This window comes from Protomyctophum parallelum (assembly GCF_964188405.1).
Source record: "Protomyctophum parallelum genome assembly, chromosome: 18".
NCBI classification, from domain to species: Eukaryota; Metazoa; Chordata; class Actinopteri; order Myctophiformes; family Myctophidae; genus Protomyctophum; species Protomyctophum parallelum.
The window spans coordinates 29036600-29180778 of NC_139716.1; the positions used below are offsets into that span (position 1 = coordinate 29036600).

Genomic DNA, 144179 nt, shown 5'->3' on the forward strand with positions numbered 1-144179 from the left:
ATGTTGCTTTGTGTCCAGATCAAGTCCAATGTCTCTTCATCTGTTAAGTCTATCAAAGCATCCACAGAGAGGTGGGAGGAGCAGTTGGTGTTGTAACACCTGCTTTTAGAAGTTCTGCTGCAACACACATGCATGCACACTAATAATACACACACAAGAGAGAGAGAGAGAGAGAGAGAGCGAGAGAGCGAGAGAGTGATAGAGGGAGATGGAGAGAGGGAGAATAGGGGCAGAGGGATGATTGGTAGTTTGAATAGATTCCTCAGTTTATAGGCGCATGTGTCCGCGTGTGTTGTGCGTGCGTGTGTGCGGACGTGCATGCGTGAGTGCGTGCATGTGTGTGTGTGTGTGTGTGACAGCTGGTGTTAATGATTTAAGGACCGACCCTCCTTGTTAACCCTGCAATTATAGCAATAACTACAGTACTCTCTCTCTCTCTCTCTCTCTCTCTCTCTCTCTCTCTCTCTCTCTCTCTGTAAAAAGAAGAATCCCAAAATGTATACGTTCTGTTAGACTAAAAGAGCTGGAGAGACAGAGACACTCATGTTACTGAACAAACACTATAAGCAATGCTTCTCAAAGTGGGTTCCGGAGAGACGCCCTCAGGGGTGCATGAGTGCAAATGATATATATATATATATATATATATATATATATATATACACACACACACCAGCTAAATGATTTGTGGTTGATAGCTGGGAAGGGAACCAAATAGACCCTTATTGTAACTCTCTGAGACTGTATACAAACCCTTATTAGTGGTTCCATTTCTACTCTTTAGTTTTATTGCGGCGTCCGACCGTGGCGTAATGCATAATAAAACCGGGGGCCCTTCAGAACATTTGAAAACCACTGCTCTATAGTAGCAATGACTATCATCCATTTTAACGAAACAAATTATTAACAACAACATCAGGGGTCTTCAACCTCCTGGGGCATTGGTTCACAAAGTGCGGTCCGGGGACCCCCAGGGGTCCTTGAGGGGGTGCCAGGGGGTCCCCAACTAAATGATAGTTTGGAACCAAAATGGACCCTTATGGTTCTGTAACCATAAATTAACATTGCTTTTACAATATAAATCGGGGTCCCAGAGATAGAAATGCCATTAAATGGGGGTCCGTAGACTAAATGCATGTTAAACTGGGGGGGGGTCCTTGAAATTATGTGGGTCCCTGGCATATCTTTTCAAATGGCGTCCGCAGGCTAATTAGTGTCAATTTGGGAATTGGGGGTCCTTGACATGAAAAATGTTGCGGAACCACTGGCCTAGAGGTCAGAGGCCATGGATGCTGTGTAACATCTTTACTGTTTTCATTATTGACGTTAGCGTCGTTGGAATTGAACCATATAGTTATAGTTCTGAGGAAAACAAATCTATCACTTGTCCTCTTCTGTCCTCGTGTGGTCATTATGGGGAATTACAACAGTCACCTATGATATCTGACTGGGAAAACCTATAAGAATTATTTATACATTTACTGCAATGGTCTCTTATATGCACCAACTTGAACTGGGTTGATTGAACCCAAAACGAGCACATGATGAATAGTAGTTCATTATGTATACAGAGCTCCTGTCCAACTTAATTCCAGTAAAACTTAATTCCAGTATTAACAGTGTTAATTTTGACAGCAAATTTAGATTTTGTATTAGTCATAGTCTTTTGAAAAAAATGTATATTGATTGTTAAAATATCGATATCGAAAAACATATTTAGTGGTTTCACTGATGCGAGTGTGACATGTCTTGAATTCTTCATGTATTCGTTCTTGCCATTTATATTATTACTTATTGTGACACTCCTGTCTGATTAGAAATGGACTTTGTTAGAAAAAACACCCTTTGAACTCAATGTACAAAAAAGGTGACAAAAGAATCACACCCGTGTGAAGTGAGGGGCGCTCTTGTCGTCGTACATCATCTAATAAAAAACTAATATATCTTCTTCATAAATTAATTGATCAATTTATGTAATCATCTTTTAACAATGATACAATGTTTAAAAAAAACAAAAACATTTAGTGTATTTAATTAATAATTTTATATTTACTTATCCTTTCACCATGATGATGTAAGATCATGTAATATTCCCCTAATAAAGTCATCTTTTCACCATGATCATGTAAGATGACAACTGAATTTATGTGATTGTTTAGCCGATTTGCTCGTCTACATATGACGTACATCAGTGACGTAGAGTCTGTGGGGGGCCAGGGCCCCCATGAGGATTTTTGGGGAATTCCTAAAATTCCTAAAGAACACCTCTTGGCCCCACCCAAGTACTCAAATGCCTACATTTCTGTGCTCTGCTTACTTGTTTTTATTCACAATGAAACCACCACCAGCTAAGAAGGTCTTCGTCCAGAGAAAGCTACAGTTTGCCAACTTTACCAATATGTAAATAAAAGTACCAGCGAGGGGGTACTCCCCATGAGGATTATGAAAACTATTTGTCCCTGACGTACATTTTCCTTTCATTGTCAATGGCATTTAATGTTAATGTTTGTGTTGCCACAAATGTACGTCATATTTCAGGCACATATGACGTCATTTCTCCTTTCATTGTCAATGGCAAATGTGAGACGTGTGGGGACAAAAGCTGTATATAGGACGGGATAGCGCCCCTCAACAACAGATCTACCTTAGCTGGCATAAAAGTTCTCTCATCTAGAACAATAGTGTGTTGCCTACAGCAACCACACTAATTAAAGCTGATCGATGAATAGGTACTTTCCCCTGATTGGCTGAAATTGGCAACCCACCTGAAAATAGAGTATATCGTATGCGTACCCAGAACCACCAATCCAACCGATATGGCCATAGGCCTACTGTATATGGTCATATCATAATGATGTTTATGATGACATATGATGATGATGTACTATTAACCCATGTCTTCCGGAAAGATTCGTCTGTCTGTCACCACCACAAATGTTGCCGACTGCAAACGAAGAGGTCCTCCGTTACTTGCACATTTATGCTTATTTTGCACTGTATATAGGGTTTGATTGAATTATTTAAATTTGCACGGCATATGCACTTTAGTCATTTGTATATTTGCACACAAAGGAAAAGCAGTCATGATTTTATTTTATTTCTGAACGGGAACCCATTTTGGTGTTAGCATAACGTCATGCTTTAGCTATTGAAAAATAGCAGATCTACAAGCTCATAGCACGCCACCGAGTGGCGCGCTACGAGCTTGTAGGTCTGCTATTTTTTTGAAAAATCGAAGAGCGACTGACATTTTTAGAATCTGATCTCAGGTCAGAATGGGTTAATCAGACCAGTGTGTGTCCAGTGGAAACCTCGTATGAATCTGATCTCAGGTCAGAATGGGTTAATTTTATAAGGCTGCCAGAAACACACACCAGGCTTCTGATATTTTAACATCCGTTAGTGATTTCATCATTAATTAACAGGAATTAAGGATGAAATAATGATACATTTATGGTGAATTGAAATCACGAATTAACCGTTAATTAAGAGTTAATTACTGTATGTGTATAAATTTGCTCCCTATACGTTTTTACCAGTAAAGCTATATGTATGCAGAGGTTTCACCTCTTTGATTGATTGATAATATATATTGATTGATTTCACCACCAATCATGTACGTACAAAAAAAGTAAAAGTTTTAATTGTAATTTGGTCATAAATAAAACACCTTGGCCTTTTGTGTCCTGGTGTTGTCAATTCAGTGCAGATGAAGTTCTCTATCATGTCAAGACTATCTTCAACGTGAATGAATCGCCTGGAAAGAACACCTCTGATGCACCAGAAACGGCATATAGCATTCAGGCGCTGCTGCACCAGAAACAGCCTATAGCATTCAGGCGCTGCTGCACCGGTACAGCTTGCGCGTCCGTCGACTGAAGGCCTATTCATAGTCTGGATTTTCGGTGGTGAGGTGACCACCGCTCCGGTGGTGAGCTGACCACCGGAGCTGAAATAACGTTGAGCGGTGGTGAGTAAAAACAGAGAGAAGGGCTGGAGTGGTGGCGGTGGTTTGATCTTCACCGCGGCTCGTGACGTCATGCTGTAGTTCGGTGGTCACCCCACCACCGAAAATCCAGACTATGTATGAGCCTTAAGAGAGAACCGAGTAGAACAAGATGTAGGCGTTCGGGGACTTGACCGCGGAGATGCCGGTCACTGCGTCGTCGTCAAACTTGAACCAGCTCTGTTTGAGACTGCTCTTACAGTATGCCGTGTAATGGCCGCCGTCCAAACCCCCGTAGTGGTTCGACACGGCGTACAGGCTGTATCCCCTGAGTTTCTGCGTGGGTCCAATGACGTACGGCGACAGGTCTAGACTGTCGAGAGGGAAGTCGACCGACGTCTGCAGCTTCTGCCTCCACGGGCCTTCGTAGGAGAAGCGCTTCAGGTGCACCAGGAGGATGGGAGGGACCTTCCAGATCTCCAGCTTCTTGGTGGAGTCTCGGTCGAAGTTGCAGTGCCTGCAGAACACCTTGTTGTTGACGGTCAGGCGCTCCTCCTTGGAGAACATCCGGAGACAGTCCTGGAGCGTGCAATCGCTGGCAGAGGCCAGGGGCAGCGACAGGTACATGAAGGTCTCGAAGGTGCGTGACTTGCGCTGGCAGGTGAGACATTGCACGGTGGACTTGAACTGACCCTGGAATAGTGCCACGATGATGGACTCGTTGAGCATTTTGTGTTTGGCCCAGGCCAGGTCCGCTGCCTCCTGGTCGTTCAGATGGTCGGTGTCCTCCTCCTTGTAGCGTTTGTTGTTATTTGCCTTGTTGAGGTCCTCGTGGAGGCCGTCCATCAGGAAGAGCAGCAGCTCCTGTGAGTCCTGCTGTTCGTTACCATTGAACTGGCTATTTATCTTGCCTACGGTGTTCTTGAAGTCCAAGGGGCTGATGCATTTATACAGACCCGACCAGAGGGCTTTCATGATCTCGCCAAACTCCTCCGCCACCTGCCCCTTATGGCCCAGGATATTGTCCCTGTTGATGTCGTCCCTGTAGAGGTCTTGGTTGAAGTATTGGGCCAAGGTGCCAGTGCTGCACAGACACTGCAGGATGGAGTTCATATAACACGTGCTGCCCAGATTTTTTAACCCCGTCATTAATGCACCCGTGCCTCCATATATAGGATTTAGGTTGGGGATCTTGGCATTCGAAGGCTTCAAATTGGGGAGTGCAGTGGTGACAGGTTTGGTTTCTCTGTTGACGGGGGGTATGGTAGCTGTGGCGGCGATAGATTCCTTCCTCTGCGGCTCCTCCTTCAGATCTTGGCTGAAATCATGGTTTGATTCCCCGAATGGCGTCGGGGGGATATGGACCTCGGGAGGGTAGACGTGGACGTTGTTAGATGAGGAGTGGTAGTAGCGGTATGTACCTGTCACGTTATCCAGGAACCTAGTCCAACCTGGAGGCAAACCTGGAACACTAATGCCCATCACCTCCTTCCAGGGCCTGGTTATTAAGTCCTCCGTCTTCTTAATTTCACCCATAACGTGGTTGGGAACAGGTGAGTCCAGTGGTATGTCTGAGCTCTGCTCTTTCATTGCACTTCTCTTCTCCTCAGCCTTCTGCCACTCGAGCGTCTTCCTTGCCCGGTGTGTCTCATCCTCTTCCGTCACGTTCTCACTTTTCGTCTCCTTCTGGAACCGTTCCTTCTCTGCCCTGTCCTCTTCAGTGCAGCACTCCTGTGTGTGCTTCTCCTGCTCCTCCCTGGCCTTCTCCGTCACGGCAGCGGCCCCGGCATGGATCCGACTCTGCCGCTCCTCGGACAGGGAGCTGCTGGAGATGAGCAGAGGCTTGACCGATCGATCAGGAACGACTGGGCCATTCATCTGAGCCAGGTCCTTAGCCGAGTCATTCTGGTTTGGTCTAGTATCGTCCAGTGGCTTATTGGTACGGTCAACCTGTGGGATGCCCTTGGCTGTAACGACCGACGGGCTGGGTCTAGCATTTTCAGGTGCCATGGACAGGTATACTTGGGCATCAAATGGTTTTGGCAGACCGTCTGTTGTTCCCATGGATGTTTCAGGGAATGGCTGTTCTGCTGCAGCAACTCCATTCACCAGCAGAGGGGCTGGAGGGTCCTGGTGCTCAAGTTCAGGCTTGTCTGGCTTCCTTTCCTCGAGGGATGGGTAACTGAAGTTTAACGGAGGGTGTGTGTTGATGACGTTCTGCCTAGGGGGCTGGACCTTAGCGTTGGTGGTGTACATAGGGTAGGACAGTAGCCAGTTCTCATAGCCTCCCTGCAGTATCATGGGCTCACCGCGAAGGATGGTTACGCTGTCCCACTTGTAAAGAGCATCTTTGAGGCTCTGTAAGGTGGTTCCAAGTATCAGATCAGTGACTGAGCTGAACCAGTCAAGTAGGACTATGTGGTCCACAAACCCTCGTCTACTCCACTGTTCTTTGGAGACTTCCGGAAGATTTAACTCAATCTGGTTTACGGTAATTCCTGGGCTTATGGCTTCTTCGGGTACGCTGATGACGCAGGTCTGGCCTGGTATCTGAATGTGGGAGTCCTCAAAGTCATTCACGCTACGGGTGTCCATGACTAGAACAGTCTGGTCCTCAATCAGTTGGAATAGTTTCTCAGCAGTGATCCCTCCTGCAGGTGCATATTTAACCTCTGTCAGCTCTCCCATCTTGACCTTGTCCTTTGTGTTCGCTGAGGGTCCTTTCTCAGACATCTCCCTCTTTTTCCTTTCCTCTTGTCTCTCCTCCTTAAGTTTCTCATACCTGAGTTTGAGCCTTTCTTTTAGCTTCTCTGCCTCTTCCAAAGCTTTCATAAGATGTGTTGGTTGTTGATTGTAGTCTGGTCTCTTCATAATGATATCCATGTATACATATATGTACTTCATGTACAAGACATATGCCTTCTCCTCATCTCTGTCCAAGCGACTCCCCTCTGCCTTTTGAAAGACTGTAGAGGCACTCTGGACATAGACATTGGTGGTCTTGCTCTGGTCTGGTTCGACTTCAGCCCGTTTATTGAGGTCATCCAGAGATGTACTTAGATAAAGCTCTTTGGCCCTAAGCAATGCAGGCATCTTCATCTTCAGAGTATGTTCAGGCAAAGCTCACAAGCAAGTACTCTGATGTTTACATGCTCTTATTGTGTTCCCTAGCTTTGTTGCTTACACCTGTTCAGCTAGTTTGTTTAACAGCTGACTCCTGATTGGAGATAGGCTCCAAAAGTCACATAATGTAGACTGAGATATCAGCGGAAGTCTGACGTCATTAAGACATCACTGATGACGTAGCATCAAAAACAGCATACAAACAAGACGGGATCTAATGTTGTGTGCCCTTTTTAACTTCTGGGACCCATGCTTTGGTTTTAGGCCACAGATGTACTGTACAATTGGGTCCATTTGCACTCACAGTCTCAGGGATACAGACCTGCAGGGTTCCATTTGATTCCTGATTATTGATCATTTTACCCCCTGGAAAATTATTATGTATATTTGCTCAGACACTATATGACGTAAAATTGTCCATTCATTGTCAATGGGAATTTAATGTTTGTGTAGGACAAATTTGTGCACACACACACACCCAAAGCTGGATAATAGGAGGGCCCCTCAAAAGTAAAACAAAACAAACAAAAAAGTTAATAAAAAAGAAATACTTTCCAGGAATATTGCCTTTCTTTAAAATCTTATTTTAATGCAATACAAGAGTGTTACTTTGTACTTTTGTCGATGAACACGAACATCTAAACAGAAATCTACAGCCGATGAAACAAACCTGTATAAAACAATTCCTTTATCTTTCATGTCACACAGTGTGTGACACAGTGTCAGCAGTGGAATAATTAAAAAGCAGGTGGAGTACATGCCAATTAAGTCCAACTGAATGTGTATGTTTGATAGTGTATGTTTTGTATTATAGCGGAAAATATATTATCAATTATTAATTCATGTGTTTCACTGTGACACAAATTCAAATCAATGTGAATACACAATGCAAGGTTGACTTCTCTGACTTCTGCCATCTCGCTATAGCTGACCGAGCTGCACATGCGTACTGACATCATGCCCAGCCCATTAATCAACGTATATTGAACTGACTTTATTTATTGTAGTGTTTACGTTACTTTCCCTGAATGCTCAATAATAGGAAACGAAAAGAAACTGTGGAAATGTGTCAGGGCTTTGTTTGCATTTGTGGCAACAGAAGGAAGAGGGATATTTTTTTTTAAGTAACTTGAATATTTGTAAATGTAAGTTTAATACTAAACAAATCAATGCATTACGCTATACTTAAAACGCCCGCAAAGCGGACTGCCCATAAGTCAGACATCCCCCGTTAGACAGACCTGCGTGGCCAGTTAAGACTCACCCGTGCTGCAGGTTAAAAATCACATCAAACGTGTGGAACAGCATCCACACGTTTGTCACAAGACCGTTTCTTACACCTCCGTGCACATGATAACACAGACAGTAAGACTTTAACTACCAATGTATGAAGAAATTATTCCACACAGTGCAACACCAAAGACTGAGGTAAGGAGACACTAGACCAGACACAGCGTCATCTCCAACATCAACTGGAACAGACCTTTAGTGGCCTTGCTGTCAGTGAGCACCTTTTTGTGGCTTTTGGCAGTCATGGCTGCCAGTTCCCACCTGCTGTTATGTGGGAGTCCTGACTGCTCCAGACCATACTGAATAACTGCTAACTTGCATAGAGTCTTGAGACTGGGGCATAGGTCTAAGATGTACACATCGTACACTGAATCACCTTGGCATAGAGTATTTCCCCCAAAGAGGACGATACAATCTCCCACCATGCAACAGCACATATTATTATAGATTGGACATGGGCCTTTCCTCTTGGGCTCGACCTTCTTCCAGGAGAAGGTCTCTGGATTGAATTTCCACAGATCATTTAATTTCCGGTTCAAGTTGGTGCCACCAAATATGTAGAGCTCTCCATTGTAAGCAAAGGCCGAATGACACCAGCGTCCTGCTGGAAGAACCTGTGTAGAAGGCGTGCTCAGCCAGTGGTTTGTCTCTGTGTCGAACACTCTCATGTACCCTTGGCCCCCAAATACAAACATCTTCGTCCCAATGATGGTGGCAGAGTGACTTGACGAAGCAGGTGCCGGCGTGCCTCGGGGGGGAATCAAAGCCCAGACCATGGTGGTGGTGTCCAACTTGTAGATGTCATTTGTGAGTCCAGTCGGGTGTATGTATCCTCCATGTATATAGATGACCTTCCCCAGGACGCAGGCCGAGTGGCACCACCTCGACTCCGGACGGGTGCCAGAAACCTTGGGATTGAACCATCTATGGGTGCTGACGTCAAATGTGTAAAGCACGTTGCGGTACCCCCCTGTGTACGTGACGCCCCACCAGATGTAGATTATATCTTCTATCAGGACGGCTGAGTGGATGTTGCGCATGGAGGTAGCCTCAAGGTGGCATTCTCCTCTTCCTATTGTCACTGGGGTCAACTTCGTCCAGCGTAAAGACACTGTGTTGAAAACTTCCACGTCGATGTGATTGATGTGGGTCTCCCAGTAACGGACCCCATCAAAGCAGTACACTTTGTGTGCCACTGCCACAGCAGCACGGCTGCTATTCTTAGTTTCTCCATTCAGATGCACTGTCCAGCAAAACATTTCTGACACCAGTTCTTCTTCCAGTTAAGGGGATTTTTTTTAACTGTATTAAATCAAATGCTTTCTCAGTGTGTGTGTGTGGGTGGGGGGATACAACTTGCTCAGACGCGGCTGAATAAAACAAACAGATTGACCAGCTTGCTCTGTAAAGAATGGAGTACTATTGTTCACACCTACATATATATTATAGTGGCAAACATGTCAAGTGAAGTTTGGCCAATCTGCAGAGCCACTGGGTTAATTGCGTCGGCCAATTACCAAAGCTGATGCCTGTTGATATCCATAATGGCAAATGGCTTATTACCATTATACTGGTGGTAGTCCCAATGGGGATATACTTCTTCTGTGACCTTCCTGGACTGTGGCACCTCCGGTCTGCATGTTCATCTCAGTGAAGAGATACTACAGAGGAGAGACCACCGCCCAATCCTCCTTCATGGAAAACACAAAACAAATAATAAATATCTGAAATATTAGAAATCTAAACCTTTGTTGAGGTCTCCCATGGGTCTGCAGTTTGGTGCCCTCATACATACAATTATTAGCAGATCTGGAATCTCACAACACATCGAGACATGTTGTGAGCTTGCAGATCTGCTATGTTCGCCTACTCTCGTGAAATGTTCACCTAGTATGATCTGCCTAGAATAGAGATGCTATAGGATTCATGTGGTTAAAACAGTATATGTATAACCTTGGCTAGTTGGCTACACATTATCCAATATTGTTTGTGTGATCACTGTGATGTGTGATGAATTTCTTTACCCATCGGGTGGACCGGTTCTGTAAAAGTGATGTCAGTGTATCTGAGCTGTGGGGTCAACTTCACCTCGACCTGGAACACAAACACATCCCCAAGAAAATTGTGTTACACAACAGTGTGTGTATCACAACTGTATTCAAAGAAACATTAAACCGTACAGCAGCCTGGGCAGGTGATTATCTAACCTCCAGTAAATTTGTAGCCAGTGGCGCACTGTGGCAGAGAGTCATTAAAAAGGTACATTTACTTGAGTAGCCTACTATAGGCTATATATACTTAACTTACCTTTACTATTTTCATTATTTTTTGAAAATGTCAGTTCTTAATTCCCCCCAATTTGGAGGAACTGTTCAGTACACGGGAGACACTAGTTCGAATCCCGGGCGTTACACTAGTAGTATTCGTATCGGGCCGAGACAAGCCCAAAATTATCAATTTATTTTTAAATAATAACTTTTGCTGCCACAATTATGATTTAGTTGTTATTTTGATATTTGTTTTTTGGTATTTGTTGTTTGCTACAATGTGACATTTTCTACATTATGTATATTTGATTTCTATGTGGTTTCTACGCTTTTAAATGATTATTTTGGTAAAGGTTCATTATTCAATTTCATATTGCCGTCATTTCCGGTGCCCCGACCATAATATCGTCAGGCCACTCTACACCATATATTATATGGTGTAGAGTGGCCTGACGATAGAAATCACGCTCTCACGCGATACTCTAAGCTCGCGCGTCATTGCAGCTTCCGTCTCCGCGTCAGGCAGTTTCAGTTTTGTTTGTTTCTCATGGAGCGTGTTGCCATGCACTTAAGGTTCGTTTTGTTATCTCTTACCCTGCCTTAAGAAGTTTGTCAACATTTCAGTTTCTATGTTATATTTCTGTATGAGTTTCACTGATCGTTTTGTTTATTGTTTTTCCTTTCAGTCCTGGTTGTTTGTTCAAATGGGTTCATTTACAAGTTTACATATACATTTGTTCATTCCCTTTGAGATCCGTGCAGTCAGTAGGCCTAAGGTAATTCAGTTGTTCATGTTTCCTTTCTTTATATTTCGTTTTATATGCTTTATTTGCTGTTTATTATTTGATCACTGATTATTGTTGTCTTTGTTTCGTCAGTTTTGACGTAGGTTTTTGAGCAAATAAAACTTCCAGTACATGCTATATACTGCCTTGATCTCCAGACTCCAGTTCATATCAGAGGGACTGAGGGAGTGATAATAATAATTCTGTTCTGTAAATTCTGCCCAGGGTTGGGCCCAGACCGGCCCAGTTATCAATGACATCATGCTGTTTTGATCATTTAATTACAATTTATTACAATTGATTTAAATATTTATTAACAGTTTGCAGAATTACAGTACATTTCAAACACAAACTCAATACAAAGACTGTTAACTGTGAGTGGACGACCTATAAGCATTACACTTGTTTACAAGGGGGTCCACCATGTTCAATTCATCAAAACATTTAGAGACGTACAAATATATAGACACTTCACTTATATAGTTAATGAACAGAACAGGAATTCACCATACAGTTACAGTTAGAGCCAGAGGGCAGTGATCAATGACATCATGCTGTTTTGATCATTTGATTACAATACATTAGGCCTACTAACTGACTCACTCATATATATGAATATGTGTCATGTCATGACTCATGAGCATTACGTTTCTAAAAATAGGCTACAACCAACCTATGGACCAGTATTTATGGGCAGTGTCTGCTGTAATGGAAACATCACCTGTCACCACCCAAATGATTAGGCATACTATGTTATTGTGTAACTATGACAACTGTTTCTTTCTTCTTCTTCGAGTTTATTCTGGAACCGGTAAACCAAGTTACAAGCCTCCGCTGGGACTCCTCCCTGCAGTGGGAGTCCCAGCGGAGAGTACTAAAATAGACAAGTCTAGACAAGAGAGAACCAGAGTAAAGGCAACCGCTGGACAGTGGACAAACGGACAGTCGATTATTCTTCTCTTCTGGAGTCGGTTTTATTGTCCGCACCTGCAACTGGAATCAATTGATTCAACCTTGAATAAGTTAAACTTGTGTTTGGTGATGTTTCATATGGACGTGGATTCAGCCTGGGATTTTACAAAGAATAACTTTAGTAAAGTTTGGATACTTTCTCTGCTGGTTCTGAAACTCGTTGAAGGTAGGAACTCGCTGAACACTCACTGTAACTTATTATAATTAGCCTATTATAACTATAAGAATATGAATATAACATTATTTACAGACAAGCTCGGGAAAACCTTTTTTAATAAAGTAGAAGTAACAAACACTACAATAAATAAAGTCCAATATACGTTGATTATAACTTACCGGTAGGCTATATGAAACTATATACATTTTTATATTGTTTTATTAGTTACACGGTCTGTGACTGTCAACTGTCAACAACATTAACTTATTCAGGTTTGAAATTTCAAAACAACGATCGACGTAGGCTACGTTATTGACGTTGTCATGACGCACTCCGAGTCGGCTGACGCATAAACAGAGGGATTGCCTGTATGGTTTCCATGACGACAATTCCATGACGACAACTTATCTCTCGCGACAGAGGGTGCGTTCGGAAGATTATAATTCAGCTGGTGGTTAGATGTCGTCATGGAGTTTCCATGTCTAGACTGTAGACGACATGGAAACTCCATGATGACTGTAGACTATACAGTCATCATTTAAATGTACCCAAATACTATAATCTAAAATGTCTCCCTGCCTGGTTTTATTAGTTCAGGTTCTGACCTCATTCAATTTACCCAGAGGTTTTCCAGTCTGATACCTGGATTCTCCTGTCATGACGTCATTGTCATATGGTGGAAAGTCCTTGAGCGAGACACCAAACCCCTACTGCGCCGGGGGTGCGGGTATCAGGTACGGTCGCCCATAATCCACCTCGTTTTTTTTCCGCCGACCTCATGCTGACCGCTCGGTGCCGCTGACAGTAGTTGACCGAATCAGAGCACCAGACATTAAATACATTTATACTATAAAAATCACACCCGTGTGAAGTGAGAGGCGCTAATATACTCATGTTGATTAGGTGACGTATTGGTGATGTAAAACAAACGGTGCCAACACAAACATTAAACGCCATTAACAATAAAGAGACAATATATGACGTAAATTTTCCCTTCATTGTCAATGGCCTTTACAAAACAAACATTGAACTAAAGACAAACATTAAACCTGTATATAGGAGGGGCTAGCGCCCCTCAAAAACAGGTTTATCTGCACTGTACTACAGAAAGCCTGGTCATATGAGGTTAGTCAATAAAATACAAAAGGATTGACTTTGTTTATCAACAGGAGAAGACAATCATACTTTTCAACAGATATACCAGGTAGAAATAGTTGAGTACACAGACTGGTTTAACACATTATTTCACACAATTACAAGGTCAATAAAGTCACAACAAACGACACAAAGACAACAGCAGAGCCTCAATCACGCTGCTGTTAATATAATTTCACCAGTACCACCAGTGTGACAGTGATATGCCATTTTTATCACCTAGTCTCAGAGTTGTAGACCTGTAATTGGGTCAATTTGGTTACAAACTATTTAGATGGGTCGATTTCAAAACGGTGAGCAAATGTGCAGAACGTCCAGTTTGTTGCTGGCGCTTGACTAAAAATGACAATTAGAATGCAGTCACAGTTGGCCTTCATCAGGTGACATATAATTTATGACCTAATATAAAAGTAGTGGGTCACAACACGTGACCATGTTGACTTTGACTTATATAACAGTATAAAGACATGTTTGCTAGACATTTTGTACCATTATACAGTGTTGCACTCTAGAATATTAATGCATATTCAATCATGCCATGGTACATTTGATCTTCATGTAAAACGCCTCATGTATTAGACGTATTATTCTTTCTCCACACAGGGCAGTCTCTTGTGGCCGGTCCGTCCCAGCCCATCGTGGCCGTGATCGGGGACGACGTCGTCCTGCCTTGTTACCTGGTGCCGCCGCGCAGCGTGGCGGAGCTAACGGTGGAGTGGTCGCGACCCGACCTGAAGCCCGACCCCAAGGACGGCCTGAACCGGAAGTACGTCTACCTGTACAGAGACGGCAGGGAGATGACCGCCATGAAGAACCCGTTGTACTTTGGGAGGACCGTGCTCCCCAAACGGGGACTGACGAGTGGCGACATGTCGCTGAAACTGACCAACGTGGCGCTCTCCGACAGCGGCAGCTACCGATGTTTCATCCCCAAGTTGCGCGGTCAAATGAAAGAGCATGTCATCCGTATCGTCGTCGTCGGTAAGTCTGGGAGGAACCCATGTGTATATAGTATACTATATAATTATATGTATTATATATTTTTTAACAAAACCTGTTTATATTTGTGTTCAGAAGCACAACCAACCACTGCATCCAACGACCTGGGGACAGAGGCGGCACCACGTTCAACACTGAATCCACATTACAACAACGCTGACCTGCAAGGTAAGAAGCTATTACACTCCTCATTAAACCGTTTATTGTACCTCTGATGTATGTTTAAGGGAGTTGTCATGTCGGTTCATTCATGCTTTTCATCACAGAATAATGAGAACTGTGAAATTCTTCTAATCTCCAGGGGTGTCAGCGGGTGTGATAGCTGCTGTCGTTGTTATCACTTCAGTATTGGTGATAGTTTTGCTGATAATCATGGGATACATCTACATGCGACATAGAAGAAAACACCAACAACCAAATGTGAGTCATCTTCTGCTACTGTAGTAATCTTCTCACTTTTTAAACAACATAATTATAATTATTGGCAAACAAATGAGCATTTTTGAACAGTCAACGCAAACATCTAAAATTGCACATTTTAATGGGTTAACGGGTATATGGGTTATTATTCAAAAAATTATATAATCCTTATTCCTTCATTATTTATTTTTCTCCAATAGAGAACAGAATCCAGCAAGATGAACGGGATGCTGGAGTCAAGTTCAAAGCAAACGGATACAGTGTTGGAAGAAAAACATCTGACCTCAGAGTCATCATCACTGGTCAGTACATGTTGATGTAAATGAGACACTAGTAGTACTTCGCAATTAGAATTGACCATCAATTCACTTGTAAAATCCAACTTCAACGGTTCTATCGAGACGCACAATCGGAGGCAAAGTTTGAAAAGGGAGATGTTTAATTCTCCTGGCCAACACATTGTCTGGAAACGCACTTTTTAAGAACGTCGGTCACTAAAGTCATAAAGAAAGATGAGGATTTTATGAGTGTCTCCGTCTACTGAGCAGAGCTGTGCAGCAGATGGACTATAGGGGTACAGTTCATTGCCAGAACAGTGTTCCTAGTCCTGCCTGGTACGTGGCTTCTGTACCAACTGCCTGGGCATTGTCCAGGCAGCAATGACTTCCATCCATCCATCTTCAACCGCTTATCCGTAGTCGGGTCGCGGGGGGCAACAGCTCCACCAGAGAGCTCCAGACTTCAGTCTCCAGAGCAACATTAGTGACTTCCTCCTGGGGGATTCCGAGACATTCCAAGGCCAGTGAGTCAATGTGTTTCCTCCAACTTCGCCTTGGTCTGCCCCGGGGTCTCCCCCCCAGTGGGACGTGCGTCGAGGGCCTCCCTAGGGAGGCGCCTGAGAGGCATCCTAACCAGATGCCCGAACCACCTCAGCTGACTCCTTTCCAATGACTTGGTCCTGTAAATGTAACATCTGGAGGATCAGACCCTTCCTCACTAAAGGACTCTGTCCAGCTCCTTATCCAGGCCCCAGTCATATATCCAGGCTTGACTATTGCAACTCCCGCCTTACCACGGCCTCCCGGCATGCTCGCCGAAGCCCATCCAAATGGACCAGAAGACTGCAGCAGGCCTGTATGCTCTTCACAGCTTTTGCACTTCCTTCACTGACTTCTGGTTGCTTTCCGCACCCAGTACAAATTCTAGATGCTCCTCAAGACCAAAGGCCTATAGCACCTTTGGCCCGTACCCAGGACATGATCCAATCCTACAACCCTTCCTGCTCACCAGCAAACATAAGGCTGTTGGAGCCTTCCCTAAAAGATTGCTCCACACGTCCTCTCTCTCCTGGGGTTGGCACTTGGCAGTGGCTCAGGAGTGACCAGATGGTAACCGCACGAACCCGGGCTCCGTCAAAGTGTCCTCGAGCAAGACTCTGAACTCTGAATCTCTGTAAAGCACCTTGGATAAAGGCGCTATATAAATGCATCATTTACCATTTCCTGGCTCTCAAACTTGCTATTTAAAAATTGTATAGAGGGTATGCGCATGCTTAAAGTGAATGGCACATCGAGTGGCACATCGAGTGGCAAAGCAACAGGCAAAGTGAGTTTAAAATTGTTTAATGTTGTTTAATGCAATCAGATATGGACTTTTTTATTTGGATGCATGGGCTGTCGAGGCCAGAAAGTAGTTTTTGCCACTCGGTATAGGCATTCCTGCATAACTTCCGGGTTTGATGATGATGTCACACGCATACCCTCTATTGTCATTTTTAGCAGTTTCCAAATGAAATGCATAATAGGTCTAAGGTAATCTTGCACTGAAACCGGCACTCTTGCACTCAAATGTAAAACCATTTTAATGTTGTATTGTTTTATAAAAGTGGTTTACGCATATTATGTTGTTGTTGTCATCTTGGTATCCATGCTATTTAATGTTATCAGTATATCCATGTTATTTAATGTTATCAGTATTACTGCAAATGACACAATGTATATAAACATTAATAAAAAAAATTTAAGTAAATGACTGATCAATGTGAATATTTTTTCCCCCCTTTTTATATGGTAGAGCATTGCGAGAGAGACCTGTTGTGTAACCTGTTGTGCTCTTGAACAAAACAATAAAGCCCTTCTTGGTTGTTTCTTTGCTGTAAGCTGCTGTGGAGTGTGAGTGCTTGTGTTTGTCAGCCACTAGATGGAGCCCTAGGATTGTTGTGGGTTTACTTCAGGCAAGCACACTTTATGACCACTATTTGTGGGCTCCTGCAGAAGCATGCAATGGCAAAACACTTAATATTGTAATCCTTGTGCAGTTCATACCTTTTATTTTGAAGTGTGTAGGAAGTGTTGACATGCACAGTAGGCCCTACATTTGACATTATTTATTGAGAACTTAAGTGAGAACTACCGGCTTGTTCCAGCATGCCTGCTACATCAATGTTGAGGTGAAGACTGTCCCGCGTCATTCCCATGTCAACCAGTGACCATATCTGCTGCCTGCTTGGATGAAGAATGTGCAAAAGAGACCTTGACCTGACCTTTAGCACATATAAGATTGACCCGAAATAAAAAATATACCATATGTCCACTATTGGAACCAGAAGTCAAACCTAAGACAAAGTAATGAATGCAAGAAATGACTAAATATTTTTATTTGCCACCTTTATTGAATACAATGGGTCATATTGTATGACTTTGTACGGTGACTTGAATTGGAGAACTTATTCAGCAGCGTCTTTTCCCTGTAACAATAGGAATATAAGTTTAGATATTCAACATGAATCTTTAGTTAAATCTTAGTTAAAGATAGTCAACATAATGAACCTACTATTGGACATGTATTACCTTGGCGTCGCGAGTTTTAGCTCTCATCTTGTTGACCTGGGATTCAGCGATGTCGGCACGTTCTTCAGCTTCCTCCAGCTCATTCTGAGTCTTCCTGCACTTGGACAGGTGAACGTTGGCTGCCTCCTCCTGCAATATGAAAGAGATGGTTCAAAGCCTCGATAATTTAAAGGCCCATTCATAGTCTGGATTTTCGGTGGTGAGGTGACCACCGCTCCGGTGGTGAGCTGACCACAGGAGCTGAAATAACGTTGAGCGGTGGTGAGTAAAAACAGAGAGAAGGGCTGGAGCGGTGGCGGTGGTTTGCTCTTCACCGCGGCTCGTGACGTCGTGTTGTAGTTCGGCGGTCACCTAACCACCGAAAATCCAGACTATGTATGAGCCTTCACAATTATAGTCCAAACAAGACCATTTCAGGACATTGTAGTGTGTGGTTGTGGCCCATGCAGGTTCATGAGTTCAGGACCCATGACGTTACAGTAACAGGTCCTATGAATACATAACTGATTCCCATTATTCCTTACTTACACTACTAGGACAACACTATGCCCATGGCAACCAAATGTATATTTGTCTTACCGCTTCTTCAGCCTGCCTCTTGTAGCCCTTCACCTTCATCTGCAGCTTGTCTGCCAGATCCTGAAGCCTGGCAAGATTCTTCTTGTCCTCTTCAGTCTGAAGTGAGAGTGAATTTATAACAGGTCAGTGGCATAATAATAATAATAATAATGGATTGCATTTTTATAGCGCTTTTCTATGCACTACGTGCTTACTCAAAGCGCTTACGGTCCATTCATTCATACATTGGGAGCATGATGGTCATTGAAGTGAACATGATAAGATGGTATACCTGGTATGTCAGCTCCTTCACTCTCCTCTCGTACTTGCGGACACCTTTAACGGCGTCCGCTCCGCTTCTCTGTGCAGCTTCGACCTCTCCCTCCAGTTCACGCACCTTCACGACGGAACGATTTGTTATATGAAATGATTTCATTCTTATTTCATTGACTATATAAGCTGCATTGAAGTCAGTGTTGTTTTCGTCGACTAAGACTAAGACGAAAAATGTTCGTCGACTACCTTTTTTCACTGACTAAAACTAAATAAAAACGAATCTATGATGACTAAAACTGAGACTAAATATACTGACAATTTCGTCAACAAATAAAAACTAGACTAAAATGTTAGGAAGGGACTAGTGGACAAGAGATCCAGTTTTATGCTGGGTTGCATGCTGGAAATAGCAGATATACAATCTCACAATTGCGAGATTGTAGATCTGCTATTTTCAGCATGCAACCAAAGTGTAAAATATGTCATTACAACGACATCAAGGCCTGTCAAAACACATACTAAATCAACTGTAGACTTAGTCGACTAAAATCGTATGACATTTAGTCGACTAAAACTAGACTAAACACTAGAACATTCCAGGTGACTATGTGACTAAAACTAAGTGAACACTATTCAAGAGACAACTACTAAAACTAAAATAGAAATTTGCTGCCAAAAACAACACTGATTGAAGTAAACCTCGTCCTTACCCTGCCCTCCAGTTTCTGGAGCTGCTTCTTGCCTCCCTTCATGGCCAGGTTCTCGGCCTCGTCGAGGCGGTGCTGCAGGTCCTTGACCGTGACCTCCAGGTTCTTCTTCATCCTCTCCAGGTGAGAGCTGGTGTCCTGCTCCTTCTTCAGCTCCTCTGCCATCATAGCAGCCTGGAAAGAGGATCAAATTTAGGTCATTGTCCTGCAAGAAAAACATGTCTTGGTCTCCATGCCACTGTATCACACAACACAAGAAAATCAAACATGGTATATATTGTACTTAATCACACTATAAGCGTTCTTAAGGAGTGATATTATTTGGTTAAAACAACGTTTTTTGTTAAATGGTTAAATCACTATATTCTGATAGTGTTCCAGTTCCAAATGTTGTCTGCTCATTTATTTGTGTCATCACTTACAATTCCACTTGTTTAATCTGTATCCTGACTGCATTCTCTATCTTGATTGGATAAAATTGGTATCCTGAACTGAGAACAAACACTCAAAAGCAGTGAGTACTATCACAATATAGAGCTTTAAAACACATATTTTAAACATTTCTTTTTTTTAATTCACATGTTGACCGTGAGATAGTGCCTCATTAAAAGGTAATAAACAGATAATAGAGTCACATACTCTCATACTAACTTACATCAGTGATGGCTTTCTTGGCCTTCTCCTCTGCATTCCTTGCTTCTTGAACACTGTCGTCCACTTCACCTTGGACCTGGATCAGGTCCGCATCGAGTTTCTTCTTGGTGTTCAAAAGGCTTGTGTTCTAAAATGAACATTCAGTTTAGCAATGTATGAGCAAGTATGCAATGCATGACTTCTACTTTAACCCAATTAGGCCTGACGTCGAAATAAAAAACAAGTCTTCTGAAAGAATATATATTCAAGATTTGTGCCGCATTTTCACGAATTCTCAAAAATAGCAGACCTAAAGGCTCGTAGCACGCCACTCGGTGGCGCGCTATGAGCTTGTAGATCTGCTATTTTTCTATAGCTAAAGTATAACAAAATGCTTTAGTTAAAACACCAAAAGGGGGAGTTTTTCCATTGACTTATACCTGGGAGTGCAACAGGCCAGCGCGTTCACTGGCCTCCACTAGCTCTTGTTCAGCCACTTTGCGGCCTCTCTCCGTCTGTTCCAGAGCCACTCTCAGCTCCTCGATCTCAGCGACCATGAGGCCGTTCCTGCGCTCGGTCATGGCGGCCTGTTCCTTTACGTCTTCTTGCCTCGTGAGAGCGTCGTCAAGGTGCAGTTGGGCATCCTAATAAAATGAATCACATTTGAGGTGGTCATGTTAAAGGACCACTTCACACCACTTTTCAACCTATCTTCCTATAATAGGTCCTCAATAATAATCATGAAATAATGGTGCAATTCTTTTCTACTCGGTCTCGGTCTCATTTTTGTAAAAGAAAATCTGCCTAATCATGATGTCACTGGAAGACGGTTTCTAAACTGCCCACAGCCCTCCTATGAGACACAGACTGAGTAGAGTGGTGAAGTGGTCCTTTAAGAAAATCATCAGAATGTGACTTGTTCAGAGCAGTTCCGTCGTTTTAAATGTGTCTTAACTATTTTGTTTACGGACCTTAAGCTGTCCCTGGAGGTTCCTCAGCTGCTTCTGGGCCTCAGCCGCCTGGCGGTTGGCGTGGCTCAGCTGAACCTCCATCTCGTTCAGGTCTCCCTCCATCTTCTTCTTGACTCTCAGGGTGTCGTTTCTGCTCCTGACCTCGGAGTCCAGAGTGCTCTGCATGGACTCCATCACTCTCTGGCTGTTCCTCTTGATCTGCTCCAGCTCTTCGTCCTTCTCTGCCAGCTTCCTGTCCACCTCGCCCTTGATCTGGCTGAGCTCCAGCTGGACGCGAAGAATCTTGGACTCCTCATGCTCCAGAGTACCCTGAAATGTAAGACGGGATCGATAGGTTGTATAGGACTTTTTTATTTTTATTTTTTAAGATATTTTTTTGCGGCTTACGCCTTTTATTGATTTTTTAATGGACAGATAGTAGGCTGACAGGAAACGGGAGAGAGATGGGGGGATGACATGCGGTAAAGGCCGTGTCGGGTTCGGGAGTCGAACCCGCGGCACACCGCGACTGGATCACCAGTCCGGTGCCCAGACCGTTACGCTACGGCCTGGGCCGTATAGGACTTTTTAATGTAACATCGATCATATCGTATACTGCTATGCTGTGTGAATGTAAAACGTGTTGAAAGAAAATAATGTAAAATCCAAACGTATGCGTTGTTCATATACAGTAGGAGCTAAAAGTTTCACCTCGGCTTCCTCCAGGGCTGTCTGGATCTCGGACTTCTCTGTCTCCACCTGCTTCCTGGACTTCTCCAGCTCATGGATGCTCTTTCCAGTTTCACCAATCTGTTCAGTCAGGTCTGAGATCTCCTCTACACCGAGGTTGAAAAGAGTCAATGAGGAACTGCACAATCAGCAACTACGGTATTTATATATTTGCATTTGAATAGTTTTCAAGCTTTTATTATCTGTTATTAAAATAACTAGATCGGTGTCCAGCTGTAGAGCACCGAGTCGGTAACAATGGAAGTTGGAGAAAATACCAGTTATACCCGCGTCAGAGTACCTGTTCCACCCACCTGTCCGTGTCCCTTTTATGCCCATATATGGAGGTTTCTGTATATGTCTCTCTGTGTCCCTTTATTGTGTCCCGACCTCCTCACAGAGCACGACCATGGACGGCTACCATTATACTACACCACTACACTTTATCTTATCTTAATATTCTTATACATTATATCAGGGTTCCCCAATAGGCGACCCGATCCCAGATATAAATGGCATTAAATGGGGGTCAGTAGCCTATGCATGTCAAACTGGGCATCCTTTTCAAATGGGGTCTTGCCCTGAAAATGAATTTTCAGGGCAAGACCTCGCGGGTGCGGACTCGGCCCCCAGCCTAGTACCCTAGTCAAAATATGGCCCTTGAGGAAAATGTATTGGGGAACCCTGCATTATATATTATCTCACAACACTGTTATATCATATTATCTTACACTATTACATTCATTATTATTGTTATTCCTACTACTTGTATTTTCTTGTATCTCCTCCCTGTCTCTAAGTCTTCTATTTCTCTCCCCCGACATGGTCGAGGCAGATTGCCGCCCACCCTAGGGTCGGGATCTGCTTGACATTTCTTCTCAGGGGGAGTTTTTTGTTACCACTGTCGCAATATTGCTTGTTCTGGGTGGGATCTCTGTCGGTTTGCAAACACCGACGAGTCGACGACAGAGCTTTGTCACTCTACATGTAGTGTCTTGAGGCAACTTGTTAAAATTGAATTGAATTGAAAATTCCTATATGTGGAGTTCTGTGTCAGGCAGGCCCAAATATGAAGTGATGTGATTTCAGACCAGGCCTAGCCTGGAACTCACCTATGCTTTCTATGGCATAGGCAGCTCCCGGCAGGATCCGCCGGGAGAAACTATGCGCAGCTGCGCGACATGAAACTAATTACTTACTGTATAGCGACAGAGAGAGAGCGTAGTGTGTGTGTGTGTGTGTGTGTGTGTGTGTACATGTGTGCGTGTGTGTCAATTTAACAAAGGTGCAGACGATCAGAAATCAGCAGAGACAGAGAGTGAGCGATGTTTGCACTACTCTATGCCGAATTGAAGTGGACTCGGACCCAGACTTTTTGTTTTCTCCCTGGAAATAAAAACGTCTGGGTTTCCGAGGCTAGACCAGGCCAGGTCCATATATGGAGCCTGGGCATGAGGGGCCCTGTCCAGAGCCCAGGCAGAGGCCTTTAGTGGCGGTTCTGGACAACCGTGGGTCCGACCGACTCGACACCGGGCACTGCATTCCCTTGTGGGGGTGTGGGACGCGTGTGTCGAATTTGAAGTCAGTGGGGCGAACGGTTCTCGAGCTACGTGGATTGCAGACGTACACACACAAACACACACACACACACACAGAGACAGATACTTTGCATTTATATATACTGTATGATGTAGAGAAAACTCACGTTGCAGGTTCTTGTTCTCGCGCTTCATGGTCTCCAGATGCTCCAGAGACTCCTCGTAGGAGTTCTTCATCTTAAACAACTCGGTGCTGAGAGAACGAGCTTCTTTCTGAGCGCCCTCCAGCTCCGCTTGGCTCTCTTCAAACTTCTGCTTCCATTCTGCCAGGACCTGCACAGCAGCAGTAATGGAACGTGTCATTGTACCACACTTTAAAGACCTGCACAGCATTTATATAATTAAATGTGTCATTTACCGCACTTTAAAGACCTGCACAGCAGCAGTAATGAAATGTGTCGTTCACCACACTTTAAGAAGGCACACATTTTTCTGTTTTAAAATAATGTATGTCAAAGCACCTTGTCGAAGTTCCTCTGTTTCTTGTCAAGGTTGGCAGCCAAACCATTGGCCCTCTCCACATCAATCATGAGGTCTTCCACTTCGCCCTGGAGTCTCTGCTTGGTTTTCTCCAGAGAGGCGCACTTGGAATTCACAGCCTCGATTTGCTCCTCGGTTTCCTGAAGACGCTGGGCGAGCTTCTTCCTGTTGATCGGTTTCAAATGGAGTAAGATTATCGTGAGCAATGTTTTTTTATAGTGAGTGGTACCTGATGGTGTAAACCACTTACTTGGCCTCCTCCAGCTCCTCGGTGCGTTGGACAGCATCAGTCTCATACTTGCTCCTCCACTGACACACCTCAGCGTGGGCCTTGGACATTCCACGCTGCAGCTCCGCCTTCGCCTCTTGCTCCTCTTCAAACTGTTCCCTCAGAAGGTCACCGTCATGGCGAGCTGATTGCACGGCGTGGGAAAGGGCATTCTTTGCCTGTCAAAGGAAAAATACCCAAATAAAGTCAGCTGGATAAAATTAACAAAACATAGAATAAGGCCTATTCATATAAAAAAAGAAAAGAAAAGGATGTTCCTCACACCTTAACCTCCTCTTCCACGTGTCTCTTCAACTCCTCAATCTGTTGGGTGTAGGCCTGCTTGCCTCGGGTGAGCTGAGAGACGAGAGCTTCTTTCTCCTCAAGTTGACGACCAAACTCACCTAGTTAGACATTTGAATATTAGTTTCAAACATTTAAATAATCTTTGTTGAATACATAATCCTTATCCTGGGATAACTGCTGATCAAAGCATTATCTCTAAGCTACTAGACCTGGACATTTACCATTTTCCGTCAACAGTCTTGCTCTCTGTGCTCCAATATCATTTATCTGACGAGCATTTTCATCACTCTTGGACTTGATTTCACTGAGTTGGTCCTCAAGGGTGCGGCACATCTTCTCAAGATTTCCCTGTTGATTAACATTGGATATATTCAATAACTGAAGTAACCTACAACGTATTCCCTAGTTCCTTTAAATATTTTGTCAAGAATGGCACACAAGCATTCTTTCCACCTTTGCCTTTGCAACAGATTCCATGTTGCTGGACAGGTCATCGACCTCCATCTTGTATTCACTCTTCTCCTTCTCCAGTTTCTGCTTGACGCGCTGGAGGTTGTCGATCTGCTCGCCCAGCTCCGCGACGCTGTCCGCCTGTTTCTTTCGGAGAGCAGAAGCGGTGGCTTCATGCTGCAGGGTGGACTCTTCCAGGTCACGACGAAGCTTCTGGAACTCAGCCTCGCGCTTCTTATTCATCTCGATCTGAGCAGCGGTGGCACCGCCGGCCTCCTCCAGCCTCTCACTGATCTCTTCCAGTTCCCTGGTGAGGTCGGCTCTCTGCTTCTCAACTTTGGCACGAGCGGCACGCTCTGCCTCGATCTCCTCCTCCAGTTCTTCAATACGAGCCTTTCGAATTGAGGAAGATGTTAAAATATGAATAAAGTCAATAAACACTGACTTGTCATCAATAGTTTTAAAGAAGATGAAAAAAAGGAATGCCTGGAGTTCTTTGATCTTTTTCTGCAGCTGGGCGCCCAAAGATTGCTCATCCTCAATCTTACTCAGAAGCTGGTTTACTTCAAAGTCATTCCTGTGGAATACAGTCCATCTTAGTCCTATTTTAGTGGTAGTTTTTCATATTGTTATTTTTTTTTTGTATGATATGTTTGGGGCTTTTTGCCTTTATTGATAGATTTACAATAGTTTGGGGAAGACACGCAAGCGCAGCAAAGGTCAGCCTTGCCTGGACCGCTCAGCCGGCCCAGGCCCATATTGTTATTATTAATACTTATACTTATAGGTCCACATTACTTCTTGAGCTTCTCTTCAGACTGTTGTTTGTCGTTCTCCAGATCCATGATGGTTTCCTGGGCCAGTTTCAGATCACCTTCAAGCTTTCTCTTGGTTCTCTCGAGATCCATGCGGAGCTTCTTCTCTTGTTCCAGGGAACCCTCCAACTGCACAACAATATATTTGTGTTATTATTCAGGAATATAAATTAAAAACATCCTAGATCCTAGATTAGATCCTGATTGACATGATGAACTGACGTCGTCAACTTGCTGCTCCAGCTTGGTCTTGGCCTTGGTCAGAGTGTTGACTTTGTCTTCCTCTGCCTGCAGGTCGTCCAGGGTCTGCTGATGGGCCTCCTGGAGCGCCTTCTTCTCCTTGGTCAGCTTAGCAAGACCTTCATCTTGAGACGACATCTCCTCAGTCAGGTTCTTCACCTAAAATAATATCATTATAATTAGAGACGGGGTCTGGCCATGAAAGCCCCTCTCTTCACAGTGTCTCCACTTTAAATAGCTGGTTGGAGACTGTACTCCCGCAGCCAACGTACCATGCATTAGCAGGGTCGAGACTCCACACAAATGAATGGAAATGCGATTTCAAGGGGGAGTGGTTAACCAGGCTACGCTACTTTGACGTAAGAAAAGGTGGATAGAGCAGATCATATAATTAATTCATTGGGAGATCTAAATGTCAGAGGTCCTTTGACGAGTTTGGACACCAAAATTTGGTGTCCAAATGCGGAAGTGCAAACGAGCGCTCAAAGTTAAACCCCAGCTGCGCGTTATGTGTTATGTGTTATGTTCACGGGCCCGCCTGAAGTGCCAGCTTTGACCAGTAGCCTGAGCCTCGGGCGGCTTCAACTTTGGCCAGCCGTTCTGGGGGCTTGGGCGGAACACGTACGAAAACAATAAGGGGTCTTGACAGAATAGATTAGTTGTCACGAAAGGATCATTATCGTCCTATAACTTGGTGAGACGGCTAGAGTGCATAATGTTGAACCTTGTTTTCAGTGGCATGTTTCTCCTTCTCCACTTTGGCCAAGGTGAGCTCCAGGTCATCGATGTCCTTCTTGAGCTCAGAGCATTCATCTTCCAGCTTCCTCTTCTTGGCGGTCAGCTCTGCGTTGATCTCCTCCTCGTCCTCCAGTCTCTCGGTCGTCTCTTTGAGCTTTGCCTCCATCTGGATCTTGCTTTTGATGAGACCCTCGCATCTCTCCTCGGCATCATTCAGAGCCTCGTCTCCCTGGTTGTCAATGAAAAGGATAAGTGAGGGAACATGGCGGCGTTTGTTCTGGGTGAGATATACAGTATGAGATTTGTTTTGCAGTTGCTTCCTGGGGGCAGGGGGGTACATTAACACGAGGGACATTAGCAGACTGAACAAGCTGTTGAAAAAGGCAGAATCATCATCACTGTACAGAAGCGGATGTGAGGACAGGGAAGAAGCTTGAGGCTATCGACCTCCTCTATATCTACATCCTACATTAGATACAAGATTTAAAATGATAAACAATATGAAATATTAGCAACATTTCCTGTAAGTGTATAGCTACTTACTGATTGCGCTGAGAGTGCAAGGTTATTCTTCTCCTGCACCAGAGTCACCAGCTTCTCTTCTAGTGACTTCTTCGCGGCTAGGGCAGCAGCCAGGTCAGTCGTCATCTTGTCATAGTTCTCCTTCATATTGGCCAGCTCCTTCTCAGTCTCAGCGCTTTGCAGAAGAGGCTTGATCTTGTAGTAGACCTTCATCCATGGCCAGTGTTTCACATTGACGAATGAGCGGAGGTTGAACTGGATGGTGTAGATGGCCTCTCTGTGGAATACGGTTTCAGTGGATCATGATTGAGGATGCCCCTGAGCTGCAGTTTGAGGGTTTCCATGTAATACGACAGAGTGTTATTATAGCTGCCATTATTGTGTCATTATTACTATTGTTGTCGTTGTTATTGCTGCTGGTATTATTGTTGTTGCCCCCTGGCAAGATGACCGCCCACCCTAGAGCCTGGTTCTGCTTGAAGCTTCTTCTTTTTAAGGGGAGTTTTTTTCTTGCCACCGTCACCGAACAGCTTGCTTAATAAGTTGTGCTATTTTATTGTAGTGATTGTGACTTCACACCTATTTTATTAAACAGCAATAGAGTGCCGAAGTCCTGACGCCACTCGCTCGTCCCCTCGATTCCCCTGGTTCACGGTAGAATAACATGCATGGGTGGTCCAAAAATAAACAAGCTGTCTCTGTGTTATTGTCAGGGAGGTGTTTCTGTATCGTTTGCAGTCAGTCAGTCACTCATATATGATAGTCTGTTTCTAGCAAAAATGTATAATTTAGTAATAGCGTTTTCTCTCAGTCAGTTGATTCTTCATATCCATATGAGTGAAGCGGCCTGGATGAATTTGTTTATTTTTCAAACAGTTCTTATATGAGGAGATCTAAAATCCCCCTATGGGTATTACAATGCAAATAAAAAGTACATGAACCCGCGGATCTGCGCCCTCTACCGATATTGACGTCAGACTTCGGTGCTATATGACAACGTTTACTTACACATTGTACTTAATATTTAATTGATGTTTTCGAAGTACCTTCTCGCCGTCATCTTGACATACTCCTTCCTCATGAGGTAAGCTCGTGCGAGAGCCTGAGTCATGGTGACCAGGTTAGCCAGCTTTTCATCTCGCATCTCCTCAAGGACACCCAGCAGACCAGCTTTGAAGAACACCTGAATACAATGTTATACAGACACTGTAACTATAAACAACCATACAATCTACTTTTAGTCCTCTCTGATAACGTTAAATCAGTCAGTGTGTTTACCGTGGCGTGTCCAAACATGTACTCATCATGATGTACACTACAGTGTGCTTACTTTGGTGTGTCCAAACTTGTACTCGTCAAGGGGAACGTCAATGGACCCAAGCAGCTTCTCAGAGGCCTTCTTGTTGTCCATGAACGCGCCCTCGGGACATGCGCTGGCATTCAGTACTTTGTACCTGTTTTGTAAAAGAGGGTCATTTGTCATTAAAGGGGAATATCACTCTTTCAACATTTTACTATGTCATTAATATACCTTAGAGCCGTTGTGTGGAAATAATAACAAAAGTCCCCCCTCAGATGTGATTCACAATGTTAATGATCCTCTTCATACCTCCAGTTCTAGGAAACTTTTTTTTACAGCTCTAAGGTATATTAATGACCTAGTAAAATGTTGATAATGAGTGACCTTTAATAGGTTTGGAACTAAAAGCTGCTGAAACTAAAAGCTTAGTTGAAGGCGTGCAAGGCTGCATGTGTTACACAGCATCAAGAGCAAGCACCACCCAAGCGGCCTTGCCAGGTTCTTAAACAGTTTTCACCCGGCTTCCGTCAAGACTTCTGAACATGGCATGAGTCTTGTTCAGCAGCCTGATGACAGACGGTGTCGTCAGGCTGGTCTCAGAAATTTGCTCTTCCTTGAACCTACCTGTGGATTATACCAGGAACAAGTGACTTGGATTTAGCTCTTCCTTGGACCTACCCGTGTGGATTATACCAGGTACAAAGGACTTTTCTTCTTTGCTCTCCATGAACCTACTTGTGGATTATACCAGTACCAGTCTACAAAATAAATCACACACTTTCTTTACCTTGTAAACCTGTGATGTGACTAAAGCATTCCAATTGTGAAAAAGAAATGAACACCTCTGCTTGAAGTCAGCATAGGGGATCCTGCTGGGGAAGCCCTTTCTGCAGATCCTGATGCCCTCCAGCACGCCGTTACACCTCAGCTGGTGGATGACCAGGAAGTTCTCCATCAGGCCTGTAAAGATGTCGCTTCATTAGCACCGTCTGTGTGAGGACTAAATAGTTACACACTGGCCAACGTTGCATTAAATGACCACCTCACAGTAATCGTTTAAATGGTTATGTTCTGTGTTTACCTGGAGTCTTGGACTCGTTGGGGATCAGGCAGCGCACAAAGTGAGGATGAGTGCTCCTCAGGTTGGTCATCAGCATCCCCAAGTTTGCCTATTGAGAAAAAAAAGAGCCAATTAGGCTTATTAGTAAAAAGTGATACAATATTGTACTTTTCCCTCCACAATTAATTGAACTCTTTATATACTAGTTACTTTGCAGATTTAGATTTTTCTAAAAGCCCTATATTTTAAACTTCAGCCAAAGACAGCAAATCACAACATGTGATACAGAATTATTATAATTCCAACATGAAAAGTCATGCCTTTTGCTTACATGGATATATAATGTTGATAATAATGAATTATATTCTTACCCTGAAAGCACTAGACACGGTCTGCATGGAACCACCCTTCTTCTTGCCTCCCTTCTTTGTGTTATCTATTTATATTTGTTGGAATCATGAGAATACCTTCAGGCTCAGGTGGGGGAATACATATAACACATTATAATCTTATCAGACATTACAATAGCCTTTAGAGCGCGGGCGGTCGGTTGGGTGGGTATATGTGGACGTCACGAATGTAACATGCGGACCTGTGCGGCGCACCGTTGCGCCGATCCACACCAAACTTGACACTGGTCAGGGGTCTGCCATCAGATTAACGGGACCCCTGGGTGCCACATGGCGCACCGTTGCTCAGCAGTGTTGTTTTTGTCGACTAAAACTAAGACGAAAAATGTTCGTCGACTACCTTTTTTCACTGACGAAAACTAAATGGAAACTAAATGAAGACTAAGCTATGATGACGAAAACGAAGACTAAATGTATTGACAATTTCGTCAACAGCTAAAAACTAGACTAAAATGCTAGGAAAGGGACTAGTGGACAAGAGATCCAGTATAAGTCATTTTACACTTGGTTGCATGCTGAAAATAGCAGATCTACAAGCGCACAATGCGTCGCAGCGTGACACGTTGTGAGCTTGTAGATCGGTTATTTTCAGCAAGTGTAAAATCAGTCATTACGACAACATCAAGGCCCGCCAAAATACATTTTAGTTTACTAAATAAAATGTAGTCGACTAAAACTGGACTAACACTAAAACATTCCAGGTAACTACAATGTGACTAAAACTAAATGAAAACTATTCAAGAGACTATGACTAAAACTAAAATAGAAAGTTGCTGCCAAAAACAACCCCCTCTGTGTTCCTATTGCCTGGGGTTTAAACGGCCATAACTCCAGTTCCTAGCATGCTAAACGCCCCAAACCTGGTATAGGAGCTCTTAGAAGGTCAAGTTCGCTTCTCGCCCTCAGGACGTCTTACTGGTAAACATAGATACCTTCAGGCTCAAGTGGGGGAGGAACACATGATATTATTATATTAAACCATACCTTCAGGCTCAGGAGGGGGATAGAACAGGGATAGCAGTTTAATTGAAGACTTCTGGTACAGCTGAATGACAGAGTCGTTGAGAGGATCCTTGTTCTTCTCTAGCCAGCCTGTGATGCTGTAGTTAGATATATTATAAATAATAATAAACAGCATAGTGGACATGGGAGAAGTGGTTTAGAGTTAGGAATAAATATATATATATATTATTAATATATTCACCTGTAGTCCACAGTTCCAGCGTAGTGGACCAGGGAGAAGTGGGCCTCGCCCTTGCCTTTTCCAGGCTTGGGTTTCTCAAAGGCCTTGTTCTTCCCCAGATGCTGGTCAATCAACTTGTCGGAAAAAGTTTTGTCTGAAGCCTTTGGGAACATGCACTGCTCTTCAAGGATGGAGAAGATGCCCAAAGGCTTTGGAAAGGAGACAAAAGAGACAAATCCAACAAAAACATAGTGCCAATGACAAAAAAACAACATTTACATTATGTCCAATACAGCACAAAATAATTGTATACCTTTCTCAATGAACACAATGCTGACGGCCAAGTCCATAGCAATACATAATAATATAATACGCTACGATAATAATTGTATACCTTCTCAATGAGCTCAATGCAGACAGCCAAGTCCATGCCGAAGTCAACGAGATCCCAGGGAATCCCCTCTTTCATGTACTCTTCTTGTTCCAGAACAAACATGGTGTGGTTGAAAAACTGTTGCAGTTTCTCATTGGTGAAGTTGATGCACAGCTGCTCCAGGGTGTTGAACTGTGAGTGGAAATATCATTAGCCCAATCTCTTAACTGTGACAAACATAATTAAGTCTCCCACTTAAAACAAGTCCATGCTCACGTCAAAGATTTCAAAACCAGCGATGTCCAGCACACCAATGTAGTAGTTTCTCTGCTGCTTGGTGGCCAGCATCTCGTTGATCCTAATGACCATCCAGAAGAACTGCTTCTCGTAGATGGACTTGGCCAAGGCACCGACTGAGTTCATTACCTGAGGAAATGGGAACGTTATTAGTAGCGGTGAAAATTACACCGTTTACAAATGACAATTTAGGCATTTAGCAGATGCTCTTAATCAAGAGCGATTTACAGTAACTTAATCCATTTAGGCCTGAGGCCGATTCTAAAAGCTCCTTCTAAATACTGACCTAAATACTGAGTTAAAAAAAGAAAAACTCAAAAATATTAAAAAAATGTTATGTTGCTATAGACAAATTCACAGAGGCTTGCCTGGGTGCGGCCATTACTGAGGTGTACCATTAAGTGCAGCAGCACTGATTAGCTACACCTGGCCTACGGATTACACCTCAGTAATCGACTGACATAGAAACATAGCTTTTTCAGAAGGTCAGAATGGGTTAAATAGATAAATAGAAATTACTTTGAATCAGAACACTCACCTGTGGCACAGTCTGGCCCTTGGTCACATACTCGTTCCCCACTTTCACTCTGGGGTAGCAATATGCCTTAAGCATCTCTGCTGAGTTCAGACCCATCAGGTAGCAAATCTTGTCAGGCGCTAAAATAAATACAATTACGAATGACAAAGTATATCATTTATCATTGCTGTCGGGGGAAACCACCTAACTCCACCTAACTCCATTTTTGGGGATTTTTGAATTGTTTTCATAAATCAATGCTATTGAAAGCCCTTTGTGTCTGTGTCTTGGTTAAAATTATATTGAACCAATGAAAAGTATTAAAAAGCGCTTAAGACAAAACCTCTTAACTCCATTGTACCCTCAAACTGTCCACTACAACTAACTCCACCACATCTCCCCCTCTCATGCAAGTAATTGACAATATATAAAGTCACAATAGCAACTTTGATGAGGCAGTATTGCTTAAAAGATCACACCTGTGTGAAGTGAGGGGCACTCTTATCATCATCAATTACAACAGTTTTTGTCCTCAAAACAAGCATTACATTTCTCTTTATGGCGTTTTCTTAAACGAGCATCGTTGAAAGACAAACATTAAAGCTGTATATAGGAGGGGCTAGCACCCCTCAAAAATATATGGTTTTCGTCATTTCCTGACTTTTGGAGTTGTCTGGTGTCTTCGTGACAGCTGCACATACAATACGTGTGACAATTAATTTGTAATACTGCATAATGAAATATTCAGCGTGACATATTATCAGCATTATTTCCATTCCTCTCACCCTCTGTGCCGTCTGGCTCCGCCTGCTCCTCGCGCTGCTTCTGCTTGAACTTCATGACTCCGTGATGCATCACTGCACCGGTGAACTTGTAGATGTACTGCTTCTCCTCGTTGGTGAAGCCCAGGATGCCAATAGCATCCTGATATGATATCGCAATAAGCAGCAGACATGAGCATTAAGCATCAGATTAACAAACATCCTTTAAAACAACTCAGTAAACGGTAAACAAACCAACATGCAGTATACGACGTGTATACAGGGTATAAAGTGACAATATAAGGACTTTTAAGACCTGTTAATGAGGTGCATACTTAGTTTAGACTAGTCATTGGTTAGACATGGGTTAAGGTTAGGTTTAGGTGTGCTGCCCGGTGGGAGGTTAGGTTTAGGGTGAGGGTTTGATCGATTGTAGTTGTAGGACCAATGACTAGTCTAAACCGAAAACTGTCTAAACTAAGTACTGCACCCCCTTTTTAATACCTATAAAATAAAAAAATAAAAATCAGACTGCGTCAAAAGTGATCAACAAACTATGCTATATAAAATGTAAAACATTGGCCAAATGTTAGTTTAATGAAATTATACGAAAGTTCTGAGACCTGGGAACCCGTCATTCTATATCACCATCAACTCATCCACCTCTTTGGTGGATCACTAATCAGATTAGTTGTGCTGACTGGCCCTGTGAATCATTTTATTTTTGTTTAATTGATTCTCCTCCTCCTCCTTCCTTGTGCTCTCTGTTCAGGTCACCCACCACCTCCCCGACACCGCCCAAGCAGCAGGCACCACCAGGTCGGCCCCATCTACTCTACAGGGAGTGGGCCCCTGAGCCCCTGCCCTCCATCAGGCAGGATCTGATCCGATCCGGACAAATCTGATCAGAGTCTCCTCAGGGGCCCGCGCCAAAGTCATCTATCACAAACCTAATTGTATTAATCTATCAAACATACCGGTAAGTATATATTCATACTACTTCGTTCATGTATTTAACATCTGCGTTTATCATTAAATATATTTTCATTCATCTTACGGAGTTTTCATTAATAATATCATTGCATTCATCTCATGGTGTGAAGGTCTTAAGTCAAATTTGTCAAATATTACCTATAAGAAAGAGTTGAAACATGTAAAAACATGTAGATCGGCTATTGTCACAATATTTATGCGGGGAACAGAGTCAAACTAAACGTAATGCCTCATGAACTGCTACAATTCTAAGTGCTTGCCACGGCCTGAAAACTTTGAGAAGCACATTTGGCAGAGCAACAAACTGCAGTGCACTGTGAGTATACAAATTAAAATGTGTTATAATAAATAATAGAGTGTTCACTCACGTCAGTTGCATCCAGCTCTGCTTTGTCGTCAATGCTGGCCACAGTGATCACACCCATGCTGATCAACGGGAAGTCGTAGGGGTTGGAGGTGATCAGAGACATTTCTTAAAAGGGATTAAAAAAAGGGTTATAGTTTTATATGATTACACAAAATGTTTATAGACTCAATTCTCCATGTATAATGTGGTCCCAGACTCCCAGCTCCGTTAAGTCTCCTCCTTCTGTCCCTTTATCCCATTTTGACCTGAGATCAGATTCTAAAATTGTCTTCTAAATCCTGACAGTTTTCTGAAAAAGCTGTGTTTCTGTCAGTCGTTCTTCGTTCTTCGACCTACAAGCTCGTAGCGCGCCAGCTTGTAGATCTGCTATTTTTCAATAGCTAAAGCATAAAATGGGTTAAATGTCCTGCCACATGCACCTCCATCTCTCTCTTCTCTATTCCGTATTGCACTGGTGGAAATCGGCTACTTAAATGGCCGAAATAAGTGGTTAATGTATGTTTTGTAATAATCAAAATAACAATCACATAACATCACAAAGTAACTAGTAACTCAAGTTTTAAAATAATTGTAGTGGAGTAAAAGCACAATATTTGTCTCATGAGATTAGTATAGTTCTGATAGTTCCGTCTATCAATTCAACACAACGCAGAGATGCACATACACCGGTTACACATGGGTTTATATTTATTAATTCATGTTCTCACTGCATCAGTGCATCATCAGTAAGTCCATTTACCAATAATCTCAGGTTTGTGGTTGGTCATCATCTGGAAAAAGATGTGGTAACCTCTCTCTGCAGCAAGCTGGTAGGTCACTCTGGACTTCTCCAGCAGATCTATACGGGTTGCACATACAGTAACTCAAAATGTAATCCTCAAACGAAGACATTATCATCTGTGAACTAAATACTTACATGTCTCAATATCTGCACTGGCCAGTTTACCCGTTGAGCCGAAATGGATTCTGATGAATTTACCCTGTTTGATATAGCACAATTTGTTGCATCGCATTGTGGAATTATTGCAGATTTTCTCATTAAATGACATTATTTTACACTTACAAAGCGAGAGGAGTTGTCATTCCTCAGAGTTTTGGCATTACCATAGGCCTCCAGCAAGGGATTGGCTGCAATAATCTGATCCTCCAGTGACCCCTAGAATTTAAACAATTGTCAGAATTATTTTAAATTGAATTACCATGTTGCATACAAATGCTTTATGTTCAAAAACCTTTATTTGTTAACGATAAAAACATGAACATATATACCTGGATTTTGCCACTATCAGCTGCACATTTCTCTCCACTAGAACTAGCTGCTGTTGCAAAGTACTGGATGACACGCTTGGTGTTCACAGTCTTCCCAGCACCGGATTCTCCACTGGTTATAAACGCATACATTCAGAGAAATGCAAGTGTAGTGAATTTGTGTACTTATGTTCTTTTTGTTAATGCCTAGTAGTAGATGATGGAAACTTACGTGATCAGGACAGACTGGTTCTCTTTATCTGTCAAATGTAAAGCAAAACTTTTAGTTGTGTAGGCCTATACAGAACAAAACCATTATAGTTATAATATTGTTGATATTGTCCTGTCTAGTACGTACCCATCAGCATGAACTGATAGGCATTGTCAGAGACAGAGAAGATATGGGGTGGAGCCTCAATACGCTTCTTGCCTCTGTAGGCACTTACAACCTCCTGATCGTACACTGGGAGCCACTTGTAGGGGTTCACAGTTGCACAAAACAAACCAGAGTAGGTCTAAAGGGGAGAAAGAGAGAGAACATTAATATCATACAACAAAGCACTGAGCATGCCCACATATCTGGGACAACGGATCACTGACTACAGTCACGTGTTGCAAGTGGCGTCAACTTATGAGCGAGTTAACTTCAGAACCATGAATTCGTTTGAATTCGTTTTTCTATGCTTTTCACTCGGTGACATGACTTGTACTTGTGTTTTTCTTTCTTTGCTGCAATACTGTACTGTCGTCGGCATGTGGAAAAGCTTACATAGATCATCCATGCTGCATAACGCTCTTTGAGGTTATACAGGACAGTGGCTTCAGTGAGGTGGGTCATCATGGCCATGTCCTCAATCTTGTCATACTTGGGAGGGTTCATAGGGGTGACATCCGCCTCAGGGACAGTTCTTGTCTAAAAAAAAAAGAAACACAACTTCAGAATGTAATCTGATTAGCAGTGATTACAATTGTACCGCCACTAAATTAGATTTTTAGATACAGCTCTACCTACGTCCTTCTTGTCGAGCGTTTCCACGGTGACTTTGCCACCCTCCTTTTGTAGAATTTTACACTTGACGTACAGCTCGTCCTTGTCGGCCACATATGCCGCAGTTTTGGCGTCAAAGGGCGAAGTCTGAGCTTCGATTCTCTCCTTCTCTGGCTTGCGGAGATATATGGCGGCTTTGCCATACTGCTCCATCTCTGCGTCCGTACTCATGGTGGCGGCTTTCTGTAGCGTAGACGGACAAATAGATGGCGTTGTGATGCCTTTGCTAACTGTATATCTGAGCAGATAAGAGATCATTATAGGATGATTCTTATGGTTATAGCTTATTGTTGGTTTGTTAGAAACACTCACTTTTCCCTTCTATCAGTATCGGTGGGACCTTGTGTGCAACCCCTAAGTGTCAGGGGGGGAAAAACACATCATTTTGAGGACATTAACATGGTTTAGGTCTAAGAATTTAGAATAAGAATAGTCTAATCGTATATTGGCCAAATGTTGGCTATAGTCGACTGGTAGTAAAAATACAATTAAAGTTTAAGTGAGAGATTGTGGCAGTCCAATTAGTCTGATCTGACTGCCAATCTCTCAGTCAAATCATGCAAAAAAAGAAAAGTTATGTAATAATAGAGGATCATTCCATTTGGGCTGCGGGTGTATAATGTCTGATTGTATACTCGCTTGGTTTCTCCCAATAAATGATGATATATGATAACATGAATAATTTAATACAATTTATATAATCATGAATTCAATTAAGCTGTCATCAATGTGTCCATACACGGACAAGCGTCCATGGTAAGACTTGTCCATGGAAATCTGTCTGAGACCTGTCTATTTCCCAAAGCTTAGACTTTCTTAGTACGACAGGTGGATGATGTCAATAATATTGACATCATCAAAGAATTGTCATATTATGACAATTCTTTTCACTGTTGTGTCTTTAATGCTTTGAAAAGCAATCAGTGAATCACTATAGAAAGTTCAGAAAGTGAAGTAGAAAGTAGACAAAAGTATACAGAGATGGCCATGGAAATAATAATTCACGCCGACCTCTCTAAGCTTTCCACTTAATGAAATAAAATAAAGTACAACGGGATGAGATCTAACCACTCTCCCTCTTTAAAAACATAGCCTGTGTTCTCCATCGTGTCCTCCAGTCTGTCCACTAGACTAGTATGTTAGTATTTATGTTAGGGTATTATTATTGACCACTCTACTTTCAATTGAATTATATATATCCTAATTTTCTAATGTTCAGTCTTTCCACACACCACTTAAGAGAGACGTTTTTAAATGTCTCATTAGTTCCACATCTGAAAAGAGAATAATTTCCAATATTATTACTTACATGCAAGGATTAAGGTTAGTATAGTTAAACAAAAACAAAATAAATAACAAAGACTGAATTTTTTTTTTTTTAAATGAACTGAACTAAAAAATAATACAATAAAAAAATAAACTAACTGAAACTGTATTGTGTGTTTACAAAACAAAGTAAAATTAACTGAAATTATAGACAAAATGCGCTTAGTTTTTCTCATTAGCAACAGTAACTGAATATATATTTTAAATGATCTATTTTGTTGAGTTTTTATTACACCATAGCCTCTTTTTGAATTCTGCACCTGACAAATCTCCAAAAGTATGAAAAAAACACTAAAACTAATAAGAAATTAAACTATAATACTAAGCGTTTTCACAAAAATAAAAACTAACACAACGCTCTAATGTCAAATGTCAAAACTAACTCAAATTAAACTATAATGAATAATCCAGAACTATTATAACCTTAGCAAGGAAATCAATGAAATTATACTTTCCCATTCTGTTTTTAGTCTTAATTTCACCAAGTTTCTTTTTTCTTTTTTGTACTGAAGCAATGCTAGATTTTTTTGATTCATTGTATGAATTAAGGTTACATTCAGAGGTCGGTATAGACTAAGTTACTGTGCACAAACTGTACAAATATAGTGTTACTTTAAAATAATAATTATAACTCTTTCCAATAACTATCCAATGATAATCATAACATAATTGAAATGTCTAAATAGAAATGAATGAACAAAAGCAAATTCCAATCTGGCCTAAAACCATATCACTATATGAATATAATAATACACAATCAATCATTTAAATCTGTACAATAGAACATAAATCCTTCTGCGTGTGTAATGTCGGGTCATGTCTGTATAGCTACTGTATGTGGCACTATATGCACAGAGTAATGATACAAAATGAATAGTTTAGTGTAACATGTCTAGTAAAACATTAATTTGACTATGGACGGATGAAAGTCTCACTCACCAGCAAATGGAACTCTGAACTCCACCGCAAAGGGTTCTATGTCAACCATCCCAGCATACTTATATATTAGGTGTTAATTGCAGAGTATGCGGAAAGTAAAAGTAGTAGTTGCTTTTCAAGGTCCTTTCTTTCCTGTTGACATTGGGATATATTAATGAACTTGTAAAATTATACTTCACACTCACATGATACTTATGTGGTAGTGCTTCTTATAGCTAAGTGGTTTACTTCCACGCCAGTGGCTATATGGTGTAAATATAGTCTAATTGGCACGGTGCTGGGTTTCTTCATTTGGTAAAGTCATTATATTTTCTGCATGTCTTGTCAGATACGTTATTTACTGATGGGTCTAGTTAAGATGTCTCCCCAACCCGTGCATATCATTATTCTAGCACTTTGTTTGTTTGTTTTTTAATAAAGTTGGTTCCTTCCTTATACTTAGAAAAGCGCTATATAAATCTGAGCTATTATTATAATTATAATTATAATTATTAGTTGGAACATGTTAATATTCAGTAAGGAAGGTAAATAAATAGTAATTTTACTTGAGTATTTCCAGTGTATGCTATTATACTTCTTCTCCATTGGAATTTCAGGAGGAATCTTCACTAAAATGTATTGAAGATCCCTGGCTGCTGGCTGCTGGCTCTCAATTTTAATTTGACAACTTTAGATACTGTTTGTGGGTTTTGACTTGTGTTTTTTGTTTGTGTAGTCATGGTCATATTTCAGATGTTTATGAGCTGTGAACGAGTATAGTTCAGATGTTTATGAGCTGTGAACTAGTATATAGTTCAGATGTTTATGAGCTGTGAACTATAGTATAGTTCAGATGTTTATGAGCTGTTAACGGCTCCAACACATAGTCTGGCACTGGCTTCGCGACACTGTCACTTAATCCTTTACAGGCCCATTCCTTGTACTCAACACATTACGTTACATTTCATCTAACATGTCATTGCACAGTGCACACACCACCTCACACAGCTGATGCAGTCCAAGGTTGTCGTCACAGCTTGCCTATTAGACTAAGGGCCGATTCATACAACACTGTTATATCATATCTTACACTATTACATTAATTATTGTTGTTGTTCCTACTACTTTTCCTACTACGTGTTTTCTTGTATCTCCTCCCTGTCTCTAAGGGCCGATTCATACTCCTATTTTACCGCTGTTTCGGCGCTGTAGTGCTGAAATGATTTTGGCTCGTCAGAAATTTTCAGTAGCACCGAAGAGCCGACTTTAGGACGGTACCCACGTAGGAGTATTAATCGACCTTAAGGCGTCAAAAAGAGACAAAGGACTAGAATGCCAATGCCAATCAAGGAGAAAAAGGTTTGAAGTTCAGTTCAATTAGGCCACGGACTCCATATATATATATATATATATATTTGAATATTGGGCATTCATGATGTGTTCTAAAGTCTGTGGTCTTCCACGTTCACAGATCAACAGTGATGTTGATACTTGATATTAGCCACCCATGCATGTTCTTTAAACCACTTTAATCCTCCATGCCATGGTGTGGAGCCTCCAGCTGGGCCTGGCACTCCAACTAAAATAAATGGAGGAAGGCAGGTGTGGAGGGTTACGCCCAGGTATTGGTCCCCCAGAGTTAGTGTCGAAGTGTCCTTGAGCAAGATGCTGAACCCCTAACTTAAAGTTATAAGCGCTATACAGTATAAATGTACCATTTTACTCCAGGTTGACCAGAGGGCCTTTTCAGTTCTCATGCGGCCATTTTTCCAGTAGAACTTGTACTAGGTAGACTATTAAAGTCTTAAGAACTTATGGCTTGTACTGTATGTGAGGAACTGTATGTGAGGGCATTTTGGCACCTATAATGACACGACCAAAATAGTCACACCAAGGGTCATGTTGTTAACCCAGATCAAAAAACTTTGCCCAACAGCCACGGCAATATGACTAAGTATAATCCTAACTAGTACACAGTAAAATATGTGTCTGATGGGGGAGCCTGTTCATGACCTGAACAGGCCTCAATGTAGTCTTAAGCCCCTTCCATACCTTCACAGAAGCTAAAAGCAGATATACCAAGGTCACCTTGAATGTGAGGAAATGACTTGATCGGGTGTGGCGGTAGGGTCCAGAGCTCTAAGGTAGTGACCTCTAAGGTAGCGACGCAGCGTGCCTTCAGCAAATGCCTTCAGCACTTCTAAATAAGAAAGCTGCGAGAACTGTTGCCTTGTGTTCACTCTTTAATGTTTTCTGTTAGTAATCTAATCCCCCCCCTGGCTCTGATGTTCTATTGTTGTATCAATAACTTTGTTGTTTGTGTTTGTTTGTCTTGTTTTGTATTGTAATGTATTGTCATGACTGTAAAGATTTGTTTAAAAAAAAAGAAGCCTTCAGCACTGCACTTCCGCCTTCATTGGGATACACGTCGCTCCAATGAACTGCAACGGCCAGTGAGGCATCTAATTTTTATAATATCTATGGTCCAGAGGCCCATTCCTGCAATGAATGAGCTATAGGACAAAGGACCGTCCAACCATGTTATATAAAATACAATGGTGAGCACCATATGGTATAAAAAAAAGATGGAAACTATTTGTGCTATGTATGAACTGTATGTCCCAATAAAACTGAACTGAACTGAATAATAACGATCACTGTGATGAATCTATGACTGATAAATGGTAAACACTAACAGAGTCTAAGGATTTACTGTGTGTGCTGTGGCTGATGCTGAGCATGAAGAGTGAACAGTGTTCATAGATTGAGGCAATTTGAGGGTGTATGTGTTTAGCTAGCTAGCTTGATAGCACATCAGTGAGCTGGATGCAATCCTACCTGGAGGGGAGAGAACAGATGGTGGAGGTGAACGGAACACTGTCCCCTCCCCTCCCAGTGAGCTGTGGCGTCCCACAAGGAAGCATACTAGGGCCTTTACTGTTCCTAATATATGTTAATGACATGACTTCAGCTTGTGACTGCAACTTGTTCCTGTTCGCAGATGACTCAGCACTGCTGGTCTCGGACAGGAACAAACTGCAGGTTGAAAAGACCCTCAGCTCTGAACTCGGTAGAATCTGCACCTGGCTCGCTGATAACAAACTATCCTTACACCTGGGAAAAACTGAATCCATCCTCTTCGGATCAAATAGTAATCTCAGCAAGGCAGATGGCTTCTTGGTTAGAGTGGGTGACAATATTATCACACGAAAAGATCAAATTACCTACCTAGGTTCCATCCTGGAGGCCAATCTTTCCGGTGATAAGATGGCCACCAACGTAATCAAAAAAGTCAATCAAAGAACAAGATTCCTTTACAGGATCTCCTCACTGGTCAGCAAAAACACCTTGAAGACCTTAACAGGAGCCCTCGTACAAGGTTTCTTTGACTATGCATCCACCTCTTGGTACCACAGCACCTCAAAGGCCCTTAAAACAAGGCTCCAGACCTCCCAAAACAAACTGGTCAGGCTCCTACTTGGCCTCACCCCCCGAACCCACCTCACCCCTGCCCACTTTGACAGGCTGGGATGGCTTAGGGTCGTCGACAGAGTACAGCATCTTGCAATGGGTCTGGTCCACAAGATTCGATACACCACCAAGATACCCATGTACCTGTCTAAATACTTCCTTAATGTAAACGAAGTCCACACCCACAACACCAGAGGGAGTGCAACAAACCATGTACAACCCAGATTCGGCACAAACAAGGGACTAAATTCTTTTCGCTCCTATGCCACCAAAATGTGGAACGCCCTACCAACAGTCATTAAGACATGTGAATCCCTTGACTCCTTCAAAACCGCTCTCAAAGGGCACCTACGGATGGCTGCAATTCGAAACTGGCCTCTGTAAAATCTGAATCCCCCCCACCCCCCCCACCCCATTTTCCCTCACTGTATATTGTATCTTTTCCCTTTTTTGCTTCCCATATGATGAATTTAGCTACATAGAAATGTCTATTTGTATGTCTCTAAATGTTTGTATGTCTTTAAATGTTTTGATGAATTGAACAATGTGGACCCTGTTGTAAACAAGTGTAATGCTTAATTGGGTCGTCCACTCACAGTTGACAGTCTTTGTATTGAGTTTGTGCTTAAAATGTACTGTAAATTCTACAAACTGTTAATAAATATTTCAATCAATCAATCAAAAAAGCTTGTTAGCGAATGGGAATGAAGGGAGCCGAGTGAGGTTGAACCGGGTTGAACGTGGAGAGACCGGCTGACTGGGTGTGAATGAATTAACTTGCCAGTGAATGAGAATGAAGAGGTGAGCGTGATTGCACTGCCTGCCTGAACTATTGCCATGCTTGATGCATTTTGGACTCATGGCTTGGGGTGGTAATACAAAAACGAAAATATCTTAAAATGTATAAAAGGTACATTAAAGATTTGTTTAATTGTATTTGTATAACTTTGTATAATGCTAGTTAATACTATAACAGGATGTTTGACCATTTGCCTTATTTGCTTTAAAGCTGCTATAAGCAATATGTCAAAATCTTAATGACTTTATTTTTTTATTCTTTGTTATTCAGACAGCCACCAATGAGTAAAATGCTCCCACTTTTTTTTGTCTCTGTGACAAATCTAGGGGCCACAATCTGCATTCAAAGATGTTCCTAGAAGCTTTGCCATTGGTTGGTCAAAAAACGGTCAAAATGACTAACTAATCAGGAAGTAGACAGGCAAATTGACCAATGATAAAGCTTCTAGGAAAATCTTTTAATGCAGATTGCGGCCGCTAGATGTGTCACAGACTAACATTTTTTGGGGAGCGTTCTACCCATTGCTGGCTGTCTGAATATGGAAAAAAAATAAAGCAAAGAAGTGAATAAAAAATTTAATATATATATTATTGCTTATAGCAGCTTTAATGCTGAGACTTCACATTTTGAAACAAAAAAATATATTTGTATACAACAATCCATCCATCCATATCCACTTATCTGGAGTCTGGCCATGGTGGTAAGTTAGGTAACAGTTCAACGTCATACAGGGATAATTATCCCGACTTCCGAGGCGTTGCAAGGCCAGCATGGAGATACAATCTCCCCATCTGGTCTCTGGTATGCCCCCATGTACCCTCATCCCAGTTGGACGTACCCCAAGGACCTCCCGACCGGTTGACTGGATTGTCATTTACTGTTTTAATTTATTTGTAATTATTTTTGATTTTGTGAGGAGGAGCTGGGCAACTGGAGCTGCAGGGCAGCAGGAGGTTCTCTACCAAAATAATTATTAAAACTAAATGAACACAGTAAATGTCCAACGGCCCCCTCACGTATTAGAAGAACAATATTTTTTATCAGTCAACAGAAAATAGTTTAGGTGTTTTTGATGAATCTATCATGGTTAAAATGGAGTTTTAAGTTAATTGGTTTGTATAGGAAGGGGGTGGGGCAGTTAAAATGAATATCTAATTACTGAATCAAGCAACTTAAGAACTGCCCGGGGTGTTCACATAAGCCTGAGTAGACGATAAAATGACCAAAAGGTTTTTTGAAAGTGAAATATCCCTTTAACTTGTCACCTTCTCTCCCATGGAGCACATATGTAATTCTTCCTTGCTGGCCATGTGAAGTATGCCATCCAGTGTCTGCTGAACAGGCATGTGTCGCCATACCAGAGGCAGAGGCTAAACCACATTATTATTTTCCTGTTCAGCTGTGTTTGACAGCTGTCAAAGTGGTGTTCTAACGACACCTGGTGGTCGATTCGGGTAATTGTGAAGGAGTTGCAATCTCGTGAGACTGTAGCTTTCGACTCGCTTTCAACTTCCGACCCCGTTACAGCGTTGTGTTGTTGTTATTCATGTAGAATGACTTCATTTATTATCTGTCCCAGGTAAGAATTATTACATTATTACACATATGAATCAACTGACCAAATTGACATGTATTCTCTAATATGCAGGCTATCTATGAGCGTCTGTTTGTTATTGTCGTCATTGAGTGGTGTTCTACTAATGTCAACTGCCTTTTGCTGATACAAAACGTTATCTAATTAGACTGAGGTTATTATAGTCCTTTATTTTTGCCTCAGTGTACTCTGAAATCTAGAACAAGTGAATAAACTATTGTTAGACAGACTATGTGCTGTTCCAAGACTGCTTTTCACTCGACACGTGTTGGGAGAGGGAGGGACATCACATGTTTGTTTAAAATTGTTTGTATCAACTTTCAAGGTTAAATCAGCTGAGCACTGCAGTGCTGAACAGATGGAAAAGATTATTTTTCATTTTATTATTATTATTTTGTCAGTGTGGATATTAAACATTCCTTTTAATCTCTTACTGGCAGTTACGTAGCCAATATATATATATATATATATATATATATATATATTTATACCCCTTTGTGTCAGTTGAGGTTGGTTAAGACTTAACCAACCTCAACTTCCTCAACCTATCACTTAACCGTTAAGTGATAGCCTTCTAGTTAAGTGAGGTAAGGAACAAGAGGTCACTGACTCACTGTAGAATATTTAGCATGATTATAAACACTGATATAGTTCAATATTGCCTGTGCTTATACAAACAAAAGACAAAATAAACAACAAAGCTGAGTATAATTAAATATCAGCTAGAGCAGTGGTTCATAGTGCCTACTTGTCCACTAATTGTCCAGCCCTGAATTATTTCTGAAATATAGATGATGACCGTGACGATGATGAAGATGGTGATGAAGGTCACCTGTTGCAGTACTGAGGAGGAGGAGGAGGAGGATGGTAAAATATGAGGAAGATGAGGGTAGACTGCAGACAGCTGGTGTTTCTGTCTAAGGGACATTCTGGAAACTTCCAGAGAGAAGGAACGCTCCGAGTGGGACCAAACCAAACTGGTACAACATCTATATTCTATATTCTATTCTTTGCTTTTTTCCCCCTCCTTTTCTGATAGCTATAGTGATCAGTCATCGATATAGTGATGAATGAATGAATGTATGTATGTATGTATGTATGTATGTGTATGTATACATGTATCAGTCAGTCAGTCAGGGTGGGTGGTGTGATAATCCGGTTGAAGTATTCCTTTGGTGAATTAATGAATGAATGATTTTATTTCCGCATGGCTGCCTTTCGCAGCCCATCCCTCATCACGGGATTATTCGGACACACTTTACCATACATTATATTTCCTGTGCCAACACGCTGACACCAAAATATTAAACAAAAATAAATATCAAACAATGTATACATAACACTGTCTGTCTGTCTGTCTGTCTGTCTGTCTGTCTGTCTGTCTGTCTGTCTGTCTGTCTGTCAGGTCTCCGTGAGAGGTTTTGTCGTCTGAGGGGGAACTTGCTGTTCATCATGAAGAAACCGGTGAGAGAGAGAGAGAGAGAGAGAGAGGGGAGAGCTACATAGGGAACATACCAGTGTTATACCCCCTTCAAGCAAAAATGTTCTTTTGAAATGCAGCACTTTTCCCATGCATATTGATATGCATTTGCATGGTTTAGCAGTGTTTTCCCCACATCGTTTTGACCATAATGGCATTGAATGATGTTTGAAAATCAAATCATGTGCTTCTCTGGGTCCGCATGGGAAACAGCGTGACTCCAATTTGGATCTCTGCCTGAAACCTAACCTGCACAAGACAGTAAAACCTGACCTGACTGGCAGTGTCGCACATTGCACAAGACATTATACAACAGGTAGTTCCGACCAAGCAATCTGAAATAGGCTCTCTAGCCATGCTTTAACCAGCACGATTGAACACCTATTAAAGCACACAAAAAAAAGAAATCACTCCGCAGTTCGTACCCGATCAGACCATATATGAGGCGGCTGTGGCTCAGGAGGTAGAGCAGGTCGTCCAATGATCCCTGGGTCGGCGGTTCGAATCCCGGCTCCTCCTGTCCATATGTCGAAGTGTCCTTGGGCAAGACACTGAACCCTATACATTGCCTCCAATGAGTTTGTCGGTGTGAGCTCGCCACCATTGGTGTGTGAATGTGGGAAGTGAGGACGCTGGCGTCGACTGTTGTAGGTCTGCTATTTTTGAAAAATCGAAGAACGACTGACATAGAAACACAGCTTTTTCAGAAAACTGTCATTTTCAAACTGACATTTTTAGAATCTGATCTCAGGTCAGAATGGGTTAAATATATATATATTATATATAATTATATATATATATATATATATAAAAAAAAATCATTCTCTCTCTCTCTCTCTCTCTCTCTCTCAGGGCACTGATCCGGTGCAAGTTCTGGTCTTGGAGAGATGTGACGTTTTGGAAGTCCCACATAACAACAAACAACTGATGATCAGTATGGCACGCACTCACGCACACACGCACGCACGCATTCCTAATGTGAGCATGCACGCACGCATTCCTAATGTGAGCATTTACGCACGCATTCCTAATGTGAGCATGCATGCTAATGTTAGCATCCATCCAGACATGATGGACTACTTAGTATGTTAACGTCTCCAATCATGGTCTTGTTGTAGATGTAGCCTCAATGCAATGACGGCATTGTGTGTCTGTGTGTCTGTCTGTGTGTGTCTGTGTGTGTGTGTGTGTGTGTGTGTGTGTGTGTGTGTGTGTGTGTGTGAATGAGTGCAGGGTTCGAGAACGGAGATCCCTCTCTGTACGTGGGCGTGTCCACCCCCCAGGAGTGTGCGTCCTGGATGGTCGCCCTGGGCGCGGCTAACACGGAGAGCCTGAGTCGTCGCATCGCACACCTGCGTACGCTCATACACACACCCCCTCACGCACACCCTACTGTCTGGCACGCACGCGACACGCACACCACCGGCGGCATGGAAGACAAGGCAGATGCAGGTCAGAAAGTGTGTGCGTGTGTGCGTGCGCAGTCTGCGCACGGTATATTGTACAAGCATGTACAGTATTTAATGTTTAAAAATTGATACAGAATGTGATGAGGGCCGTTTACGCCAAGCAAAAATAGCTAAAAATCCCCAAAACGAAAGAAAGCAGCAAATTAACACTCACCTTTTATACATTGTCTAATAACAACCTAAAACATGAACATTGGTTGAAAAAAAAAAAACTGAAGTTGTCCTTTAAGTAAATAACCTGAGTACTTTTTCCACCACTGGTGACAGTTGCTGATGGTTTGATGATGTCATTGTCTGCATGGCCACCAGGTGGAGACAATCCTGCTGCTAAAGTTTCCCCACTGGACCTGTCCCTGGGTCAGTCTGATAAAAGCTTACAGTATATAGTTAGTAGCTGTGGTCTTTACGAGATTTGTGATTTTATTTTTCAAAAGGAAACCATTAAAGTGTGAATTTAAAATGTGCTCTCCGTATGTCTGTCTGTGTCTGTGTCTGTGTCTGTGTCTGTGTCTGTGTCTGTGTCTGTGTCTGTGTCTGTGTCTCTCTCTCTCCTGGTTCTGTCAGAGTGCAGAGGCCTGGTCACCATGGCGGCCAGGGTTCAGGTTCAGGTGTCTGTCGTGGATGAAAACACACACTCACTTAAACAGCACTGCTGCACTGAGACGGTGGAGGTACGTGCACACACACACACACACACACACACACACACACACACACACACACACACACACACACCTTGACTTCTATACCCCACAATATGTGCTATATATATGTTGCAAAACTTAGTGTTGTGTCTAACATATATTGTGCGTGCGTGTTGGTTCTCCAGGCCCGCGGGGAGGCAGTGTTTCTGACAGGAGTGTGTTTTCCTGTTGGCTATCCTCTGTTCCTGCACACCAGGATCAAAGTCACACTGTTCGGCATCAAGGACCACAGCACCGTACGTACTGCGGTGTGTGTGTGTGTGTGTGTGTGTGTGCGTGTGCGTGCGTGCATGCGTGTGAGGATCAGGGTAGGTGAGTGGGACAGTGACAAATGGAAAGAGTGAAATGGAAAAGAAGAGATTGAAAGGGAGAGATTTATTAATTTATCTCTAACAGACTTTACAGCTTATAGACTAACTGAGGCAGTATCTCACGCACACACACACACACACACACACACACACACACACACACACACACACACACACACACACACACACAGATGGACAATGCATAATGTTGATATAATCATTTTGCCCCGACCACTAATCTCCACATTTCCGGCTATCACTTAATCCTACCGACAGGAAAAGAGTAGGAGGAGACACGGAGGGGGACGTTTGAGAGAGAGAGAACTGAACAGAGAGAGAGAGAGAGAGAGAGAGAGAGAGAGAGAGAACTGAACACAGAGAGAGAGAGAGAGAGAGAGAGAGAGAGAACTGAACAGAGAGAGAGAGAGACATGCAACCAGACAGACTGTAAGACAGATACACTGTACACGATCGTGTGGACGGAACTTTTGTTTTTATCTTTAAAGAATTTGAGATTTTCAAGTGTTGTTTTCTGTTCTGAAAAGATTCTTCTTCTTCTCAGAGAGAGAGAGAGAGAGAGATGTCTACTGAATCCAGGACTAAACATCAAACATCAGATGATTGAAAGTGGTTCTCTCGTGTTTTATGAGTAGTTGTAATACTGTAGTGTAGATAGACTGGCGTATAGGACAGACAGTACAGTAGGACTGTGTTTTGCTGTATAATTGATTGGTTTTTCCACCGTCTCAGAATCGGTTTAATGTCACGTCACAGGTTCATATAGGTGTAGATCAGTGTTTTTTTCTCCATCGTTTGGTCTGAGGCGTACTATTACCACCACCACTATTTCATCATAATGGTGACACAGACGGGAAGGGGAAGAGGAAGTCGATGAAGCGGGAGGTAGATGTTAATGAGGAAAGGGGGGAGTCGGAGGAGAGGGCCAGAAACGTCATGGAGCTAATTCCTGAGTGGTTGTTTCCTTGGAGAAATGAGGAAAAAAGCACCCCCTCTGGACAGGTAGGGTACTACAGATAGATTCAGACAGACAGACCGATACACACAGTCACACATGAACTATCGTTTTAACGACAGACAAACAGGCTATGGAAACATGCTAAAGCTGTGTGTGTGTGTGTGTGTGTGTGTGTGTGTGTGTGTGTGTGTGTGTGCGTGCGTGGTTAATCCCTGAGCTTCTGATTATCGTCATAGCAACAGAGTGATTCTAATTCTGTAGCTCTAGAGATTTTCTTCAACATGATGATGACCTGGTTGTGTACGCACGCACTGGGACGGACACACTCGGACACACACACACACACACACACACACACACACACACACACACACACACACACTCTCTCTCAGGCTGTACTTTAATTTAATTCAGTTGAAATGTTTGTGTGCTTCATGATCAACACAGCAGTCTCTCGGGCCAGACTGATTTTGATGCGATTCAGTTCAATCTGCCTGTATATCTGCACTGTCTTATTTGACTGTTTGTCCTCTCTCTCTCTCTCTCTCTCTCTCTCTCTCTCTCTCTCCAGAGGAGTTTCCTAGGTTTTACTTCTTTCTCCATGAAAGATGTGTTCCGATCCAGCGAGCCTCACATCTCTCTGAGCCTCAGGTACGCACTGTTAAAAGGATCTCTGGCTAATACAAGACAAATATGCCCATTCTGACCTGAGGTCAGATTCAAAAAATGTCTTCTACATCCTGACAGTTTTCTGAAAAAGCCATGTTTCTATGTCAGTCTTTCAAAAATAGCAGACCCACAATTTTTCAATAGCTAAAGCATAACATAATGCTAACACCAAAATAAGTTAAAACATTATACTTGCCCTCTACAACTAAAATAAAAAAATAAAAACACCTTAAATATTTTTTATTACTTTCATGAATAAAGAAATAGAATCTTTCACTCAACAGGAACTGCTCCCGTCGCAAGTTGATGACGTCTTATCTCTTATGTCCATGTGTGGTCCAGCCCTATGGAATGCACGTGCTAATTTAAAAGTATTTAAAATGTTGCTATGATGCTCATATTATCCTTAGGAAGTATTAAGTTGTTTTTCATTAGCATATGCATTCCATACATTCCATAGGGCTAGACCATAATGGGGGCATATTATGGCATCATCAACATGTGACCGGAGCAGTTCCTATAGAGTGAAAGATTATTTATTTATGAAATAAATAAAAATATTTAAGGTTGACACGCTTCAGCAGTAGCCGCCTTCAGAGCAGAAGAAGGCTATACCGCCGAAACGTGTCGGCGTTCTCAGATAAACCGCATCTGAGCCAGTCTTGCATCTTTTATTTTGGAGCGCCGCTTTTTCCATTTTAGTTGGTCTAAGTTATTTTCAAAGCTGAGCAGCCGTTGCCTTTTTCTTTCTTTGATTGTTTGATTGTGCAATGTTTTTGTATGAAACGGTCTGGTCATGACTCGTGACATTTTGCTTTAATGTTTTGCTTTAATCCATGCGCACTGCAGTAATGTGCTCGCTTGCTTTTGTTTTTGTCTTTTGTTGTTTTTATTGATTAAGTTTGATCACGCTCTTCGCCACCATATGAATTGCTCTGGGTTGCTAGGCGACCGAGTAAACAGGAAATTAACTGGAAGTGAAATGCTCTGCCTTCCACCTCCATGTAAACAGAAATATAAAATATTTACGGTGTTTTTATTTAACTTTTAGTTGTAGAGGGCGCAAGTATAATGTCCATTCTGGACGGGAACCCCTTTTGGTGTTTTTTTAACTATGGAAAAATAGCAGATCTACAAGCTCATAGCACGCCACCGAGTGGCGCGCTATGGGCTTGTAGGTCTGCTATTTTTGGAAGATCGTGAAAATGCGGCACAAATCTTTGAATATATATATTCTTTCAGAGTACCAATATTTTATTTAGGACAGCAGGTAGACTTTTTTTGGTGTGCGTTAGCTACATAAAATGCAATTCTAGTGCTGTCTACGTAACGAGCTATAAGTCTGTCTAAAATACTATCGTCGACTTAAAATGCTATCTAAGGGGCTAGGCTAGGGCAAGTGCTACGGGCCATGGTGGAGTCTGAAGAGGTGGGTTTTCAGACTACGACGGAAGATTGGGAGTGAGGCTGCAGTTTTGATTGTAATGGGAAGTGCATTCCATAGTTTTGGAGCCAGAAGGGAGAAGAGTTTGGGGACGTGTGGAGCGTTGTCCTGGCGTTTTTGTGCACAATATTTGACTTTTTAGCCACGGATCCTTTTTAACCCATTCTGAACGGGAACCCATTTTGGTGTTAGCATCATGTCATGCTTTAGCTATTGAAAAATAGAGATCTACAAGCTCATAGCGCGCCACCGAGTGGCGCGCTACGAGCTTGTAGGTCTGCTATTTTTTTAATCTGATCTCAGGTCAGAATGGGTTAATCAGACCAGTGTGTGTCCAGTGGAAACCTCGTATGAATCTGATCTCAGGTCAGAATGGGTTTAACATTTTTCTAGAGACATACAGCAGACCGAACGCAGTTTTATTTATTTTCGTCACACTATTATGGATCCCCTCGCGGTAAAAAAGAACACTTTCATTACTATAACGTTACATCTCTCAGGTAATTAATGGATTCAAAATGTATATAAATACCGTACATTCTAGGATTCTAGCAGTGCTTGTTAACTGTCTCTCTCCCAGAGAAGTATAATGGTTTCACTCTCCTCCGATTGGCCGTTGTTGTGATACCTGTACAGCCAGATAAGGAAGTGGGACACAACAAAGGTTTTGGCTCCGCCCGGCAGAGACTTCCGCTGAGCGGGTCACTTCCTGTTTTGACGTCGCTCAATGCCGGCTCCAGACAGCAGGCAGTCAGACTGAGGGATAGAGAGACATAGATGGGACGGTAGCAGAGGGGAGAGATAGAGAGACATATGCAGTGAGTAGATGGACTGTAGGAGAGAGAGAGAGAGAGAGAGAGAGAGAGAGAGAGAGAGAGAGAGAGAGAGAGAGAGAGAGAGAGTCTTGTGTTTTGCATGATAACAATTAACACCACGTGTGACTCAGGCAAGTACTATGAGAGAGAGAGAGAGAGAGAGACATTCATTTTGTAGTGAAAGTGAAATATGAGGAAGGCACATCAATGCTGTACAACAGGTAAGACTAAGCATTGGTTATATTGGGTTTTGCAGTGGTGTAAAGTAACTATAAGTACATTTACTCAAGTACTGCAGGGATATTTCACTTAATACAAACTGTGGTGATTACTTTTTTCTCTTTTTGAGGGGCGCTAGCCCCTCGTACATGCACAGCTTTGTGTGCACGGTATGTCAGTTTAGCACAGAATGTGATGATTTGATTGGCTGAGCACTTAAAAACATCAGGGGGAAAATAAATAAATCACACCTGTGTGATTTATATGACGTCAATTCGCTATTCATTGTCAACGGGAATTTAACAAAAATACCGATTTGCTCAGACACATATTACTTTGTGTAGGACGAAAATAGCCGATTTGCTCGTCTACTAGTCTACATGTGACGTAAATTCTCCATTTATTGTCGATGGCGTTTAATGTTTGTGTAGGACAAAGTTTGTCTTAGCACATGCACTAAAAGCTGGACATGGGCCCCTCCAAAATACATGAAAAAAGTAAAGTTTCATGCAGTGTTGTTTTTGGCAGCAAATTTCTATTTTAGTTTTAGTCATAGTCTCTTGAATAGTTTTCACTTAGTTTTAGTCACATTTTAGTCACCTGGAATGTTCTAGTGTTTAGTCTAGTTTTAGTCGACTAAATATCATACGATTTTAGTCGACTAAATCTACAGTTGATTTAGTCGACTAAAATGTGTTTTGACAGGCCTTGATGTCGTTGTAATGACATATTTTACACTTTGGTTGCATGCTGAAAATAGCAGATATACAATCTCACAACTGCGACGCGTTGTGAGATTGTATATCTGCTATTTTCAGCATGCAACCCAGCATAAAACTGGATCTCTTGTCCACTAGTCCCTTACTAACATTTTAGTCTAGTTTTTATTTGTTGACGAAATTGTCAGTATATTTAGTCTTAGTTTTAGTCATCATAGATTCGTTTTTATTTAGTTTTAGTCAGTGAAAAAAGGTAGTCGACGAACATTGTTCGTCTTAGTTTTAGTCGACGAAAACAACACTGACTTTCATGTCCAGCTTTGACCTTCCGTTTGTTCACTGCAGACCTTCTGAAAGCGTGTCCGATCCTGTTACTGCATCGAACGCTCCAGAAACACTCTCTGTCTTAATTGGAATGTAAAGACATCATGGACTTGCAAGTTGCAACTGGCTTGGCAAGTCAGCCTTTGCTCAACTATAGAGACTGGCGAGAATCAAACAGCCTTCGTTGCTGAAACTGTGTGTGGAAATTAGCTCATTTGAAGATTTTAAAAAATCACGCCCGTGTGAAGTGAGTGTTGCAACTCCGTGTGGGGGGTTTCCCCGGAAGTTTCCAGACCCACAGGACCACAGCCAGGGTTCCGGCCCCGGTTCCGGCGAGCCGCCTCACGTCCGAAACGGTAGAGAAATGAGAGTTACCATGTGGGGGTCTCTGGGGGGTCCCCGGGGAGTGTGTGTTTTGTGTTTGTGTGTGTGTGTGTGTGTGTGTGTTAGGTTGTGCACAGGTGGTGAAAAACAACCATGCTATTTTCGTGCTCATATACCCAGGCACCCAGCCAGTCACACACATACAGTTGACTAGCTTTGACTAGCTAGTGGACTGAGTGATTTGCTAATTGTTTGGTTGACAGGCTGATTGGTTTTTGACATTAATCCATTTTCGGCGGGCACCCCTTTTGGTGTTAGCATCATGTTATGCTTTAGCTATTGAAAAATAGCAGATCTACAAGCTCATAGCGCACCACCGAGTGGCGCGCTACGAGCTTGTAGGTCTGCTATTTTTGAAAAATCAAAGAACGACTGACATTTTTAGAATCTGATCTCAGGTCAGAATGGGTTAATCAGACCAGTGTGTGTCCAGTGGAAACCTCGTATGAATCTGATCTCAGGTCAGAATGGGTTAATCTCTCTCTCTGCCCCTCTCCATCAGGACCATGGATGGAGTGGGTGAGGTAGGGGAGGTGAAGGTGGCCAGACTGCACGTGGAGGCAGAGAGAGAAGACGTCGACAGCCCCTCTCCTGGACCCCAGGTATAGTGGAAAAGCAGACAATTCGAAAGTGAAAATGAAGATGGAAAGAGGGGGGTAGTGGGTGTGTGTGTGTGTGTGTGTGTGTGTGTGGGGGGGGGGGGGGGGGGGTTACACTAAATTCACACAGCATCAGTACTTCACTTCCACATTCTGAGAAAGAGGCGAGATTTATAGTGCAATGGTTCTCAACCTGAGGGGGAAAGAGATGACCGTCTTAATTCCCTTCTTGCTCTCGTCTGTCTGTCTGTCTCTCTAGGGTTCCATGGTGTGTGAGTCGTTGCATGGCTCTGTCCACGACAAGGACAACGGTCCAATGATGGGAGCTTGTGAGAGAGACACACACACACGCACACACACACACACACACACACACACACACACACACACACACACACACTTAACATCTTTATTTGCATTCACATTTTACAAGACATTCTTGAACACAAGCGATAGTGGATGCGCAAACTTGAAAAAAACTCTACAACAAGTGCTTCATGATACAGATCACGGGTACAGAAAGCATCGCCTTCTCCATATATGGCAGCTGCCAATTATCACAGACACTGAACAGAGTCTTGCCGATGCCTGATCAGCTCTCGGCTTGGGCATGCCTGCAATCTGCAGGCCCCTCACGACTGATTTGTGGACATTACCGAGGCTTCCAAATATGAACACAAGTAGTTTACATTTGTAGCCAAGCTGTATAATAGACAAGGACAACGGTCCAATGATGAGAGCTTGTGAGAGAGAGAGAGACACACACACACACACACACACATACACACAGGCCTGAGCACAAAAAGTGCCTTATGCTAATTGGCCATATTTTGTGCAGCGTGTCCTACAGCAGTCAATTATTTTTTCAATAACCTAACCTTATGTTTAAATATGAAAAACCACATACGTCACCATACATCGTCTCATTCTGGCCATGTAGAAAGTACCGTAGAAACTAACCAGACCTTGTTCAGTGCACACTGTGTTTAGTGCAGTGTCTTTCAAGCATGAGGAGCAGACTAGCGCACTGTGAATACAGTCAGGATTTTGTTACGCTGAGTCCGTCTGTCAAGGCAACTCTTTTTCAACACTTTTCAAGCTGCCTAAAGGGACAAAGTCCAGACTGATACGGGGAGGTAGCGTAAGTGAATCCATGTTATCAGTCTGGCCAAAGCCAGGCTATTAACCCATTTAGGCCTGAAATTAGGCCAAAATATATAAAATAAAATAAAGTCTTGTGAAAGAATATATATATTAAAAGATTTGTGCCGCAGCATTTTCACGATTTAAAAAAAAATAGCAGACCTACAAGCTCGGACCTATGAGCTTGTAGATCTGCTATTTTTCAATAGCTAAAGTATAACAATGCATTAAAACACATGAAACTAGAGGATGACGAGTGTTATATTTCGTTTCTCACATGTTATCTGAGCTGACTGTCAAAGCATATATCACCATTTTTACTAGTCTTAATTCTAACAACATAGTAGTTCTCGTGAAACAGCATCGTTCTTATTTGGGAAGATTAGATGTTATATTATAATTGTTTACATTGATTTACATTGCACTGCGGTCTTGTCTCTACAAGGAAACAAAAGTGAGTAATTTGTAGAATGTGAAACTATCGCTCCCCCTGACTCCTATTTCCACATTCCATCAAACAATATGGAACAATGCCAGTGGATTCACAGCTTTCTTTCTTTTTTTATAATGCCATACAGTCATGAAAAACATGCTTTACATTTCAGTTTACAATAGTGCAACCACTCCCTTACGGAGATTGTGTGGCTGGCTAGGTGGGTATCAGCACGAAAACAGCATGGTTATTTTTCACCACCTGTGCGCGTTCCTGGGGGTCTGGAACTCCCCGGAAACCCCCACAAGGAGTTGCAACACTCACTTCACACAGGTGTGATTTTTTTTTGTGCTGCCAAACAGACAGAGCCTACAGTAGTGTTTAGACCGTGATATGAGACTAACAAAAGAAAAGAACATCATACAAAACATTATCAAACTAGAAAAAGTGCCCTTCTGGGCACAGGTCTCCACCAGGAGGATAGGAATATTTAGGAGTAATATAAACATGTTTTTTGTTTGTTTGTTCCAATCTTTGCCAATCAGGATGGAATATGGGAAATGGTGCAGATCCGTGTTGATGGCACGCATGCACAATCCACCTGTTGGTGGCGCTATAACAGGGCAATGTGAAATGGGTGGGCTATATTCCTCAGCCTAGTAGGAAAGTGCGTGAAAGATTTCACGTGAAATTGCACGCTGCGTTCATGATTTGAGGTTTTTTGTTCAAAACAGGCCAATCCTGCAAAATTTGAAAGCCAATGTTAGCCAATTAGGATGGAATATGAAATATCAGACACATCCGTCTTGAGCACATGACTATGGAGATACTGTGTAACGATTTGCGGGATTTTTGGACAAAATCTGTAGGTGTACTGTGCAAAAACTTGTTTTGCACAAAGCGGCCTCCTGGTGGCGCTATAACAGGCCGTTGTGGAAATTTTGGGGCAGAGGTTCATCGTTGGCATCCAGGGAGTGTGTGTGCGAGTGTGTGTGTGTGTATTGAAGAATCTGACAAAGTACATAATTTTTGTTTTTGTTTTGATTGTATTGCTGTATTGTTGTACTGTTCTTTCTGCTTTGGCAATGTAAACGTATGTTTTCTCATGCCAATAAAGCCCTTTGAATTGAATTGAATTGAATTGTGTGCAAAATGTGGCATCGACCGGGTTAACGGTGGCCGAGATTAGCTTCTAACGGATGGACGGACACACGGACACACGGACACACGGACGGACGGACGGAGTGCAAAACATACTCTCTCCCCATGCCTTCGGCCTGGTGGAGACAACAATATAGAGTCTATAACTGATATAGATGAGAAACAAACTCGTAGCGCGCCACTCGGTGGCGCGCTATGAGCTTGCAGGTCTGCTATTTTTGAAAAATCGACATAGAAACATAGCTTTTAAAGAAAACTGTCAGGATGTAGAAGACATTTTTAGAATCATGACCGCTTTATTATGTATTAACCTGTTTTTTTTATTTCCGTCTTCCTCTTTGTGTATGCGGTTGCGCGCGTGCGTGCGTGCATGTGCGTATGCATGTATATATGTGTGTGTGTGTGTGCGGTGCAGTGTTGCGCAGCCCCGTGTGTAAGGTGTACAGGTTCCAGACCGAAGACCACAGGTGGATGCTGGTCAGGGAGCAGATGTCAGAGAGCCCTGTGTCCTTCAGTGTCCCTAAGCAGCTACTGGCCCAGCTCATCCAACAAGACATGAAGAGGTATACTGACACGAATGGATGCACATTCACACACGCACGCATGCACACACACAGAGTGCCCTCTGTCCTGTAGTGTCCCTAAACAACTACTGCCCCTTCTCATCCAACAAGACACAAAGAGGTACTGACACGCATGCACACACACACACACACACACACACACACACACGGGAGAAGGGTGGGGCAGAGAAAGGCCCTAATTCAATTCAATTCAAAGGAGCTTTATTGGCATGAGAAAATTTACGTTTTTACCAAAGCAAAAGTGGAACAAGACAATCAAGATAAAACAATGCATGTACAAATAAATATTGAATATAAATAATAGGAAATAAATAAAGGTGTAAACAAAGCTGTTGTTACATTTTGGTAATGCTATCTCGTGAAACTATAAAAAGATTGTGCATTTTCTGGCAGAGATATAGTTATAGATCCATATTATAGGAGACATTGGCTTTATACTTTTGAAAGTTGACAGCGGTATTTCAACGTTTTTGCATTCACTTAGTATAACCCATTTTGCGCGGGAACCCCTTTTGGTGTTAGCATCATGCTATGCTTTAGCTATTGAAAAATAGCAGATCTACAAGCTCATAGCGCACCACCGAGTGGCGCACTACGAGCTTGTAGGTCTGCTATTTTTGAAGTAGCAGCAATCTCTCTCTCTCTCTCTCTCTCTCAGGGTTCAGGACGTGATGGAGCTCGGTAACCTCTCACCCCACTGGGAGGGGCTAAGGCGGGAGGTCATCTGCCACTGCAGCTACCTGATTGGCTGTTACCAGGAAACGCTCACGGAGCTCAACAGTTACAGCGGTGAGGTTCAACACGTTGGTGACAATAATTATTATTCACCTTCTAAAGAGAGAAATGCAGCAATAAAGTCTGCTCGCACACATATACAGTAATTAACTGCTCACTTGTTCCATTGTAATTGTATGTACTGTACTGTATACACGTATACAAAAGTATTTCGGGACAATCGGGTTAATTACTCACCAATCACTGCCTGCCTCGCCTTGCCTGTCTCTCATAACCACTGATGACCACTCTATCGAAGTGCCTCTAAAGTTCTGTTCGACATGTTTAAAGTCTCTCCTCTCCTCTCCTCTCCTCTCCTCTCCTCTCCTCTCCTCTCCTCTCCTCTCCTCTCCTCTCCTCTCCTCTCCTCTCCTCTCCTCTCCTCTCCTCTCCTCTCCTCTCCTCTCCTCTCCTCTCCTCTCCCTCTCCCTCTCCCTCTCCCTCTCCCTCTCCTCAGCGTCCAGTGGCTGTTTCAAGTCCAGCAGTGTGAAGTCAGACAGCCGTCTTCAGTTCATTCCCACCAACCTGCACTCGCAGAGGATGCAGGTGTGTGACGTCGCACACAACTCAGGTATACAACAACACTCGGTTCATTTTGTCTTTTATACTCGATACAAAACAACATACACCGCTATCAGTTGGAAACCATGCATACCGGCAGAGCCGGACTAACAATGGAACTAGGAGCTTTAGCGCCAGGGCCCGAAGCTTGCAGGGCCCGGTACGAGACTATATACTGTAGGTACAGTTGGCCCAGGGCCCAGGGCCCGAATCTTGCAGGGCCCGGTACGAGACTATATAGGTACAGTTGTTGCTTCTGTCGAAAAGTATAACGCAACACAGGAACCCCCGCTAGTGTTTTTGGTCTTCTCGTCTGACAGTTTCTGTAGCAGTGTTGCCAACTCTCCAGTAACGGAAGTAGCTACTGGCTCTTCGGAAAGTCGCTAGGGGTGGTATATGCACACGCGAAGCGCGCGCCGCCCCTAGCGACTTTTTAGCGTCCCTAGCGACTTTTAGGCGCCCCTAGCAACGAAAATATGGAGCCAGCCCAGAACACCATTTCCTTGCTCTGTGCACATAACCGAGCAGAGGAAGCCAGACGCGCCGAGCTTGCCCGAGCACTTTAGTGTTGCCAACTTAGCGGATTTGAGGCTGAGAGAGGGAAAATGAAGAAGAATTAGGGTTTTATCTCTGGCGACTGTCAACACGATTTGTCCCCAATTCACCAGAAAAAGTAGCTAGATTTCTCTCCAGAAGCTTTTCACTAATTCAGTCGCTAGGGGGGTCTGGAAAGAAGATAAATATGGCGCCAAATCCGCTAAGTTGGCAACACTGTTCTGTAGCAGTTTTCGGGGAGGGGGCGTCGGCTTAGGGGGGGGGTTCCCGACGGCTGCACGTCGCTTCCTCCTCTGACAGAGGGGAAGCGAGTAAGCGACGCCCCCTCGCTCAGGAAGGCCCCCTCACTCAGACCGACCAACGTGTGTTGTTGCGACAATAACATACAGCCTATGTTCAAGGAATATAAACACAAGACCGTGGCGCAAAACTTCATATTTACCCTGCTCTAAAGCAACAAAAGTGTGTTCTTACATCCTCCATTTCACGGTTTCAGCACTCGTGAGTAAATTAATTGAATTGCTATTGTGAAAGTTTTCAGTGATGATGCACCCACAACTTGGTTGCATTGTCGTCAATAATTAATCTGTCTTTAAAACGTTCTAATATTAATATAGCATATTGGCATTGTCTGTTGGTGCACACATGTTATATGGACTATGTAACAACATGGTCAACAGCACTGTTGTAGCTACAAATGTAGCAACATTTGTTGGCCACAAAGACAATTTAGACAAAACATGCTGCTGCCTGCTAATGGAGCTTGTAGATATAGGCTAATTATTTTTCGGGAAAATTGCAGATAGTTGAGTGGACCAGTTGCCAGTCTTGCCAGAACAGATATGGTGACTTTAGTAAATGTGAAAAACGGTATTAACACCAGAAGTGGAGCTTTTCAACGTCTTTCTCAACCGTCCGGTTCTGTATACATTCTCCTATTTATTAAGGAGGCAGCTTTTTGTTTCTGTGTAGGGCCTTTTGATTTGGTGAAGCGCCAGGGCCTTGAGAGGGGTTGGGAGGGAGGAAGGAAGAGAGAGAGAGAGATGGATGGAAAGCAGCTTGTGAGGTGTGGAGAAGTTTACGGGTGTGTGACTTGGTGTTAATTAACAGAGAGCGTGGGCGGCTCAGTGGGGTTCTGGGGGCAGGTGTTACTGACAGTGGGTGTCGTCACCACAGCCGGTGCAGCTGGTGATTTGCAAAGGTGAAATGTTGGAACTGAGCCCACAGCTGTTGTCGTTTGCGACCAAAGGTAGAGCAGTTAACTATGGAGTCGTGCATTTCCCGTCAGCGTGTGTGTTGGTTGGTTGGTTGGTCGGGCAACGTGACATCTCGTGACATCATCAGGGATGGAACATGATGTCCTTACTTACTTGTGACATCATCAGGGACATGGAGCACGTTACATCACATCAATATCACCCATATATGGAGATCCCTGATTGATGTCATCAATATTGGCCAGCAACTCCAAATCTGGCCTCGGTCGGGGGTTAGGGGAGGGGTTAGGTAATGATGTCACTAAAGTGGTGACCTTAGGGGGGCTTTGGACTCAAAGTTTTTCCAGGAAGAAACCACAAATACACACAGGGAAGACATATTTGAATATTCTAACCACACCTGGGGTCTATTAGAGAGTAACGTTAACTCCATAGACCGAAAAGGTACAAATATCATGGCACTCCATCTTGAACCCATTTTGGGGCGGGAACCCCTTTTGGTGTTAGCATTATGTTATGCTTTAGCTATTGAAAAATAGCAGATCTACAAGCTCATAGCGCGCCACTGAGTGGCGCGCTACGAGCTTGTAGGTCTGCTATTTTTGAAAAATCGAAGAACCTACTGACTGATATGATGTCATAACGTCTCCCTGCCTGCCTTCCTTCCGTCCATCTATCTGTGCATGCCTCTCTATCTCTCTCTCTCTCTCTCTCTCTCGTCCAGGGGTGTGGTATGACGTCATAACGGTGGGAGCCCCTGCTTACCACAGCCAGGCGTTTAAACACGGAGGTCTGCAGAGACTGCTCAGCAAACAAACGCAGCACTGCAACAGGTGTGTGTGTGTGTGTGTGTGTGTGTGTGTGTGTGTGTGTGTGTGTGTGTGTGTGTGTGTGTGTGTGTGTGTGTGTGTGTGTGTGTGTGTGTGTGTGTGTGTGTGTGTGTGTGTGTGTGTGTGTGTGTGCGTGCCCATGTATAAAGGGTATGGAGAGGCAATGCGGGTCACTTTGAGCTGGCAGCAGAGGTCAATAGAGCTGAATGTATGTGTAATATATATATATATACACACACACACACACAACAATGGCAACAAAGTCACTCCGTGAAGGAAAATGCCTCAGTAGTTAGAGTTTGATAAAGTTGCAAATATGTTCACAGATTCAAACTTGGATCCATAGCTCATGTCTGTGTTCCTTACTTAAATTAATATAACTTTGTTTTCATAAATATGATGCTTTGTATGGTCCCGTTAATATTAACCTTCCAGCAATATTTGAAAAAGATGCATTATCACTCATCAGTACTTACTTTAGATTCAGTTGTTGATTTTTATGTGCATCCATTTAATTGTGTTTTGTTTTACCGTTGGATATCTTGTTGATTTGTTATGTTGCATGCATTTTAATTGTGTTTTGTTTTACCGTTAGATATCTTGTTGATTTGTTATGTTGCACTCATTTTAATTGTGTTTTGCAGTACAATATGATCACAAAATAAATAATCTGTGCATTAACCCATTTTGGGAGGGAACCCCTTTTGGTGTTTTTTTAACATCATGTTATAATTTAGCTATTGAAAAATAGCAGATCTACAAGCTCATAGCACGCCATCGAGTGGCGCGCTACGAGCTTGTACAGTAGGTCTGCTATTTTTGAAAAATCGTGAAAATATTTAGAAGATTTTCTTTTTTAATTTTGAGGTCAGGCCTAAATGGGTTAAAAACTATAGGATGCCAGGCCCACACATGAATCCAGTCTAAATGACATGCTATCCAGTGTTGTTTTCGTCGACTAAAACTAAGAATGTTACCTTTTTTCACTGACTAAAACTAAATAAAAACGAATCTATGATGACTAAAACTAAGACTAAATATACTGACAATTTCGTCAACAAAACTAGACTAAAATGTTAGGGACCAGTGGACAAGAGATCAGTTTTATGCTGGGTTGCATGCTGAAATTAGCAGATCTACAATCTCACAACGCGTCGATTGTAGATCTGCTATTTTCAGCATGCAACCAAAGTGTCAAGTATGTCATTACAACGACATCAAGGCCAGTCAAAACACAGTCTAGTCGACTAAATCAACTGTAGATTTAGTCGACTAAAACTAGACTAGAACATTCCAGGTGACTAAAATGTGACTAAAACTAAGTGAAAACTATTCAAGAGACGACAACTAAAACTAAAATAGAAATTTGCTGCCAAAAACAACACTGACGCTATATCTAAATGTAATTTGAACCTTTTAGCCTTTTAGTCCTTTGTCCAATGTCCTTATTGTCTTGCTGACGTTGAGGTGAAGATGGTTATCTTGTGTGGGTCTGTGGGATAAGAGCGTCTGCTAAATGCAATTGCAATGGACAACAACACATGCCATTTTGGAAAGAACTTGGGCCCCTTCCCTATACTTCCTTCACAGGTGTTACCAATGACACTAATGAAGGCTCTGTTCCATCCTTTTATGCAGCAGTGCCGTGTCCTACTCTCCGGAGGAGGTGTCCCGGGCCAGGGTGCTGCTGGCCAGCGTGGCCCGGCTGCAGCCTCTGGTGTCGAGCTCGTCCGAGGAGCTGCTGGGCGTCTGCGCGGAGCTCGACCCTGAGCTCCTGCAGGATGCCGTCGACGGACTGACGCACAAGGTGATGCATATTAACTAATTAACTAATTTCCAGTGGGGAAAAAGTACTAACATTCTTTACTTAAAGGACAACTTTAGTTTTTTTCAACCAAGGTTCATGTTTTAGGTTGCTATTAGAGAAAGTAAAAGATGAGTGTTACATTTTTTTCATTTGCTGCTTTCTTTCGTTTTAGGGATTTTAGCTCTTTTTGACAGGGGGGCGGGGGCATTCGAGCATGGGGCTAAATATGTATATTTTTACAAAATGTTATGGTGATTTATTTTTGTATTATTTACTATAGTCCTAATAAACCCCAGGAAATTACATCTGGCCACAGAAGATCACAGGATCTACTGAATGTGAAGGTAGCCAGTAGGTTACCTTCACTTCAGTATAAGGGGAAGGCTTATACTGTGTGTATAGGCTCAATATGTCAGTTTGTCACATTCAATCGATCCTGTGATCTTTTGTGGCCAGATGTAATTTCTTGGGGTTTATTAGGACTATAGTAAATAATACAAAAATAAATCGCCATAATATTTTGTAAAGAAATACATATTTAGCCCCATGCCCCATGCCCCTGCCCCCCTGTCAAAAACTGCTAAAATCCCAAAAACAAAAAAAAGCAGCAAATGAAAGAAAATTAACACTCACCTTGTAGTTTCTCTAATAACAACCTAAAACATGAACCTTAGTTGAAAAAAACTAAAGTTGTCCTTTAACCCATTTAGGGCCTGAGGCCGATTCTAAAAAAACGCCTCTAAATCCTGACCTAAGTTTTCGGGAAAAACTTCAAATATTTATATAGCAGCATCAAACATTTTACATTTTTGAATACTGTATACATACTGTACAGAACCCAAAAATGGGTTCCCGGCCTGAGGGGGTAAAACACCAAAAGGTAATTGGCCTCCGACCCCCATCTGAAAATATGTTGTGTGTGTCCCCCCCAGAAGCAAAGATTTGAGTAAAAATATATATATATATTCCAAATTTGTGCCTCATTTTCAAGATTAAAAAAATATAGCAGACCTACGAGCTCGTAGTGCGCAACTCGGTGGCGTGCTATGAGCTTGTAGATCTGCTATTTTTTTCAATAGCTAATTTATAACGTTTAAAACACCAAAAGGGGTTCCCGAACCCCAAAATGGGTTAAGTAAAAGCATCAATACTGCAGTGTAGAACTACTCCCATTAGAGACACGACGTACAGAGACACTAGTGCCCAGCAGGTGAACGGCGTTAGTAGTGATTAGCAGTAGTTATTAGCGTGGCAGCGCCCCAGCCCCTGTGATCACGCCCACCGCCTGCTACCAGTGTATTGCCCAATCTGTCCATCAACGTGACATACCTTACGTCAGCGCCACCTGGTGGTCACCAGTTTAGGCTCTGGTTGCCAATTCGCCCATTATAAATAAAATAAAATCAAAAGAACATGTCTTAGCGACCGTGGCATCCGGTCCATAATTGGCAATAAAAACGTCTTGTCGTTTATGGCTCTTAAACTGTTTTAATATCACAAGACTATAGGCATAATAAATCACATTACGTTCCCCACAATTAAGTTTAACTGTATGAGGTGTTTTACTGTTGAAACGGCAATTTCATCAAGTCTCAAGCGTGGTTCAGTTTAAATCAAATGCAATTCCAGTTTAATCAATAATTAGTCTTAATCATGGACACATTTGTGATTTATTTATTTTTCGTCCGCACACACAGACGGAGGAGTTTGTGCACGCGCTCAAAGACGAGCTGGTGCACGGCGCCCTGGCTTCTCTGCACAGCCTCTGCCCCGCCCACTGCCACCGCAACTGCCACGCCCCCGCGCCCGTCGGCGCCACGGGCAACGGAACGCTTCGGGGGCGCGGACCGCCGCCACCGCCGTCGGCCAATCAAGGGGGGGGCCCACTCACGCCGCTGTCTCCGAGGCAACCGCAGACCGCTCGTCATGACGTGGAGTATGACGAAGAAGAGTGGGCAAGTTGTGTGTGTGTGCGTGTGTTCGTGCGTGCGTGCATGCGTGCATGTGTGGGCAGTGGTGGAAAGAAACTAAGTATTCAAGTAATTTTGAGTTGTTTTCTTTTTTATTACTTTACTGGAGTATTTCCGATTTGCAATACTTTTACTTCTTCTCCACTACATCTCAGGGGCAAACATTGTATTTTTTACTCCACCACAATTACTTGAAAACTTTTGTTACTAGTTACTTTGTTGATTTTGATTATTATTACCAAACATGCCACTATATCTATATATATGCCCTATATCTATATATATATATATATATAGGTTACTATGGCTATTTGAAAATTGCCGATCTACACGCTCACAACATGTCGCGGTGTGATGCGTTGTGAGCTTTTTAGATCTGCTATTTTCACAAGACTTCGATACATTTTCGACCTTTAACCTTTTCCACCACCGTGTGTGTATAGGACAGGGTGTGGGCGAACGTCGCCAAGAGCCTGAACTGCGTCATTGCCATGGTCGACCGGCTGAGAGAGCGAGTGCCCCGCCCACAGGAAGTGACATCGCTGGAGCAACGGGAGTCGCCGGGGGACACGGATTCTCACGACACCGGTGCGACGTGACACTGTGTTTCTCTCCGTCTTGTTCATCCTCTCTTTTCTTTTCCACATTCCATTCACCTTTATTTAATACTTTTTATAGAGGAGGGACACATTCACTTTTAACCACTCCCTCCCCCCTCTCTCCTATAATATCTCTATCTCTGTGTCTGTCTCTCTCTCTCTCTCTGTTTCTCTGTGTCTTTCTCTGTCTCTCTCTGTCATTTCACACCTGCCAATGGTGCTTAAGTACCTTTTGAGGGCAATACTTTTGTACTTTTACTCAAGTAAAATTTAAATTACGGACTTTTATGCGTGACAGAGTAGTTCTACATTGCAGTATCGCGAGTGCTTTTTCCACCACTGTCCAACAAGTGACCATAATCTCTCTCCTTCTCCCCGTGGCGTGCACACACAGCCTCCTCGTGGCAGGAGCAGCTGCTCCCCCTGGTGGTGACTCTGAGGGAGTGCGTGAGGGAGGCCATGTTGAAGGCCAGGGCTGCCATGACCTTTGTCCTCCTGCAGGAGGCGCTGCGGGCCACCGTGTCCCAGGGAACCCCGCAGCTGAGACAGAGACGAGACGCCGTCTTCAGCCAGTCTGTGAGATACCACCGTTTTACCGTTGTTACATGCACACTTTATTAATGGCGCCCATTGCTCCCAATAGTTAGGATTGGTAAATGCAGTCTTCCTGGCGCCGTCATGTCATAGTGTGTTTATGTTGTCTATATAGGGCATCTCATATGCAAATTGCTTTCCATTAGACACACACGGTGAAATAAAATGTCTTGTCTGTCTGTCTGTCTGTCTGTCTGTAGTTGTCTGCAGTAGTGTGTGGATTTCTACTGAAGTTGTACGGAGGACTAGAAGATTGCGCGTTTCTACAACAACTGCACACAGTGGGACTCGTCGTGCAGTTTGAAGGACTACTTAGTACATATGGTATGCACGCGCACACACACGCGCGCACACACACACACACACACACACACACACACACACACACACACACACACACACACACACACACACACACACACACACACACTGAGCATATTTGGTGAAACACCTGTCAATTGTTGTTTTGTCGTAAATCTGCAAAAACACAAAGTGAAACAAATGTATATATTTCAAACGAATCTGTGAAGAATGTATTCACGTATCGCCTTATCACAACCTGTGTGTGTGTGTGTGTGTGTGTGTGTGTGTGTGTGCATGTGCATGTGCGTGCGCATGTGCCCGTGCGTGTTAGGTGAAGAGCTAGGCATGTTAGAGGACATGAGTGTGGGCGTGTCTGACCTGAGTGCAGTGACCTTCACCATCACTAGCGCCGAGAGCGACCAATCGGCTGACCTCCTGCCCACGCTCAGCGGAACACGGTAATATTCTGAAACAATAATTGAAATCAAGCAGCCAAACAGTGGGTTCCAACCCACCATTTGGGAACCAGTGGTGTAGAACACACGGCCGCTGACTCAGCATGGCGTCTCTCTCTCCCTCCTCTAGGGGGCGTTTTGTTGTCGAGGTCCCGTTGCCCCCGGAGACGTACACTTCATTACCACGGGAACTGCAGGAGGGGTGTGTCTTAAAGATCCAGCCTGTCCTGTTCAACATCGGGATCAACCAACAGCAGAGTCTGGCTGAGAGGTATGTCTTGTAAATCCACTTTTTTTTCCAATGCACCATATCAGCAGTACGCAATTAATGATTTCGCTGCCTGCTATGTGGTAGCATAAGCTACCACCTTATAAGCTAACTGGTGGGGACAATTCTGTATTTAAGTCCGACGTCTTTTGTAGTGCTACGTTACGTCCGGGTCCAAGTGGCACCAGCTCCCGTCCGCATCTCATTGCAAATAGAATATCTAAACGTGTGGATCTTTTTACAATTACGTTATTTTTCAGAATGGAAGCCGTCGAGGGTTAAAATGGGTCTCAATGCTTCCAACTCAAGTGGAATTATTAATGCTTTGTGTGTCCATGACAAAGAAAATATATGATGTGGAGACAATAAAGACTATTTAATATCATTATTTTTGAAGGTTTGAACAGTCCATTTGCTCAGTACAATATTTCGGGGGCATATTTAGAATGTGTGCAGGCTTGAGTATGTTGGAATCTAGTTTGCATTAATGAGGATTTAGTTGACACAATAAAATAAAATGGCGATAGTATTCCATGTGGGGCAGACGGCCTGTCACAGCCAGATTTGGGAGAGCAGCAGCTTTGTTGTTTTTGCGAGGAAAGTGGTAAAATGAGACTTTCCGTGGTTGTTTTCGTCTCAGATTTAGTCCGACGGAGCGTCACAGTATAACTCTATGGGGATACAAAAGCGACACAAAAGTAGGACCCGGATGTATCTCTGGAGGGGGCGCTCACGTCACAGCTAAAATACTGAAAAGCAAATGCTACAAGGTAAATTGACGGTCGCCACTTTCATAATTATATGGAGTATACGGTTGTCCCCCATGCCAAAGCGCCAGCGCTCGCCCAGCAGTCTCGGGCAGATATGTTGATCTGACCCCCTCGCTTCTCGCCCTCAGGCGACTTACTGGTTTAATTCGCCCCCAAACATACATTTTGTAACCGCGATCAGCAACGCCGTAGTTTGTGTTCCATGAATAAAGCTTGTTTCCATCAAAGAGTCTGTTTACATGGAGGCAGACTTTTTCCACTTCCAGTATACATTTCATGTTTATCGGTCGCCGTAGCAACCGAGAAGCTATTCGTATGGTGGTGAATGACGGATGATGAGTGATTGTGGTCAGGGGAGGATGATAAAGCTGAACACTATCCTGATGAACCCTCTCAAACCTCCCCGCACCAAAATCATCGCTCTCTCTCTGTGTGTGTGTGTGTGTGTGTGTGTGTGTGTGTGTGTGTGTGGTGTGTGTGTGTGTGTGTGTGTGTGTGTGTGTGTGTGTGTGTGTGTGTGTGTGTGTGTGTGTGTGTGTGTGTGTGTGTGTGTGTGTGTGTGTGTGTGTGTGTGTGTGTGTGTGTGTGTGTGTGTGTGTGTGTGTGTGTGTGTGTGTGTGCGCGTGTGTGTGTGCGTTAGGTTTGGTGATAGCTCCTTGCAGGACAAAATAAACCACGAGAGTTGTGAACTTTTGAAGAACTACTGCAGTGAACTGAGAGAAAAACAACCTCAGACAGGTCTGTCTGTCTGTCTGTCTGTCTGTCTGTCTGTCTGCCTGCCTGCCTGTCTTCAACCTTCAAGTCTCTCTGTGCTTTGCGGTGTTGGAAAAAGCACTCGCATGTTTTTAGGCCTGACGTAAAAATAAGTCTTCTGAAAGAATATATATTCAAAGATTTGTGCCGCATTTTCACGATTAAAAACAAATAGCAGACCTACAAGCTCTTAGCGTGCCACTCGGTGGCGCGCTATGAGCTTGTAGATCTGCTATTAAATTATTAATTAAAGGACCAGTTAATTTTCACATTTATTATTTAAGTAAAAGTATCAATACAGCAATATAGAACTACTCTGTTACAAGTAAATGTTCTGAATTCAAAATGTACTTGAGCAAAAGTACAAAAGTATTTGCAGCAAAATAATTACTTAAAGGTACCTTAAGTAAAAAATACACATTATGCAGAATGTCCCACTTCAAGTTTTCAAATGTGTGAAAACAGCAGATCTACAAGCTCACAATGTGTTGCATCATGACACCTTTGGAGCTTGTAGATCGGCTATTTTCAAATGGCCGAAATTGTAATAATATTAAAAATCTTTAAAATAACTATAGTAACTAAAGTCTTCAAATCAACGTAGTCGAGTAAAAGTACAATATTTGGATCCGAAAAGCCACTGACTAGAAGTAAAAGTAATGGAAATTGCAAAGTAAAAGTATCTCAAAATGTTACTTAAGTACAGTACTGAGTAAATGTACTTAGTTATTTTAACCCATTCTGGGCGGGAACCCATTTTGGTGTTAGCATCATGTTATGCTTTAGCTATTGAAAAATAGCAGATCTACAAGCTCGTAGCTCTACGAGCTTGTAGGTCTGCTATTTTTTTTTAATCGAAGACACTTTTAGAATCTGATCTCAGGTCAAAATGGGTTAATAATGAAACTGTCAGGATGTAATAGACATTTTTAGAATCTGATCAGAATGGGTTACAAAAGCACAACTGGTTCCTCATGTCTTTTATTATGTGTACACTGATGGTGGACGTGATCTTTGTACTAATGGCTGACTGGAATGTCGCCGAGTTATTGGACTTCATTCATGTGTTTCTCTGTGCGTCTCCAGCTGACCTGGGATCAGTGTCGGAGCAGCTGTGGTCCCTGGAGAGGAGTCTGAACAGCCGGAAGAGGAAGAACGTGGAGGTTCTGTGGAACGCGGCATCGGTAAGACCGGGCCACAAGGAACCCTGTTGGATCGGAACCAGTACTGTACTGTCTGTCACACTCTGTTTAGCCCGTTTAGTTCCTCAAAATGTAGGAACTGCTGAGAGTTCCTGTTATTAGCCATGATTGCGTCATTATTGTAGTAACAACTGACAATATATGTAGGCTATCTCTGCTGTTTTAAAACTTAACTCGCCAGCCACTGAGCCACGCCACACCACCTCCTATTAAATGCACCCCACACACACACACACACACACACACACCTTTTTCATTTTCGGAAAGAGTCGTTGCATGTGTACCGCCGGTGGTACACAAGTTGAGAATCACTGCTTTATGTGGATATAAATACATTGTGCATTGTGCATTGTGTGTGTGTGTGTGTGTGTGTGTGTGTGTGTGTGTGTGTGTGTGTGTGTTCAGTTGTGTCGCAGGTTGAAGGCGGTGCGTCTGACCAGCTGTAAGAGTGCCAAGGACAGAACCTCCATGTCCGTCACGCTGGAACAGTGTGTGATACTGAGAGACCAACACACGCTCAGCAACGCACACTTCTTCACTGCACTGGACTGCATGAGACGGTACACACCGTGTCTGTCTGTCTGTCTGTCTCTATGTGTGCGTGTGTGTGTGTGTGTGTGTGTGTGTGTGTGTGAACCATTTACCCTCACAAACTATGAACTCCCCTCCACTGCTCTTTAACCCCCTAGTGGCCAATGACGTTATTTGCGTGTTAAATCAACAAATCCCTTGTGGCCAATGACGTTATTGACGTAGTACTTAGTACTTAGTACTTTTTTTTCTTTTTTTTTTTTTTTTTTTTTTTTTTTGCATTAGCTAGGTGGGGGTCTTACCCACAAAGTTTTTTTTTTTTTTTTTTTATTGGCATCATGACAAAATAATAATCACACCTGTGTGAACTGAGTTGTGAAACTCCCCTCTCTCCCCCCCCCCCTCCTCCTCCCCCCCTCCCGAGATAAAGACATGAATCATGACAAAATAATAATCACACCTGTGTGAACTGAGTTGTGAAACTCCCCTCTCTCTCCCCCCCCCCCCCCCTCCTCCTCCCCCTCCCTGAGATATAAATACTTTTATATCAATGAAACCAAGGTGTACTAAAATGCTTATAAGTAAACGATGGAACATGCTAGGAACATATTTTTTTTTCCGGTGTAAACTAGAGACTTGCAGCTTTAAAATGAGATATTTCGTGACATTGAGGTCATATCGCACATTTTTCTATTGTCATTCAAAAAGTCGCCAAAGTTGGCCTAAGGCACAATAAGATGATATTAAGGGTGGCAATAAGCCAGTTAGGGGCACCATTTTTGCTTAAAAATATATGTAAATGACGTGTAGAAGCTTTAGAACACTTTCCTGGGGGGTCTTTATGTGTGTAATATGTGGTTTTAGATATTTTAGATTGTAGCAGTGAGCCCAGTGTCTCTGATGTCATTGGACACTGGGCTCACTTCCTTCCTGGACTACATGTTGTCTCAGTAAGACAGCCCTCCCCCTATCCACAAGGAGGAGCAGTGCACCAAAGAATTATGGGAATTGTAGTCCAGGAAGGAAGTGAGACCAGTGTCCATGACATCAGAGACACTGGGCTCACTGCTACAATCTAAAATAGCTAAAACCACATATTACACACATAAAGACCCCCAGGAAAGTGTTCTAAAGCTTCTAAACGTCATTAACATATATATTTTTGCAAAAAGGGTGAAGTGTCCCTTTAACTCTCTGCTCCCTCCTCTCCTACTGTATCCCCATGTCTCCTTTGAGTCCTCTCCTATGCCCTAGACCAGGGGTTCTCAACCTGTGGGTCGGGATCCCCAGGGGGGGGGGGGGGGGGTCGCCAGATGACAGTGACAATTTTAGGCCAATTAATGTATTAAAAACCTTTGACTACTAAGACCTTTTCAATACCTAAAGAAAAACTCTAGAAAGAAAAGAAAAAAAGACCGTTGCTGCATCAAAAGTAATCAGAAATCTATACTGTTAAAAACTGGTCAAACTTCGGCCAAATTGTCAAATGATAAAGAAAGAGGCAACAATAATAAAAAAATAGCCAATCTACGAGCTCACAAAGCCTCGCAACGCGAGCCGTTGTGAGCTTGTAGGTCTGCTATTTTCACTATTTGTCTGTGGAACTGTGTCAAACGATGTAATGATTTTGATTGTGTGTTGGTTTGGATCAGTGGAACCAATGTAGTATGCTTCAAGTTCCTATACATTAGCATCACAGTGTTTCTTTTCAAGGGAGATGACGTGACGTTTTTCTTTCTTTGATTTCCATTTTTTTTACATTATTAAAGTCATAGTATTCTGCATTTCCCTCATGACCCACCAGAGGGCTCCAACCAAACAGTTAGGGGAACAGTTTCCATAGTAGTATCCTGTCCCTTCCTCTGGTCTCCTGACTCCTTCGCTCCGTTAGTACCTTCCTCGTCTTCTTTCTCCTTCTCTCCCATAGTCCCTTCCTCGTCTCCTTTCTCCTTCTCTCCCATACTCCCTTCCTCGTCTCCTTTCTCCATTTCTTCATCTCTTCAAGTTCATGATTCTAATTTTACGTTTCCTTCTCTTTTTTTTCTTCCCTCTCCTCAAATGGATTCTCTTCGTGTTGTTCTTCTTTTGGTGCATCCATCTTTCTTTCTTTCATTCTTTCTTTCTTTCTTTCTTTCTTTCTTTCTTTCTTTCTTTCTTTCTTTCTTTCTTTCTTTCTTTCTTTCTTTCTTTCTTTCTTTCTTTCTTCCTGCCTGCCTGCCTGCCTGCCTGCCTGCCTGCCTGCCTGCCTGTCTGTCTGTCTGTCTGTCTGTCTGTCTGTCTGTCTGTCTGTCTTATCAACACATTGACTTTTTTATTGCTTTCTGCTTACCTTCCCGCCTCTTCTTTCTCATCTGTATTCTTTCTTTCCTTCTTTCTTTTTCTTTCTTTTTTTCTTTCTTTCTGCACGCACGCTTCGCACACACACACACACACGCACGCACAAACACAACCCCGTGTCCAGGTCCCATCAGTCCTGGGGCCAGATGGAGGGCTGCTATGCCCGCTCGGGGGGCTCCATATCTGGGGTGGAGTCAGGGGGGGTGCACCCCGCCGCCCCCCCGGACCCCCACGACCCCCGGGCGCTGTGCGGGGCCGGGGGCGTGGCCCCCAAAGCCCCCGGGCGCCACCTGTACCCTGTGGTGTTTCTGCTGGTCACCTCCCACGTGCTGGTCCTCTGGCTCATACTGAGCCTGGTGCTTTTACTGGCAACGTACCAGGAATGACCAGGAAACACCTGGAAATATCACAATGTTATGTGATGATGGTCAGTTCTATTTCTGTCGGGCTTGACGTGTCGTCTCTTTTTTAGTAATGGCCGGAAAAAAGTACTCGCATGTTTTACTTTCGCGTACAAGTATAGGCCTACAGCATTGTAGAAATACTAAAAAGAAACGTTCGCTCTGAAAGAATATGCCGCATTTTCAAGATTTTTCAAAAATAGCAGATCTACAAGCTCGTAGGGCACGCTATGAGCTTGTAGATCTGCTATTTTTCAATAGCTAACGTACAACATAATGCTTAGTTAAAACACCAAAAGGGGTTCCCGCCCAGAATGGGTTTTAAAGTACCAAAAGTACTCACTCGTTTTCAAATGTATAAAATCATCTTTTGAAAATAGCAGATCTACAAGCTCACGATGCGTCGCATTGAGACAAATAATTGTAGTGGGGTAAAAGCACAATATTTTGCCTTTTGAGATGTAGTGGAGTTGAAGTAAAAGTAGTGAAAATGTGAAATACTAAAAAAAGAAATCCTCAACAGTATTTGAGTAAATGTACTTGGTTTACACTGATATTTAGAGAGACAGTAGTGACGGCTGCGAGAGAGACGGTGTGGATTTTGTCATAAATATTATAATTATTATAAATAATAAGTATTTATTATTTCATACTTTATTTTGTGTGTGTGTGTGTGTGTGTGTGTGTGTGTGTGTGTGTGTGTGTGTGTGTGTGTGTGTGTGTGTGTGTGTGTGTGTGTGTGTGTGTGTGTGTGTGTGTGTGTGTGTGTGTGTGTGTGTGTGTGTGTGTGTGTGTGTGTGCGTGCGCGTGCACTCTTTTGTGGGTATGTGCTGTGTGTGTCCATGTATGCATGAATGTATGCTTTTGTGTGTATTTTCCTCTTTGTATACGTCTGTGTGCGTGTGTGTGTGCGTGCGTGTTTCCTCCAGGGAGGGCAGCAGGATGGAGAACGTGGAGAAGAACACAGGAAACAGGAAGTATGCCTTCAACAGCGTACAGTTGCTCACCTTCCCCAAACACTACAGACCTCCTGACGGCACCTACGGCAAGGGAGACACTTAGCACGCGCACACACACACACACACACACACACACACACACACACACACACACACACACACACATACATACGTACACACACACACACACACACACACACAGACGTTTGTAGTACTATACTTGTGCGGACATCAACCTTTTAGCTCTGCGATCATGTCATTATTTACTGAAGCCACAAATGGCAGATCTACAAGCTCACAACGTGTCCCACTGCTTTTTCCGGTGCACGACACTGGTGCTCATAACTTCTAATAAATCGACCGTAACTCCAACCCTATAGTCTCTCAAGACAGACTGTTGCCAACAACAGGGGCCGCTGTTTTCCCCGAATATTTGACGATGGGATTCTCAGATTGCTCCAACCCTATAACCCCTAAGTGCCCAATTCTATACCTATAAGTTCAACCTGAATCCAAATGCTAAAACTATTTTTAACCTAAAAAATAAACCAACCAAGTATTTTGTCAAGGGTCTCTTGTATCTCAGTGAGATTTCACTTGATAAATAATAGTGAACATGTATCTACGGTAGTATTTACTTGCGCAAGCAGAGTGCGCAAGTAATAATTTCGCCCAGTCTGTGTGCACCGTGCCAGCCAACCCGCCACTTGATGCGTATGCAAATAAAACAGCAAATTTGTGCCTGGTTTGCTGGGACCAGACTACATAAATGACCATATGTCTTACGTCATCATTTAGAGCTAGAATAAATGTAATATCCATGCGAAAGAGTGAAAGAGAACAGTTGGTAATAACTTCAGACATTTGTGCTGTTCTTAAAAATAAACTGATTTGTGAACTATAATACATTTTGATACTCTGTATAAAGTTTGTGTTACACAGTGTAACACAGTGTAAAGGTGCTGCTAAAAGAATGTGTTGATGGATCAATGTAGTAAAAAGAGTGACTGTCTCTTATCGAAGACCGAAATGTCAATAATGCATGTCCTTTTACAGATAGTCACTATTCTTCCTTCATGAAGAGTGATTTTGGTCATTTTATGCTGTATTTGTGACTATTTTTATTTGTTTAACCATTTCAATTTTACCATTTGTAATTTGGTCAAATTGTTTCAAGTTTATTTTTAGTTTGGATGAAACATTTTATTTTACTTTATTGCAATGTATTTACATTGTATTTCAATTTATTTTAATATAAACACTTCATACTTACTGAGGTCCTGCTGTTGACTACTGATTTTCCCTATGGATCAATAAAAGTCTATCTATTTTTTATGTTCATTGTGAGGAATTGGTTTGCTTTGACAATATACTTTTCTCATGCCAATAAATAAAGCCCCTTTTGCATTGAATTGAATGAGCGAGAGAGAACAATCAGCTTTGATCAAGCTGATTGTCAGAATGGCTGAATCAGCTGGAAAGGTTTATCAGGCTGCATATCAAAAAGGTGTAAATGATTTAATCAGAGAGCAGCACTATCTATAATGTATAAATAGCACATCATGAACTTCAGTCCATACATTGAGGCTTGAGGACTTGACCGAATGGATGAGCTGCTGCTGCAAAACATTAAACGTATACTTTTAAGAAGCTACTATCCAGCTACTCAAGATAATTAAGTCAAGTAAGTTGTAAGTTGAATTGTCTTGGGTTTTTACTTTTTTCATTTGTGTTACAATGTTGAATGGTAACATTGTATGCATTGCTAGCTAAACTGTTGTCAATTTACTTAACTCGTGTTCCTACTAATAAAGGCTGCACTATTTATTTCAGTATAATTAACACATATGATGTAAGTAAATGAATGGCTTCACTGCAGTGTTTCACAATGTGTTTTTTCTTGTGGCATCCTCAGGTTAAGTGGGACGTAAAGGACAGCAACAACCACTAGACTTTGAAGCAGGTGACAGAGGAGTGTTTGGCTATAGCCCTGCACCACCCTTCTGAAGATGGAGGGTTGTCTGAAAGAAGCAACAATGTGGCAGCGCGAAGAAGTTACCAAGAAGTTCCCCTTCTCCGTCCCCGACCCCGTCAAATATGGAGAGCTCATTGTCCTGGGGTATGAAATTATTAATTTATTAGGAAACAAAAAATAAACAAATTTTGGGGTAATTGACCACCGAACTACAACATGACGTCACGAGCCGCGTTGAAGAGCAAACCACCGCCACCGCTCCAGCCCTTCTCTCTGTTTTTACTCACCACCGCTCAACGTTATTTCAGCTCCGGTGGTCACCTCACCACCGGAGTGGTGGTCACCTCACCACCGAAAATCCAGACTATGAATAGGCCATAACTCTTGAGAGAGCAAAATTAAACCCATTTGGTTTCATTTTACAGCACTCTCAAGAGTAAAATTATTGTTAAACATCAGTATTACTTAATTTACAATAAGTCTACACAATAACAGAATGTAGACCAACTTTTGCCTGTTATCTCTCCTATGGTATACAAAGTTTTGGGTCTGAGTCAAAGCTAAATCTCGTCAAGTGGTAGTCCTTGGCTCAAATATCTGAACAGAAATGAAGCTTGTGGCAAAGCTTGCTTTATTAACCCCAGCGCTCCCGTCTTCTCTTCACAGTTACAATGGCCTACTCCTGCCCAACGGGGCCGGGACCGGGACCCAAAGCCACTTTGCTTTGTGCCAGAGACCAGAGGCCAACGGTGTGACACCAAGCACTATACACACGAGTGACAATACAAAGGTACAATCATTGGTGGAAGAAGTGCCCCCCCCCCCGCTTTTCCCCTCACTGTATTTGTTTCTTTTCCCTTTTTGCTTCCTTTATGATGAATTCCTGTTCTGTTCTTTAACTATATAAAAGTGTCTATTTGTACGTCTCTAAATGTTTTGATGAATTGAACATGGTGGACCCTCTTGTAAACAAGTGTAATGCTTAATTGGGTCGTCCACTCACAGTTAACAGTCTTTGTATTGAGTTTGTGCTTGAAATGTACTGTAATTCTGCAAACTGTTAATAAATATTTAAATTAATTAATCAATCAAACTCAAGTGCTTAGAGTTATTTTTCCAGAACTGGATGTTTCTAACGGTGAACTTCTCTGTGTTCCACAGGCCATCAGCGTGGGGGACCAGCACACGATTACTTTCATCACCGCAGTCACCACGGTTGTGGTGGAACACTCTTCTGACAAACATACAGACATGTTTCAGGTCTGTAGGACTGAGAAAACTGAAGCCTTTCTTCGTCCTTTTTTTCCAACCTTGACTACGGTATAGCGGTGGTCTCAAAAACATAAGGGAAACTTTGACAGGAAAAGACTCGCTCACCGTATAGAAAATAGAAGTAAAACTCCTTGGACTGAGACTTAAGAAAATATTTTTATTTTATTTTATCATGCCCCTAAAGTGCTCTGTGCTCAAAGTGCAATTAAAAAGCAAACGTTTCGGTACTAAGACCTTCGTCAGTGCTATATGATTTGTAGGATCTGTAGGTCTGTAGGATCCATAATACTAATATTATGTAATTATTATAATAATAATTGTACATTATTGATGTGTTCTCCGAGAACCGAATAAAGGTTGAAATGAGATGAAAAAATAATAATGCATACAGTGTGTTTTGCAAACCCACAAATAATTTCCAAAACACTAACATACTGTACATTGTAGGCCTTGATAATATAATATACCGGAATACAAGTAGGCCCTAACCCTATACTAAGTATACTAATTTACCACACCATCGATTGATTGGTCATTCAAATAAACATGCCCTGCTCTAAAAAATAATAATACGCTATATTCTGATAGTTATGTTTGTTCAATAAGAGTGGTCTCCCTGACTCTCCAGCTCTTTACCCACTTAGAAATAGTCGGCTACTAGATGTCCGTCTAAAACCGGGTTATAGCTGAAGTGAATGTTTTTTAGCGGTCTAGGCTTAGCTTCAGTGGCGTGCAGAGATAGACACTAGGGGGTGCTAGAGATAAAAAGCTTCCAATATATTATTTAGGCCCCAAAATCTATAAATCTCACACTACTAAGGCAACTGGCCGATTCCATGCGCTGCACAAGGTTCCCTTTTTTTACTTGAGCACCTGCTAGCAGTTTTTCAAGGAAAACACCGCCACCGCTCCAGCCATTCTCTCTGTTTTTACTCCCCACCGCTCAACGTTATTTCAGCTCCGGTGGTCAGCTCACCACCGAAAATCCAGACTATGAATAGGCCTTTACTTACTATTTCATAACATGCATGCCAGGGACACTACGGTGTAAGTGGTTAATACAGTGCAATCAAGCTGTAATGTGAAACACCTTGTTTGTTTATATACAGATCGGGCGTTCCCCGGAGTGTGACTTTGAGGTGACGGACACGGTCCCATTGTCCGGTGACAGCCAGATCTCGCGGTTCGCCTGCCGCATCATCTGCCAGAGGAGACCGCCCCACACCGCACACATCTACGCCGCCGGCTTTGACTCCTCCAAGAACATCTTCCTGGGTGTGAGTTATGAAATGTCATGATGCAGAAAATGTACACAATTCTGTCTGTGTTGCCGAAAAATAAATAAAGATAAATCATGCTCAGCATAATACCTACCATGGATAAATAATGGCTCAGGCTTTCAGCTTTCAGGAAGAAACCTAAAATACACAGGGAAGACATATTTGAATGTTTTAACCACACCTGGGGGTGTATTAGAGTAATGTTAACTCCATACAGAACAGAAAAAGTACAAAACTAAAACAATCTTTTTCCACCACTGCACCCCCCTCCCCCGGCAGAAGAAAGCAGTCAAATGGAAGTCTCCAGATGGTCAGATGGACGGACTGACCACCAATGGTGTGCTGGTGATGCGTCCGCTCCATGGCTTCACTCAGGACTCTACGCCCGGCCCGTGGAGGGAGATCTCAGTGCGTGGCCACGCCTTCGCCCTCCGGAAGACCCGCACGTCTCCAAAACGGGGGAAAAGGGTGAGGACAAACATGTTCACGACAAACGGTGTACACGTGCACAGACGCATTATATATTTGTTGAGGGTCATACAAACGGTCGTTTTTGACGATTTAGTGCGAAACCACTGACATAGATGTAGCATTCCTGTCGACAAAAAACACCGACCAAAGCGTACATCTTCCTCGTGTTTCCGTCCAGGTGGACGGCGAGCCTCAGGAGCTGGTGGACGGCTCGCTGATCGACCTGTGCGGCGTGACCCTCCTGTGGCGCACGGCCGAGGGCCTGGTGCGCACACCCGCCGCGGAGGCCCTGCGCCGCCCGCAGCTGAACGGCGCCGGGCGGCCCTGGTGCCCGTTGGTCTTCAACGACATGCCCTTCCACCGCCTGTCTGGAGATGAGCCCTGCTGGGCCAACCTCCAGTGTGGTCATTTCCGCAATGAAGACTACCGTGGAGAGGCTGAGGTGAAAGTTATAGGCCTGGTCGCAATTGTTTCAAGATAATCATGCAATGATTTTGCACAGTGGTGGAAAACGTATATGCCCTACTATTCCCATAATGCTTTGGTGCACTGCTCCTCCTTGTGGATAGGGGGAGGGCTGTCTTACTGAGACAACATGTAGACGTAGTCCAGGAAGTAAGTGAGCCCAGTGTCCATGACATCATGGACATTTTGAAATGTCTATTACCCACATAAAAAACCCAGGAAAGTGTTTCTTGCCTCCCAAACATCATTAAAATAAGATCTGGTTGCAAAAGGGGTGAAGTGTCCCTTTAAGTAAAAAAGTACCAGTACTGCAATGTAGAAATACGCCATTACAAGTAAAGGTCCAGATTCTCCGGAACTCAAAATGTACCGTACTTGAGTAAAAGTACAAAGGTATTGGCATAAAAATGTAGGCTACTTAAGGTACCAGAAATAAAAGTACTCATTATGCAGAATGTCCCATTTCAAGTAAGTTTTCAAAATGTATAAAACATCTTTTGAAAATAGCAGATCTACAAACTCACAATGTGTCACATCAATCACGATGCATTGTGAGCTTGTAGATCAGCTATGTTTTTTAATAATAATCAAAATCTACAAAGTAACTAGTAACTAAAAGTTTTCAAATAAATGCAGTGGAGTAAAAGTACAATATTTACATCTGAGATGTATTGGAGTAGAAGTAAAAGTAGGCCTATTGGAAACTGGAAATAATCAAGTGCAAATACTTCCAAATTGTACATAAATAAACAGATAAAGTACAAAACTATGGCTAAACAATCTTCTTCTACCAATGCAGTCTCCTGATGAAGCGGAGTGTCCCACGTGCCAGGTTCGAGGCCTCTACGTGCCCCTGCAGCTGGGCTGCGAGGAGGCGTTTTTCCTGGACGCCAAACGCGGACGCCACGCGCTCGTTCCCTGCGGCCACGTGTGTTCAGAGGCGACCGCCGCCTTCTGGAGTCGGATGCCGCTGCCTGGCGACGCGACCACCTTTCCTGCCGCCTCTCCTGCCTGTCCCTTCTGTGCCCGGCAGCTGACCGGAGAGACCGGCTACGTCACACTCCACAGGCCTCTGGTCAACTTTTTAGACGCCATGCCCATGGACTCCATGGAGTTCTTCCCCCTTAAATTGTAATAATACCTGATGTTTTAGGGTGTAAAAAAAATGGTGGCACTGCATCTTTTTTTAATACATTTTTTATCCCACGATTTTGTAACCCATTTTTCAACCCTGTGTCAATCATCTAATGTGATCCTGGGCTCTACACACCCTCTGCCAACCTGGGGAGAGCAATGGACTTAACTCATGCTTCCTTCATGCTTGAGTGTCCAAGTTGCTCCTTTACACCGTGACCTGACAGGGGGGAGTTTCCCTGGTTGGACGTAGCGCGTGGAAGGAACACGTTATTCCAACCAGTTCCTTTCCCCTCCATCAGGCGCCCCAGCTGGCCAGGGGGAGGCATTTTAGAGACCAGGATTACTGCATGTTTTTGTGAGGGAGGAGGAAACACGCCGCCAGCACCCACAGCGCCCCGAGCGGGAATCGAACCCAGGACCTTCTAGCTGTGAGGCGACAGCACTACCAACTGTGCCACCATGCCCCCGTGGCACTGCATCTTTAACTGAGTTTTGACCAACTTCCCACAACATGAATAAATGTAATATCCATGCGAAAGAGTGAAAGAGAACAGTTGGTAATAACTTCAGACATTTGTGCTGTTCTTTAAAATAAACTGATTTATGAACTATAATACATTTTGATACTCTGTATAAAGTTTGTGTTCAGACAACACAGTGTAAAGGTGCTGCTAAAAGAATGTGTTGATGGATCAATGAAGTAAAAAGAGTGACTGTCTGTTATCGAAGACCGAAATGTCAATAATGCATGTCCTTTTACAGATAGTCACTAATCTTCCTTCATGAAGAGTGATTTTGGTCTTTTTATGCTGTATTTGTGACTATTTTTATTTGTTTAACCATTTCAATTTTACCATTTGTAATTTGGTCAAATTGTTTCAAGTTTATTTTTGTTTGGATGAAACATTTTATTTTACTTTATTTCAATGTATTTACATTGTATTTCAATTTATTTTAATATAAACACTTCATACTTACTGAGGTCCTGCTGTTGACTACTGATTTTCCCTATGGATCAATAAAAGGTCTATCTATTTGTTACGTTCATTGTGAGGAATTGGTTTGCTTTGACAATATACTTTTCTCATGCCAATCAATAAAGCCCCTTTTGCATTGAATTGAATGAGCGAGAGAGAACAATCAGCTTTGATCAAGCTGATTCAAGCTGATTGTCACAATGGCTGAATCAGCTGGAAAGGTTTGTGATCAGGCTGCATATCAAAAAAGTCAAGTGTAAATGATTGAATCAGAGAGATTTAATCAGAGAGCAGCACTATCTATATTGTATAAATAGCACATCATGAACTTCAGTCCATACATTGAGGCTTGAGGACTTGACTGAATGGATGAGCTGTTGCTACAAAACATTAAACGTATACTTTTAAGAAGCTACTATCCAGCTACTCAAGATAATTAAGTAAAGTAAGTAAGGTGAATTGTCTTGGGTTTTTAGCTAGCATTGCTAGCTAAACTCTTGTCAATTTACTTAACTTGTGTTCCTACTAATAAAGGCTGCACTATTTATTTCAGTATAATTAACACATATGATGTAAGTAAATGAATGGCTTCACTGCAGTGTTTCACAATGTGTTTTTTCTTGTGGCATCCTCAGGTTAAGTGGGACGTAAAGGACAGCAACAACCACTAGACTTTGAAGCAGGCGACAGAGGAGTGTTTGGCTATAGCGGAGAGCCCTGCACCACCCCTTCCTTCTGAAGATGGAGGCCCTCTGGAGTTGCCTGAAGGAAGCAACAATGTGGCAGAGCAAAGAAGTTCCCAAGAAGATCCCCTTCTCCTTCTCCGTCTCCGGCCCCGACCCCGTCAAATATGGAGAGCTCATTGTCCTGGGGTATGAAATTATCCATTTATTAGGAAACAAAAAATAAGTAAATTGAAAAATATAAGAATAATCTCCCCTTAATGCAGCTATCGAGATTTTTGAGGGGCGCTAACCCCTCCTATAAACAGAAATAGTGTAGATTCATTAATGAATCTACAATGACATTAATGACATTAATGCCATTGACAATGGTATGTCAGTGGAAACCCTTGGCCAATAAGGGACCACCATTCATGGTGACGTATAACTAAGGTATATGTTTCAAGGTTGGTATGAGGTCAATAATTGATTAGAACGCCCCTCACTTCACACGGCTGTGATTATTATTTAGTCAGTTGTGGCCTTCATAACAAATCACAAGATTTCATAGAATAAAAGAAACCTCAAATGTATTGACTCCAATCATGCTGCTAGTTGCGGGTGACAATGGTGCCGTGTCATAAGTTTTCCGACGGCGCATTATTCCGACGTTGCGTTGGTCTGACTCACCCCATTACTAACTCTATCCCTAAAGGCTCATCATACATAGTCTGGATTTTCGGTGGTTAGGTGACCACCGAACTACAACATGACGTCACGAGCCGCGGTGAAGAGCAAACCACCGCCACCGCTCCAGCCCATCTCTCTGTTCTTACTCACCACCGCTCAACGTTATTTCAGCTCCGGTGGTCAGCTCACCACCGGAGCGGTGGTCACCTCACCACCGAAAATCCAGACTATGAATAGGCCTTAACTCTTGAGAGTGCAAAATTAAACCCATTTGGTTTCATTTTACAGCACTCTCAAGAGTTAAATTATTGTTAAACATCAGTAGGCCTATTACTTAATTTACAAGAAGTCTACACAATAACAGAATGTAGACCAACTTTTGCCTGTTATCTCTCCTATGGTATACCAAATTTTGGGTGTGAGTCGAAGCTAAATCTCGTCAAGTGGTAGTCCTTGGCTCAAATATCTGAACAGAAATGAAGCTTGTGGCAAAGCTTGCTTTATTAACCCCAGCGCCCCCGTCTTCTCTTCACAGGTACAATGGCCTACTCCTGCCCAACGGGGCCGGGACCGGGACCCAAAGCCACTTTGCTTTGTGCCAGAGACCAGAGGCCAACGGTGTGACACCAAGCACTATACACACGAGTGACAATACAAAGGCAGCTATGGTAATGGTACAATCATTGGTGGAAGAAGTGCTCAGAGAGTAATTTTTTCCAGAACTGGATGTTTCTAACGGTGAACTTCTCTGTGTTCCACAGGCCATCAGCGTGGGGGACCAGCACACGATTACTTTCATCACCGCAGTCACCACGGTCGTGGTGGAACACTCTTCTGACAAACATACAGACATGTTTCAGGTCTGTAGGATCCATAATAATAATAATATGTCATTATTATAGAGATAAAAAGCGTCTAATTCTAATTTATTATTTAGGCTCCAAAATCTATAAATCTCACACTATTAAGGCAACTGGCCGATTCCACGCGCTGCACAATGTGCCCTTTTTTTACTTGAGCACCTGCCCCTCATGTCTGTGCACGCCACTGCTTAGCTTAGATGTTGATTAGCATATATATATATATATGTATATATATATATATGTATATATATATATATGTATATATATATATATATATATATATATATATATATATATATATACACACACTTACTTACTTACTATTTCATAAAGACATGTCACATGCCAGGGACACTACGGTGAAAGTGGTTCATGCAGTACAATCAAGCTGTAATGTGAAACACCTTGTTTGTTTATATACAGATCGGGCGTTCCCCGGAGTGTGACTTTGAGGTGACGGACACGGTCCCATTGTCCGGCGACAGCGACAGCCAAATCTCGCGGTTCGCCTGCCGCATCATCTGCCAGAGGAGACCGCCCCACACCGCACACATCTACGCCGCCGGCTTTGACTCCTCCAAGAACATCTTCCTGGGTGTGAGTTATGAAATGTCATGATGCAGAAAATGTACACAATTCTGTCTGTGTTGCCGAAAAAGAAATGAAGAGAAATCATGCTCAGCATAATACCTATCCTATACCATGGATAAATAATGGCTCAAAGGCTTTCAGCTTCCAGGAAGAAACCTAAAATACACAGGGAAGACATATTTGAATGTTATAACCACACCTGGGGGTGTATTAGAGTAATGTTAGCTCCATGCACTATTTTACTATCCCGCTTAGAACATCATATTGGCATCTCTGGCACTGCCCTTAATGGTTCCATTCCTACCTTTCTGAGAGAACCTTCTCTGTCCACTTAGGAGAATTCGCATCACCTGCGGCCTCCCTCTCCTGTGAAGTGCCCCAAGGCTCAATATTGGGTCTTATTTAATTTCTCCTTTATATGTTACCTCTAGGCCCTATACTACAAAAGCACAACATGGCTTTTCATTGCTATGCCGACGACGTCCAAATTTATATACCGCTCAAATCTAACTCCAATAATGCATTCCAGCCATTCCTTAGTCCTGGATGAATGCCAACTTCCTCACTCTCAACGCAAATAAATTAAAAAAACCTCTGTGTCATTTTTGATGAAGATTTTAAATTTAATAAACAAATAAGCTCCGTTGTAAAACGAGTTTCTTCCAACTTAGAACTATTGCTAAGATCAAGTCCTACCTCCCCCCAAACAGCTCGAGATGGTCATCCACACCTTCATTTCCACACGAATAGATTACTGCCTATTCCCTGTACACTGGTATCGACCAGGCGTCACTATAGGCACTTGCAGTTAGTGCAGAATGCAGCTGCCCGTCTTCTCACCGGAACCAAAAAACGAGACCACATCACCCCAGTATTGGCCTCTCTCCATTGGCTCCCTGTTAAGTTCAGAATAGATTTTAAGGTGCTTTTATTTGTTTTTAAATCACTTCACGGTCTCTCTCCCTCCTACCTCTCTGACCCTACGCCCTACGCCCCATCTAGAGCATTAAGGTCTGCGGACAAGCTGCTGCTGGTCGAGCTCACGACCAGTAAGAGGAGCAGGGGTGATCGTGCTTTTGCGGCTGCGGGCCCCAAACTCTGGAACATGCTGCACCTCCATATTAGATCTGCCGAGTCAATTGGGGCTTTTAAATCCCTCCTCAAAACTCATCTGTTCTCCCTCGCCTTTAACTGCACCTGATTTACTTGTATATTGATTTCCTGCTCTGTGCTATTTATGCTCTGTTTTATATTTTATTGTCTCTTTTCATTGTTTTATATTTTATTGTCTGCACCCCCCTCCCCCGGCAGAAGAAAGCAGTTAAATGGAAGTCTCTTGATGGTCAGATGGACGGACTGACCACCAATGGCGTGCTGGTGATGCGTCCGCTCCATGGCTTCACTCAGGACTCTACGCCCGGCCCGTGGAGGGAGATCTCAGTGCGTGGCCACGCCTTCGCCCTCCGGAAGACCCGCACGTCTCCAAAACAGGGGAAAAGGGTGAGGACAAACACAACAAACGGTGTACACGTGCACAGACGCATTATATATTTAAAAAAGGGTCACACAAACTGTCGTTTTTGACGATTTAGTGCTAAACCACTGACATTCCAGTCGACAAAAAACACCGACCAAAGCGTACATCTCCCTCGTGTTTCCGTCCAGGTGGACGGCGAGCCTCAGGAGCTGGTGGACGGCTCGCTGATCGACCTGTGTGGCGTGACCCTCCTGTGGCGCACGGCCGAGGGCCTGGCGGCGCGCACGCCCGCCGCGGAGGCCCTGCGCCGCCCGCAGCTGAACGGCGCCGGGCGGCCCTGGTGCCCGTTGGTCTTCAACGACATGCCCTTCCACCGCCGGTCTGGAGATGAGCCCTGCTGGGCCAACCTCCAGTGTGGTCATTTCCGCAATGAAGACTACCGTGGAGAGGCTGAGGTGAAAGTTAGGCCTGGTCGCAATTGTTTCAAGATAATCATGCAATGAGCTAAACAATCTTCTTCCACCACTGCAGGCAGTTAAATGGATGTCTCCTGATGAAGCGGAGTGTCCCACGTGCCAGGTTCGAGGCCTCTACGTGCCCCTGCAGCTGGGCTGCGAGGAGGCGTTTTTCCTGGACGCCAAACGCGGACGCCACGCGCTCGTTCCCTGTGGCCACGTGTGCTCAGAGGCGACCGCCGCCTTCTGGAGTCGGATGCCGCTGCCCGGCGACGCGACCACCTTTCCTGCCGCCTCTCCTGCCTGTCCCTTCTGTGCCCGGCAGCTGACCGGAGAGACCGGCTACGTCACACTCCACAGGCCTCTAGCCAAATTTTTAAACGGCATCGACTCTCTCAAACTTGATTACTAGTAGTAGGCCACAGACCCCGGAGTTACTGACAAAAAATAATCAAGTGGATGGCAGAGTTTGGTGCAAAATGGCCTTCAACTCATTATCTTAATTATCAATAATTTAGCTGGGGATCCCCTGCAAGCCCCTCAGTACCACTGAGGGTCCCAGGACCCCACTTTGAGAACCACTGCAATAGGAGAGAGCTCAGCAGAGATGTTTTCTTTTCCAAGTATTTTTTTAATCCTGTGCCCTAGGTGAAGCAGATTGTGGAAAAGCTTTATTAAAAGCTTTTCAATTTTCACAACTTGAATAGGCCTACTTTCAAAGAGTTATGGATATGTGCTCTACTTTTTACTCTAAAATAGGCTAATTAAGTGACCTTCAACAGTTCTTGTTTGAATGCAACAATGATATTGTTGTGACTGTAATAGATCATATATACACACAACGAACGTGTTTCAGGAGCTCTGGACCTGAAAAATATAGGATGTATGTTTGTGTCATCATTTGTATTAATTTGTATTAATTAATAAAATAAAAAGCTTATAGAAGACATGAATGACCTTGTCTGTTGATCTTAAATACATGGTGGTTATTAGTTACCCCCCCCCCCCCCCCCCCACACACACACATTTGAATTATTTTATTTGGATCTGCACAAGAGGCGTAATACAATAGACCCTAACACTGATCAGAATTAGGTTATACATTATATGGTCCAACCAGATATAGCTGCTGCACATGCTTAACACACAGAGGGAAAAGAAGAAAAAAATAAATATATATAGCACATTGTTTACATACTATTACTTGACACTACTAGACACACACACAAACACACAGTTTATTGAGTGCATTAGGCTAGTATGGGCCCCCATAACTCTGCCATGCGATGTACAATTTAGGAATAATTTATTGGAGTGTGGACACTTGTTCAGACTTGCATTCCAGTTTTTTCAAGCAATGAACTTCCAAACTATTGTCTTTTGTATGATACGTAAATCTGTGTTGACGATAATCTAAGTATCTAAGAATTTACATATAAATAATATAATCTATCTATAAATGCACCATGGCTCTGTCTGTACGTCTGTACGTGTGTAATCCACGTAACTCGAGAAATGTTCGCCCCACGACTTCACCCACGGTTGTCCAGAACCGCCACAAAAGGCCTCTGACCGGGCTCTGGACAGGGCCCCTGCCGAGGGTCCATATATGGAGCTGGCTTGTTCTGCCTGACAAAGAACTCCATATATGGGCATAGAAAGGAACACAGACCTAATATCTGGGTCGGGCATGCATTTCCAACTTGCATCGTTCCAAATTGACAATCAACTGTATTATACATTCAATACAATAACTACATTTCCGATACATTTTATTGTGAAGGACCCCTTAATGGAAACAAGTCATAGGATTTCTTGTGTTTTGAACCCTCTTAGCAATCAATCAATCAATCAATCAATCAATCAATCAATCAATACATAAATCAGCAGACCTTGCATTGATCTGTACTTGATCTGTTTTTTCCCTACAAACTGTTACTACAGTATTTAATCAATCAATCAACATTGTATAATCGAACATATATTATACATTATATATTATAATGCTATGATTTTAGATTGATTGTTTTCTGTGTGTGTAGTTGTTCTGCCAGGTCGCTAGGTGTCTCTGTCCGTCGATTGCAGTGCACGCACACACATCTGTGGCCCAGTCAAAACAACTCACACGCCTCATCTGACCCGCACACGCACACACACAATACACTACTACACTGGACTAGCAGCATCAACTGGAACTACGTTACAACTAATCCTCTGGTTCTAGCATTCGAATGCAGCTGGTTTATAGCTCTGTGTGAGACAGTGCAGCAGGTCCGCTGGGTTTCTGTGTGGAGCGTTTCCAGTGGGCGGTTTGTTTTGTTGCTAGGTTTTTGGGGGGAGTGGGGGGGATGTCATGTAATAAATGTCTCCTTCTACTCTGCTCCTGCCGAAGGAAGGAGGACAGACGATCGTGTGGACACTGGGCAGAAGACTGAGAAGAGACGAGTGCTTTAATCTCTAAAGAATAAAAAAAAAAAAAACGGGGACGGAGCGGGAGGAGAATTGAAAGCAGCGCACCGCTCTCTTTATCTCGGTGGTGAGATAAATAAGAAGGGTCGTCGGGGACGGGGAGGGGGGCGCGTTTGTTTTGTTTTTGTTCCTCGGCGTTCGTTCGTTCAACCTGAAATGGCTTCTTCTGCTGCGTGTCCGCTGCTGCTAGCTAGAAGAAATGCAAAGAGGTGTGAACGGAGAGAGGCGTGAGAGAAGCAAAGAGCCGAGTGTGGAGAGGAGAGAAAGAGGACAATAGACGGGAGCAGAGAGACCCCCGAAAACCAGGAAGAAGAGGAACAAACCACCACACTGCTAGCTGCGAAGCTACCTGTTAGCATGCTGGAACAATGGTGATGACACGTTTAATTGTTTATGAAACCTTCTATACGTTGAACGGGGCGTTGATGTTGTGATTCTGGACGCTAATCCCGTTTGTAAACATGAACCACCGTAATAACCCGCCCCAGAACCCAGGCTGGGTGCTAAAACACACCACACCGGTTGAATTGAGATTGTGACTTGATAAATACATGGAGAGATAATTGTGAGGAGGAGCGATAAGTAAATCCAAAACACCTGTTTGGCAGGGTCTCTGCTAGCATGGTGGAGTGACTGTTTAGATTTTCGGTATATTATTTTCAACGATATATCGTGGTTTCGGTTCCCGTGTGAGACCGGCCAGTCTGTTCATATCGTTTCCCGGGACGGACTATGGCTGGGTCCCTGGTGGCAGCATGCCGCAGCCTGGCTCTGTCCACATGGCTGCTGTCATTCTGCTTCGTCCACCTTCTGTGTCTGGACTTCACGGTGGCCGAGCGGGAGGAGTGGTACACCGCCTTCGTCAACATCACCTACCTGGACCCGGCCGCCGCCGGCGAGCTCCGCACCGACAAGACAGAGTGCGGCCGCTACGGCGAGCACTCCCTCAAGCGCGACGCCAAGGGCATCGTGGCGCTGCCCGGCTCGCCCCACGACCGGACGGCCTGCGACGCCAACACCCGCTTCGCCCTGCCCCCCGGCCAGGCGGTGCCCTGGATCGCCCTCATAGCCAATGGGAATTGCACCTACAAGGAGAAGATCCGCCACGCCATCAACCAGAATGCGTCGGCCGTGGTCATCTTCAACGTGGGCTCCAGCAACGCCAACGAGACCATCACCATGCCTCACCCAGGTAACGTTATGATGATGACCACACCACACTAGACCAGAACCCAGCAACTGCACCGGTAATCAGTCATATCCCATATCCACAATATCGCATCTGCCTTCAAATGCAATATCAGCGGCATCGGACCGATATGGTCAATTCTTCTGCCTACACATATAGGTATAGGCATGTGTCCTAGTATGAGAGAATTAGTGAAGGGAATCAGCACTTGTTTGACCCTCTGAAGGGTCAAACAAAGGTAGTTATTGGTCAAAAACCCCGGATGTGTGTCTCAAAGAATATCGGCCTGAATAATCTGTTTTAGGTGAAATAAGTCAGTTTTGGTGATCTGTTTTCCCTAACCTAACCATAACCGCAAGCACGGGAGCAACGCATGATGTTCAAGCGCTAGTCCGACTGTTGTTCCCGCATGTCGGACTAATGCTCAGTCGGAATTACCATAGGATCCCGATTTGGTTGACATGGGGCTGGACGGAGAGGGTGGGATCAAGGATGACACCGAGGTTAGCTCAGGTTACGAACTTGGGAGGAGGGGGTGAGTCGGGTGACAGTGGAGCCATCAATAGTGAGGGAGAAGTCATGAGAGGACTCGGAGCGTGTGAGGGAGTCAATGATGAGTATAATTGTATTTCAGATTTATTGCAGTTTAGAAAGTTAGTTTGCATCCATGTTTTGATGTCAGTCAATGATGTCAGTGGGTGATGCTTGTGGTGGGTAGATAGTTTTGTCATCGGCATAACAGTGAAAGCGGATGTTCGAATGTGATCTGTGATGTGATACAAATATTTTTTTTAGGAAAAATGTTACATAAAAAACACTACGTCTACGTTGTTTGAACTATCAGTAGGCCTAATTAATTGGGTAATAAGACTGCACCATTTATTTAAATTCTGCATCTGCAGCACCCACAATCACAGTTACTATACTGTGTGTGTGTGCTTTTTGTGTGTGATACAGCTGCGCCCTCTGGTGGCAGGCGGGTGGTGTTACTGCGTGACACACACACACACAGACAGACAGACAGACATGTTCTGCTAGGTCTCATAGTTAGTGCTCAGTGCGTTCGCAATCACTGCATTTGCAATAACAGGCAGAAGGTAATCCCTATTCAGGCTTTGAAACTAAGTGTTGCCCACCTGCCCCCGGCAGGTAAATAAAACTTTCGGCGGAGGAGTTTGCTTTCAGGGTGCCCGACTGGGCAAGTGCTCGTTTGAGAGGGGACACAACCGTCTACAAACACAACACGAGATATCTATTCTGTATAAACACCTGAACATGGCTCTGCTTCTGGTCTGTGTGGAATGTAAAATAAGAGCACTATTTACCTATAATGTGCTGATTTCACTGTTACTACACTTAAAAAGATACAATAACAAGTGTGAACCCATAGTCATATTCATAGCTATGTAGGTATTTGTCATAAAAATGTAGGCATGACATTCTTTATCGAACAGCCCCTGTTCGCCAGGCAAGTGAGCAATAGCATGACGGGCTTTGGACAAATAGTTTATTTTGGTCATACGATATGCATATCTGCAAATAATTGGTCATCGGATATTGGCCAAAAAAATCATGCATCCCATTGGTGTGGAGCCGAATTATTAATAGTTAACTACAACTGAGACCAAAGGTGATCACGATCTGTCTTTTTAAAGCCATACATTACAAACAGAGATCGCCATGGGGGGCGATCTCTGCCTTTTGATGTTTTATATTGATTCAGTTTGAGATTGCGCTATGCTACTGTCTATCTATGCTACTGTCTCCGTGTCTTGGAAAAATCACAAACACGTGAAGATATCATAAAGGTATGCGTTTCCAGGTCAAATCCGCTGCCTAGCCAATCAAACAAAGCCATGGGCAAATTAAAAGGAACAGGACATTGGGTATACAACCTTAAGGAAACCTTGGACTAGTACAGTTATTATCATTTCTTTTCCCCACTAAAATCCTTTTTTCACCCGGTGCCAATTGCCTAAGCTGTAATCCTGGGTGCCAACCTGGGTAGAGCAACAGACTGTTGCATGAGGAGTCCAAGGCTTAAGCTGCTTTTTGTCACCTGACGGCTGAGTTTCCCCAGTTGGACGTAGCGCGTGGAAGGAACACCTTATTCCAACCACGTTGTTCCTTTCCCCTCCCCTCCATCAGACGCCCCCGGCTGGCCTGGGGGAGGCAGTATAGAGACCAGGATTACTGCATGTTTTTTTGTGAGGGTACCTATAGTACAATAAGTACATACCCCAGGGGACACGGGAACAACATGCCAACTCCGCACAGAAAGCCCCCGGTGGGAATCAAACCTATAGGCCCTCTAGCTGTGAAGGGGATAGCTCTACCGACTGGCTGCTCCATAGTGCCTCCTGGGATTATGAAGCGGCTACGGGTTTTGTAAACTGGGATCAACTCTTTTCAGGGTTTTTTTTTATCCGGTTTACTTTGTAGTTTGTATCATCTCGCAGATGGCCACCAAAACCGGTAAAACTTGTAAGACAAAAACACTTAAGGGGCGCCAGCCGGAAAACCACATTCTAGACTGAAGCCTACTGGTCAGCCTGGGGACATGAGGTTAAGGAGGTTATAGCTCATAGGAGGTTTCTAGCTCGACCTTGAAATCCCCAGAGCTATCTGCTCTAACTCTCTCTCTGTCCCGAGCCACTGTCTGTCACCACAACAAGCCCATGCTTGAACTGAACCACCCAGTGGTTTACTGTAAAGTAACTAAGTACATTTACTTAAGTACTGTACTTAAGTACAATTTTGAGGTATTCGTACGTACTTCACTTGAGTGTTTTCAAATTCCAATACTTTTACTTATTTTACTTCCACTAGGCAAATATACCTTTTCCACTCTTATCATCATACATCGCATTCTGTGCTGCTCAGCCAATGAAATCATCACAATCCGTGGTGGTACAAACACACACACACACACACACACGCAAAGCTGTGCATAGGAGGGGCTCACGCCCCTCACAAATAAACGCCAACAATGTTATGGTGTTGGTCCATTTCCAATTTTGTATGCTCATTTCAGTTGTTTCAGTGCTTCCAATTTCACTTGTTTAATTATCCTATAACGTTATTGAGTTCTCTCATGATTGGATTTTGGAAATTTTTATAAATTATTTTTTTTACAATCAACCCATGTAAATTAGAGATGCACGGTATTGAAATTATGACCAATATCCCATCTCTCGGTTATTTGCAGGGTCATATCGGCCGATGCTGATATTATATTGAACTCATTGCTGAATGTTTGTTCTGGTGGTGAAAGTAGAACGGTAAGCTGATACTCTTAAAGAGACTGGCTGCTCTGCGAGTACAAAGCCATCGACGGTCACATTGTTATTGCGCCGTCATCAATGAAAATAATCGTAATTATTGTGAGACGGATTCGATACCGATATGACATTTTCATGGCCGATTTGCGATACCCCTACAGATTTGATCGTGCATCTTCTAATGTAAATATTTGTCTTCTCAAGGTACGGCTATAGTTGTGATCTAGATCTTTAAAGCGCTGATTTGATTTGAAAAGTCTAGCCCGAAAATAGTCCCTCCCCTGGAAAAATGATTTATTTATTTGTACTTTATGTTGTACTGCTATTGAAAAATAGCAGATCAACAAGCTCATAGCGCGGCAATCTTTGAATATATATTATTACAGAGTGAACATTTTAACTCAAATCTTTGCTTCTGAGCCGGGAGGGGAGCTCCCTGGAATATTTTCAGATGGGGGGGGGGGGGGGGGGGCGGAGGCATATTACATGTCATTTCTGGGGTCCTTGACATGAAATATCGAGCACCACTGATACAGAAAAATACGGGTTTTCAGAAAACTGTCATGATTTAGAAGACATTGGTTGATGGGTGTAAGTCAGGCAAACTTTAATGAGGTCATTTCAGAGTCACAGCAGCATATTGTTTGAGGTCGGGGTCAATGGTTAAGGTTAGGCGTGTCATGCTGGGGGGGGGGGGGGGGGGGGGATACAGTTAAGGGCATGCCTGTCAACATGCGTGCTTGCATCATGTGTGCATGTCATTGATCCCAAGGGGTGTATTTTTAGGCGTGGAGCTGAATTGATCCCGGTGGATGCCCAGCTCCGCTCGCCCAGTGACAGCTGGTGTGTGTGTGTGTGTGTGTGTGTGTGTGTGTGTGTGTGTGTGTGTGTGTGTGTGTGTGTGTGTGTGAGAGAGAGAGAGAGCGTGTGAGCGTCAGACATCCTGACCCACTGTGGAAATCGGTGATCCGTGGTTCCTCTCTCTCTGTCATGGTTTTTTAAAGGAGATTAGTTCCGTTCATTTCATTTGGTTTCCTTTAAAATGAGAACATGCCGAATCCAAAGTGATAATAAAACCATGTCATGATGATAAAAATGATAAAATGATTACAAAAATACACAGCCGAGCGGGTGCCGGCAAGTTTGACAAAAAACCAAAACAAGAGTTTTAAGTTAACCACTTACACCCTATACTTTAGTTGACCAGAATCCTCCAGGGCGCTATGCTATAGTATATAGCAGGCCAAGTGAGGCCCACCTCCTGTGTTTACACTAAATACAGTGTCTTCTCTGGATGCCGCACTTTGTGGGCTTGCAGATCGGCTATATTCGCTAGGGATCATGTGATTTAAACGATAAACAAACAAACAAAAAAACTAACTTTGCTCACACGCTCACTTCACTTCACTTGTCTGGTGAAAGGCCACTCTAAGGTCTCCCACACGGAAAGGGAGGTTGTTTGTAATCTGGGCAGTTTAATGTGCAGTTATATTCGCGGGTGCCACAGTAGTTGACCACAGAAATGTCAACACTAGAGCTGTTGCCACAGTGTGCCTACTGCCCACACACACACACACACACACAGCCACTTCACCGACAAAACTGTTGTATCGTTTTAGCATGTGTAAACCTGTTGTGTAATGTGTATACATGCTACTTCACTGCACACATTCCTACTGCCGGGCGTGTTTTTTGTTTAGACCTGGACCGGTTCTGGAGACACAGGACAGGCTAGAAATGAACTGAACAAAAATAGTATAGAAAATAGAAAATACAGAATAGTGACTGTATTTTCTATTCATCAAAGTGTGTGTGTGTGTGTGTGTGTGTGTGTGTGTGTGTCTGTGTGTGTGTGCGTGTGTGTGTGTGTGTGTGTGTGTGTGTGTGTGTGTCTGTCTCTCTCTCTAGTCTCTAGGTAGGTCATTTGATTTTAACAGGCTGTAACATGTTTACAGTCTCTTGCCCGAAGGGCATGGCTTTGACATTATTTTGTGTAGGTGTGCGTGTGTGGTTGTGTTTTACCCTTGTTTTTGACTGTATTACAACATTGTGCTGCTTGTTAATAAGTAAATCACAGAGTACCGCTCTAAGAGGAACTGTGTTTGTGTCCGCGCGCGCGTTTGTTATTATTTATAACTGTCTGACTCTGTACACCTGGAGGAGGAGGGTTAGTGTTACCGATGGAGAGACACACGGCTGCTGTTTTTCCTGTTCGCAACGTGACAATTGCCACATCCTGTCATCTACACAGCTGGGATTGTGTGTGTGTACGCGCGCGTGCACTCAGTCCATATGCACCATAATAATGACAGAATGACCTTCCTTGCGCTATTTACAGTCTCAAGAGAGAAGGCTTGGTGAGTTGGTGTGTGTGTGTTTCACTGCACATACTTGCTTGGCTGCAGGTCCTATAGTCATAAAGGTGGACCTTAAATAATGGTGCATTTGTATAGCGCTTTTATCCAAAGCGCTTTACATAGATTGTGCATTTACATACATTCACATTCACACACATGATTCATACACCGGCGATGGTGGAGGAAACTCAAACCATGCAAGGCACCAACCTGCACATCGTTAGCAATTAGGGGTTCAGAGTCTTGCTCAAGGACACTTCGACACTAATCTTCGAGAACAGCCGTGGAGTAGTAGTGTACTCACACACACACACACACACACACACACACACAATTAAGTTGTGCTTAAGTTTAAGTTATCCTTGTCACGATCTGTGTCTTGTATTGACAAGGACAGAGGGTTTGTCTTGAGGTCAGAGCTATAAGCCTACTGGACTGGACTCTACCTGCTCACAATGCATGGTAGCTTGTTTAGATTGGCTACTTCCTAGTCTTTTGAACTCTTTTGAGTGCCGCGTGTAAATTATTTAATTAATCTGCCAGTGCCAGTGTGTCTTCGTTTTCACCCGAGAGAGAAAAAAATCAAATGCGACCGTTGGTTCATAAGTTAGGGGCGTGGAAAAAAGCATGTTTTGACCAAAACGGTCTTGTCTGAAAAAACTAATCCAAGATAAATCGTTTTTTCTGAATCCGATAACACTAGGGCTGACAAAGTCTTTGCCGCCTTGTTTTATAGTGTTTCACTGAAAACACAAAATCTCTTCTTTCTCTTCTTTGACACCCGACGACTTTGCAAAACAAATGCGAGATTTCTCATCTTTGGGGAAATGATGAATAAAATAATCCGTCAAGTTGAATAAGTCTGATTGACTGGCAATTGCAGCCCTTAACCCATTCTGGGCAGGGAACCCATTTTGGTGTTAGCATACAAAACCACACATTAAATGCACTATAGAGCGTCGCATTCTGACTGTCAGACTGTTACGCCGCGGACAAAGCCAACTCGGATCGTGACAAATCATGACAATAATTACAATGTTTTGGGCCGATCAAATAATTAGTAAATAGAAAAACAAAACAAATAGTGTTGTATCCTGCCTTTATTTTCTTCTTTCAAATAATTTGATCGGCACAAAATATTGTGTTTGTTGCCATGATTTGTCACGATCCGAGTTGGCTTTGTCCGCGGCGTAACCGTCTTTAAATAAATACTTTTTGAAAAGCCAATGGAGAATAATTTCCTGGGCCACTCGTCGTTCTGAAAAGGGGCGGGACTGCGACGCTCTATAGGACGCATGAGTTGGCGGTGTCAGTGGAATTATTGCACACAGTTGGAAGGAAGACAAAGAGTGAATGAGTGGAGCTACGAGCTTGTAGGTCTGCTATTTTTGATCGAAGAGCGACTGACATAGAAGACATTTTTAGAATCTGATCTCAGGCCAGAATGGGTCAATTGATCCGATTATAACGGTAACAAGACTACTCGCCCCGTTTCTGTTTTTCCTCCCAGAATTTTCCCCAGTGAGGGGTGGGAGAGGCTGGACAGCAGACGGCTGGACTTTGAATTTCTCTAACTGTAAACTTTCATGACAGCAGAACAGCCCAAGTACAAATATAATTTATGAAAAGCTACTACAGTGAAGTCTGTTCACAGAAGTTGTTGTAGGATATGTGGGGATTATCTGACGAGGTACCATTTGAGGGGGCAAAACCTTACATTATACTAAATAATACTAAATTGTTTATAGGTTCAATATAAGTCAAATAATATAGCCTTTCCACAGGAGTATCTTTTTATATTTTTCCAAAAAGAATACAAACAGCCAATAACATATTACAAAGTTATCCCCCTCACTGGGGAAAATTCCGGGAGGAAAAACGGGCAAGCACCGGGGCGAGTAGTCCAGTATTCATTATAACCCCCCTCCTCCAGGTACCGGTGAGGTCGTGGCCATCATGATCCCCGAGCCGAAGGGCCGCGAGGTGCTCGCCCTGCTGGAGCGCAACGTGACGGTCACCGTGACGATCAGCATCGGGACGCGGAACCTGCAGAAGTACGTGAGCCGGACGTCCGTGGTGTTCGTGTCCATCTCCTTCATCGTGCTGATGATCATCTCCCTGGCCTGGCTGGTCTTCTACTACATCCAGAGGTTCAGATACGCCAACGCGCGCGACAGGAACCAGGTACTACACACACATACACACACAATGGTCTACTACATCCAGAGGTACAGATACGCCAACGCACGTGACAGGAACCAGGTATAGAGGGTATGCGCATTGCGCATGCATGAAGTGAATGGGAAATCGAGTGGCAAAGTGACAGGAAAAGTGAGTTTAACATTGTTTAATGTCATTTAATGCAATTAGACTTTTCTGTTTGGATGTATGGGCTGTCAAGGCCAGAAAGTAGTTTTTAGCCACTCAGTAGGCATTCCTGCACAACGTCCTGGTTTGATGATTGATGATGTCACACGCATAGTCGCATACCCTCTATACCTGACATAAGACTTGCTCTGTAATTGTGTTAACGTGGCTGTTGAGTCCATGACCACACCAATATGTCTGGCTTGGCTTGTGGTTTTTAATCGTTCCTCCAGGGTTGGTTGTACTAGCTTAGTGAAGAGACTAGGGTGTGGGTACCGAACCTCAGGACCAAGCAGGAAACCAACCGAACACGCGGAGTACCGGGAACCCATCCAAATAATTAAAATTTGGTTCTCCCCTATCTGTTCCCACAGGCGCGGGAGTCACGCACTATTTATTTCCCTTCCCCTTTTATCTTTAGACTCGCAGGGGGAACACAGCTGATCTACAAGCCTACACCACGTTGTTTCGGCGACGTGTCGTGGGCTTGCAGATCGGCTGATCGGCACGTCACAGTTTGCCGAGGAGTCTAGACTCTAGAGAGACGAGAGAGAGAGAGAGAATCGGAGAGGAAGTGTGGTGTCGAAGTGACACACAGACACGGGCGTGCTGTTGAGACGCGTGTACAACACAGACCAGACACAGTGGAAGTATGGATTAGCCTGCCTCTTGTTCGTCTAAATATATATATATAACACGTTGTGATCATGTGTAGCCTAAAAGGGCTCTAACCCATTTTGACCTGAGATCAGATTCTAAAAATGTCTTATATGGCCTTCTATGTTTCGGCCCCCAAACTCTGGAATGAACTCCCTAACCATCTCAGAGTTGCTCCCTCTCTCCTCTCTTTCAAAACCTCACTCAAAACCCACCTCTTCAGGATAGCTTTCCCCAGCTGAGGTCTCGTTTATCCTTTTATCTCTTTAACCCTGTACTGTTGTTGTATCTGTTATGTTTTGCTTTGTTTTTTTCTTTTTCTTAATAAAGTCTGTTCCTAGTGTTCCTATGTAAAGCACTTTGGGTATTTAGAAAAGCGCTATATAAATTTGAGCTATTATTATTATTATCCTGACATTTTTCTGAAAAAGCCAGGTTTCTATGTCAGTCGTTCTTCGATTTTTCAAAAATAGCAGACCTACAAGCTCGTAGATCTGCTATTTTTTCAATAGCTAAAGCATAAGATAATGCTAACACCAAAAGGGGTTCCCGCCCCAAAATGGATTAATCCATCCATGTCGACAAAATCAACACTGCTCCAGTCCACACCCAGAAAGACAAACATGTATTTATTTATACATAACAGTATTCATCCACGATCATAATTATACACAATGTTCTGAGTGCTGTCATGTCCTTTGTTGTGGTCTCTCTCTCTACAGCGTCGTCTGGGCGACGCCGCAAAGAAAGCCATCAGCAAGCTGCAGGTTCGAACCATCAGGAAAGGAGACCAGGAGACCGAGGCCGACTTCGACAACTGTGCCGTCTGCATCGAGGGCTACAAGCCCAACGACGTGGTCAGGATACTGCCGTGCAGGTACGTACGACGACGGCCTTCATACCTGGGCTGGCAGTGGTGGAAAGTAGTGTTGTTTTTTGCAGCAAATTTCGATTTTAGTTTAGTCATAGTCTTTGGACTGAAACCTCATTTAGTTTTAGTCACATTTTAGTCACCTGGAATGTTTTAGTGTTTAGTCTAGTTTTAGTCGACTGAATATCATAGGATTTTAGTCGACTAAATCAACTATAGATTTAGTCGACTAAAATCCTATGATAAAATATATCCTAAAATATAATCTTACCTATGCAAGCCATTTATTTTTAGAAGGGTAGGCACTATAAGCTTAGGCTTCAGCCTACACCTTTTTGGTCTGTTTCTTTTGCAAAAAAAAAAAAAAGCACTGTATTGATTTGTTACAATGACCAAAATAAATAAACTCTACTCTACTCTATATATATATATATATATATATATATATATATATATGATAAAATGTATTTTGGCGGGCCTCGATGCCGTCTGTTTTTTTACACTTGCTGAAAATAGCCGATCTATAAGCTCGTTGTGGGCTTGTAGATTGGCTATTTTCAGTGTGAAATGACTTATAGTGGATCCCTTGTCCACTAGTCCCTTCCTAACATTTTAGTCTAGTTTTTATCTGTTGACGAAATGATCCGTATATTTAGTCTTAGTTTTAGTAGTCAGAGCTTAGTTTTCAGTTAGTTTCCATTTAGTTTTCGTCAGTGAAAAAAGGTAGTCGACGAAACACTTTTCGTCTTGGTTTTAGTCGATGAAACAACACTGGTGGAAATTAACATTTACTTATGTACTGTACTTACCGGGCGGGCATTAGAGCATTTGAAGTAGTCAACCCAGCAGTATGTTCAGAATGCATCATCCTTGATAAAACCCCAATGGTCTGGGATATTTAATAAAAGCAATCTGTGATTTCCTCACCTGTGTAGCAATAATATTACTAAAACATAATTGTACACATTATTCTGTTTTTGAATTGTTGAAGGAACAGAGCTAGTGTTTCAGAACTGAAATTCTTTCATCCGTGTGTTGATGTAATTGTTGTGTTCTTGTAGACATCGCCCTATAGCCTATAAGACTGTGTTATTTCTGGTTATCATTTCAATGTATCGATTGATGTGATCGTCGTGTCTTCTTGGCCGTATAGGCACCTGTTCCATAAGTCGTGTGTAGATCCATGGCTGTTGGACCATCGGACGTGTCCCATGTGCAAGATGAACATCCTCAAAGCCCTGGGCATCGCTGTAAGTACAACACTACACACTTAGTAGGAGTTGATTATTATATTGTGTGTGTGTGTGTGTGTGTGTGTGTGTGTGTGTGTGTGTGTGTGTGTGTGTGTGTGTGTGTGTGTGTGTGTGTGTGTGTGTGTGTGTGTGTGTGTGTGTGTGTGTGTGTGTGTGTGTGTGTGTGTGTGTGTGTGTGTGTGTGTGTGTGCTATGCTCTCCATAGTCATGTGATCAAGACGCGTTTGTTTGATTTCTCATAATCCACCTGCATTGCCTACGATTGGCTTCTAAACCTTTCAGGAAGGAGTAGCCCGCTTTGTACCCGTTTTGTACAAATTGCCACAACTACTCAACGCAGCGTCCGATTGCCGTGAAACTGTGCATGCATATTCCCACTAGGTTGAGGAAGAAATGCCACTTGACAGTTTTCAAATCAGTCTCATGGTGGCGCTACAACAGGCCAGGCCACGTCACACACACACACGATTATATTACTCCTCATCACACACAGTACTCCTATCCTCCTGGTGGAGACCTGTGCCCAGAAGGGCACTTTTTCTAGTTACCGTTGTATTTTAAAGGGGGATGCAAAAACAAGTTCTGCTGCCGCTATTCTACCTCGGCCCCTGCTATATAGTGGAACGGACGGTGTTCAGACAACGTTCCATCGGCCGACTAGTTTGTCTGTTGCATGGAAAGAGTCTGTTGGAGTTGTCCGTACGGTGGAGAGTCACCATAAGGCCTATCTACCCACTCCAGCTAAATAAAAGCCGGCTGTTGATAGCAACAGCATTTTCTGAAAGCCTGCCAGAGGTAAGATGTAATGGACAGGGGACAAAGCCAACTCCTAACACAGACGGGACCAAGTCAACTATTTGAACTTTGTTCGGCCAACAGGGCTTCCATTATTGAGACATGTGTGACTAGTACTGACTATACCCCCGTTTACGTTGTGATATGATTGGAATTTGGTTCCACGCTGGGAAGCGAGCAAACCAAGTGAGACAAAACCGCCAGTATGGTAACAGGAATTGTGTGAAATGACCACAATTGATGCTTAAATTGGAAAATGGTGTTGTAGTTTTGAGCCATATCATTAATTAATTCATGCTTTAGTGTGTACTAGTCCTTACCCGTTCTGAATATATGCAAACAGCAAATCATGTTCAGTGTGTGATGTAATAGATCACATTACTGATAGGGGGGGGAATTGTTTACAGATGGTCTTGGGAAGTTGGGTTGGGCACTAAAGTATAGGCTAATTAAATGCTGTAGTACAATCATAAGTACACCATTGATGTGTGATGTAAATATGGTGGTGATATTCTGCCTATAAATGGAAGTTATTGAATATTTTCAAGGTCGGTGTTGCACTTTGTAGACGGTCCCTAACCGCTCACCGTCTGCTGCCCGTGGAGATATAAGCTATTAAACGGTGAACGCGGAGGTTGGCTTTTTGGGCTTCAAAGCAAGTTGTAGTTTGTTCTTTATATAATCAGGATAAGAATTAGATGTTTTGTGTGATTTAGTAACGTGTCGTTGTCATTGCATCTGTCTGTATCTATTTTGTCATTGTGTTGTTCCGACGGCACGGGATCTGTCTTCTCCAAACGTCTCCATTTGGCCACCCCGAGACCCCGACAGATAAGCATTCCGTTGTGATCGTGCTGTTCAGTGTGTCACGCAGCCACGCTGGGTGCGCGCAGGGCTGTAAGCTGTCGTTGTCAGTGTCCAGGCTTTGAGCGTGCATGTAGCCCATGTGTAATGCACGGCGAAGGAGGTGGTTGAGGAGGGGGCGGACAGTGTAAATGGTGCATTTATATATAGCGGCGGAGCGGCTGCAGTCCTGGCTGTGTGTCGCTGATCATAAGCCCAGAAACAGTGTCCTCGGAGCGGCTGCAGTCCTGGCTGTGTGTCACTGATCATAAGCCCAGAAACAGTGTCCTCGGAGCGGCTGCAGTCCTGGCTGTGTGTCGCTGGTCATTCACATCCACCACGGATACAGAACAGATGCTCCGACGGGGCTGGGTTTCGCTTCCTACGTCACACTACAAACGGTGACCTATCGAATTATGCGTCCCACACCCCCTCCACAGGCACACAATTCTTCAAGTTACAATTCTCCATGATCGTGTGGTGATGTAAAAACAATATCTGTACAGTAAATACGACAGTTGCGTCGGTAAAAAAGTAGCCTAGCTGGATTGTGGGAGCGTGCAGATTTATTTTGGCATGGAGAGATGTGTGCTAATAGTGTGGCTCGGTCGGAGATAGAGCACGGACAAATAAACTGGTTTTTATTCACTAATAAATTCATTATTAATCTTATTGGAAAAATGGCTTCGTTAAGACCTCCATATTATTATGGTCAATGCCTGTGTGAAAAGTGGGAGCGATTGGTGCAGGCAATGAGGAGATAAGTGTTTGTTTCTGACAGACAGACAGACAGACAGACAGACAGACATTCAGACATTCGCTCTATTATTATTAGGATGTACTGTATATTATTATTATTATTGTATTTAGTTTGAATGTAGTATTATGGTGTGGCATGGAGTATTGGGGAGTATATATGTTGTATATATATATATGTTGATTTACATATCGGTGTATGTGCAGTATAGCTGCTGTTAATTTGCGTGTAAATCGGGTAATGAGAGATTTTAAACCAAAAGCACCCCCTGGCCGTGAGAAACCTATAGGCCATGGGTTGTAATTAAAGCATTTTCGGTTTTCCCCAACGACGCCCGCCCTCGTCACACTGCACTCTGGAGCTGGGATAACTGTATCATGAATCACTCGTGTGTGTGTGTGTGTGTGTGTGTGTGTGTGTGTGTGTGTGTGTGTGTGTGTGTGTGTGTGTGTGTGTGTGTGTGTGTGTGTGTGTGTGTGTGTGTGTGACGTGTGTGCGTGTGTGTGTGTCTGTCTGGTGGTTCTTCTTGCTAACTTGAAGAATGTCAAATGGTTATGGCTAGAGCACTGGGAACCTTTAGTGATTTACAGACGCGTATCCTCAGACTACTAGAAAGTGTCGCCACATAACAATTTAAACTTATCATTTGAACGTGTGCCGTAATTCAAACATGCATGCGTTGGCAAGATGTGTCTCTGTATGGTGGTTTAGCTTAAGAGTGTGCACACAGGGCCACAGAAGCCCGCTGTGTCTTCTTTAACCACTTGTACTTCGATGCCCCCCCCCCCCCCCCCCCCCACTTCAGAAATAAGCCCAAACTATAAAGCAACGGGCGACTATGAATATTAAAGGACCACTTTTCAACCTATCTTCATAAAATAAGTCCTCACTAATAATTATGAAAAAATGGCGCAAATATTTCCTACTCAGTCTGTGTCTCATAGGAGGGCTGTGGGCAGTTCAGAAACCGTCTTCCAGTGACATCATCGATGGGGAATCCAAGCTAATAGAAACTGCAGGCTTTCTAGTCCTGAAAAGTTGCAATGGGAAAATGGAAGCCATCGTTCTCACGATAATGAAAATCTAAACATTTTTGTAAAAAGATATTGTTTAAAAAAAATCTGCCTAATGATGATGTCACTGGAAGACGGTTTCTAAACTGCCCACAGCCCTCCTATGAGACACAGACTGAGTAGAAACAAATCGTGCCATTTTATCATGATTATTAGTGAGGACCTATTATATGAAGATAGGTTGAAAAGTGGTGAAGTGGTCCTTTAAGCTATGTTACAGGAAAACTAGCCCAAACGTCGCTTATAATAAGCAGACCTGGCAACACTGCAAACCGGTGCTGCTTTCTGCAATTTGTATGGGGGAAAATTATGCTTCGCCGGCAGACAGGTTTTGTTTGTTTGGTCTGAAGTCACCTTAAGACAGTTACCGGTACTTAGTTTGCCCGGAGCCATGGAGCCATGGAGTAAGACAGAGTTATGTTCATGTACATAGACTTCTATAGAGGGTATGCGCGTGACATCATCGTACCTGGAAGTTATGCGGGAACGCCCACTGAGTGGCAAAAAACTACTTTCTCGCCTTGGCAGCCCATTCATCCAAACAGAAAAGTCCTGTCTGATTGCATTAAACAATGTTAAACCCACCAACATTGCAAAGTTTTCGTTTCATGAAAATCTAAGTGTCAGAGTTTGGAAGTGCTTGTTTTCAATAACACAACATTTTGCTGCCTCCTGCATCATGTGACATTTAGAAACGGGTGGTACGGCAGGACGGTTGAGTGATTTCCAACGGGCGCTTCCAAACTACAAACTCCAACACTCCAACACAATGTTTGGCCACTCAGTCTAGATGAGGGGGGTGTGTCCTGATGGGAAAATCATGCATGTGCGAATAGGGACACCGGAAGTTTACGGAATGTATTTGAGTCTATGGGCTCGCGCGAGTACATGAACCACGTAACCGGGCTGTTTTCTGCCCCCTCAATGTCGCAACTCTGTCCATACTCTGTGGCTCTGGCCCGGGGCTCCCATTTCCCTCAACACCATATCTCATTGGTGAAAACGCAGATCTACAAGCTCACAGCGATGAGCCTGTGTAGATCGTCTATTTTCACTAATTTGTTGTCCTGGGGGAATGTCTAATTTGGGTCATGGGCTATAAAGTGTGGTAACCATAACCAATGTCCTAGATGGCTTGGCCCTAGAAGCCACTAAAAAGAAAAACAGTATTACCAGACCTAAATCTGGTGTTTGATTAAATATCAAACGAGTTATAAAATCTCTGTAGCCACGCATGGTCCTGGAAAGAGACTCTTAGTGTCTCCTCCAGGGTCCAAACTGTAGAAAAGTACACCATGAACTTAATGCCACTTAAATGCCCTATTTAAAAAACTTTGAAGTGATTTTTGTATTTTCTTTTTAATCTTTTGAAATAAAAAATAAAAATTGTAGGAAGGAAACGGAAAAGGACATTTAGCTCAAGTCACGGCCAATAGACCGTGGGACTCGTTTGGGAACAAGCCGGAATGAAAAGCAGGAGTGGAGTTGCTGCCTGCAGGCAGAAAGAGAGAGAGACAGAGAGAGAGAGAGTGCGCGCTGTTGAAAGCATTGATCCCTTAATCACGTCCAGACATCTTACATCTGCTCCCAGAGGCTCTGGACCTAGTGAGATATGTCTTATTGGCATCATGATGAAATGTGTGTTACACTTTGTCACTGTCGATAGGAAAACCGCCAAATAGTTAGTTTTCAGCAACTACAACCACATTAACACCTGGAATGCATCGGTGTCGCCTTAGCTTTTAACCACTTTTAATCATTATTTTATACTTTAGCTGTTGGAAAAATGAGATCTGCTATTTTGCTAATCTTTTGAATTATTTCAGCAAACGTTTTTAATTCATGTCTTTGCTTCTGGGGGGGGGGGGTTCCCTGGAACAACAATTACATATAATCTTTGGGGTAATTGAGATGAAATAGTTTGAGAACCACTGATATAGATTAACACAGGTTTTTCAGAAAACTGTCATGATTTCGAAGAATTTGTGTAGAATCTGGTCTCAGGTCTCAATGTGTTTAAGAGCTAGCACTGATGCGTTCCAGGCCTTAAAGGACAACTTTAGTTTTTTTCAACCAAGGTTCATGTTTTAGGTTATTAGAGAAAGTAAAATGTGAGTGTAATTTCTTTTTCCATTTGCTGCTTTTTTGTCGTTTTTCGCCCACCTGTCAAAAATAGCTAAAATCCTTAAAACTAAAGAAAGCAGCAAATGGGGGAAAAAAAATAACACTCATCTTTTACTTTCTCTAATAGAGCACCAAAGTCTGACGTCACTTTCAGTAGAGGGCGCCAGTACACAGGTTCATGTATTTTTTTAGTTGCATCATATAAGAACTGTGTTTGAAAAATAAACCGATCATCTCTGCCTTTCTGTCAGGGGGGTGGCTGTGTGTCGTTAATGATGTCCATTAATATTTGATACAGCCAGTTTCTGGAGAAAATGGAATTGATGTGGCTGCAAAATAAAGCCTTGAAACTACATATGAAGGCAATGTCGCTGCTAATATACGTCACGCCCAGCTGTCAACACATTGTGTTCCTGAGATTCCTCATTGACGTAAGCTCAGCTGGTGGTGACTCGACTCGTACTAACCACGAAACATTAAATATCAATAAAATAAAAATAAACTTAATTAACATCCAGTTTCTGTTGTGCGACAGGCAGATGCAGCCACCCGCCTACCCGGAAATGTAGTCTCTGGGTTGTTTGACTCATTTCTAACGCTTATTGTGTTACTCTTTGGGTATATTTGTACATTTCCACCTTCAGTCGATGCTTCATATCCATATGAGTGAAAAGGCCGGGATGATCGGTTTATTTTTTAAATGCAGTTCTTATATGAAGAGATGTAAAATCCCCCTATGGGGATTTCAATGCAAATAAAAACCATGAACCTGGGGACTGACGCCCTCTACCGACAGTGACGTCAGGACTTCGGTGCTCTATAACAACCTAAAACATGAACCTTGGTTGAAAAAAACTAAAGTTGTCCTTTAATGGGTTAAGTGAAGAATGTGCCTATTATAATAATGATTTAATTCTCTCTCTCTCTCTCTCTCTCTCTCTCTCTCTCTCTCTCTCTCTCTCTCTCTCTCTCTCTCTCTCTCAGCTGAACGCTGACTGCCTGGACGACCTGCCCCTGGACTACGAGCTGGCCATGGGCATGGGCGGGGGCGGGGTGGGGGGTCTAGGTGGGGTGGGGCATGGCGGCATGGCCCTGGAGGCGTCCAGCGAGGTGGCGCTGAGCGACGGGGGCTCCTCCTCCTCCGTGGTGCTGGACCCCGGGGTCCGGCGCATGGGTCTGCCCCAGGACTACCAGGACCCCGACACCCTGCGGGACAGTCCCGTCACCGCTACCACGGACACGCACACGGGTAGGTGTGCACACACACACACACACACACACACACACACACACTTTTATTTTTTGAGTGGTGCAACCACTCCAAGGAACAGCAATGTCCGTGTGTCCGTGTTCACCTATGTGTTGTTCACCTATGTGACATTAATGAGCACCAGTATGTACCAGTAGGGGCCAGTAGGGGCGCTGCAGTAACGTTAGCCTAGCACAGCAACACACATGAATGCTGCGTGCGTGCATAGAGAGAGAGAGAGAGGAGGGGAGGGGGGAGAGGGGAGTTGCACCACTCGGTTCACACAGGTGTGATTTTCTTTCTTCAACTTATTGTTTTTATTGTCATTGCCGGGGGTAGACAATACATTTAATACACAAGCATCATATAGCATCATTCAGTTCTCAGTACGAAATTGTCTCCCCTAAGGAGATGGCAGCAACATTAAAAGTAACACATTTGAAAAATAATAATAATCATAAATAATAATACTAACAATAATAGTAATAATAAAGTGACGAAATGTAAACATGAAAGACAACGTCTGATTGAGTAGTTCAGTCAACGGACATGAAAGGAAAGAGGGGGGGGGTCCATCAATCAAAGAGAATGATAAATAGTAGATGCGAGTTACAGAACGTACCATACATATTTTTTATAAATACTGTCACAGTGTGCATCTACCCACATATTGTACAATCGTATCACATTAAACATTCATAATCTCTTTCTAGAAATACATCTTGGTAATGTTAAATCTCGATGCGTGCGAAGGGCGTCCGTTTCTTAATAAATAGCTCATTTTGTAGCCTCACCAAATAAGTAATTTCTTCCATGTCTCTAATTTCTTTGACTTTGTTCAGCCATTGTTTTTTCCGAGCCAATTTATCGTGATAGTCTTTTTGGCCGCTGTTAACAATATCTGGTGGAGGTACACTTTTTTTCCTATACCTTCAATAGAAGGTAGGAAAAAAGAATAGCTGTCTTGAAATCTTGTGGTATCCGAGTGTCAAATGTCATTAAAAACATTATTCCAGAATTGCTGTAACTCAGGACACGTCCAAAAGATATGTGTACGGTTATTACGATCTGTTCACCACATTCCCGCCAGCCCTCAGTTGTAGGAGTAGTGCCTGCTCTACCAGTCAATAATGGAGTCTTAAAAAAAAATCAGCTTACAATTTTCCATTGATGTTCTCTCCAAGAGTTAGAGTTTGTTACTTTATGCACTCCAGTGCAGGCGTCTAGCCATTCTTCTTGTGAAATCTCCCACTTGGCTTTTATATAAAGAGAATTATTGGGAACCATTTCACACACACTTTTCTGATAACACATTCACATTGTACTGCTAGGCTATGACCCCTTTTACAACCTTAGGAATATTATGGCGTTATACTGCCACCCGCTGGTGACTCCGTTGCACTACACCTGTTGCTGGCATTTCACATCATGACATGTAAAATGTATGTGAAATGCCGCGAGTTAAATCAAATGTTTTATTTATTCTTACATAACATTACCGCCATGATTATTTATTAGAAACTAATGTAGCAATTATTCATGTACTCCTTTTTGTGTGTGTGTGTGTGTGTGTGTGTGTGTGTGTGTGTGTGTGTGTGTGTGTGTGTGTGTGTGTGTGTGTGTGTGTGTGTGTGTGTGTGTGTGTGTGTGTGTGTGTGTGTGTGTGTGTGTGTGTGTGTGTGTGTGTGTGTGTGTGCCTGCGTGTGCTTGCAGGCGAGCTCCAGCCAATGGCAAGCAGCTCCTCCGTGGCGTCTTTGGTGATCGCGGTGGAAACGGGCCTCTCGGACGAGGAGGTGTCCATCGGTTCCATGGAGCGCTGTCCCCTGGGAGACTCCAAATCCTGAGGACCCAACCCCCCCCCCCCTGGGAGACCCTAAATCCTGAGGACCCAAACCCCCCCCCCCCCCCCCGGGAGACTCCAAATCCTGAGGACCCAAACCCCCCCCCCCCCCCTGGGAGACCCTAAATCCTGAGGACCCAAACCCCCCCCCCCTGGGAGACCCTAAATCCTGAGGACCCAAACCCCCCCCCTGGGAGACCCTAAATCCTGAGGACCCAAACCCCCCCCCCTGGGAGACCCTAAATCCTGAGGACCCAAACCCCCCCCCCCTGGGAGACCCTAAATCCTGAGGACCCAAACCCCCCCCCCCCCCCCTGGGAGACCCTAAATCCTGAGGACCCAAACCCCCCCACTGTCCCCTGGGGTGACCCCAACCCCACACCTCCAAAATACACAACCAAAAAGACGGACTCCAACGCACAGTGGATTGGGACTGGGTTGGACGCATTTTATTATTTTTTATGCCTGTGAATTGCCACTCCCCCCCCCCCCCCCACACACCACACACCACCACCACAGTGAGACTAAACCCTGGCAGGGATCTAGAACCAAAACCAGAATGGAACTAGTCTAGGCCAGTCTAAAAAAAACGTGATCTTAGCTTGGTACCACCAAGCACTCGATTCTGGGACCGGTTTTGAACCGAGCACCAGAGGACTTTGAGTACAGACTTGTGAACCTAATTCGTGGTCCTAATCGCATGACGACACGTGCCACGCGTCGGGGAAACGGCCGGCGGGAGTCGGCCGGTTTTTTGCGACGTGTGACGCCATCGTGCGACACGGTACGAATCGGGCTTTAAAACCAGGACATCACGGGTTCGATCCCAGGTGGTGAAAATAAATCTTTCATGCTCTACCTGCTCTCTCGTTTGCGAGTCGGTACAGATGTGGAGACGAGTCAAAAAAATCTCAAATGCTAAATGTGAGAGGAGACGCGAGGACATCTTCTTAAGCTCTGGGCTCTGCTTCACAGATGCACTCGGAGTAGATCAGAACCAGACAGTGCTGGACGACGTCTACAGCCTCAAACAGAACCAGGGTGCTTTTTTTTTGGCACCGTTTGGGTCGGAACAGTGTGGTGTTGGACGCAAACTGGCGTAAACAACCAGCAAAAACTACAGTTTAAATGTACTGTAGCTTTCTTTGCTTTCTAGCTTAAGTATAGGTCAGTTCTGTCAACTGTCCATTGTCGCCATAAAAAGGAGATGAGCACAAGCTGTATTGTATCAGTCGTATGTGACCCAAAAAAGCAGGCTAGAACCGAGCTGGAACTATGATATCCACATTCATCCAGGGTTAACATGGTAGGACTACACTAAGTCTTGGATGTGAGACAGGGTTTAAATTGTGTGCGTGGGTTTCGACCTGCTCGGTACACTTCTGATTTCCACTCCCGAAAAAAAAACAGATCCAACAAACCCAAGCTCGTCCCCGTCTTTTCAAGTTCAATGTGAATGTCTCTCGTCCTAACCTGATTAATGGACACTTAGCTGGATAACAAAAGTCTTGAGAGTTAAAAATGCACGAGGTGCGATGTTCAGTTCCACATCGCCGAGACGACCGCTACGGGTCTAAAATGTAATCGTTATATAAGGGAAGTTCTTATTTTAAGTTGGACAAAGCGGGCGTTCGGGGAATCTAACCCGCAGACCCCCCCCCCCCCCCCCCCCGACGCACACATGTGGACACGTGCGTTCTTCATGAGCATAAAGACTGTGTTATAACTTCATTGCGTGTGGTGGGGGGGGGGGGCTTTGTGCACCGGAAACCCGGTCTACCTACAAGCTGTATGTGCAACACAATACTCCAATTAACGCATAGTGGACCCACCTGCTTCATCTCCAAGTTGGAAGCTCAAGGACTTTGATCTCTAATTATTTCCTCTTGTTTGATGTACTAGTAGATTCCATGCAAAGACACACCCACACACACACACACACATCTTGTTGTGTGTGTGTGTGTGTGTGTGTGCCACTTCGTGGGCATTTCTTGTATTTCTTTCCATGACCAGTATTTGAGGAAAAAGGTGGAGAAAAGGATTGGAACGCCGGCGTTTAGATTTTTAACGCAGACGTTTAGTATTTTTAAAGAACGGCCTCGGGGGAAGAGGAGGCAACTTGAGAATCCCGGTGGTAACGCAGTGAGAACTAACGGCGTGTTTTTTTGCGAAGACACAGTACTGCGTTCTGCCTTCAATGGTCGACAAAGTATTATTACCCCACAGTTCCACTGCAGTATTCCAACAAACGTATAATAACTACACAGTATTTTGTAGGTTTATTCTCCGTGTTTGCTCGTGTGTGTGTCTTGTATAATTTCGGGGGGTCAGTACATTGATTCCCGACCCGTCTGTGTGGTTAGTAAAGGTCCCTGAACCAGGGTCCTCTAATATGGCTGGATTAAAAAGAATTGCACACACACAGAAAAACTTTTTCTTTTTCTTTGGGACATTTTTCAAAGTTAGAAAGTCACTAAAGCGAGCGATGCTCTTTTCCGGTGACACAAACACTTGTGTACAGAAACATGGTGGCGGTGGAAACCCTGTCTTGACGTGTTGCCTTGTTTTCCTATTTCCCCTCTTTTACCACTCGTCCGTCCGCCTGTTTTGCCTTTGTCTGTCTGTCTGTCTGCCTGACCAGAATTGTCTTGTTGCCATGGTGATAACAGTTTGCGGCCTTTTTCTTTAATCTGTCCCGCCCCCAGACCCCTCTCTCTGTCCGACAATCAAACCGTCATGTTTATCTTCCATCAGGGTCCTTGTGTCGAATCAAAGGATATTTTAGCCCCTCCTATATATCAGCTTTTTGGTGTCTAGTCCACAAACCTTGTCCTATACACAAACATTAAATTCCCATTGGAAATGAATGGAGAATTTTACGTCATATTATAGTGTCTGAGCAAAATAGACACGTGTGTCTATTTTTATAATGTCATAATGATGCACGACAATAAGAGCGCCCCTCACTTAGCACGGGTGTGATTTCTTTTTTTAGATGTCACAGCAAGCGGACTCTGTGTGTCGGCTCTAGATGTCTGTCACAAGAGTGGTGGGAAGTAACTTAACCCATTCTGACCTGAGATCAGATTCATACGAGGTTTCCACTGGACACACACTGGTCTGATTAACCCATTCTGACCTGAGATCAGATTCTAAAAATGCCAGTCGTTCTTCGATTTTTCAAAAATTGCAGACCTACAAGCTCGTAGCGCGCCACTCGGTGGCGCGCTATGAGCTTGTAGATCTGCTATTTTTCAATAGCTAAAGCATAACATGATGCTAACACCAAAATGGGTTCCCGTTCAGAATGGGTGCAAATGTATTGGTATCAGATTGTTCTTAAAACAGTTTAAGTGCCATAAATGTTAAGACGAGTTGAATCCAATTATGCACTGGTTGCCATGGACGATAAGACGAGTTATTTTTTATATTTTATTTTATTTATTTATTTTAATCCATATTTTGAAAATCCCTTCAATCTGGTGTACAGGTGATGACATGCACATGATTACATGCATAATAGAATTACATTTTCTTTCTTTCTTTTTATAATGGGCTAATTGGCAACCAAAGCCAAAACTGGTGACCACCAGGTGGCGCTGACGTACCAAAAGTAAAGAGTACTCATTATGCAGAATGTCCCGTTTTTAAAATGTCAAATGTAAAACAAATCCAGTGAAAATAGCCGATCTACAAGCTCAAGGAGCTTATAGAACGGTTGTTTTCAAATGACCGTCTTAGCACGTCTACTAAGTAACTTAAAGTTTTCAAATAATTGTAGTTGACTAAAAAGTACAACATCTGCCTCTGAGATGTATTGGAGAGTAGAAATAAACGTATGGAAAATTGGAAATACGCAGTACTTCTGTACGGACATTGAATAAATGTACTTAGTAGATACTTTCCACCACTGTCCATAGTTAACTGTCCGGTAGCAGCAGTCTACTGGCAATGCCTGATTGCACCATCATGGCAGTGGCACTATAGCATCAGACTGGTACAATTCCACTCTTGTTTTATTTGAACCAGTCACCTCATTTTTGCCTTTCAGGCTGTCACTGCCCTGAGCATAAAGAGACACACACACACCTCTTCTTTATGGTAAACGGTGCATTTAATATAGCGCTTTTTATCCAAGCTACTTCAAATAGATTTACATTCAAACCCATTCAAACACACATTCATACGCCGATGGCGGAGGAAACCAATGCAAGGCACCACCAACCTGCACATCGTCGGGAGAAATCAGGGGTTCAGAGTCTTGCTCAAGGACACTTGGTTGGAACTGGGGCCGCTCTACCCCTGAGCCACTGCCTCTCCTTTATGTTCCTTTAGGGGTTTGCCCAGCCTATGTGAAACCAGGACCCTCTGGTTGTGTGTGTGTGTGTGTGTGTGTGTGTGTGTGTGTGTGTGCGCGCGCTGCTGCTGGCAGTTTCCAGAGCAGAGCGAGAGCGCTAAAAGATTGTCGTCTATTTTACTACGAGAGGAGATGTTTATTTTTGTACAGAAGACCCACCATCCCCCCCAAACGATAAGCTATCATCGACGGTCGTCGATTAGGCACAATAAGCTTACTTGTGGAGCTGTTTTGTTTTGGACACCAAGACCTCAAAGAAAGCAGGAAATTAGAAACGCGAGGCATTATTATTTATTCCCCCCCCCCCCCTGCCCTGATGAGTGAAGCGTCAGTGACTGCGTTCCGTGTGTGTTTTCAAAGGCCAAAGGTCACGGCTAGGGTTGTATAGGTTTAATATCGGCATATTAACTGAAGGTCAACTCTCGGGGCCCCTTTTCCACCAGGGTTCAACTGGTTCAGTTATCCCATTTTGGGCGGGAACCCCTTTTGGTGTTAGCATTATGTTATGTTATGAAATCCCTAAAAACTATTTAATCCTGACGTTGAACCCGTCATAAGAGTAAGAAGCCAGGCGCATTTAAATGCGACCGGCGTGTCACTGGCCGTAACGATGTCTTGATTGGTTCCCATACTTCCCGATTGGCTGTTTTCACCCAGATGCTGTGTTTTGATTGGGCACTCAGCACTCGCGTTTTATGAAGCACTTTAATTCAAGCCCAGTCCACACCAATGATTCGCAAAACACGACTAGTTGTAAGAAATTGCAGTAGAATTGACCTATTGCAGGTCGGCGCAGTTTTGAGTTGCAGTGATGGAAGTAGCACTCACATGTTTTACTTAAGTAAAAGTATCAATACTACAATGTAGAAATACTCTGTTACCAGTTATTATTCAAAATGTACTTGAGTAAATCTACAAAGGTATTTGCAACAAAGTAGTACCAGATGAAAAAGTACTCATTGTGCATTTCAAATCAAAATGTATTTAAACATTTGTTTTAAAATGGCCGATCTACAAGCGGACAACCTGCCGCATCGGCTATTTTCAAACAGCCAAAGTGTATATATGGCTGAAGAGGTTAACGTATGTTTTGTGATAATAATTCAAAGTGATTATTAACTCATAATTAGTTAGTTACTAATTAAGTTACAAATAACTTTTTGTGTAGTATTAAGTACAATATTTGTCTGTGAGATGTAGTGGAAGAAACTAGAATATTGTACTTAAGTACAGTACCCTAGTTGCTTTCCATCACTGGTTGCGTTGCAAATCATTTGTGTGGACAGAGCCAAACCGTAGCCCAATGACTCGCCATGCAACTCCTCGCAACATGCAACTACTCGCAACCATTATCCACCAATGGCAGTTGCGACTAGTTACATTGGTGCGGTTTGGCCTCAAGACTTTGCGAGGTTCTGGAAACGTCTGTTTGATCATGGCACCTCTTCTGGTGTCCTATTTCCTCCTGCCCTCTGCATCCTTACATCCTCTGTCCTTCCTGCTCTGTGTTTTTACTTGTCTTTCCTACTTTCACTTTTAACCCGTCTTTCACGTTTACCTGTCTTTGGCACTATAGCAACTCTTCAGTCTCTTTACCTCGTCCGTCTCTACAACTCGCTCTCATTGTGGATGGCAGGTTAAAGTGGTTAATACAAGTAAAATGGCCCTAAATACAACTTATTTTGTGCAACACGTCTATCGTATTGTCCCAAATCCAGGATCTTGGAGAGATAGTACCGAGGGAATCATGGGGTAAAAACCGAACATAATCTTTTCCACAACCTTTTGATTATTGATCGGTAACCCTGGCGATCTGGGGAGTTCCCACGGCAACAGGGTGTGGTGTTGGGCTGCTTAGAGAGGTGGACATTTGTTTGACTGTACACACACATACACACACACACACACACACATGTAAATAGGATCTGCCGCCATGTTGATTTGTGTTGAAAATGTTGCACGTCTTCAGTTTGATGACTGAGTTTCAATAAAACCTTCATTGACTTAAGTTTTTGACGCTTTTAATCTGAAATGTAAACTTGACCTCTGTGTGTGTGTGTGCGTGTGTGTGCGTGCGTGCGTGTGTGCACACGCCTTCCGATTCCCAAACGTAGGCCTACTCTAGAGCCGGTGTCTATTTTGACTCAGTAGCCTACTCTGAGTCACCTGAAATGCTTTAGTGTTGGCCTAGTTTTAGTCGACTAAATCTAGTCTACAGTTGACTTTGTCGATAAATTATTTTGGCGGGCCTTGATTTCGTCGTAAATCTCATAATGCCTGATTTTCACTTGGTTGCATGCTAAAAACAGCCGACCTACAAGCTCACAACGTGTCCCGTCATGTTCTTAGCTTGTAGATCTGCTATTTACAAGCTAAGACACCCGAGCATCATACAATTATCTCTATATTTAGTCATGGTTTTAGTCGTCATGACCATTTTTTTATGTTTTGATTTTGTTTTACACACACACACACACACACACACACAAACACACATGTAAATAGGATCTGCCGCCATGTTGATTTGTGTTGAAAATGTTGCACGTCTTTTTCGTCATAGTTTTAGTCTACGAAATCAACACATGATTTCTTTGCCTGTTCTGATAATTAACAGTATTGCTATCCATTGTATGTCCACTAGATGTCAGTCTTGACTCGGTCTACTATCAACCTGGTAAGCTGTACTGCTGCTGTAGACTAGACGGTGTAGGCAACCTCAGGCACGGGTCAGGTGCCAACATTGGCACGGGGGAGGGTGGTCACTGGCATAAGTGTGTGAGAGAGATATTTTATTTTAATATTAAGAAATATTAAATGAAGTCCCAGTCCCCTCACATCTAAATATAAATTACACCCTGCATATAATTCTACATTCACTCAAATTCTGGGCTCTGAGTCTGTGTGAAAGAAAATAGGTCACATAAAAAGGTTATGCACAGCCTATATGGACAATAAAAATCAGATGGACGTATTACATTTTTCTGTGGTGAATTAAACTTAATTTGTTGATGCAGCACACTGATTATATAGTAATAGAACCCATGCAGGGGTCTTTTAAGTACAGCGTTGCTGTCGGGACGAAACCAAACCACCTAACTTTATTCTTTTTTTGTATCGGTGCTATTGAGCACCCTTTACGTCTGTCACTGTGCTGTTTTGCTTGGGATAAAACCCTCTTAATTTCATTGGACCCTCAAATTATCTAACTCCACTCTACCTCGCCCCCTCATGGAAGTAATTGTCAATATATAAAGTCACAACACCAACTTTGATGAGGCAGCAATTATGCTTTCTTTTCAAAATATAAGGTTTTCTTTACTGAAAAAAATATTTTTTTCATTTCCTGAAAAATGATCATTTTGGAGTTACAGCAGAGAAGTGCTTAACCCTATTTCTTCAAGCTAAGGCCATCTCCAACCTGATGCCTATACAACTATATTAAACCGTTAACTATCTCTAAATACGACCATTTATAAAGGTAGGCTATAAAATGGATGTGTTTAAAATATCAACTAAGAGCTTGTTCAAGTGGTACCAAACAGCAGTAGTGGAAAAAGTACTCAAATGTTTACCTATAAGTACTGCAATATAGAAATACTGTCTAACTTTTCCCGGTCCCTAAACTATTTTGGGCGTGCACCCCCTAGCTGTTGCCTCCCAACCTAGCTGACGCACCCCCACATGGAAATGAAACAGGCCTATATGAACAAAATTGGCCGCCTACATATGTCGCAATAAGCTAACCTGAATATGGCATATATTCCACATATACTTGCCAGTTGCCATATATTGGCATATGTTCATATATAAAATAAAACCATAGCACCACCATTAGCCTTTTCATGTCGCACACCCCCTAGAAGTTGCTTGTGCACCGCAAGGGGGTGCAAGGCACGCACCACAGTTTGGGAACCCCTAACCCAAGTAAAAGTTCTGGATTTCAAAATGTGAGTGAAAAGTAATAGTGCAGAAGTATTGGCATAAAAATATACTCATGCGGAATGTCCCGTTTCAAGTTTTCAAATGTATAAAAATATACAAGCTGACAATGCGGCACAAACGCATTGTGACTCCATTTAGGCCCTATGCAATCAATTCATAATAGAGCTATTTTCAAATAGACGAAATTAAGTGGCTAATGTATTGCAATTATAATCCAAATCTACAAAGTAACTAATGTCTTCAAATAAGTGTAGTGGAGTAAAAGTATATTTCGATCCAAGTTGGAGTATAGAAGTAAAAGTATTGGAAGTTGGAAATACTCAAGTAGTACAAATAACCTCTGTATCTCTCTCCCCCCCACTCGTCCTGTCTCTCTATTTTCTCATTTATTTATTCATAAATTCATTCATGAGGCTTGCTTGCTCCGTCTCCTGAGTTTAGTCTCTCTAGAATGAAACGGCAGGAGTGTGCCCCTCTCTCTCTCTCTCTCTCTCTCTCTCTCTCTGTCGCAGTTCAGAACAGCTCTTCTAATCCAAGCGAAGGAGGGACGGAATTCCTGCACAAAAACGTGACATTTATTCTGACCATTCATCGATAAGCTGGACGGTGAATAAAGGTGAGAGGCTATTGTTTTGAACGCTACTGGGCTGATGAGTCACTTAACATGTAAAACTGTGAAGAGTTTGTATGTTCTAATATAAATGTTTAGGAGTTTATTGTACTACTACTGTATATTTTAACTAGTTATTATTATTGCTAATATTTAGTATTATTTTATTAGTGTATATACTATTTATTGCACTGTCCTAAATTATTATCTTTTGTTATTGTTATGGTTTGTAATTGTCGATTATTTACTGCTTGCTTTCCAAACAGGTGCTACATTGTTCCACCTACAGTTTTACCAGCCCGGCACCAATCAGTCACCGTCACCATGGAGACCTCCCCAGACGGTTCCAAACGCAGGAAGAAGAAGATCAACCAATCGGAAGGCCCGGTTGTGGATGCCCTCGCTGACACCGAACTCACCACCGCCAGCTTTGGGACTGGGACGGAGCCCAATTTCAACCTCAACCTCAACCTGTCGTCGCCCAGCAACCCGCGCCCCACCCCGGAAACCAGGAAGCTGCCGAATGGCGGGGCGGTGAACAGGAAGGACGACGGGAATGCCAACGCGAGCAGAGTCGGAAGCGCACGCAGGCCGTTCTCCGCGGAAACCGGCCACTCGACGACGGCGACATCGCCGGGAGAGAAGGAGGGGGTTCCGAGCGGGAGCAGCAAAGTTTCATCTCACTGCCACTCCTCCAAAGCAGAGGAGACGACGGACCATCAGCGAGGAGGAGGAGGGGAGGGGGAGAGGGGAGGAAGATTGACCCTCAGCCCCGACACACAATGCAACCCCGGCTCGACGGCAGCAACGCGTTTGGCCAGCGTCAGTCCCAAGACCGGCCCGCGACTTGCGGGAACTCAAAAGACACAAACGCGGAGAACGGAATCGTCCAGCGTTCTCGCCTCCTCCAAGCCCAACGCGTCGCTGAAAACGGCCACGAAACCTACCGACGGCTCCTCCGCCGCCGCGAGTCCAAGGTTGCACGCCAACAGGACCGAAAACCCCAGAGCGGTGTTTTCCGTTTCGACGGCTCTGAGCCCTGAGACTCACCCCCCCCTCCCGAGAACGGTGCTCTTCCCTGTCGGCCCCAAACCAAAACCGAGGTGGGACGACACGGTCACCGCGAGCCCCAAAACACCATGCACTGCTACCGGTGTCAGAACACACCTTCAGAAGAACCACTCGGACACGGCTAACGTCAAAACGCCACACACCGCTGCCAGTCCCAAGCCACATACAGAAGCATGTGTGGATCCCGCTGGCTCTAAAGTGCTACGCCCGACCAAAAGCCCCAAAACAAACACCCATAGGGACAATGCGGACACGACGAGTAAAACCGTTTCTGATCATGAAAGTGGTGGTTCTAAAGCTAGTTCCAGTTCTAAATCCAGGACGGGGTCCAAGGACAGCTTGGATCTGTCTGCCTCTACAGATTCCAAAGCAAGTTCCAGCCAGGCTTCTAAATCTTGTTCTACAGATTCCAAAGCAAGTTCCAGCCAGGCTTCTAAATCTAGCTGTGGTTCTAAAGCCGTCTTAAAAAACAGCTCTGCCTCCAAGGACAGCTCCCATTCTAAAACAGGGACAGGTTCCAAACGTGGACCGGATTCTAAAACCGGTTCCAAATCCAAAGCCGCTTCCAACCCTAAAGGTGGAACAGGATTGAAGGGTGGTCTGGCTTCTAAATCTAATGCTGCTTCCAAGGTTGATATCAATCCGAAGACGAGCCCAGATTCTAACCCATGCTTGTCTGGTTCTGGTTCCAAAACCACTTCCAAGTCCAGTCCAAAAAAGGTTCAGTCAATTTCCGGGTCCAAGTTGGATCCAGTTGGATCTCTCCACCCATCACCCGTCTCTCCACAACTCTTATCAGATGGGTCCACGGCAAACGACAAGGACAATGTGGGTTCCAGTCCCAAGCCTTCTCCTGGACTTAAATCCTGTTCTGATTCACAGCCATCTTCAGCACAAGCGACTCCCTCTGCGTCTGTGTCTCCTCGATCCAGTTCGACCAACACTCTTGGCTTTAAGTCCTGCCCAGATTCTAGATCCACCTCAAAACCTGGTTTGGTGGAACCGTCTACCTCTCCACGTGACTCTCCACAACCCACGTGGACGTTTACCAGTGTTGGTTCTGGTCTGATGGCATCCAGCGGTGAGAACCAGCAGAGCCTCCTCAGTCCTGCTGAAGGTAATCCCATTCACTTTGACTGAAATACAAAGATCTACTGAATATAACAAAACTCTTGTCATACAGCTCAGTGTGTTTGTGAGCTTTATTTAACCAATCACTAGTTTGATACATTTAATACAACTCACACAGGTCTGTGTGAAGTGAGGGTGCTCTTATCATCGTACATCAACATGACGTAACGTCGATATTCTCAGACACATGACGTAAATTCTCTTTCCATCTTTCCGTCAATGGCAAATGTGACACGAGTTAGGACAAAAAGTTGTATATAGGAGGGCTTAGCGCCACTCAAAACTTGCACTCGTGTGAGGCAAGCTGTATTTATATTGGCCATATGACGTCTCATTACTGCCATAAACAAACATGAAAGTCCATAGATTTGGCTCTTTAAACATACATAAAAAATCACACCCGTGTGAAGTGAGGGGTGCTAATATATTAAAGTCCAACTCATGTTGATTAAGTGATGTAATGGTGATGTAAAACACAAACATTAAATGCCATTAACGATAAAGAGACGTAAACGACACATTATGACGTAAACTTTCCCTTTTATTGTCAATGCCTTTACTAAACAAACTTTACACTAACGTCAAACATTAAACCTGTGTATAGGAGATACACAGGTCAAAAATAGAATGATAGAACCATGTTTGAACCACTCACAAATCCTTAACACAAACATGGAAATCACACCTGTGTGAAGTGAGGGGCGCTCTTACCATCATACATCATCTCATTCTGGCCAATCATTAGTCTTTTAATGTTCTGTGTTTACACAAACACTCAAAACTGGCCATTCATTATCAATGGCATTTAATGTTTGTGTTTACACACACACTAAAAGCTGGACATAGGAGGGGCTAGCGTCCCTCAAAGGTCAATAGACACAAATTATGTAAAATGCGGTGCAATAGACCAATCCACACACGATGGAGCGGTTAGCACAGCACCAATCTGAGAACCCATCGTCAAAAGAATAAGGAAAAACAACGTCCTCTTTTATTTTCCTTTGAATATTGATGGAGTTAACAGTCTGTCTCAAGAGACTACAACCGCACACAAAAATATACACTTTACAGTTTTCATGTATTTCACTGTCTCTGTCTGGCTGTGAGTGCATGGTTAATGTCGCAAACCACGGGGTCGACCGGAGCCAAAATTCTTCCAGAACGCCAAGAAAGTCCACCCATGAATATTGTCACATATTGTGAATTATGTATTGTGTGGATACCAGTGGTCCTTGAGGGGGTTCAGGCTAAAAATACATTGCATGGATGCACCATGGGACATATCAAAAAGTTAAAGTTTTGGGTCTGAGAGGCTGGTGGCTCAAATACCGAATAAATAATAGACCTTGATATGAAACGGGTTGAAAACCACTGTGTTTAAAGGACGGATAGCACTAGCTTAACAGTTAACCATTTTTTGACTAACAGACGCACACTCCAGTCTGTTACTTTGACAGATAAATGCATCTCAGTGTGAAATTCAGTGTGGTAAAGTTACCACATTTATCAAGGTATATTATTCGTTTTCACTTTTTTGTTTATGTTTATTGATTTTCTTTAAAGTACAAAGAAGTATTTTCAAAACAATTTACATATATTTCCCCCCCCACATCCCCATGGCAGCACAAATACAAACAAAATATTATCACAAAATGATTTGACAATAAATACAGAACAAAAAATAAAACGAAAATAAAACACATTACATACAGTTAAACAAAACACATTACATACAGTTAAACAAACAAATGCACAGTTCCCTACCCCCACCCCACAGCTGACTACTCCAATTAACCACTATACATCCAAAGCCTCTTCAATATCACCTCGCTGAATGAAGTCCAAAAACAAAAACTTCTGCCATATCTTATAGAATACCGCAGGTTTCTTCCTAATTACATATGTTAGTTTCTCATGTGCCAAACTGGTTGTTAAGTTCCTCAGCCAAAAGCCGATCGTAGGGGCATTGACATTCTTCCAACATAGCGCAATTGAGCGTCTGGCCTGTAACAGGCAAAGTTCGTTTTCACTTTTAGTTTAATCTCAATAAACATTAAAGTTACTTTAGTCACAGTGCTTTTAGTCATTTATGGATAATTTCTGAGGATCTGTTAAACACTGAAAATCTCACTGAAATATCTTCATTTGTTTCTTGTTTCTTTTGGTGTCTCCATCCACTCTTCTAACTGTTAACGACTAGTGTTCATTAATATTCATATGGCTGCTGATTGTGAAATGAGGTTAATCCACAATCCATGTAAAGTCGAATGAAGAAAGTGGAAATTCAGAAAGACAAGTAACTGAAGCATGCACATATCCAAAGTTTAAAATGATGGATGCCAGCCAGGCAGAAACAAACAAATAGAATATGATGCTCAGACTGAGGAAGAGCTAGGTGGTAATCTCAATAAGAAAACCTCCTGGAGCTTGATACAATGTGCAGACTCTATAGGCTAGGGGTGCCCAAAAGGTAGATCGTGATCTACCAGTAGATCACAAAGGCTGTGCAGGTAGATCACATGACATGCCCCTAAAAAAAATATATAATTTAAATATAAAAATGTTTTTTTTCCACCTGCCACTTGAATCAGCTCAGCTGAGTCAGCTCAAACCCACAAAGCAAGTCTTTGTTTTCAAGTGTGTTGCGCACAGATGTCAGTAGCATTATATAGTTATTTATATTTTAAAACCCTACCAGTTACATTTCCTCCCATCCTCCCCTCTATTCCTCAAGTGCGTCGCTAGGTACATTTAAAAAAAAAAACAGCAATGGTGTCACGGTAGCAGAATGTCTGAACCCAAAATGCAGAGCCACAAGCAGAGTAGTTTCAAGAACTGTTTTATTAAAGCAGAAAAGGCAGATTAGCTTACAATCAAAAATAGGAAAGCAAGTATATACTCAGGGAAGGCCAAAGTCCAAACAATTCCAAAGTACAAACAAAAATCCAAAAGGCAAAACTAAACAAGACAAAATCCAAAACTAAACAAAGCACAAGGCAAAAACATAGGAAGTCCAGAAATGCAAAAACCTTACTGAAGGAGAACAAGGATTTCCAGGGACAGAGGAACACCAAGAGGAGCACCGGACAATGATTTTATGTACTGACAGTTTGTGTGTGCAATGAGTCCAGTATTTATAGGCAGCAGGATAATGGCAAAGGGTTCACAGGTGTGTAATGGCACTGCAGGGCTGATGAGAGTTGGTGACAGGTGTGCAGTGTGAGGGAATGGAATGAGGGAGTGGCCAGGGAGGAGACATGGTCTGTGGAGTGACAGATCATGACAGTACCCCCCTCTCAAGGGACGGATACCAGACGTCCCACGACCTCAACGAGGAACGAGCAGGGTGGGTGGAGGGGGTCCGGAGGAGGGAAACCATGGCTGGGCACAGGAATTCAGGAGGGCGGCCTGAATGATGGTCCCTAGTTGAGTAGGTGCCGTCTGGGGGACGGCCTGGACACTGGGACAAAGCAGCAGAATTGTCGTCTGGGGGCTGGCCCGGTGGCCGAGACGAGGCTGTGACGTCATCCGGAGGGCGGCCTCGAGGCCGAGACGAGGCAGCGGTGGCGTCGTCAGGAGGGCGGCCTGGAGGCCGGGACGGGGCAGCGGAGGCGCCGTCAGGAGGGCGGCCTGGAGGCCGGGACGGGGCAGCGGAGGCGCCGTCAGGAGGGCGGCCTGGAGGCCGGGACGGGGCAGCGGTGGCGCCGTCAGGAGGGCGGCCTGGAGGCCGGGACGGGGCAGCGGAGGCGCCGTCAGGAGGGCGGCCTGGAGGCCGGGACGGGGCAGCGGAGGCGCCGTCAGGAGGGCGGCCTGGAGGCCGGGACGGGGCAGCGGAGGCGCCGTCAGAAGGGCAGCCAGAAGGCCGGGACGGGGCCGAGGACCGTGGAAGCGGCGCCGGGGACGCTGCACGTGATGCTGCAGGCGACGCCATGGGTGCTGCAGGCGGAGCCACAGGGGATGCTGCAGGCTTTGGAGCTGAAGGCGTCATTGCTGCAGATACAGGCGGGAGTGCTGCAAGCGGAGTTGCAGACTCAGGAGGGAGGGCTGCAGGCAGAGCTGCAGACTCAGGAGGCGACACTGCAGACTCAGGAGACGGGACCCCAGAAGATGCTGCAGACGACGCTGGAGACGGGACCCCAGAGGATGCTGCAGGCAGAGGCGAGGCCGGAGGTGCTGCAGGTAGAGGCGACGCCGGGGATGTTGCAGGCTGAGGCGACGCCGGAGATGCTGCAGGCGGGACTGCAGGCGGAGGAGGCAGAGCTGCAGGTGGAACTGCAGGCGGAGGAGGCAGAGCTGCAGGCGGGACTGCAGGCGGAGAACAGGAGGAGGATGCTGCAGGCTCTGGAGACGGGACCCCAGAGGACGCTGCACACCCAGGAGGCGAGGAGGATGCTGCAGACTCTGGAGACGGAACCCCAGAGGACGCTGCACACCCAGGAGACGAGGATGCTGCAGACTCTGGCGACGGGACCCCAGAGGACGCTGCACACCCAGGAGACGAGAAGGATGCTGCAGACTCTGGCGCCGGGAACCCAGAGGACGCTGCACACCCAGGAGACGAGAAGGATGCTGCAGACTCTGGCGCCGGGAACCCAGAGGACGCTGCATACCCAGGAGACGAGGAGGATGCTGCGACCCCAGAGAACACTGCACACCCAGGGGATGAGGAGGGTGCTGCAGACTCTGGAGAAGGAGAGCCATCGCCCAACACAACTGGCAGCTGTAGGAAGCAGCTGACCAGATAGCCCAGGAGCAGAGCTTCCATAACGTCAGGCTGATGCCGGTCACCACTGGAGATGACTGCCAAGGGCTCTGGCAGGTCACCGGCTGAAAGGACTGTTGAGGGTGCAGAGGGCGCAGGCAGGACACCTAGGGAGATGGCTGGCAAGGGCTCTGGCATGTCAGCAGGAGGTACAGTCAGTGAGGGTGCAGAGGGCGCAGGCAGGTCATCAATGCAGAGAGCTGGCAAGGGTTCATGGACGCTGGGCAGTGCAGTGCTCTGGATGCCAGGCAGCGGGGTGCCAGGCAGGAGAGAGCTGGGCTGGCTGGGCCGTGGAGAACTGGGAGGCGGAGATTCCTGGTGGTGTTGGCCGCCATGGCGACCACGCCTTCTCCTACCAGGCCCACGGTTCCCCAAACTGTCCGGACAGGCTGGGCGGGTGGGCTTGGTGGCTGGGAGACCCAGGGAGACACCCCCCCCGCCTGTTGGCGCAACGGGGACCTCCCCGAGCCAGACGGGTGCCATAAAATGGATTTTGAGTGTGAAGTTGTTCTGAATAAAACGGAACTTCATCACCACTGGGAAGATCGGGAAATAAATCCATATACTGGGTCTTCTTCCGGCTAGCATCAGGGCTAGTGGGACACAGGCTGAACACTCCAACCCTAATGGAGTGAGCTGGCTGGGAAGCACAGGGAAACGTGCTGGTGTCCAAAAAGTCTTTAAGCCTTCCCCGCACCACATCCAGGTGGGGGACAAAATGGCTGACCCATGGCCTCTCCTTGAACCACTGCTGCTGGGTAGATATCTCCACTTGGAGTTCAGCACGCAGATTGGGTGGAGAGGCCATGAAACGAGTAACCAAAAACTCAAAGTCCACCACCCTATGGCGGAAAATGTTTAGCTCTGCTGGGTTCATTTTTGGTCAGTACATACTGTCACGGTAGCAGAATGTCTGAACCCAAAATGCAGAGCCACAAGCAGAGTAGTTTCAAGAACTGTTTTATTAAAGCAGAAAAGGCAGATTAGCTTACAATCAAAAATAGGAAAGCAAGTATATACTCAGGGAAGGCCAAAGTCCAAACAATTCCAAAGTACAAACAAAAATCCAAAAGGCAAAACTAAACAAGACAAAATCCAAAACTAAACAAAGCACAAGGCAAAAACATAGGAAGTCCAGAAATGCAAAAACCTTACTGAAGGAGAACAAGGATTTCCAGGGACAGAGGAACACCAAGAGGAGCACCGGACAATGATTTTATGTACTGACAGTTTGTGTGTGCAATGAGTCCAGTATTTATAGGCAGCAGGATAATGGCAAAGGGTTCACAGGTGTGTAATGGCACTGCAGGGCTGATGAGAGTTGGTGACAGGTGTGCAGTGTGAGGGAATGGAATGAGGGAGTGGCCAGGGAGGAGACATGGTCTGTGGAGTGACAGATCATGACAAATGGGATAATACTGTTTTTTGGTGGGTAGATCTTGTTTTGCGCGTCATTATCAAAGTAGCTCGCAAGTCAAAAAAGTGTGGGCACCCCTGGATCATAGGCTATAGGGCAGGGGTGCCCACACCTTTTTTCTTTTTATTTGAGAGCTATAGCTTTAAATGGCAGGTTTCATTTCTATAGGCTTCAAAATGTAATAGGGCATAGCAGTGCAATTTTCTGGTTATATCAATCCAGACCCCATTAGTCTTTACCAGAAATGTTAAAGATATCAATTTAATTAAGCCTATATCATCCAGGACCCTGGTGAATCGTGACCATAAAACATTTGATTCTGTGGGGAGAAATATAATGATTTAAAAAAAAGAATCCACCTGTGTCTCATAGGAGGGCTGTGGGCAGATCAGAAACCAGTCTTCCAGTGACATCATCGATGGGGAATCCAAACTAATAGAAACTATAGGCTTTATCGTTCTCACGACAATACAAAAAATAAACGACAAAGAAATAAATCTTGTTAAAATGCCTAACAATAATGTCACTGGAAGACCTCCTATGAGACAAGCTGAGTAAAACATTTTAAAATAAAATATTTTATCATGAACATTAGTGAAGACCAATTACATATGAAGATAGGTTGAAAAGTGGTGAAGTGGTCCTTTAATTATAGGATATACTTTAATAAATGCCCATTGTTTTGTGGATTTATTTTTTCTTCTTCACAGAATCAAAGGTTTTATGGTCATTGGTCGTTATTCACCAGGATCTTGGGATACCTGGATGGCTTGATTCTAGTCTTATTAATAATTTATATAAATATCTTTGGAAAACGGGTGGGGTCTATTTTGAAGTCTAGAAATGAACGCATTGCTGAGTACAGTAGGCATACTTACTAGTACAGTAACTAACACACACGTTGTCCCCAAACACAGTGTTCGCGCACACGCACACGCTTGCATACGTCCATATACGTGAACACTAAAACTTTTAATTTGAAGCGCATGAATAAGTGACGACATCTTTATTTCCTGCTTCCTGCATGTCATTTCCTGCCTCTCTACAGGTTGGGGCGTCGTGATGCCGGTTCCCCGGGCAACGTCCAGCCCCAAATCCACCGCCACTGTAGCCATGGCAACAACAAGAGGAGGAGGAGCCTCCGAAAAGGTGCCTTCCTCGGTGGGACCTATTCCCACGGCAACAGAGGACAGCAGCACACCCCGTGATGACGCAAAAAGCAGCCTGAGCAGAGGTGTGACCTTTGACCCCATCACCGCGCCACCGCCGCCAAAACCGCCCGCCGTTGCCGAGCACATCAGCGCTCGGCAGCGGTTGGAATCTAAAATGGCCGCCGCGGCAGGACGCGCGCAGCAGTTGCGGCATCGCGGCGAAGCGCGGATCCTGGACGACGTCGTGGCAACCCCCGTGGCTCGATCGCCGGGAGGGTCGACGAGGACACCTGCAGGCGCCCCGCCGAGTCGGAGCCGCGACTCGGGAAACGCGGCCGCCGCCGCCACTGACACCAGACGCCCGAGGCAGAGCGTTTCTCCTTCCCGTTCCTCCCTCTCCGCCACTCCTCTCTCCTCCACCTCCTCTCCTCCTCCCCCTACAAGCTCACAAGCCCACCTGGGGACGTGCAGGAGCGTCACGGCGGAGCGGAGAGAGGTGGGCGTCCAGGCGGAGGTGGAGCTGGTCGACCGCTCGGCCTCCACCAGCTCCCTCGTCGTCGGTCCGCCTGACCGTCAGTCGACCGACAGCTCGACTTCCCCGCTCTCCGCTGTCGCTGTCGCGCTCCTCCCGCACGTCTGCAAGATCGACATAGAGCTGCGCGGCCAGTCGCTGCTCCCTCTCTCCGCGACGGACAATAATAAGGCCATGTCCCTCCCCGCCAACATGCGGGCGTACAGCTTCGAGCGGAACTCACCGACGCGCCGCGCGTGGGGCGGCGGAGACGTCCGTAAGGACGAGCGGGGGGAGACGGGAGAGGAGGAGGAGGAGGACGGGCGAGGAGGAGGAGGAGGAGGAGGAGGAGGAGGAGGGCTGGAGAGAAAGAAACCCCACGCGGAGGAAGCAGAGGAGAAGAGAGAGGGAGTCAAACCGCAGCAGGTGGCGTGGGATGAACAGGTGGGGCCGTCACTATTACACGTTTTACCCATTTTGACCTGAGATCAGATTCTAAAATGTCTTCTGCATCCTGACAGTTTTCTGAAAAAGCTATGTTTCTATATCAGTCGTTCTTCGATTTTTCTAAAATAGCAGACCTACAAGCTCGTAGCTATGAGCTTGTAGATCTGCTATTTTTCAATAGCTAAAGCATAACATAATGCTAGCACCAAAAGGGGTTCCCGCCCAGAATGGGTTAAGTTGACCATTCATTGTTACACAAATAATTGCGATTGACGATGTCATTGTGTTTTTAGCGCTGGACATCGGAACATTATGAACAATTTACAATTACAATTGAATTTAGGCATTTAGCAAGACGCTCTTAATCCAGAGCGATTTACAGTAAGCAAGAAGAACGCGTACATAGAAATAGACATACAAGAATCATTGGCATCATAAGCATCCGTCTAACAGTAGATTATCTGTACAGTGAAGCTATGCGTATACATTATAGAGTGCTACATGCTATGTCTACATCAAATACTAAATTATAAATCTAATTAAATGCTAAATTATAAATCTAAATTACATAAATGTATCCTTTGCATACACCTGTAAGGTCGTCAAGGCTTTTGGGCTTCGTAAAAAAAAAGTGCACAGGGCAGATATGACAAATAACTGAAATATACCAAGAAATGACTAGCATTTTTATAAGTTTTATACTTGGCGGAAATAGCTGATCTACAAGCTTACAACGCGGCATTGTAAGCTTGTAGATCTGCTATTTCTACTTTTTAAATGTATGGACATTTTTCAACGTGGACACAATTATGGTGATTATACTGTGCATACTTGCTTGTTGCACACTAGTAGGCCATAAATGGCCAACTAGTGCGCAAGCAGAGCGCACAAGTACTTTCGACCGTTATAAACTGTCACTTTTGATGCGTATGCACCGTCCCAGCAAATTGTGCCTGATACGGCAGTGGTGCCAGATTACAGTGCTTCCCAACACTAAAACATATCGTCATTACGTCACCATCAAAAACCAATTACACCCTGGCATTGGGTCCTTTAATCTACATATTTCTTACGTCATCATTGAGAGCTAGTTATACATAATGTATATATGTATATGTAATTTGTAAGTTGATTAGCGGTATACTGTGGTTACTTTGCGCCGTACACACGTCCCAGCCAACCCGCCACTTTTGATGCGTATGCACTGTCCCATTGAGAGCTAGTTATACATATACACACCATGTAATCTGGTCCCAGCAAATCAGGCACAATTTGCTGGGACGGTGCATACGCATCAAAAGTGGCGGGTTGGCTGGGACGGTGCATACGAGCCGGGCAAAACTATTACTTGCGTGCTCTGCTTGCGCAAGTAATAAATAAGTTGATTGATGAGACGATTATGTAATAACTGTGCCAAAACCCTATATGAACAGGGGATGACGTGGGAGGTGTACGGAGCCTCCGTGGAGCCGGGCGCTCTGGGGACGGCCATCCAGTCACACCTCCAGTCCAGGATCACACACCAGGCTACACAGACCTGCACCTCCCCCTCCAGGAGGAAGAGGAGGAAGAGGAGGACGGTGGACCGGAAGAAGAGGAGGGAGCAGGAGGAGAAGAAGAAGAAGAAACGGAGGGAAGAGGAACAGAGGAAGGAGCAGCAGGAGCGGAAGGAGGAGGAGAGGAGGAGCCAGAAGGAACGAGAGGAGCAGACGAAGAAGGAAAAGAAGGAGAGACAGGAGGAGAGGAAGAAGGAGAAGGAACAGGAGGAGCAGAGGAAAAGGGAGAGAAAAGAGGAGGAGAGAAAACAAGAAACGGAACAGGAGGAGCAGAGGAAAAAGGAAAAGAAGGAGACGGAAGAGGAGAGAAAAAAGGAAGCGGAACAGGAGGAGCAGAGGAAAAGGGAGAGAAAAGAGGAGGAGAGAAAACAAGAAACGGAACGGGAGGAGAAAAGGAAAAAGGAAAAGAAGGAGACGGAAGAGGAGAGGAAGAAGGACGCGGAACAGGAGGAGCAGAGGAAAAGGGAGAGAAAAGAGGAGCGAAAAAAGGAAGAGGAACAGGAGGAGCAGAGGAAAAGGGAGAGAAAAGAGGAGAGAAAAAAGGAAGAGGAACAGGAGGAGCAGAGGAAAAGGGAGAGAAAAGAGGAAGAGAGAAAAAAAGAAACGGAATGGGAGGAGCAGAGGAAAAAGGAAAAGAAGGAGCGAGAGGAGGAGAGGAAGAAGGAAAAGGGACAGGAGGAGCAGAGGAAAAGGGAGAGAAAAGAGGAAGAGAGAAAAAAAGAAACAGAGTGGGAGGAGCAGAGGAAAAGGGAGAGAAAAGAGGAAGCGGAAAAGGAGGAGCGAAGGAAGAGGGAGAAGAAGGAGAAGGAGGAGGAGGCCAGGGAGAAGGAGAAGAAGGAGAAGGAGAAGTGGGGAAAGGAACGGGACGAGCAGAGGAAGCAGAAGAAAGAGGGGGAAGAGGATAGGGAGAAGGAAATGGAGGAGCACCGGAAGAAGGAGAAGAAAGAAAGGGAATAGGAGGTGAAGAAGAAGAAAGAAAGGGAAGAGCAGAGAAAGAAGGAGAAGAAGGAAAGGGAAGAGGAGGTGAAGAAGAAGAAAGAAAGGGAAGAGCAGAGAAAGAAGGAGAAGAAGGAAAGGGAAGAGGAGGTGAAGAAGAAGAAAGAAAGGGAAGAGCAGAGAAAGGCGGAGGAGAGGAAAAAGGAGGAGAAGGAAAAGGAGGTGCAGAGACAGGAGAAGAATGAGGAGAAGGAAAAGGAGGTGCAGAGACAGAAGGAGAAGAATGAGGAGAAGGAGAAGGTAAAAGAAAATAAAGTGAAAGAGGAGCAGGGGAAGAAGGAGAAGAGAGTAGCAGGAGGGATTCTGGGATGTTGGAGGAAGAAGGCTCCAGCTGTGACGGAGTGAGGCATTATGGGTACTAGTATTAGTGGATTGTGTCAATCATCTGATTGGTTGCTTGCTTCACTGTGAACCGTTTCATTCTGTATGCGAGTGATCCTTCCCAACATTGTAAACATCCTGGTGTTGTAGCCGTTGCTCTGGGAAGCGAAAAGGCAGTTACACTTGTTAGTTAGTTTAGTATTATTATTATTATAGTTGTTGATGTTGTTGTGGTTTAAAATGTACAAGCAGCCAGCATTTTTTTAAACGTGTGCTTGGACAGGAGACTGACACGTGGGTTTCTCGTGCTTTCCTATAGTAACAATTGAGTGTCAGGAACCGTTTTATAAAGACATATTATTATTACTAATTATATCAATTTCAGAGAATAATAATGTGTGATAAGAAGAAAGATACACCCGCACACTGAGTATCTGCTCGGTACATGAGTATTAATTACTTTTAATAAGGCATAAAGAAGGTCCGGAGGGACCGAAACGTTGCCTTATTAAAAATAATACTCTTTTTTTAAAACTCTTCATTTTAACTGGGAGCGGAGCGGAGAAGGGGGGAGACATGCGCGAATTTTAGCTGGTTGAAGACCAAGCGAGCTGTGGCATTCCACCACTGTTGGGGGGGGGGTTGCTCAGTGTGAATGGTGTGTTGTAACTGGTCGTTCGTAAATAAGGCACACTGAACGCACTCTGTGACGTCACCGCCCACCACACTCAACAAACTGACCACATTCCCGGTGCGCATAGCCGAACGCGCCCTAAATCTGCTTGACGGGGAAATGTGCATGTAACTGAGAACCAGCTGTTCTAAACACACTGTCCTACATACTGTACGTATACACGAACAGTCGGAGTAGGTCACGGCATTAGTCACTCTTCTTTGTTGGTTTAATATTTCATCCACTTCCTTTCAGTTCAACCTCATGAAGCACTACTAGAGCACTTACTCACTCTACCAGTTACAGCTGGTAGAGTGAGTCTCTCCTCTTCATCGGGGTCACTTAACTAAGCCACTAACAAGGGTGTAGTAGTGTGTACTAGTGGCGGGGGTTGGCTGCAAGGGGGCATGAAAAGGTATGGTGCACGGCTGCACGCATGTCCACTTCAATGCGGGGCAGACCACCATCTAGTCACTAGATGGTGGTAGTTGATGAATCACTAGATTCTAGTGATTCATCAACTACATTTTTTTCCACAGAGAAATGGTGAAAATACGGCTCAGTGTTTCGAAGAGTGTGTTGGTGGCATATTTTTGGAAACCGTTTATGTGTGGTTTGACTGCAAACAAGGAACATTTGGTGTGATTCATGATGTGCACAACCTCTCTCTCTCTCTCCCCTCTCTTGTTCTCACGTGTTGATGATGTTTGGGGTCCCTCCCTGTGGAAGTTTTATGCCCTACTTGGGAACATGTGTGGAACATTAATTTTGAGCTCACCTCTGTCTCTATCATCTCTCTTTTTCTTTCTCTATCTCTCACACACACACACACACACACACACACACACACACGGTCCGTACAAGAATAATAAACACATTTTGTCTCTTTCTCTATACCTCCTGCATGCTCTATTTACCTTCCATTTGACCTGCTCTCTCGACCCTCTCCCCCCCCCATCCCATTTTTCATGTGCGTGTCCTTTTTCTCTACGCTGTTTTCTAAACACATGTCACCCCCCTCTTTACTAGCTTCTATTTTAATATCCCTCTCTTTCTCCATCTCTCCTCTCCTCCTCTCTTCTCTCCCGAGTTGTGTTCTGGATTTCAGAACCACCGGTTTAAATAATTCACAGCCATTAAAGCAACACATGATGTTAACAATGCACACTCTTTGGGACATGTTTTATTTACCGTCCCCGTGCCACGCACCAGGAGGGAATTACGCCGTCATGTTTCGTCTTAATTGTATAATTAACAAGGACAAAGTAGGCTAACTACTACTTAAAATTGAAAGAAAAAAGGAACTATCCTCCTGAATGTATCTGCCAGTAGGCTATATGAAGTGGCTCATGTACTGTACTGTACGTATTTCAACTTGTCTTGGCATTAATTTAGGGCTGCTTCTATTGATGACTTTTTTAATTATTCACAATCAAGAAGCATACATGTTTGACAATTATTGTATTCCTTATATTATTATATATCAACAAATGTATGTTTGTATGAAATAAAAATATAATATATAATATTTGTTTTTAATAATCTTCTCGATCAGTCGATCTTGTAGATGTAGGCTATAAGGCTCTGGGCTCTCCCAGAATAGTGTCCTTGAGCAAGACATTGAACCCCTAATTGCTCCTGATGTGCTGGTTGGAGCCTTGCATGGTTTCTGCCGCCATCGCCCATCGGTGTATGAATGTGTGTGTGAATGTAATGCACAATGCAATCTATGTAAAGCGCCTTGGATAAAGGCGCTATATAAATCCACCATTTTTACCATATAATTGCACGACAGAAATTGGAATATACATCACACTGGCCTTGGAAGGCCTCGGGAACCCCCAGGAGGAAGTTGCTAATGTTGCTCTGGAGATGGAAGTCCGGCGCACTCTGCTGGAAGTGTTGCCCCCACGATAAGACTCTGGATAAGCGGTTGAAGATGGATGGATTTATATGGATCAGATCAGAGCATCCAGGTACCCCCGTCCCCCTTCTTAATTATTTTTATTCATGGCATTTTTTTTAGATTGGTTTGTATGTTTATAATGTATAAATGTTTTTACATGTTTTGTTTAGGCAACTTAATCTAATGACATGTAGGGCGCGTTCGGAAATGCGCCCTGAACGCACTGGTGTGCTCTCTTGTCGTTCGTTTATTCAGTGCACTCAGTGCGTTGTCGTTCGAAAATCCAGTGCGCTGCACACCGGGTGTGCCGAATGCACGCACTGAGCGACCCTACCCTGAAGCTGGGGTTGGCCGGTGTGATTCGTGTGAATGCGTCACAGCTGTGGTCGTTCGGAAATAAGGCACACTGAACGCACTCTGTGACGTCACCGCCCACCACACTCAACAAACTGACCACATTCCCGGTGCGCGTTTCCGAACGCGCCCGTAGCCTAGCTAGTAGCTGTGCCTGTGTAATGTGTGCGTGCACACGTGTGTTGACTTAAGTACAGCTTCCAGCGATAACCTATAGCAGCAGGTTAAAGAAAGGTCTCCCGTTCTCCATGTAGCCAACCTTCAATCATTCAATCACTTCGGAACAGTATTTCAGTATTCTACTGTTGCTGTCACTCAGTGTGACCACAAGTCCCATGTGGTCAAACCAACACAACCACAGCATACTGTTCCTGGTGCGTTTTGTTGTGAAACTGTCAGTAGGGGGAGCTAGAGAGTCATTATTAGCCCTAAACTTAAAGTGAAATTATTGTGTTCTGAGTTTCTTCAGTACAATTCCAATAAGAAGTGTTTGTGTGAGCACGCACGTGCATGTGTGCGTGAGTGGCATTTATTTATTTTTTATAATCAACTAATTCTGCTTTGTGAGCTTGTAGATCTGCTATTTTCACTAGTTTAGGTCCTAATAATTTCTCTTTTTTGTCTTGAGCTAAATAGTTTTGGGGCCTATAGAGCGTCGCAGTCCCCCCCCCCCCCCTTTCAGAACAACGAGTGGCCCAGGAAATGAATCCCAATGTATTTTTCCCATAGGCATTTCTTAAATTATTTATTTAAAGACCTTTTAAGCGTTGTACGAAGCCAACTCTTGTCGTGACAAATCATGACAACACACACAATATTTTGGACCAAACAAATAATTACAAAGAAGAAAAACAACAAAAAAAGTGTTGTAACCTGCCGTTTTGTTCTACTTTCTAATTCTTTGTTTGGCCCGAAAAATTGTGTGTGTTGTCATGATTTGTCACGACAAGAGTTGGCTTCGTACGACGCTTAAAAGGTATTCAAATAAATAAATAAAATAATGTGTATGGGAAAAATGCATTGGGATTAATTTCCTGGGCCACTCGTTGTTCTGAAAGGGGGAGGGACTGCGACCCTCTATACCTGCTCTATGTGAAAGTGCCTTTAGCCAGGGGTTTTCAACAGGTCGTCCGTGGACCACTGGTGGTCCGTGGAGGTATTGCATGTGGTTCCATCCTGACCATGCATTTAGTAATGTAGGATTTGTTGATTTGTTTTTCATTTTCTTTCCAGTAGTTGAGAAACAGTGAACTGAATGACCTGGTGACCTATGATGACCGTCCATATAGTCATTTACTGATGTCTATTTCTGTACCAACTACCCAGTGACCCATATGTGTGTATAGCAGTGATGGTGAGTGGAAGAAATTGGAAGTCAAGCTGGAGGTTCTATAGTCGACGAATCTGGTCAGATAATTTAATGAACAGAATTCACTCAGTTACAAGGCCCCACGGGCAGAAGGCCCCGTGACATTCTATGTGGAGTCACATCGCAGCCGATCTCAATGTGAACACACCAGCAGTTGACAACATTACAGTATTTACTAACTTCCTCCTCCATGGAAACTAGCAGGCTACCTCCGCTTGTAGGAGCCAATCCTGTTTACTCACAGGATGAGTAAGGATGAGGGTAGGAGGGACTCATGGCAAAAGACCCATGATGTGCTACACTATATATTTTACCAATAGGACAAATTAAATACCTATACTATATGTAGTATTCAGAACATAGTTTAACACGTTTAATGAAAAGGGTAGAATGTATTCTTAACAGGTCTAAATGATTTAAGCACAAAATACATTGTAGAATCATGTCTCTTCTGAGAGAGAGCAGAGAGCTCTCTTCCGCACGGCTGTTACCAAGACAAGGAGCTGCACCCCGGACCCCCTGGGGTGCTTGAACAAAAGGCTTCGTTTTCACAGGCCTTAATAGTAAATAACTCTGAGGGATCCCACCTCCTGTGTGTCAGCCTGATACACAGCTGAGAATAGGTCGACTGACATGTGTCCAGATCTGATCCATCACTGACAAGTTGGATGTGCAAGAAACTCAACAGAAAAAGGGAGTTAGAATATCAAGGGGAAGTGCACTGGATTGTCTGGTTGACGGTTGAGTCATTAATAGGAAATTAGTAGTCAATGGACCATTGACATGTATGTATGTATGCGTAGCAAGCGTTACAAAAGCACTTATCTTGGCCCATATACCCATGCACACTGACACAACACAACACAACAGCGGTCCCCAGGTTGATTCTTAAGTGAGGCTGGTGGTCCCTCGTTCACAATCAGTTGAAAACCCCTAGCTGTATTGTAATTTAGTTCCTAAATAAATAGTGTAGGTTAATAGTGCCGTTAGGTGTCTTCTAATGTAATTTTGTACTACAATAAAATGTAGTTATAGCTTGACTGAATATCTGAAAGAAATGTTAATAGGGCCATACAGGCTATAGTATCCTGAATCTATGTTTTCTTAATTAATTCATCCAAAACCCATGTAGACATTCCGTTGACAATCTGCAGTGGAAATTCAGTGGTTCTCAAACATTTTCATGTCAATTAAGGACCCCCAGATAAATGTGTGTTGCCGTGCATGTGCTCCCATCAGAAATGATGTTGTGGGCCCGGACCGGCCTAGCGGTCTGGGCACCTATAGGCTCCTAATGCAGCCTGTGGCCTCACTCACACCTTTCGATCTAGCATACAACATTGATGCATGCTAGATGTAAGCAAGATGTAAGTGTCATGGCCGCCCCAATGCATTTCCAATGGAAGTCACGTGGTTTGATACAACATTTTGGACTACAAGCTGTTGTATGGCTTTCGGCTGTGTTTCGACTGCCCCCCCTCCCCCTCATACAACACAAATGTTGTGTCAAACCATGTGACTCCCATTGGAAATGCATTGGGGCAAGATGTATCACACCCTTTGTGTATACAACAAGCATACATCAGTCTGTTGCGAAGGTGTGAGTGAGGCCTGTCAGTGCATCGTGGCGGGTCCGAATCCTGTTCCCAATGGTGGAAAGTAAAAGAGTATATCCTACATTTACTTAAGTACCACTGTACCAATACATTTACTTTGGCTCCATTTGAAAACTTTAGTTACTATAGTAGGTTTCGATTATTATTACAAAACAACCACTTCAGCCCTGCATACATTTCGGCCATTTGTGAGCTTGTGACGCATTGTGAGCTTGTAGATGTGCTACTTTTAAAATATTTTTGTACACGTTTGAAAACACGAAATGACTACTTTCTAATATTGGTACATTAGTATATTTGGATACCAATACTTATACTTTTGTACTTTTACTCAACAATTTGTTTTACTTAAGTTGCAACAGAGTATTTATACATTGAAGTATTGATACTTTAACTTAAGTAAGAAATGTGAGTAGCCTACTTTTTTCAACCACTGCTGTGTCATGTGCGTGTGTGGTGCGTGTGTGTGCGCGCGCGAGAGAGAGCTAGAAATAGAAAAACATGCCGAGAGAGAGGTTTAAACCCCATGACCTGGCTCCCGTCTAAACAGTCACACCCACCCATGCTATTGGAAGAGAGAGGGCAACGTGCACTCTGATTGGTCGACAGTGGCACAGTTTAAATCCCCCACCGACACGAGCCTCGAGACCGCGTTTTCTTCCATGGCGGTCTGTGCTCTCAGCGGGAGAGGTCAGTGAGACAGTATCTACAACCACCTCCACGATCGCTCAAAAGGCTCCAGCTAACTCACCTACGGAGTGTCTTCTTAACACCTGCTGTGGCCTTGGAGAGAAAACCCACAAAACGAAGAAAACACAAGTAAGATGTGTTTTGTGTGTGTGTGTGTGTGTGTGTGTGTGTGTGTGTGTGTGTGTGTGTGTGTGCGTGCGTGTGTGTGTGTGTGTGTGTGTGTGTGTGTGTGTGTGTGTGTGTGTGTGTGTGTGTGTGTGTGTGTGTGTGTGTGTGTGTGTGTGTGTGTGTGTGTGTGTGTGCGTGCGTGTGTGCTCGTGTGCGCGTGTGCGCGTGTGTGCGTGTGTGTGTGCACGTGTGTGCCCGCGCACACGAGCGTGTGTCACCGTGCGTGTTGGTGACTCACTAATAAGCTGAATGTACAGTAGCTACTGTTGACACTTATGGAAATTGAAATCATTAACCTGCATGTGTGTTTTGCACACATGATGATGCGTCTACATGCACAGATACATGCCTTGTTTTGAGTGTCAACAACATGGCCTGAGGATCACATGGTGTGTGTGTGTGTGTGTGTGTGTGTGGGTGTGTGTGTGTGTGTGTGTGTGTGTGCGCGTGTGCGTGCACGCGGGGGGGGGGGGGGGGGGTCAATAGGATATATATTTAGTTCTTGTTTGTTTTATACTTAAAGCAGCCAGGAGTTCATTGTTTTTTATGGGTTTCGTGGATGTCACTTTATAAATTCAAGCTATTATTATTATTATTATTATATAGTCAAGTATAGACGGAAAAAATATTCCAAACTGGTAGACTGTCTTTTCAGGACAGCCCAGTGACAGACTCATCTTTGCAAACACTAGAGCCATGTAAACCTGGCTAGACTAGAGTCAAGCTCAACAGGGTCTTATTCCCCCATTGATTCTTCCAAGCTTGTTCCCTTATTGGCTGTGGTTTCGCTAGATAGCAGGTAGGGACAGTGGCCATCTCCGTAATACATTATAATAATAATAATATCTGGGACTTATATAGCGCTTTTCATGACACTCAAAGACGCTTTACATGTGTACATTAATATCATGCGCGTCACTAATTAGATTGGCTACCTTAAAAGTGTCATAGTTACTCCCAAACAGACATCACACCTGTGTGTCTGTTTGGAATGTGAGATTATTGTGAGACTGTCTCATGTTTATGTTTAATACTTGTAATTATTGTTATTGCCGTTTGTGCAGTTGATGGTATACACAGTGTTACACAATGTGAAGTTTGTGAACGTTGATTTGGCCTTTGGTAAACTCACTCTTTAGCTGAAATACCCCTTATTAGACTGAGTTGTATATGGACAAAATACAATATTTTGACCTAATACCTCGATAGTCGATACTGATATTGTGACAATAATTTGTGATGGCAATCACTTTTCGTTTTCAAATATAGCGAATTTAGGCTATACCAGCAAGCTTGTTGATCATATATTTTAGAAATCATACTTAATGAGTGTGTATTAAGCTGTCATGGTTGAATGGAGGGTTGGTAGTTTGAGTCCAGTGCAAATAAGGCACACTGCTGCATGTCCACGCAGTGTCCAGCAGTACCCATAACGCCCCTTTGGTTTGGTCTCACTGGCTATCTCTATCCCACTAACCTACTAACCTACTTAACTTACTGCTAACCTCACTGTGTTTTAACGCTCTTATCCAAAGTCAATTACAAGTTCAAACAGGCAGCAAACTCCCACACGTTCACACAAGGGAAGACAAATAAACAACAACAAACACCGTCACGTCGCTCCTGCCAACATTGTGTCAGTGTCCCCCTCTCTGCCTACAGTATATGGTTTACTCAGTGGTGGAAAAGGCACTCAATTGTTTTACTTAAGTAAAAGTATCAATACTGCAATGCAGAAATACTGTTACTGGTAAAAGTCCAGAATAAAAAAATAGTAATTAGTAATACAGAAGTATACTTAAAGTATACTTAAAGTACCAAAATACTGATTGTGCAGAATGTCCCATTCCACAAGTTCAAATTGACACATTGTGAGCTATAGCTTGTAGATCTGCTATTTTCAAATAGCCTAAATATATATGGGTGCTGAAGTGGTTATAGTGTGTTTTGTAACACTAATCAGAATCTACAAAGTAACCAAGTTTTCAAATAATTGTAGTGGAGTAAAAGTACAATATTTGCCTCCGAGACGTATAGTGGAGTAGAAGTAAAAGTATTGGAAATTGGAAATGGCAGCTCTCCCCCGGCCCCTCGAACATCCACCTTTACACAGTGTAAAGTATATTCATTCTATTAACAGCTCGGTGGCCTTCGGGTTAGAGTGTCGTGTCCTGAGATATGGTGTACTTTTACGTCATGTGACATATTAGCGTTCATATCCAGGTGGTGTACTTTTACGTCTTGTGACATTATGACATACTGTACTTGTCCTTGTGACATACTGTACGTGCGTCACTAGCATCATATCCAGGTGGTGTACTTTTACGTCTTGTATGACATACAGTACTAGCGTCATGTCCACGGGGTGTATCCTAATAGTATAGTCCTACATGAAGCTGCCTCGCGTTACAGAAACAAGCGAGTTTTTCCAGACCTATATGGGACCGCATGGCTTTAATTTGAACCATTGCTTCCCAGTATATATATGTTCTACTGATGCTCTAACCATGTAATCCTCTCCTCCCCTGCAGTCCGTCCGTCCGCCCGTCATGTCTGGCTCCGTTCTGGTCGGCCTGTTGAGATGTGGTCGCTCCACCATCACGCGTCACACCTCTGCGCGCTCCTCTGCCAACGCTCCTGCTGCCGCCACGGTACAGGTGAGCGCCGTTTGATCCATGTGTGTTGTTTTTTTTACATTCTGCTTTCATCTTCTTTTCGTGTCCTTGAAGCATAGTTATATGACAGTTTCCCATTTGTAGACAAACCAGGAAAGGGCGCACACCAGTGTTGGTGAGGTGCTGGCCTAAGGCAGTAAATAAGTAAAAATTTGAAACTCGTAGCCACGATGCTGTATATTTATTATTTATCCAACGTTTCGACCTTTCGGCCTTCTTCAGGGAATAAACAAGCCATAGGACAAACACACACTTATAGGGGAGCAACAACAGGTGGACTCCATAGGGGGTGTGGTCGTCATCAGGAAAAACCAATCAAGTGATTGGGAAGCCATTTTGAGGCAAGTAACAATGCATAGATACCAAATATAACCAGAATAGATAAACATTCAATGCACAAGAAGTGTTTACTGTTTAGCTATGTGCAATAATAAATACATTTTAAGTCATTGGTTAAATATTTGCAATTGCAATACAATCAAAACAAGAATGATGTACATTTGAAAGTCAGAATCTTCAATAGATGTACCAAGATCACTCTATGCAGGTATAGTGCAGGAATATACACTCTCTGCCTTATAGGTTGTGACCAGATGGTTGGGCCAGTTTTGTATCCCCATCATCTGGTCATAGCAGCTTTCGATCGCTTCCCCATTCCTCTTCTCAGGCGGTTGGGTGTCTTCCACTGGTCCCACATGGTGCTTCTGAGACAGAAGGGAGGTCTTCAGAAGAGGTGGCATTCCCGTTTCAATAGGAGGGGGGATGTCATTCTCAAGCTTTGTCGTCCATTAGCTGGAGTCCGGTTTCTTCTCCGATATGTTGTCGTTAGGGGCTGCTGGACATGGCTGAGGAAGCTTCTCCTCGTCTTCAGTCGTTGGGCCTGGGAGGTGGCGTTCATCGCTGGTATATAGCTTTTGTGATCTCTGCCCGGCTGGCGTTCTGCTCAGAAGACGCTATTAGTTATTGATTTAGTCCCGGACAGCTGACTGGATAGTGCGTCGTTGACCATGTAACCTCCCTTGTCATATGGTTGGCGTTTTATTTGCGGCCTGCACATTTATAATCTGCTGTACTTTTTTGACTATAGATTTGGAAAACAAACTACAAAATCAGGCCTGGGTTACATACCACTTTATGTAAGGATTAATATACCCATCACAACAAATAAATATATACTGTAGCATCCAGTCAACAACTTTGAGCAAAGATGCCTTCTGTCATTCAAACGTGTGTGTGTGTGTGTGTGTGTGTGTGTGTGTGTGTGTGTGTGTGTGTGTGTGTGTGTGTGTGTGTGTGTGTGTGTGTGTGTGTGTGTGTGTGTGTGTGTGTGTGTGTGTGTGTGTGTGTGTGTGTGTGTGTGTGTGTGTGTGTGTGTGTGTGTGTGTGTGTGTGTGTGTGTGTGTGTGTGTGTGTGTGTGTGTGTGTGTGCGTGCGTGCGTGCGTGCGTGCGTGCGTGCGTGTGTAGATGTGTGTGCGGTGTCGTAGCAGTGTATCCATCAGGTTCGACCCAGACGGCAGTGGTAGACCTGTTACGTGGGACTCGTTTGGCCACTGGGACAACAGACTGGAAGAACCCATCCTGCTGCCTTCCAGTATACGCTACGGAACACCTATTCCACAAGTAGGAAATGAATTAATTAATCACTGAATGATTGAAACCATGTGTGAATCATTGGCGGCATGTTGGCGCAGTCGGTATAGCGCTGTTGCTGCACAGCAGTGTTGTTTTCGTCGACTAAAACTAAGACGGAAAATCTTCGTCGACTACCTTTTTTCACTGATGAAAACTAAATAGAAA

At 43.7% G+C, this 144179-nt stretch overlaps 8 protein-coding genes and 1 long non-coding RNA gene across 10 annotated transcripts in view; 7 read left to right on the top strand and 2 right to left on the bottom strand.

The window, feature by feature from the left end:
- Positions 1–4093: 4093 nt before the first annotated feature.
- LOC310875608 (ubiquitin carboxyl-terminal hydrolase 8-like) lies at positions 4094–6829 on the bottom strand (the record flags this gene model as incomplete). Its single annotated transcript, XM_083788898.1, has 1 exon — positions 4094–6829. One exon carries the CDS (start codon positions 6827–6829, stop codon positions 4094–4096), a length of 2736 nt encoding a protein of 911 aa, XP_083645024.1.
- Positions 6830–12347: 5518 nt separating this feature from the next.
- LOC310875722 (putative butyrophilin subfamily 2 member A3) lies at positions 12348–15855 on the top strand. The gene is made up of 5 exons (XM_083789038.1): positions 12348–12549; positions 14299–14676; positions 14770–14862; positions 14996–15114; positions 15315–15855. Exons 1-5 carry the CDS (start codon positions 12453–12455, stop codon positions 15429–15431), a joined length of 804 nt encoding a protein of 267 aa, XP_083645164.1. The 5' UTR covers positions 12348–12452; the 3' UTR covers positions 15432–15855.
- A 1969-nt stretch (positions 15856–17824) lies between these two features.
- LOC310875719 (myosin heavy chain, fast skeletal muscle-like) lies at positions 17825–36969 on the bottom strand. Its single transcript, XM_083789034.1, has 40 exons — positions 36755–36969; positions 36512–36655; positions 36101–36257; positions 35975–36002; positions 35764–35875; positions 35558–35650; positions 35411–35474; positions 35234–35332; positions 34496–34599; positions 33159–33297; positions 32395–32513; positions 31836–31985; positions 31581–31751; positions 31208–31395; positions 30988–31103; positions 29965–30029; positions 29615–29702; positions 29376–29493; positions 28564–28687; positions 28280–28416; positions 27255–27510; positions 26698–26940; positions 25956–26132; positions 25717–25862; positions 25405–25495; positions 24922–25311; positions 24690–24816; positions 24448–24566; positions 24145–24341; positions 23876–24059; positions 23522–23687; positions 21799–21923; positions 21109–21417; positions 20578–20781; positions 20160–20285; positions 19508–19678; positions 18814–18918; positions 18543–18638; positions 17964–18092; positions 17825–17860 (listed from the first exon to the last, which is right to left on the bottom strand). The coding sequence occupies exons 1-40, from the start codon at positions 36959–36961 to the stop codon at positions 17840–17842; spliced, it is 5805 nt and encodes a 1934-aa protein (XP_083645160.1). The 5' UTR covers positions 36962–36969; the 3' UTR covers positions 17825–17839.
- An 8778-nt stretch (positions 36970–45747) lies between these two features.
- Positions 45748–47738, top strand: LOC310875725. Its single transcript, XR_014570674.1, has 4 exons — positions 45748–45878; positions 46304–46362; positions 47231–47312; positions 47612–47738. It is a non-coding gene; the product is annotated as an uncharacterized lncRNA (long non-coding RNA).
- A 393-nt stretch (positions 47739–48131) lies between these two features.
- LOC310876062 (type II inositol 3,4-bisphosphate 4-phosphatase-like) lies at positions 48132–76633 on the top strand (the record flags this gene model as incomplete). The annotated part of the gene is made up of 21 exons (XM_083789509.1): positions 48132–48204; positions 48412–48518; positions 48677–48787; positions 50410–50489; positions 54915–55014; positions 55271–55340; positions 58164–58311; positions 58991–59121; positions 59564–59677; positions 62164–62272; positions 63908–64076; positions 65774–66031; positions 66490–66634; positions 67040–67221; positions 67440–67563; positions 67874–68000; positions 68128–68268; positions 69676–69773; positions 70875–70972; positions 71396–71550; positions 75189–76633. The coding sequence occupies 21 exons, from the start codon at positions 48132–48134 to the stop codon at positions 75319–75321; spliced, it is 2673 nt and encodes an 890-aa protein (XP_083645635.1). The 3' UTR covers positions 75322–76633.
- Positions 76634–77223: 590 nt separating this feature from the next.
- On the top strand, positions 77224–81816 carry LOC310876063 (E3 ubiquitin-protein ligase pellino homolog 1-like; the record flags this gene model as incomplete). The annotated part of the gene is made up of 7 exons (XM_083789510.1): positions 77224–77337; positions 77860–77983; positions 78355–78453; positions 79575–79742; positions 80025–80213; positions 80395–80658; positions 81481–81816. Exons 1-7 carry the CDS (start codon positions 77228–77230, stop codon positions 81814–81816), a joined length of 1290 nt encoding a protein of 429 aa, XP_083645636.1. The 5' UTR covers positions 77224–77227.
- Positions 81817–83572: 1756 nt separating this feature from the next.
- On the top strand, positions 83573–87945 carry LOC310876064 (E3 ubiquitin-protein ligase pellino homolog 1-like; the record flags this gene model as incomplete). The annotated part of the gene is made up of 7 exons (XM_083789511.1): positions 83573–83667; positions 84683–84815; positions 84909–85007; positions 85434–85607; positions 86913–87101; positions 87267–87533; positions 87610–87945. The coding sequence occupies 7 exons, from the start codon at positions 83573–83575 to the stop codon at positions 87943–87945; spliced, it is 1293 nt and encodes a 430-aa protein (XP_083645637.1).
- A 1999-nt stretch (positions 87946–89944) lies between these two features.
- Positions 89945–110703, top strand: rnf150b (ring finger protein 150b). The gene is made up of 6 exons (XM_083789035.1): positions 89945–91194; positions 98763–99013; positions 100576–100730; positions 101878–101974; positions 108554–108818; positions 110532–110703. The coding sequence occupies exons 1-6, from the start codon at positions 90735–90737 to the stop codon at positions 110660–110662; spliced, it is 1359 nt and encodes a 452-aa protein (XP_083645161.1). The 5' UTR covers positions 89945–90734; the 3' UTR covers positions 110663–110703.
- Positions 110704–139517: 28814 nt separating this feature from the next.
- Positions 139518–144179, top strand: part of ppm1ka (protein phosphatase, Mg2+/Mn2+ dependent 1Ka) — an 18586-nt gene continuing 13924 nt past the window's right edge. The window contains exons 1-3 of one of the 2 annotated variants that reach the window (XM_083789036.1): positions 139518–139667; positions 142238–142363; positions 143847–144002. In XM_083789036.1, coding sequence (XP_083645162.1) covers positions 142256–142363; positions 143847–144002 — 264 coding nt within the window. In that variant the 5' untranslated portion in view covers positions 139518–139667; positions 142238–142255. Of the gene's footprint in view, positions 139668–142237; positions 142364–143483; positions 143518–143846; positions 144003–144179 lie in introns of those variants that run through there. The other variant, XM_083789037.1, reaches the window with a different exon arrangement.

What these genes read in the sequence shown, in the direction of transcription:
- LOC310875722 (XM_083789038.1), top strand. Translation starts at nt 12,453, where the DNA reads ATGTTTCATATGGACGTGGATTCAGCCTGGGATTTTACAAAGAATAAC. An exon ending in GGTTCTGAAACTCGTTGAAG is followed by an intron (nt 12,550 to 14,298) that starts GTAGGAACTCGC and finishes TTCTCCACACAG; the next exon opens with GGCAGTCTCTTGTGGCCGGT. An exon ending in GAAAACACCAACAACCAAAT is followed by an intron (nt 15,115 to 15,314) that starts GTGAGTCATCTT and finishes TTTCTCCAATAG; the next exon opens with AGAACAGAATCCAGCAAGAT.
- LOC310875719 (XM_083789034.1), bottom strand. Translation starts at nt 36,961, where the DNA reads ATGAGTACGGACGCAGAGATGGAGCAGTATGGCAAAGCCGCCATATAT. An exon ending in AGGGCCAGACTGTGCCACAG is followed by an intron (nt 31,986 to 32,394) that starts GTGAGTGTTCTG and finishes CCATTTCCTCAG; the next exon opens with GTAATGAACTCAGTCGGTGC. An exon ending in CCAAGAAAGCCATCACTGAT is followed by an intron (nt 19,679 to 20,159) that starts GTAAGTTAGTAT and finishes TCCTCTTTCCAG; the next exon opens with GCTGCTATGATGGCAGAGGA.
- rnf150b (XM_083789035.1), top strand. Translation starts at nt 90,735, where the DNA reads ATGGCTGGGTCCCTGGTGGCAGCATGCCGCAGCCTGGCTCTGTCCACA. An exon ending in ACGCGCGCGACAGGAACCAG is followed by an intron (nt 99,014 to 100,575) that starts GTACTACACACA and finishes CTCTCTCTACAG; the next exon opens with CGTCGTCTGGGCGACGCCGC. An exon ending in TCAAAGCCCTGGGCATCGCT is followed by an intron (nt 101,975 to 108,553) that starts GTAAGTACAACA and finishes TCTCTCTCTCAG; the next exon opens with CTGAACGCTGACTGCCTGGA.